General features: G+C 39.3%; 4 protein-coding genes across 14 annotated transcripts; all 4 read right to left on the bottom strand.

The window, feature by feature from the left end:
- Positions 1–879: 879 nt before the first annotated feature.
- sirt7 (sirtuin 7) lies at positions 880–16,879 on the bottom strand. The gene is made up of 10 exons (XM_057844688.1): positions 16,576–16,879; positions 16,350–16,487; positions 11,623–11,727; positions 11,478–11,548; positions 11,309–11,381; positions 11,143–11,241; positions 9,053–9,289; positions 6,479–6,559; positions 6,256–6,362; positions 880–3,165 (listed from the first exon to the last, which is right to left on the bottom strand). Exons 1-10 carry the CDS (start codon positions 16,678–16,680, stop codon positions 2,964–2,966), a joined length of 1,218 nt encoding a protein of 405 aa, XP_057700671.1. The 5' UTR covers positions 16,681–16,879; the 3' UTR covers positions 880–2,963.
- Positions 16,880–21,124: 4,245 nt separating this feature from the next.
- cp110 (centriolar coiled-coil protein 110) lies at positions 21,125–38,006 on the bottom strand. 2 transcript variants are annotated; one of them, XM_057844669.1, is made up of 10 exons: positions 37,561–38,006; positions 35,446–35,571; positions 32,864–35,117; positions 30,086–30,195; positions 28,671–28,775; positions 28,194–28,310; positions 22,536–22,634; positions 22,235–22,375; positions 21,962–22,044; positions 21,125–21,698 (listed from the first exon to the last, which is right to left on the bottom strand). In XM_057844669.1, the coding sequence occupies exons 1-10, from the start codon at positions 37,681–37,683 to the stop codon at positions 21,539–21,541; spliced, it is 3,318 nt and encodes a 1,105-aa protein (XP_057700652.1). In that variant the 5' UTR covers positions 37,684–38,006; the 3' UTR covers positions 21,125–21,538. The 2 variants fall into 2 exon arrangements, with proteins under 2 accessions (XP_057700652.1, XP_057700653.1); XM_057844670.1 differs by having other exon boundaries at positions 21,126–21,698; positions 37,830–38,006.
- Positions 38,007–41,453: 3,447 nt separating this feature from the next.
- Positions 41,454–91,514, bottom strand: mafgb (v-maf avian musculoaponeurotic fibrosarcoma oncogene homolog Gb). 9 transcript variants are annotated; one of them, XM_057843694.1, is made up of 5 exons: positions 91,260–91,487; positions 81,922–82,073; positions 67,257–70,798; positions 50,405–50,470; positions 41,454–45,500 (listed from the first exon to the last, which is right to left on the bottom strand). In XM_057843694.1, exons 3-5 carry the CDS (start codon positions 67,278–67,280, stop codon positions 45,021–45,023), a joined length of 570 nt encoding a protein of 189 aa, XP_057699677.1. In that variant the 5' UTR covers positions 67,281–70,798; positions 81,922–82,073; positions 91,260–91,487; the 3' UTR covers positions 41,454–45,020. The 9 variants fall into 9 exon arrangements, with proteins under 9 accessions (XP_057699677.1, XP_057699676.1, XP_057699680.1 ...); XM_057843693.1 differs by lacking the exons at positions 67,257–70,798; positions 81,922–82,073 and adding an exon at positions 77,437–77,704 and having other exon boundaries at positions 41,454–44,942; positions 45,020–45,500; positions 91,260–91,485; XM_057843697.1 differs by lacking the exons at positions 67,257–70,798; positions 81,922–82,073; positions 91,260–91,487 and adding exons at positions 89,289–89,346; positions 90,795–91,198.
- A 19,065-nt stretch (positions 91,515–110,579) lies between these two features.
- pycr1b (pyrroline-5-carboxylate reductase 1b) lies at positions 110,580–124,272 on the bottom strand. Of its 2 annotated transcripts, none has more exons than XM_057844467.1 (9): positions 124,108–124,272; positions 123,633–123,721; positions 118,873–118,943; positions 118,569–118,748; positions 118,385–118,492; positions 118,164–118,277; positions 111,819–111,911; positions 111,377–111,540; positions 110,580–111,206 (listed from the first exon to the last, which is right to left on the bottom strand). In XM_057844467.1, exons 2-9 carry the CDS (start codon positions 123,697–123,699, stop codon positions 111,026–111,028), a joined length of 978 nt encoding a protein of 325 aa, XP_057700450.1. In that variant the 5' UTR covers positions 123,700–123,721; positions 124,108–124,272; the 3' UTR covers positions 110,580–111,025. The 2 variants fall into 2 exon arrangements, with proteins under 2 accessions (XP_057700450.1, XP_057700452.1); XM_057844469.1 differs by having other exon boundaries at positions 123,633–123,724; positions 124,108–124,270.
- Between the last annotated feature and the right edge of the window lie 12,491 nt (positions 124,273–136,763).

The raw sequence follows: 136,763 nt of genomic DNA on the forward strand, positions 1-136,763 counted from the left end.
CTCGAAATACGACATGACAGCACCGCAAACGAACGTACAGCAGATTTTCTTGTGTGAGAAATCAACACAGGTACAGTCAAAGTGGGTACAGGTGGTGAAACAAGAAAAAAAGTGATGCCTACCTTTAAAATGAAGACACAAATTATAGAAAAATATGAGCGTGGGGTGCGCATTTACATCGCCAAGGAAATCGGCAGCTTTGTCATTTATCATTTTTATCATTTATTTAAGAACCAAAACAAAACCCCTTGACCGCTGCATTGAGTGTGCTCTCAAGAAAACGAAAGTATTATCTCTACCGCACTGACCTATCTCACTGTGACGTCAGCCTCGTGGTGCGTTCAGGTACAACAAAAAGTGTCCGCCACATTGCAATCCGATTCGTTACATTATTTACAGGAATAATTACTAATTATTATTATTATTATATATTATTCTGAATTTTATTTATAACTTACTTGTTTTGCTATGTTTAATTGCCATTTGTAATAATACTAGCAGTATTTATTAAGGATTTAGTGTAGGTTTTTGGGCTGTGGAACGAATTAATGGAATTATAATGTATTCCCATGGAAAAATCCTGCTTGACATACGACCATTTCGACTTACAAACAAGGTCCTGTTACCAATTAACTTCAAATGTAGAGGTACCACTGTACTCCCTAAGGTGGTAATTTCTGTAAAATATTTGAGAATCACTGCTTCCTCCAGCCTATATGTGCTTAGTATGCATGCAATTGCATACTGTGCTTACATGGGTTTTCTTGGGGTTCCTACATTCCCAAAACATGCAAACGTGAGCGCCAATGGTTGTTTGTCTTGCCATTGGCTTGCTACCAATCCAGGGTGTACCCGACCCATAACTCAGATCTAGGCTCTAGCACACGGTGAACATGAAACATGGTTTATTGACAAACATGAAGTACTTTTTTTTTTTTTTTTGCAAAATACAAAACATATTTATCATTACATATAACTCTGGCACAAGTGTTAGCAATGGTGGTCGATCACTTGTTATTGGCCCCACGTAAACCTTACAAATAGTGCATGACGTCAGCTTCCTGAGACAAATGAACGGCCATTCTGTACATATATCTCAACTCAGTAAAGAGCAATTATAAAAGGAACTAACAACCACAAAACAAAATTTCATAATTACAGTTTTGCCTCACACTTACTTTGATTTACACAGAATGTAAACAGTTGGTCTGAGAGGTCAGGAAATAAGTATTAATCAATTGACATCAACAAGTCAAATTGAAGTTGGTACATTCATTGATGCATAAAAAAAACAATCTCAAATCAATATACTTGTTGAAAAACTAAAAATACGAGTCACAGCTTGTTGCAGTAACGTATTACCATTAGGAAACAATGTCTCTTCCAGGCACCACTATTAATCCTAAAGTGTATGAAATACGTACAGTGCTGCTCGAAAGTTTTTGAACCCCACAGCGATGGTCAGATTTTTTGTAAAAAAAACTAAAATAACCTTATTAAATGTTAAGTTATACCCAAATCCACAATACTGACATTCCAAATAATGGACTGAAACAAAAGAAATAGTTATATTGTCATTCTTTATTTAACAAAAGTGGTTGATTTAAGAAAAACTCAGATATCTTGTGTGCAAAAGTATGTGAACCCCTTCAGTTAATAGGATATTGCGCCTCCTTTTGCAGAGATTACCTCAACCAAACGGTTTCTGTAGTGACTAATCAGCCTCTCACATCTACTTTGGGGGATTTTTGCCCATTCTTCCTTGCAGAACGCAGTCAGTTGAGAGAGGTTTGATGGGCGTCTGGCATGAACTGCTCGCTTCAGGTCCCGCCACAGCATTTCAATGGGATTTAGGTCAGGACTTTGACTGGGCCAGTCCAGAACACGAATCTTCTTCTTTTTCAGCCATTCCTTGGTTGTATTGCTGGAATGCTTTGGATCATTATCATGTTGCATGATCCACCTTCTGCCAAGCTTTAACTTCAAAACAGATGGCGTCAGGTTATGTTCTAGGATTTGACAATATTCCTCAGAATTCATGATTCCCTGGACTATGTGGAGTTGTCCAGGTCCTGAGGATGAAAAGCAAGCCCAGATCTTGACATTCCCACCTCCATGCTTCACTGTTGGGAGAAGGTTCTTTTGGTGGTATGCAGTGTTGACTTTTCGCCAGACATGGCGGTTTTGGTTGTGACCAAACAGTTCAATTTTGCACCTACATCAGTTGATGAAAACTCTTTTTAATTTAGTCTCGACAACACAACTGTTAAAAAAACAAAAAAAAACTACTGAATTGATTGATTAGGAAATCAGGTTGAAATAATAGAAAATTCCTAAATGTTGAGGGGGTTCACAAACTTTTGAGCAGCACTGTATGTTGACTGGAATGAAGTCTTTCATTTCATACAACCCTAAAACTAGGGAAAAATCTACAGTTCATTGGGACCTCTTTACTCTTTTACTAATAGGCTTGTTGAGTGGTTGTAGAAACTTCACCTGATATGATTCAAATACAAACATAACAAATAGCTGCAATACAATATCATGCCTCATGGCAGAACAAAGAAAGTCTGAAAGAGGGTATATATTTCTACATGACATCCGCTGCCACAAGAGGTCCCACTGAAACGCCAACACCGCACCAAACTTATGTAAACATTTTTAAAGAGCAGCTTTTGACGCACTTATAATAAGTTACCCCATTCTTTGATTCAAAGATGAATTAAAAAGTAACTCTGTGGTCATTCACTATGATACAATTGTTTTCCCTTGTTAATAAATAACTAATGCTTTATCAATGCATTTACATAGAATTCAAAACCAAAATTTTATATTCCCTTACACACATGGGGAAAAAAATACATTATACAGTATACATAGCACCTCGGCCGCAACTCATCCACTGAACACTGAATCCAGCTCACACATCAGTATGCTACAATGTGGCTTTCCACGAATCACCTCTAGGCTGCTTTTTTCTTCTTCCTTCCTTTGCCATAGCCTCTTCCAAACCAGCCACCCTGCACAGCTTTGGCCTTTGTAGTCTCGCCACCGTCCTCAATGGAATCGCCCGGACCAGCGTGGGGAGTTATTACGGCACGGGTGTGGCTGTCCTCATCCTCAGGCTGAAGAGGTACAGCAAGGCTAAAGATGGGGTCCTCTGCCCTGAAAACACAAAACAGTTAATCTAATTACAGTGGTATGATAAAGTATGTGAACCTTTAGGAATTTCTCACATTTCTGCATAAAATCACCATAAAATGTGATCTATGTCAAAATCACACAGATGAAAATACAGTGTCTGCTTTAACTAAAACCACCCAAATATTTATAGGTTTTCATATTTTAATGAGGATGGCATGCAACCAATGACAGAACGGGGAAAAACAAGTAAGTGAACCCGCTGCCTAATGAGACTTAAAGAGCAATTTCAAACCAATTTTCACCAAACACTAAGTCTGGTGTGTGCCCAATCACCGATGGGTGGTTTAAAGCTGCCCTGTCACTATAAAACACACACCTGGTAAGAAATGTCTCGATGAGAAGCATTGTCTGATAGAGGTGTGCATCGGCACTCCCCTCACGATTCGATTCGATTACGATTCGGAGGGCCACGATTCGATTTGATTCGATTCAGAGGGTCACGATTTGATTCGGTTCGATTTGGCAATGCATCGCGATGCCTTAAAGCCTGGGATGCATTAAAATTCTAAAGCAAAGCATATTTTCATGAATCATGAGGCAACACAAGCGGTCAGACATTAAACAACTTTTTATTGGCTCTTGTGTCACTCCTGGTTGAAGTCAAATGAAAATACTTTCAGATGTATATATTTAAAAAAAAAAAAAAAAAAAAAAAAAAAAGATCACAGCATTTAATTGGTGCTTTGAATGAGACCAGGGCTTTCTCTTTTTTTTTTTTTTTTTTTTTTTTTACACACAGTAGCAGCCTTTCACACAGTGCAACATCTGAACTCCTGTGCAAAATCAGTAATAACAGTCACTGTATTTTAGTCACAACGACCCATCAATAAAAATATTCAAGTAAATATTAAAGAAAACGACAAAGAAAATATTGTAGTGCAGCAGCATCTTTATCGCAATATCAATCCAGGGATCAGTTCAGTTGCAAACAAAACATCAACTAAATTGCAATGTAGAACAAAAGTAAAATGTAGGCCTAGCCCACTGTATATGTGCAATCAACTTAGAAATGCAATCAGTAACTACCACATAATAAAAAATAATGAATTAAAATGAAGTGCAGCAGCATTTTAGCAGCCATAACAATCTGTTTCAACATGAGGAAATATCCGTTTTTTGCAATCGAGAGAGCAGAGAGCTAGTAGAGGTTAGATCGGGCCTAGAAAATCCAGCCTGACCCGACACGGCCCGCTGGTATTGAAGCCCGACCCGGCTTGGAGTGACGCGGAAAAAAAACGCAGCAGCAGCAATTTATTTTCATTTCTTGGAGTTGGCAGAAAAAAACGCAAGTTTTCTTAATGTTTAAATAGTCTACATATTTTTATGATCATTATAAAAGCATTCACACAACGAAATAACGCTGGGTAAGTTTAAAAAAAAAAAAAAAAAAAGCGATTTTGCAGACACACAGAGGAGAAGATTCAAAAGGATCACATTTGTGTTGCCTTTGTGTGCATCAATAAAAGTGTCTTTCGTAACGAATCACAAGCGCCACAGCGGAGGAGAAGAGGAAAAAGCGGGCATCGCCACTGCGTTCATGTGCGTGCACAAGCAAATGCACAATACAGAGAGCCTGCTCTTGGTTTTATCCCATTTTTAAAAAATTATTTATTAGTCCGGCGGCGCGGCCCGGCCCGACCCGAACATGAATGCTTAACATTTTGGGCCCGACCCGTTCGGGTTCGGCCACAAGATCTAACCTCTAAGAGATAGGACATAGCATAACAATGGCTGAAGCGGAGAAAGAGGGAGCGAGAAAGATTATTGATTCACTTAAAACATTGAAAGCAGACATCTGGAGACATTTTGGCTTCTACGAGGTTGGTGGGAAACTTGACCAGAGTTAGGCAGTGTGTAAAAAATGAAACATGAGAATAATAATACAAATGGGGAAACCAAATCCATCGCATCACCGGAATTGTACAGGGAAGATTTTTGAACGTACTTATATATTTTAAAATGCGCTGAATCGATTCGGCTTGTTGCCCGCATCGAATCGAATCGTCCATGCCCCGCATCGGGATGCATCGCCGCATCGATTATTGTTGACACTACTATTGTCTGATGTGCATCATGGCTCAGTCAAAATAGCTGTCTGAAGACCTCCGGTCAAGGATTGTTGATTTTTATAAAGCTGGGAAAGGACACAAAACCATCTCTAAAAGTCTAGATGTTCATCAATCGACAGTCAGAGAAGTTGTCTACAAATGGAGAGAGTTTGGCACTGTTGCTTTTCTCCCAAAAAGCGGCCGTCCACCAAAGATGACGCCAAGAGTTCAGCGCAAAATACTCAGAGAGGTAAAAAAAGAACCCTAGAGTGTCTGCTAAAGACTTATAGAAATAGAGGCACAGTCCAATATCTCTGTGCATGCATCAACTATATGTAAAACTATGGCCAAGAATGATGTTCATGGAAGGACTCCACAGAGGAAGCCACTGCTGTCTAAAAAACATTGTTGCTCGTTTAATGTTCACAAAATATTAAATGTGATGGTTCACTTATTTTTTGCCCTTGTTGTTGTTTGCATACTATCCTCATTAAAATATGAAAACCTATAAATGTTTGGGTGGTTTTAGTTAAAGCAGACAGTTTTTTCATCTGCGTGATTTTGAAAAAGATCAGATCGCATTTGATGGTAATGCAGGAATGTGAGAAATTATGCAGGAATGTGAGAAATTCCAAAAGGTTCAGATACTTTTTCATCCCACTGTATTTTTGTGTCACTTGTTGGATTTACAAAGCTCAGTAGATATGAAAATAATAGAGAATTTGATCCACACAAACACAAAGATGCTGAAATTGTAGGAACATAAAGAACCTCTGAGGTTGAACACAAGTTTGAAATTGTCAAACTACTTTTTTAAAATTTTGAAACAATTAGTTGTGTGTGACATAATGGAATAGAGAAAACAAATGTTTTGTTGGCTTCAGTCTAGGTTAAGGCAGGTATTTTGCATATGTGGTGGGAAAAAAAACGCACCATAAAAAAGGATATAATTTAGGTTGTATGACATCACGCCAGCATTTATCTCTCATAAAGGCACACATACCTGTCATAAATAGGAATCTGGATATTAAGCTCCTCCATAAGAAGACTCATGACATCATCACATTTGGCATTGATTTTTAGTACAGCCAAGTCATCTTTTGGTGTCCACTAAAACAGAAAGATCACAATTGAAGAATTAGATATTGGTGATTACATTTGTGCAGCACTATTTCTTCATCTTAAGACCAATTAAAGTATATGGGATTTTATTGCTAATACTGTACCTGGAGGTTAATTATGTACAATTTTGGTCTTTTACTTGCTGGTCTGTTCATGCACCACAGACAAGCATATTTCTTCAGCACCTGCACAGAGAGACTACTTTAACATAAATATGACAAATACTATAATAGCCATAGATGAACAAAACACATCCTACAAGGCAACCTCTGATTCTTGTGATAAATGCGTGAGATATGCCTGCAATAAAAGTCGTCCTAAATGATGAAAATATGGTGAGAGGGAAAAAACACTCTGAATTTTGATGTAGAGGCACAAATCATTACACTGAAACTTTATTCCAAGTAAGAGACTATATAAAGACGTTGGTAACCACATGAAATGACTACTAACTACAAGAAACATTTACCGTATATTGAATCCTAGATTTCACAATCAGCTGGCGAGACAGTTCTTAAAGACATTGCACCACGGCTGCCCGTAGGGGGCCGGGCCAGGCAAAGCTTTCACTGCGAAAAACTCAAACACACGCTGCGTTCTAACGCCAGATTTAGGTGGAAACAGGATAAAAGTTTTAGTGCATACAAGCAGGTAGGAGTGTCTCAAGAGTGATTTTGTCGACGATTCAAGGTAATTCTTAAATAAAATAGCACCATGCGTGCACTTTGAAACGTTGTGGGAAAAAAATGAAATGAATGGATAAAAATTAGCATAACTGTAGCTTGAAATACTGATGCAAAATGAATGATAACTGCCCGTTTTTTTGCTTTTAACCACGAATCTAGACTTTTACGTTCATGTCCATAACTAATTCCGGGATTTACTCATTCATTTACAAAAATTTTAACTTAAAAAGCTCTTTGTTTTGTGATGGCCGCAATGTTGGATTTCATTTTCACACACAATAGCGTAACTTTACATTCAAATAATCAGGTAATTTTTGGCCAATAGCCCGTTTTTTGGCAAAAAAATGGTAATTTAGACATTTCTTCGTCCAAACAAAAAAAAATCGGCTATTACCCGTTTTATTTTATGTAACATTTCAATCTAAAAACGACGAGGGCCAGATAGCCAGCAAGACGTGCTGAGGCAATACTGACATTGGAATTCAACCTAAATAAGTTGTGATCGTACATAGAAAAATGCCAAATTTGCTTTTGTTGAGTAAAAAATAAGATGATTCTGCAAACTTTCCTCAAGTATTAAGTTTCTAATGTGAAAGTTGAGTGATGTATTAGCTGTCTTTTTTTTAACTAAATTAAAAAAATGAAGTCGTTATTTCAAGCAAAAACTTATATATGTTAAATATTGCTATTGATCCTGAAAATATAGGTGATTATCTCTGCATTTGGTGATTTTTGTGCATCTAGCGTAAAATCTGAGAATTTTATTGTGATTTTAAGTTTTGTTTTACTGATATATAAAAAAAAAATTTGCGGGATTTTATTAGGGAACGACCTTGAATTTTTTTAATGTCGCTGCTCACAGAGACCTAAGGGAGGTGCCTTTTTCAGATTTAGGTCGCTAGCGGCTTTTGTTTTGAAAATATTTGAATTTGAAGTTTTTTAAAATAGGCCCCTTACGGAGTGGCACCGCTCCTCATCAACTGATAGTGAAGTCTATGATTGATTATATGGCGGAAAACACAGACAAGACTGAAAAAGCAGTTTCTGCTCTTGCACTCCTCTTTAAAAGAAACTGCTGTATTTTAAGCCAAAACAACCGTTGTGTTTGATAGAAAAATATGTCTATATGCTGCCATAGCAGATTCATGGCGCATTAAGTTCCCGAACTATTTTAAATTTGTCCGTTTTACCCGGGAAATCCCCGTTTACAGACATCGCGCAACCGCTTTTGTTTCAACCCAGCCATAAAACGAAGCTAATGAATAATATTTATTATTCAAAATGTCTGTCATTTTTAGCATAGACTCATTAATTGATGTCTATTGTATATTTTGATGTATATTTTGTTACTGTCACATTTTCTCCAATATGTTAGATGATAAATAATCGATCCAAACAAAGGAAAATTGGGGGTGGGGGACGTTTAAAAGGAAAAGAAAATCTCGACCACTCCTTGATGTCTGAGATTTCTGCATTGCGACGCTTGTTATATTACCATGTTTCACCCATAAAATCCCCCAAAAATCCTGCTGTGGCCATTCACAGCTGTATCTTGACACTCAGTGATACATGCTACATGGAGTTTTTGGATCAAAACAAGGTAAATACGCAATAATATCTCGTTAAAGTCATGGCGTCTTTACTTCTGCTCTTTCATGTTCTCACTTCCACATAGGGTTCCACTGTTTAAATTTTTTTTTTTTTTTTTTTTTTTAAATACCCTCCTGTTCAAAAGTTTTCTTCCCCCAGAAAATTGAGATTTTAAGCTTTCCAATGACGTATCACACATGCATATCGGACAATTTTGAAAGTTGGCCAAAATGGGGGTCTCAGAGCGGAACTTCAAGTCACCTGAGTGTTTTCCGCCATATAAAAACTAAAGTATTAACATGAATTTAAAATGATATCAATTGGCCCCATATTCAAGTACTCTATAAAACACAGTGGGAATACAAATGAACAAAAATATGGATTATTATCGATAAGAACTACCTTCAGACTCGAACCTAAGCAGAGGATAACGTCAGCCGCCTTTGCCGCCTCTGCAGCTCCCTTCCAGTTGAGCGGTTGTTCCAGGGTTCCACGTTCCCCAAAGTGCACAATTGTGTCCCTGAGTTCTCCACCACAGCAACAGCAGCTGCGGCCCGTGCCATGCCGGTGGAGGGACGTTCGCTCAGTCACATCGAATAAACGTACGTATTCCCTGACTGGAGAGCAGGTAGTGCACACCTGAAAGGAACACAGAAAATATCAAAATCAAATTCGCTAAACACACATTCAGTACGTTATCCGGAGGGAATGTTGGATCAGCTGCATGGATCTCAAGCAAGGGCGTAGGTTTGCATAGGGACGGTAGGGACAAAACACTAGCAACTTTTCAGGATTCTCAAATTGTCCCCACAAACTTCCACCACTTCCCATATGTTTTAATTGTTGTAAATGACCCCATTATTATTAAGTCAATTATTTTCGTTATGTTCAGACTTACATGTACTTCTTTTCACTTGCTGAAAATCATGATCCATTTTTTTCCTCCTAAATGCACATTTGATTGGCTAATGACTTGGACCCCCCCCCCCCCCCCCCCCCACAGACACTCACACATTAGATATTAAAGATATTAGAAGTTTTTTTTTGCCAGCAGCAGCCCCTGTCAGAAATGTAAAACTATGTCAGTGTTGTGGAAGTGGGGACCACACCACTAATTCTACTACTGAAAGTCTGACCTGCATCAGAGTTAGCATAACATTAAACTGTGTGAACTTGCTAACCTGCAAAACTGTTTACTGTCAACGTTACTTAAACTGTGAGAAATGAAGTGAAACGGGTTTTACCCCTTTCTCCCCAATTTTACTTTTAATTTTATTTATGTGGTCTTAAAGCACCCCACAGGAGTTTTAATTTTTTTTTTTTTTAGTTTGGTTGTGCTTGTGGACAAAAGCAGTATTTTACCTGGAAAACAGCTCACTTTTTATTTATTTTCCTGAAGATAAAGAAGATTTTCAGTTAAAATTTATTTCTTTATTTAGACAATGTTGAGTAGTATTAAGACAGATGTTACATTTTTTGCATTCCTGGATTGTTAAGGGATAATTAACAAGTTTGTATTTATTGTGAATGTTAATATAATTTATGTTCAAATAATGCAGGTTAAATTTGTTCATAAAAGCCAAATGATTTTTCTGGAAGTTTTCAAAATGCTTCCCGAGTGGTGTCTCCGCTCGTCTGCATGGCTGTCGTGCGCTTGGTGGGACTCGCGTGCGGCTGGATGTGATAGGGCGTGCTCGGGTGGGGGGTCCCTGTGCCAGGAGTGGCGATGGGCCGGCGTAGGGTCGGTCACCAACGGGCTTACACTCACAAGGGATTCACACGATTACTGGGTTCTAGATCACAGAGCTGATTTGTGTAAACTCTACCCCTTTCAATCACTTAGCTTATAGACTCCCCCACCACCGTCCCCCTTTTTCCCTGGTCAACAGGCCCCCCACATGGTGTCAACCAGAAATACATCTTGCTGACGATAGGACCAACATATTAGTAGTTAGACGTTCAATGTATTTCTTGTTGTTTGTGTTTTTCTTTCTTCTCTTGTGTTTCTTTTCTTCTGTTCCCTCACAACCCCTTCCTGTTCGCTGCTTTGTCATAATAAACGAGGTATGTTGACTGATGAGTATGTCATACTCTCAATGTGAAACATTAAAACTGTTCAGACCAACCGGGCACTAAGACTTCCATTCTACGTGTCAAACAGCTGAACAGGACAGTTTTAAATAAATAAATAAGTAAATAAATAATAATAATACTTCTTTAGTAATTTTTTAAAACAAAGGTTTAAATTGAATGGTGTAGGCTGATCCAATACACATAAAAGTTAGCATAAGTCAATACAGATTTTTTTTGCATTGATCATTAAGAATGTCCCGTCCCCAGCATAAAGTGTACATGCAGGTTATTTATGCCATACCGTCCCTACCAGTGTTGAGACCAAAACTACGCCCTTCATCTCAAGGGTAACAGGTTGCAAATAAAGAATAAATTATAGATGACAAAGTGTGTTGTTCAAGCTTGAGTGCGTAAGTCACCTCAATAAACATGTTTCCATGAAGTTCAGACAGGGCATGTCTGGGAAGACCGCTACGTAGATGAAGTCCATCACAATTTTGAGACACGACATGCTTCACCTTTATAAAAATGTACATTTTTAAAAATTTCTGCCATTACGTGCTTTTGCATAAAAGTCACACGTACCAGCATTTCCTTATAAAGTGCCCAAATGCACATATGTGTGAGCGTCGGCTCTGCTTTGCTCAGGTCAGATGAGCTGTTTGTCAAGAGAAAAAGGGAAAAAAATTGTGCCATCCGACTAGATTGTAGCATGCACATAAAATGTCATCCAAGCTAGCAATAAACATGTTACCTGACAGAACGGCCCTTCTGCAATTGTGTCCAAATTCCATTGGGCCCTCGGTAGTCAGGGATCGATGCCGCCTACCATGAAAAATTACATTAGATCAGCAGAAGCGAGGCAAAGTGACAAAATAGGGCATTCTAGGTTATCTTACTGTACTTATTCCAGCACCAGTGTAAACCACCAAGTGTTTTGCTTGTTTGACTGCCACAGCCAGCTTCCGCACTTTGCTTTTCAGATCGTCTGCAGTGTCAAACACCTGTAAGAAATCAAAAGGTGGAACATTTTTTATATTATGTTCGATAAAATAATGGTTAAATAAGCATTGATCTATTTTCGTTTAACAACATTTGTCCTCATTTGGGTCGTTAACGCCTCATAGAGACGTTTACGAGGTACTTCCGCTTTATTTGCGCATGTCTGCTCGCAACTTCCGTTTTAGAATTTCTCTATCCAAAACAGCAGTGGAACTGGATTAACATTACTCATCAAAATCCCTTAAAAAAGACAATTTGGAAATACCGCATCCGTCTGCCATCATCACGACAGGGGAGGACAACATCTTCATGAAGGCAGATGTGGAAATAAGCTTGTGCCACCAAAAAGACCAGGTGTTTTGGAGCCATGTAGCCACTGTGTTATGGAAGGTATGTTCTTCCTGTCCCTGCATTTCCATGTGTTCGGTGCTCAAAAAAACACTAAAATCTTGCGCATGAAACGACTTGTTGCCTTTCATATTGTTATTACGCTGATGATTTTATTTATGATCATCTTTAATATTATTTACTACAAAAACTATCTGTTGCTAGCCTGTTGCTTATGAGTACGTGTTGGATGGCACAATTATGTCATAAATGCAAGTGTTACAAGTTTTTTGTTCTTTTACAGGTGGAAAATGCCGTTAGGCAAGGGAAGACTAGCTGATGTGCCTCACAACAATACTTACTGTACGTTGATGGACATATAACGACTTACAGTGGGGCAAATAAGTATTTAATCAACCACCAATTATGACAGTTCTCCAACTTTTAGATTACAAAGATTAGAGAGGCCTGCAATTGTCAACATCTGTAAACCTCAACCATGAGAGACAGAATGTGGAGAAGAAGAAAAAAACAGAAAATCACATTGTTTGATTTTTAAAGAATTTATTTGCAACTCATGGTGAAAAATACATATTTGGTCAATACCAAAAGTTCATCTCAATACTTTGTTATGTACCCTTTGGCCAAACGTTTTCTGTAACTCTTCACTCGGTGTAAAGAAATCAACTGTGGGAGCAATTATTAGAAAATGGAAGACATACAAGACCACTGATAATCTCCCTCGATCTGGGGCTCCATGCAAGATCTCACCCAGTGGCGTCAAAATCAAGAACAGTGAGCAAAAATCCCAGAACCACACGGGGGGGGGGACCTAGAGAATGACCTACAGAGAGCTGGGACCACAGTAACAAAGGCTACTATCAGTAACACAATGCGCTCCCAGGGACTCAAATCCTGCACTGCCAGACGTGTCCCCCTGCTGAAGCCAGTAGACGTCCAGGCCCGTCTGCGGTTCGCTAGAGAGCATTTGGATGATCCAGAAGAGGACTGGGAGAATGTGTTATGGTCAGATGAAACCAAAATAGAACTTTTTGGTAGAAACACAGATTCTCGTGTTTGGAAGAGAAAGAATACTGAATCGCATCCGAGGAACACCATACCCGCGGTGAAGCATGGGGGTGGAAACATCATGCTTTGGGGCTGTTTTTCTGCAAAGGGACCAGGATGACTGATCTGTGTAAAGGAAAGAATGAATGGGGCCATGTATCGAGATTTTGAGTGAAAATCTCCTTCCATCAGCAAGGGCATTGAAGATGAGACGTGGCTGGGTCTTTCAGCATGACAATGATCCCAAACACACAGCCAGGGCAACAAAGGAGTGGGTTCGTAAGAAGCATTTCTAGGTTCTGGAGTGGCCTCGCCAGTCTCCAGATCTCAACCCCATAGAAAATCTGTGGTGGGAGCTGAAAGTCTGTGTTGCCCAATGACAGCCCCAAAACATCACTGCTCTAGAGGAGATCTGCATGGAGGAATGGGCCAAAATACCAGCAACAGTATGTAAAAGGCTTGTGAAGAGTTACAGAAAATGTTTGGCCTCCGTTATTGCCAACAAAGGGTACATAACAAAGTATTGACATGAACTTTTGGCATTGACCAATTACTTATTTTCCACCATGATTTGCAAATAAATTCTTTAAAAATCAAGCAATGTGATTTTCTGGGTTTTTTTCCCCACATTCTAGCTCTCATGGTTGAGGTTTACCCATGTTGACAATTACAGGCCTCTCTAATATTTTCAAGTGGGAGAACTTGCACAATTAGTGGTTGACTAAATACTTATTTACCCCACTGTACGTGCGTTCTACCCGGAGGCGGCCGAGAAACTGAGGCTGGGAAACGGTGGCTCGCCTCGCAGCAGACCACCAGCTCGATTCCGAGATCCAAATACGAGCTTTTTAACTGCATCAACTTTAAGATATGCTATTGGAGCCGGAATTACCTAGGACAGCGGGAGAAAGTCCGTCTGGGGGGCCACCGAGGGTCTCCATAATGTCGGGTTAAGGTTTGGCGAGACTCCGGAGCTCTGCTGTCTTATATCACATTCTCGTATGCTATTAGGGCTGCAGCTATCGATTATTTTAGTAGTCGATTAATCAATGAACTAGTTAGTTTGAATAATCCAGTAATCGGATAAGGAACATGAAAAATTAAAATACCTGAGCTGAGCCTCAAACGGTAAAAAAAACATAAATGAGGATCTATGTACAACAAACGAAAAATTGGCTAACTTACATAGCAAAAGTCCATTAGCTTAAATGCTATAAAATGCTATGGTTTTTTTTACAATGCTCTTAACAAATGGTTCAGACACACATTCCCACAAAAACTGCTAAATATATTTATGAACTAATTTACGAATTAAAAAACATTAGCTCAAACAAAAGCTTACGTTGGTCTTAACATGGAGCAGTTGGATTCAGCCATGTGAAATTAGGCAGACCAGAGGACAGTGTATCCACCCTAATCAATAAAACTAAATGCAAACGCTTTCAAAATAAGCCATTACAACGCCCCTTTAATTAAACAAATACTGGAAGCAACAAAATTTTAATTCAAATATTTTATTCCAATCAAATACTCGAGTTAATCGATTAATCGTTGCAGCACTATATGCTATTTTTGTAACAATTTTATAAATTGTGATTTATTAACCTGTTTTGCCCACGCACTAATCGTTTTAAAGAAAACAAGAAAGGGAATCATGTTGCCGAAATGTTTTATTCCAATTAATACCTGCAGTAAAAAAGAATGACATACTATTTTGTTTAAATGCACATACCTTGTACTATTTCCTTGTAACAACAAAATCTGTGTCAGCCCTTCTGCATTCGGCAAAAGTAATATTTGTAATTTCACCTCATCTTGGTCACTCAAGTTGCCGGCGTATCAGTTGAAATTGTAAAACAAATATCAACTTTAGAGGCTTATTGGTTCAAAGCGTGTATTTTCTTTTATATATAAATTGTATTCCTCATATTTTATTTAACACTTTTCATTCATTTTAATTAAAAATATATATGGCGGAAAACACTCAGGTGAATTGAAGTTCCGCTCTGAGACCCCCAATTTGGCCAAATTTCAAAATTGTCCTATATCCATGTGTGATACGTCATTAGAAAGCTTAAAATCTCAATTTTGGGGGGAAGAAAATTTTTGAACAGGAGGGCATTTAAAAAAATAAAAATAAAATAAAAATAACAGCAAAATCCTAACCGGAGGCGAGAGCACGCAAGAGCAGAATTACAGACGCCATGACTTTAATGAGATATTATTGCGTACCTGCCTTGTTTCGATCCAAAAACTCCATGTAGCATGTATTACTGAGTGTCAAGACACAGCTGTGAATGGCCACGGCTGGATTTTGGGGGGATTTTATAGGTGAAAAATGGTAATATAACAAGGATCGCAATGCAGAAATCGCAGACATCAAGGAGTGGTCGAGATTTTCTTTTTCATATATTTACCCTTTTAAATGTTTTTTTTTTCCCCAAAATTTTTGTTTGTTTGTTTTGACTGATTATTTATCATCTACCATATCAGCGAATATGCGACAGTAACAAACAAAAAAATACAATTAAGCGATAGTTATGAGGTAGATATCCGTGACTTTTACAGACGCCATTTTTTTTCATTGTGACGTAATTTGTTTAAAAGTTTAAAATATGCGAGTGAATAATTTTTTAAAAGTCGTTTTTTTTTTGACGAAATATGAGACACCAATTAATGATTCTAAGCTAAAAACGACAAACATTTTGAATAATAAATATAATTAATTACCTTCGTTTTATGGCTGGGTTGAAACACAAGCGGTTGCGCGACGTCTGTAAACGGGGTTTTCAGGGTAAAACGTACAAATTAAAAATAGTTTGGGGGCTTAATGCGCCACGAATCTGCTATGGCAGCATATAGACATATTGTTCTATCAAACATAACAATTGTTTTGGATTAAAATACAGCCGTTTCTGTTAAAGAGGAGTGCAAGAGCAGAAACTGCTTTTTCAGTTTTGTCTGTTTTCCGCCATATCTTTTAACACTAACATTTGGAATACAGGTTTGGCCTACACGAACCAAATATGATCAGGGCTTTATAGGCCTAAGTATTTTTCAATAACCAAAAATCGTCACTTAATCTATAAAGGGGCCCTAGTTTATTTGCCAGCCAATTACAGGTCACAATTACAGAGAGACCACCATTCAAACAAATTGATATCTATGTTCAATTCTCAAATAAATTAACATGCAACACGAATGGCTCGTGGTATGTTTACAACCTGACCTCCTCTTGCTTCCTCTTGAGTTGATTGCTGCGGATCTTTCTTTTACAAAGCTCATCAACAGTGTCTCTATGCAACATAAGCACAGAAGTCTCCTCCTCAGACCTTTCTCCCTCTGGTTTCTTCAAGATACGTCCAACCTGAGAAGTCCACAAGAAAAGACGAGCCGTGGTCAGCTACAACTGGGCAACTCCCGATTAATGTCTTTAGTTTTCTCTGTTATCTTACCAGCCTAAAGATCTCTCTCTCATTTTCACGTTGCACTATCTTGGCCTTTTGTAAAGCTTTTCGCTCCGCACGGGAAGAGACACCTCGGTCCGTCTCGTTTGCCATCACAGTTAAGACCTAAGGGGCTCCGTTTTTCAAAACAAAGCTCCATTTACCAACAGTCTGTCGGATGTTGATGTACGTTGAAGCTAAAGCTCTTAGCGCCCCTCTGTGGCTTGGAGTACGCGAAACACTTCGAACGTAAAGAGGCATAGTGTCCCATGTTGTTCACGGTAGTGAGTGAACCCAAACCTGTACATTAGTCTCTTACTAACCTCCCTATTTAAAAATACAGCATTCAGTAGAGAGCAGAAGTATTTGCACCCCTTGTGATGTTGCAAGTTCACCTAATTAGAAAAAGGGTAGAGGTCTGAAAAAGGGCAAAAAAAAAAAAAAAAAAAAGCTACAATGCTCAAGTAGGTCAAAATCCAGCGTAGGGCTAAAACATGTTTTGTTTTCTCCTTGAGATAACTGTTGTTGTGATTTGGTCTAAACCAGGGGTGAAAGTGGGCGGGAACGGTCAGGGACGCAGTTCCGGTATAAAATTCAGGGCTGGAACGCAGTTCCGGAATAAGATTCAGGGCCGGTATACGGTGCCTTGATTCCGAAAATATGACGGCAACTGTCAAAACGATATGCAAAAAAAAAAAAAAAAAAAAGCAAAGCAGCCACACATCCATTTCATCTCCAAGAAGAAAACAATCTACCAACATCAGATTTACATATACAAGTGTTAACAACAAGTGTAATAAAGTGCTTGTGTAGCGTAATCCATTTCCACCATTATTTATTATTTATTTTATTCCAGGGACGGCATGGAGATTTCTGACGATGATGAGTCACATCAATGTGCGAATGCATGCAGCAAAGCAAAACACCTGGACTCATTTATACGTTCATTTGGCTGACATGCTGACATGTGATCATCAGAGGTAGTTCGCTCTGATAGGTTCAAATGTGCATGTTTTCTGAAACAGAAAAAAAAGGGCAATGCAACAGAAAATGGATCAAATCTTTTAAGAGCAAGGAAAGAGTTACAGTGGCTTATTTATCATTTTTAGTTTTATTTGGTCTTATGTGGAGGTTCAGAACATCTTAGCTGTCAATGTGAACTTTGGATTTATATTTGTTCATTTATGTTAGGCTACTTATTCATTTCCTTATGATTTAAAAATGTCAATGTTTGCGTGATCTTCAAAATATATTCCATTTCACTCTGCATAATGTTATTTGTACTTATTTTTCTGAATGTATGTTACTTATATGTTTATTATCAAAACACACAAAAAAAAAGTAAATGTTTAAATTATGTTCCATTTTAACATACATCATATGTTCTTAAGTAGTTAAAATTAATATTTGGCATTTAGTATGTGAGGAAATGAGGGAAAATACAAATTAGGAGATGGAGGGTGGGGTTATAGCTGTTTTTGTTAACTTTTATTTTGCAAATCATTGAAAAAAAATACAATTTTAAATAAAAATCAGTTTTGTATGTGTTAATGAAATAACTGAGCAAAACAGTTTTCTTCGCATTTCAGTAGTTTTGACACCCTCCCCACCCCTCGTAAAAAAAAAAAAAAAAAATTAATAAAATTTCTGGCTCCGTGGTGACCTTCACGTTTAGGAGTTCCGGCAAGAAATTCTAACCACTTTCACCTCTGGTCTAAACAAATAAAAGTTGATTTGATTTGACTTAGGATACATCCATAACTGAACAGTATGGACATGCAGGTAACCTATTGTGGTTCCTCGGTTTTATTGTTATTATAGTTATTCTTTGTTCCGCAGCCCCTTTGAGCTCAATTTGACCCCCTAAGAATGCTTCAAAATGCACCAAAATCAGCAGGAAGGTCAAGACAGGTGCAATTTTTACCCCAAGTAGACTATGTAGCGCCCCCTAGCAGTCATTCTTTGTCCCGTCGACGCTTTGAGCCCTACTTTGACACCCAAAGAATTCTTCAAAACTCACCAATTTCAACAGCCAGGTGAACACTGGTGAAAACATTGATAAAATGCAAAAAAAAAAAAAAAAAAAATTTAAAAAAAAAAAAGAAAAATCAAAATATGTGTAATTGTGTGTAGTGCTCCCTAGGAACAAAACCAACATTTCATTTCATTTTTTTTTTTTTTTTTTTTTTTTTTTTTAAGGTGGAAGAGGAGGTAACAACGCAAAGGTTAAAACTTAGAACACATCAGTACTATATGAATGGGATACCATACGCGGTGCCCAGACTGCTATTTGTACTACATCCAGTTTTCTTTGGGTGGGCTGAGTGTGTCCGTGGGTGGGCAAGCAACTCGAATCGGGCTTTGGTCACGGTGATCGCAAATGTAAACGTTCAGTGTTAGCGGCTGTTGTTCACTTACCGACATCACCGTCCACAGCCGACTATAGCCCTAATTCTCTGGCTTCTTGTCCCCCTTTTAAAAACTTCATCATTTTTTCTCATTCACCTTTATGATCTTCATCTCTTTTTCTTTTTCTTTTCTGCGCACCCGATTTATGACTACTCGCCATGTTTAGAGTTTATAACAATGACAGATTTTAATTTCCCGCTTCAGGACACGTACGTAGTGTGTAGCCTTGAGTGCGCCAGAGCGGGTCTGCTAAGACAGAGGGGGGGGGGGGGGGGGGGGGGGGGGGGGGGGGGGGGTTGTGCAAAAAAAAAAAAAGGAAAAAATATATATTTGAAATATTTAATGTTATAGTTTTTAAGTATATATCGAGTAGAACATAATATTTAATAACAGAATGATTTAAATAGAGAAACATGTGAAAGTAAAATAAATTAAGGGTCATTCAGGGGGGCCCCTATGGTCCTGAGGCCCGGGACAACATTCCCGGTTGACCCCCCCCCCCCCCCCCCCCCCCCCCGTCAACGGGCTTGGTCTGAAATTTCAATCATAGATGCCACTCATAGAGACATAATCTAAAAAAAAATCCAGAAATTACATTATATAATTTAAAAATATATATATATATATATTTGTAATTTACTGGGGTTCATAAGTATTTGTACCCCTTAGAATCAGCAATTGTAACACTCAGAGTTGTCAGTCTACCTTTAAAAAAAAAGTCCACCTTAACCCCATGAGTAACCCCCCACCCCCCACCCCTTTGAGTTCAATATTGTCACCTGTACACCCCACATTCAGTCATATTCCGACTGTTACAATGGGCAAGACACGAGAGCTTTCAATGGAGACCAGAGAAAAAATTGGTGAGCTCCACAAAGCTGGAAAAGGCTATGGGACAATTGGAAAGCAGCTTGGTGAGAATAAATCAACAGTTGCAGCAATTGTTAGAAAAGGCTAAACATGACTGATAATGTACCTGATAATGTACCTCGGACTGGGGCTCCATGTGAAATCTCTCCTCGTGGGTATTCATTCATTATGAGAAAAGTGAGGGCTCAGCCTGGAACTACATGACAGGAGCTGGTCAATGACCTGAAGAGAGCTGGATGCACAGTTTCAAAGGCTACTGTCAGTAGAACACTACGGTGCAATGGTTTAAAATCATGCATTGCTCAGAAGGTTCCCCTGTTGAAGCCAATACATGTGAAGGCCGTTTGAAATTTATCAGGGACCATCTGAATGATGCGGAGGGGTCATGGGGGAAAATCATTTGGTCAGATGAGACCAAAGTAGAACTTTCTGGTGCAAACTTTACTCATCGTGTGTGGAGGAAAAAGAAGGATGAGTACAATTCTAAGAACACCATCCCCACTGTGAAGTATGGGGGTGGAAACCTCATACTTTGGGGCTGCTTTTGGCAAAGGGGACAGGACAACTGTATTGTATGAAGCAGAGGATGAATGGTGAAATTTATTGTCAGATTTTGAGACACAACCTCCTTCCCTCAGTCAGAGACTTGAAGAGGAGTCGTGGCTGGATCTTCCAACATGACAATGATCCGAAGCACACTGCCGAGCTGACCAAAGAGTGGCTGCGTAAAAAGCGTATCAATGTTCTGGAGTGGCCCAGCCAGTCTCCAGACCTCAATCCAATATAAAATCTTTGCATGGAGCGGAAACTTCGTGTTTCTCAACGACAGCCCCGAAACATGATAGATCTAAACAAGATTTGTGTGGAGGAATGGGCCAAAATCCCTGTTTCTATATATGAAAGAAGAAAAGAACGACAAAAAAGCATCTGACCTCTGTAATTGCAAAGGAAGCCTTCTGCATTAAATATTAGCACTGATTTTCTCAGGGGCACAAATACTTATGAACCCCAGTAAATTTTAAATAAATTATTGAAAAATCGTACAATGTGAGTTGCAGATTTTTTTTTTTTTTTTTTAGACCGTGTCTCTATTAGTAGAAATACATCTATGATTGAAATTTCACACCTCTACCCGTTTAAGTGGGTAAACTTCACAAAATGCCTTCATGTACTAAGTGACACCATAATTTTATGCAAGTGTGAAAACGCAATACTCAAAATAACGTGCTCTATATTGGGACCAACGATGACACCTAGTATGCTTCAGAATATTCAAACATTACAATTGTCATGTTTTAAAACATTTATTATGAAATAGTAATGTACATACATACATACATACACACAAAAATAACACATTTTAAATTTATGAATAAAGACTTTTTGGTGATATGTAAAGTAAACCAACAATCAGGCCACTTTGACGGAAATAGGACTCATCTAACTACAGGAGTTCAAACTAGTGCATTCTAATGAATCGGTCTGTAGATAATTTTTAAAGAAAACAACAGTTCAGTCGCAAATATTTGCTAAACACAACACTGCTGTTGGAAGTCACTGAAACAGCAATGTTCATTTTAAATCAACACAAACAATGTACATTTGCAGGTCTCCGGAAATGAAGATGCTGCCCTAGTTCACAGTGAGCCCAGATTTGGTAACATTTAAACTTGAATTCTCAAAGGAGCAAGTGTCATCTGGGTCTACAAGAGTAACTGCGCTGAGAGACCCTTGCAGGCTTTGGTTTCAGCCATCCTCGCTTACCGGTAGTTGCGAGCGATTGCTCATTAGTGAATCCACCTTTGTGTTCAGTCAAAACAACTCCACTCACTTTTTCTGACTTCTTCTGAGTTCTGAAGGGTAAAACAAGACAGAGGGTTAACGCTGACAAAAAAAAAATCCATCTCTGGTACAAAACAAACCAATAACTGTGTCTTCAGAAAAATATTTACAAAAAGTTAAAGATTACACTTACATCAATGAGAAAATTCACCTGCATATTTTATCTGGACATTGTTTTTTGAAATTTGGACTTTGACATCCCATGAAATAAGATAGTTCTGTTTCAAATATTTATATTCCTTAAAAAACAACAACAAAAACAAACAATACTCACAAGATGCCTCTTTTCTTCTGGAGTGATTTTTGTGTTGTGGTAGAAACAGAACTCCTTCCTTTTGGACAACGCGTGTTCCCCATCTAAATACACGAGAACATAGGTACAATATGTCTAAATTTGTACATAAATTGTATTTTTGTGATTAAGCCAGATGCGGCAGAAAAATGCACATACACTAACATTTGAATGTTAACGATCCATGACTAAATTAAAAAAAAAAAATCATTTTGCTTTGCTTTTAATTGCTTTTTCAACCCTCGGGTTTCCCACCTGGCTGGAAACCTTTCGAGTGACCTGCTGCCTGAGCACTCTCTGTCTTGCCAACTCTCTGTCCAAGCTGATCAACTGCATCCTTTCCCCCATTGACAAGCAGAAGAAGATGTCATACAAATCGTAACGTGCCGCTCGCAGCTGCAGGAGAAACAATCACACAGTAAATGTTTGCTTGAGTGAAGTTGGTAAACGTATTAAATCTCAGACGTAAATGTGGGTAATTTGCCATTGAGGAGATAAATGCACATTGGCAGGAGGAAACTCAACAGATGGATACAACATGTGGCTGACTTAATACCTGCCGAGTAACACTCTGCCACAATAAACGATCCTGTTTGCTACAGATTTCACCTCCGGGACTACGCAGCTGGAAAGCCTGCAGAAACTGTTGCGTGTCCTGAAAGAAAAACGCACACATTTTCTTTTTTAGCATTAGTAATGAAGGAATTCAATTACATGCCTCAAATGCATCCAATATAGTTTAATTTCAAGCAGGGCACACACATACTGCACACACGAATCTCCCTTTTCCTTTTGGCTTTTACTTTCAGGTGTCGCCAGTTGCGTCCATCTAACCTGTTCCTCTGCATCCTTTGCTCACGCACCAACTACCTTCATGTCCTATTTAACTACATCCCTAAACCTCCTCTTTTGTCTTCCTCTAGACCTCCTGCCTGGCATTTGGAAACTCCAAATCGTTTTGCCAGTACACTCACTATCTCTCCTCTGGACATGCCCAAACCATCTCAGAGTGGCCTCTCTGACTTCATCTCAAAATCTTGTAACATGTACTGTCCCTCTGATGTGCTCATTCCTGACCCTATCCATCCTGGTCACTTCCAAAGAGAACCTCAGCATCTTTCTCTCTGCCTTACCACAGTTTTAAGAACCTTTAATTTTTGCTGAAACTCTTCTATCACACATTACACCTGACACTTTTCTCCACCCAATTCCAGCCTGCCTGCACACGCTTCTTCACTTCTTTTCCACACTATCTATTGCTCTGGGCTGTTGTGCCTACATTTTAAGCTCCTCCACCTACTTGGTGTCTTCTGTAACCTCACTCTTCCACTTGGGTCCCTCTCGTCCAGGACAAATGTGAGTATTTCCGACCCAATCAGGTCAGAAAGCCTGACTATAAATTCATTAGTCAGTATGAGCCACATTAGCCCGCTAGCATTAGGTTGTTGACATTTGTGGTTATTAATATGAACATATAAGTGCACTTTTTGGGTATTTTCATACTTTTGCGACCCGAACACAATGTTTCCAATACTAGTATGTCGCTCCTTGCTACGTTAATGTCGGAAGGAATGGAATTTGTATTGGCGTTCCCTATAGTCAGTCAGTGGTAGTTGTTAGACGGCCTCCAGATGTCTTTCACGTATGAATGAATGGTGTCAGATGATACCAGTTGTTTTGCGAACACTCACATTTAGCTCACATTCCAGCATTAAATGGTATTAAGATGCGGAAAAAATATAGACTTGGAGACCTGCTTTAACTTAGTCTGTAGTTCTCTTCGCCAAAAAACGAATTCATCAATTTCCTTTAACCTTGTGCAGACATCATCATTATTGACGGGTCAGCTCGGCCATGCACTGCACAACTCCTTCAAGCAGGGGGCCGCCCTACATCAAGAGGAGCTATTCACAAACACACGCACGCAGCAAACTAACGGTGGATTTCGGTTCAAAGAGTACGAAAGCTGTACCACATACAAGCAGGAAGGATTGTCTCAGGTAGGGATGGATGGGAATTGATAGGATTTTTACGATTCCGATTCCATTATCGATATTGCTTAACGATTCGATTCTTTACCGATTCTTTTATCGATTCTAATTTGGGGAAAAAGAAGAACAAACGTTTTGACTGGCATCGAGTTTGTTTAGTCAGAAGTCACAACCTTACAAACTCACAACGAGATCAAAAGAGGCCCAAAGCTTCAATGTTAACAATGGCAATATTGCTGATGGCAATATGTGGCAAATACACAGGAAAGTGTAACATTTTACTGAAACATTTTTCTAATAGAAATCAAAAATATTGGTATATATTGGCATATTGGTCGTATTCCCTCCCAGCGCAGTTATCTCAACCTTGCAATGACCAGGCATGAAAATGGGACAGCGGGTTAAAAAGCTGACAAGGATGTGGAGGAAATATGTTCCGGTAGGGCTGTCCCAAACAACAAATTTCCTCCCAATTAGTCAGCCGACTATTTTTACAATTAGTCGACTAATAAAGAAAAATAATTAATAATACATGAACAATGAGGTCAAATGCTCATAACATTAACTAGTGCAAAAGAATGGAATGTAAACAGATTCAGAACACAGACAGCCTTTCCAACATTACTCAAAACAATTCTTTAAAAAAAATCTGGCATTATTATTATAGTATACGACGCATATAAATATATATATATAAATAATAGTATTATAATAATTATAAAATTCATTTCCAATCATATTTTTCAAAAAGGGTGTCATTTACAAGCTATTCTTAGTGTAGAATCTGAATTCTGTAGTATTATAGTATTTACATATTATGGTATTAATTCTGAAATATATGGGATTAACTCCAGAAATCGTTTTTTATTTGAATGCAGCGTGCTTTTATTTTGAAATGTACACCTGAAGTACGTTCGCTAAACCGCTAACAGCTTCACACTCCGCAAAAAAATCACTTTTCGTCATTGCTTGTAGTGTGACTGTCACTCGTAGCTTTTTTTTTTTTCTTCTCAATTTTTTTGTTTGCAAATGATGTTAGTCAGTGATTTTTAATGTTTGAAGTGTCACCTTTTAACCACAAGTTTGCGTTTTGGAAAAGACTGCCAATGTTTTATAGCAGGCTAAAGTTGGTTGCCCCCCCCCCCCCCCCCCCAATTAGTCTCAATGAAGCAATGCTAACACTTACAGTGTTTAATACACATGTCGTGTTTCCTTATTTTGTATGTCTGAACTAATTCTACGGCGTTTCGATTACTTTTAAACATCAGTGAAATGAAGTGGAGTCTAATAGTCATCTACACGCACACACAAATGTATGCATGCACGCACGGGTTGATAAAACGCAGCCGTGAAAATTATCGCTCTCATTTTTATTTATCCTGCGACAAATGGACTCATTTCATATTGTGACAGAAAATCACATTGTTTGATTTTTAAAGAATTTATTTGCAAATCATGGTGGAAAATAAGTATTTAGTCAATACCAAAAGTTCTTCTCAATACTTTGTTATGTACCCTTTGTTGGCAATAACAGAGGCCAAACGTTTTCTGTAACTCTTCACAAGCTTTTCACACACTGTTGCTGGTATTTTGGCCCATTTCTCCATGCAGATGTGCTCTAGAGCAGTGATGTTTTGGGGCTGTTGTTGGGCAATACGGACTTACATCTCCCTCCTCACCCCGAGGAATCAAAATGATCACAAGAACGGTGGCCAAAAATCCCAGAACCACACAGGGGGACCTAGTGAATGAACTACAGAGAGCAGGGACCACAGTAACAAAGGCTACTATCAGTAACACAATGCGCCGCCAGGGACTCAAATCCTGCACTGCCAGACGTGTCCCCCTGCTGAACAAAGTACACGTCCAGGCCCGTCTGCGGTTCGCTAGAGAGCATTTGGATGATCCAGAAGAGGACTGGGAGAATGTGTTATGGTCAGATGAAACCAAAATAGAACTTTTTGGTAGACACACAGGTTCTCGTGTTTGGAGGAGAAAGAATACTGAATTGCATCCGAAGAACACTATACCCACTGTGAAGCATAGGGGTGGAAACATCATGCTTTGGGGCTGTTTTTCTGCAAAGGGACCAGGACGACTGATCTGTCTAAAGGAAAGAATGAATGGGGCCATGTATCGAGAGATTTTGAGTGAAAATCTCCTACCATCAGCAAGGGCATTGAAGATGAGACGTGGCTGGGTCTTTCAGCATGACAATGACCCCAAACACACAGCCAGGGCAACAAAGGAGTGGCTTCGTAAGAAGCATTTCAAGGTCCTGAAGTGGCCTAGCCAGTCTCCAGATCTCAACCCCATAGAAAATCTGTGGACGGAGTTGAAAGTCAGTGTTGCCCAACGACAGCCCCAAAAGATCACTGCTCTAAAGTAGATCTGCATGGAGGAATGGGTCAAAATACCAGCAACAGTGTGTGAAAAGTTTGTGAAGAGTTACAGAAAACGTTTGGCCTCCATTATTGCCAACAAAGGGTACATAACAAAGTATTGAGATGAACTTTTGGTATTGACCAAATACTTATTTTCCACCATGATTTGCAAATAAATTCTTTAAAAAAATCAAACTATGTGATTTTCTGGGGTTTTTTCCACATTCTGTCTGTCATGGTTGAGGTTTACCCATTTTGACAATTACAGGCCTCTCTTATATTTTCAAGTGGGAGAACTTGCACACTTAGTGATTGACTAAATACTTATTTGCCCCACTGTATGTCACCCTTTTTGACTTCAAAATGGCAAATTTAGCCGAAAGGTGAGTGATTTTAATGCCTGAATGACTGCAAGTCGCTTTGTTTTTATTTTTCCTCGTGAAGTGAAGACACACTTTCGAGCTTTTGAACCTACGTATTGTCATTGTTATGTTTAAGGCTGCAAAGCTCGTGCTAAACCATCATAACCTTTCATTTTCACTCTCTTTTTAGTGACTTAAGTGATTCACTCATTTTAGTGATTTAAGCATTTATTCACAAGAATTTCAACGTAAAACGCTGTTTGTCTGTGATTCCACTCAGTCAGCTTTGACTGCCTCGCCAACACGGCAGGCCCCCCATTTATCGACCCCGCGCCCCGCCAATTACATCATGAAGTCAATGCGATGTGATTCTCTTTTTGTAACGCAAAAATACTGCTGCATTTTTTTTGGGGGGGGGGGGATAAAGTAAGATTTAATTTGGAGCTTGGAAAGAAATGTTTCAATCAAATCTTTAGAGAACTAACGCCATGTGCAGTTAAAAAAAAAACTTTTGGCTCACAGGTCATATTCAGTGTTTTACCATACAAGGTGCACACTGTTATTTGTGGTTTAAAAAAAAAAGGGGGGGGTGGGGGGGACGAATTGGGATCAGCAAAAAAATCCAGATTGGTAGGTCAGGTTTTTCAAAAATTGGTGATCAGAGAAACAGTTGAGATCTGATCACCCCTATTTTATTTCCAATTGACGCCATGTTGACTCTTCCGCTGCCATCAACAGCAATATTTATCAAAATGGATTTTAACTGGAATGGCTGGCATTAAATGATCATTGCCAGCCCTGCCCAGGCCAAATGGATTTCGGACTCCTACGAACAATGAGTCAATTTATGAAATAACATTAAAACAGTTACAACAGTAGTTGATCAAAGTTACTTTGATCAATGTAAAAAAAATATTTGAAGTGTAATTCTGGTTCCTCTATCACCGCCAACAGCACCAATGACTTAAAAAGGTTTGAACTGTATGTGTCAATAGAAGCCACAAGATGGAGGCAAAGATCTACGTTTGCCCAAAATTGACAAATAGGGTAAATTGTTTGATGAACGTGTAAATTCAACAATGCAAAATCACAGCACGCGTTGCTGTTTCTTCTTTGTACTTTGTCCAGACAAGATACCATGAGGCTTGGGGGGCAACTCACGGTTTCTGGACATCCAGCAGAGCTAAGAACAAAAAGTGGTATTTGCCATGTGGCAAAACGGCTTTTGCCATTTGGCATGTTTTTGCCATGTGGCAAAATGGAAAAAAATGCCACATGGCAAATACCACTTTTGGTTCTCGCTGTCTCTCCCTATTCTGATAAACCTTAGTACACCACACACGCCAATACAGTAAGCAAACACTTTGCAATATTTCTGCATCACGTGTCTCACATTGTAAAAAGATGTCAGAAATCAGTCTGTGTACACCCCTTTTAAATAACTACAGCAGATGTGACAATGGCAGGCTTCACTCACCCCAATGGTGCGCACCAGCTGTGCCACTTTCTCAGTCCTGAGCAACCTGCGAGTCAGATAGCCTTTGACAGCCGCTAACAGCAGGGGGAGGCAGCGCTCTAGATGAGAGCTCGGGGGCTAATGAAGAGGGAAAGAGAGATGAGCCGGGTGAATAATGAAAACAGGAGGGGAAGAGAGAGGAGAATGCTAATTCCATCAGTGACAACCAATTAATTTCCCACAGACGCTCAAGGTTGGCGTCTGTTTAGTGCATCCATACACATGGACTTTTAATACATAAACAACTGAGAGGTTTTTGTCCCTCACTTGTTGATCATTAAGGCTTCTAAAGGCTAATATTTTACAGCAAGACTGGGTACATTAAAGAGCTGAAAGAAAACATAAGTTAGGGAACTTTTCTATGTTTCCTGGCAAAAGTTAACAAACTGGAGGTGGATAAACGAAAGAAAAAAAGGTTTTCAAATGCACTGGTAATACCTGAGAGAGCTTAGAGAATGTCACTGTGTCCCCAAGACGAGAGCCTGATGAAGGAGAGCATGGCAAGGGCGGGCTCTTGGGCTTGCAGTAACGCACTGTGAGTACCTAAGAAGGGAAGTGAGGCATACGTGATGTCGCAGTGTAGTATGACAAGAACTGCGTGTGTCTGGTGGAGGGGGGGTAAGCACCAGCACGCATTTGGGGAACAAAACACCATTGGCAAATAGTGAATTGGAAAGAAAATCAAATGATGCAGGAAGAATAAATTAATTGGGGGTAGAGAGAATAAGTGGAGGAATAAGGCATAGGAAAGGACGGCGGAATAATGAGTCGGTAGAAATAATACAACCAGAAAGCAAAAAGGACAGCAGAGGCTTCAGACACAACAAAGGACGGGATGAGAGAGAAAAAAAAAAGGGGGAGACCACTAGCAGTGGCACACGGCAGGACATTCTGGCACTTAACCATGGACACTCATGAATTAAACAATTTATCCTTTCCTTTTTTATGTCAGAATCCATGCTCCCCTCCTCCCTTGAAGCATAGGCTCAGACCAGCTTGAGTTCCCATTTCATCACAAATCACAGGGGGTTGAAAGGATTTAAAAAGGGGCATTTTTATGAAACGAATTTCATTGCATTGTTGTTAAGGTTATGTTAATTAACCAGAGCCTGTGATTAATACGGTAAGATAACTGACCTTTAACAGATAAAGGTGGAAATGGGGAAAAAGTGAAGCCCCTAACTTACAGCCGGCACCCTTGAAGTGCGCATGCAGGCACACGTGCACGCACATGCAATGACTATATGATCTCAGCTTTTAGGGATGTGATGAAACATTTATGTTGGAAACCCTGAGTTTTTAAGCATGTCTGAAGGTCTCTTGTAATGAGCAGATGTCTGCAGTCAGCCCACGACCCATCTCCAGAAAACAGTCCATCAGTTAATGTAACATTTTGTGTGTGTCGAAGGGCACATACTGTATGGAATCATGCCAATGTTTCAATGATGGATTGGTGTCACAGCAGAGAATATTCTCAAAATATTAATATAAATACTCAGTGATCTAATCTTTCAAATATGGGCCAAATGCTAATTTTTCATGTCTCGTCTAGGTGACTTTGGGTGAAGCCGCAAACATATCTTAAGTGAATTATAGCTACTCTACAGGAATTGCTACTAGACATGCAGAGCAGAAAGTGATGTAATCTCATGCAAGTGGCCCATTAGGAAGGATGAGCTATGTGTGATTGTTTCTATCATGTTCTGTGTAAAGAAAATATGTCTGGTGGATTGAACATTGAGGAACACATTCCTGCATCTAACTTGTTGATCCTACAACTTAAAAGCCATACAGACACAGTACATTACCAATTTTCACATGAAAATAAATCTCCTACATGTCTTGGGTCTCACCTGGCGCAGCTCTTCCTGCTGTCTCCTGTGCTCTTCTTCTAGCGCTTTGACCTGAGCAGCATGGACCCGTTTTAGTTCCTCTGTAACACTCCCCATTGAAGCTAATGAAACTGAGAACATGATAAAAGGGTAGAAAAGAGCTTATTAGTTAAAAACATTTTCTACAGCAGTTTTTCCTCATAAGGGTCAATGATGAGTTGCAGGCAATCCCAGCTGAACATGGGCATGGGTGGATACACCCTGGACCGGTCGCCAGCTAAGTGCAAGTTGCAGCACCTTCACACAAAATAAGGGGTTCCAACTCTGTTCTACCACTTTATAATAAAACAGATTTAGTGGACAAAGTGGATTTTTTATCATAATTTGGCTGGGCCTGTGACTTACTCAAGTGTGTGTGTTTTTTTTAAACACACAGCGCTTTGAGAAGGTGTTTTGGCCATGCCCTCTACTTTCAGTAGGGCATTTCAGTTCTTCTTATGACTCACTCCTAATTCAAATTTGTAAAAAAAATAAAAATAAAAACACAAATAAATAATAATAAATTGGAATGAGACTGTTCACACTGCATGAAAAAAAAAAATCATATGCCGAATATGGGCAAAGAAATCAGTTGAATTTGAACTGCAAGAGAAGGTAGCCTTACGCTCCGAAAAATAGCTTAAAAAAAAAAGGGCAAAAAAGTTCTATAGGCTATCCATGAAAGTAAGGGAAGCTCAAAAGTGCCATACAGTAATGCTAATAAAGTTTGTTTTATCATGAGCAGAAATGTAGACTAATACAAATAATATTCTTCAATGACCCCTTCGACTCATTCATGATTTAAATAATTTATCAAAGAGCATCACCTACATGCCCAAATAATTTTGTTAGTTTATTTTTCAGGTTGCACGAATAATAGTAAACCTTACTTGGCTACTGATGCCCACTTCAATCTCTGAAAAATATCAGAATTATGTTTTTTTCCCCAAAAAAAATCTTTCATATTAGCATTATTAATGCTGTTGCATGCTGAATGGTATAATGGTATTATGCCAATGCTTTGGATTTCATTTATGTACAGTGGTATGAAAAAGTATCTGAACCTTTAGGAATTTCTCACATTTCTGCATAAAATCATCATCAAATGTGATCTGATCTTTGTCAAAAGATGTAAAAACTGTCTGTTTTAACTAAAACCACCCAAACATTAATAGGTTTTCATATTTTAATGAGGATAGCATGCAAACAATGACAGAAGGGGGAAATTAAGTAAGGGAACCCTCTACCTAAGGAGACTTAAAGAGAAAGAATTGTCTTGATGAGAGGCACTGTCTGACGTGCATCATGGCTCGGTCAAAAGAGCTGTCTGAAGACTTGTGATCAAGTATTGTTGATTTGTATAAAGCTGTGAAAGGATACAAAACCATCTCTAAAAGTCTGGATGTTCATCAATCGACAGTCAGAGAAGTTGTCTACAAATGGGAGTTTGGCACTGTTGCTTCTCTCCCATGGAGTGGACGTCCACCAAAGATGACGCTTAGAGTTCAGCGCAGAATACTTAGAGAGGTTACTTTTTTTAAAACCTAGTGTCTGCTACAGACTTACAGAAATCACTGGCACAATTCAGTATCTCTGTGCACGCATCACCTACCATGGCCAAGAATGGTGTTCATGGGAGGACTCCACACAAGAAGCCACTGCTATCTAAAAAAACATTGTTGCTTGTTTAATGTTCGCAAAAAGGCACTTGGACACTCCACAGAAGTTTTGGCAAAATATTTTGTGGACAGATGAAACCAAAGTTAAATTGTTTAGGAGTAACACACAACACCATGTGTGGAGGAAAAATACAGCTCACCAACATCAACACCGTCCCACCATCCCCATTGTTAAGCATGTTGGAGGGAGCATCATGATTTGGGGATGTTTTGCTGCCTGAGGGCCTGGGCAACTTGCAATCATTAATGGGAGAATGAATTCAAAAGTTTATCAGGAGGTTTTGCAGGAAAACCTGAGGCTGTCTGTCAGACAGTTGAAGCTAAAAAGAGGGCGGATGCTGCAGCAAGACAATGATCCAAAACACAGAAGTAAATTAACTTCAGAACGGTTTCAGAAAAACAAGATACATGTTCTGGAGGGGGGCAAGTCAAAGTCTAGACTTGAACCCCATTGAGATGCTGTAGCATGACCTAACGACAGCGATTCATGCAAGACATCCCATGAATCTGACGGAACTACAGCAGTTTTGTAGAGAAGAATGGGTCAAGATTAGTCCTGATAGATGTGCCAGACTGATCTGCAGCTACAGGAAGCGTCTGGGTAAAGTTAATGCTGCCAAAGGGGTCGCCACAAAATATTAAATGTGATGGTTCACGTACTTATTTTCCCCCCTTCTGTCAATGTTTGCATACTATCCTCATTAAAATATGAAAACCTATAAATATTTGGGTGGTTTTAGTTAAAACAGACACTGTTTTTTCATCTGTGTGATTTTCACAAAGATAAGATCACATTTGAAAGTGATTTTATATTGATAATTTTAGAAATGTGAGAAATTCCAAAAGGTTTAAATAATTTTTCATACCACTGTAAATTTGCACAGTAACACTTCAAAACAGAATTAGTCATACATTTGAGGGTCCAGAAATAGCAATATTCATCACGTGCTCATCATGCTCCAACACACCATAAGATTTAAGAAAAAAAATAATGAATGTTATTTCTTTTAAAAACAGCAAAATACAAACTACTATCCAGATAATACGGTACTTCATTGTTTGAACATCGATCTGTTTTTACCTTTGGAAGTATTATAGCTATGTCTGACCGGTGACAATGCCTCACTGCAGGGTGCCACAGTCTTGTCCAGGTCTGTGACATTCATGAGCAATCTCCTTTTCACCTTGGAAGACGCAGCCTCAATATCTGTCACACTTACAGGGGTCAGACCCTTCCCTTGAGCCAACTGGTCACTTGAGTCCTGCTCAGATCCTGAACCCTCAGGGAGCCACCCCTCAGACAGTGTATCCACATCCAATGATTGATTGACAGAGAGCATGACAATGGAGCTGTGATCACCCTTGGCCTTACTGGCTCTTTCTAAATGATATGAATTGCTTATTAACGGTGCTGAGCAATCGTGAGGAAGTGTGGGCTGTAAAAAAACATTTCTGGAAACTGGCTTCCATTTTTCAACAGAAAGCACAGGTACCACAGGTGGCTGTTGCTTTTTGCTTCCCTCAAGCTGTCCAGAATTCATGTGGTATGCATTTTCATTGATTTTGCCTGGAAGTGTAAAGGTGTTGGCCATACTGAGCTCTGCTAAATTAACCTCTTCTCCTTTATCCTGCTGGATTGATGGATAATTATCTACGTTGCTGTTGATTTGTTCATCTGAGTTTTCAAGCATGCTTCTGGAAGAGTCAAGCGATTGTCTTTTTGGATACTCATTGTCTCTTTGGTCTTGCTTCACTTCACTGCCCCTATGAGGACTATCCTCACATTTACCTTCAATTTCGACATGGGAGGAGCCCAGATCAGAGATCAGTTCTTTTAATGTGGACAGGCAGGACTCAAGCTGGTTCATGTGCTGCGAACTCTCGACCTCAATGCTTGGTTTTTCACTTTGCTGTTTCATGTTATGTTCTTCGTCAGCTTTGTGGCTTTCAATATGGCTTGAACTTATTAGAACTTTTTCCCTGAGGTCATCTGCTCCTTTTGGTACACAACTTGAGGCCTCATTGTAAACAGGACTCTGGCAGAACCGAGGTAATGGGATGGACTGATGAGTCCCATGTTGTCCGAATGAAGCAACTGGTTCTGTATTTTTCTGATCAATTGTAAGGTGATAGAGTTCTTGAGTTTGGGATTGTGACAAGGGCTGTGGGTGAGGAATGGTGATATGTTCAGAATTGTCGTTTGCCTTTTTGCCAATTAAGAATCCAATGTTTGCAGATGAATTATCATTTGATTTTGTGCAAGCAGTATTAATTGTTTTGATAAATCTCTTCTCTTTAGTTTTCCTCCCTTCCATACTTTTAAAGTGAAACTCATTGTTTTCCTTATCAGAAAGGTTCTTCTCTTCTACTTTTAGTTGTTCTTGTGCTTTTTCCTGTATTCTAGCCCTTTTGGCTTGGTTCCTAAGCAAGCGCTGTTCCCGGCGGTACTCCTGCGATTGCTTCAGCATGTCCTGGAGGCTCGGACGATTAGCAGACTTTGATTGCGACTTGGGTACTTCCGTGCCCACAGAGTCTATATTTCTTGGATTGCTCTGATTAGGCTGATCAGCGCGTGAACAATGAACAATTGGACTTTGAGGTAACTCAGACATATTTGTAGTGGTAAAGCTATCCAAAAGTGGGAGTCCCAACACTGCCTTCATTTTTTGCCCTTCCTTCATTTTATGAACAGCGGAAGAAGGAAGATCATATTGATTATCAGCAATGTCTATGTGACTATTTATGCTTTTCTCTCCAGAATGACGATCACTTCCGGATGAATTGTTAAGATATACATTAAAACTATTATCGTTCAGTTCTACAAAATCGTGAGAAAAGGATGACTCGTGTCCACTTCTCTCCAATTCTTCTCCATCAATGGGAGGATAGCTAATAATATCTGGCGTCCTGGTGATTGTCTTTGGGGTCTTGGGAAGGAAAGAGTCATTTGAATTATCAATTCCCTGTGGATCATGGCAAACATTCCTTATGTCAAGATTTTCTGAAAGACCAGTGGCGTCTTCCATAATTTCATGAGACACGGACTCAGAGGTTACAAAGCAGTGATTCACACTACTTACGAACCCTGGCTGGGATATTTGTTTTTCACAATGCTCAACAAGGCACTCTCCCTTGTGATTTTGCTCAGGAATCACATGATTGGTGGAAAAAGCACCATTTGTGGTGGACTGCAACGGACATATAAGCGAAGTCTTCTTTTCTGCCACAGTATTTACACTTTGCTGACTTGATTCACTTGAGTTGGTGGAATCAAAAGATTTTGAGCCAAATTTTAACTCCTCAAGTAAGTCTTCCAGCGTTGGTAAGGTCCTTGTCTGAAATTTAGAAAAAAAATAAGCTTAATGTTTTAAGTAGAAGCAAATTATTACACCAAGGGGTGAACACCACAATTCTGGTTTGATCGCCTCGCCATTAAAAAACTGAAAATGTTGCTTTGCGCATATTTTCATTTTCAGAACCATCAACCTCGCTGGTTGAACTCAAAGTATATAATTAACTATGCATGTAAATGTGAGACAATTACTATTAAACACATTTCTTAAAGACTGGTGACCTAAGTATGTTCCTGGGCTATATAGAACATTTATTTATATATACTGCCACATGTGGTGTTTAAAAGAAGGATTCCCAAACCTCAAGTACCTGAACACTCTGTAGAATTCTTTGCACATATGCTAGTCTTTGGTTGCTCTTCAATCTACGAGTCACCGCATCTTTTTGGGCTGTTTCTCTGTGCTGCCTCATTTCTTCTCTCCGTGTCGCTGTGAGCTTTAATTAAAAGATACAAGTAATGAGACTTGACAAAAAGAAGCCAATATGGCCACACATGACTGCATTTATCACAAGTAAAGCATTGGTTTGAGTAGACATGTGCTGATTACCGGTTTAAAGGTATACCGTGGCATGAAAATGTCAAGGTTTCAAAACCGCAAACATTTTATGTCATACCGTCTCTAAGGTATTAGCTATTTTTTATGTCCCAAAAATGCATGGAGAAACCCCTCACTTGCAGCTGCAAGGTTCAACCCTCCCCCTCAGGTTGTTGCTCAGTGTCAGTGAGTCAGCTGTGCAACACGATGACCATATGATTTCGCATTTATAGAAAATTAAAGGTTAGTAAAACTGTCATGAACGTCTCTGTGATGGCACTGGCCGTTTAACAATTGTTTTGTTTTGAGACTCCTCCAGTCACCTGATCATCACTTCTGCCAGCTGGCTGCCTCCCCTCACAATGTGACGTACACCGATTGACGCCGGACGGGCAGACAACGTCGCCGCCGCTGATTGGTCACAAATGAAGGGCGCCAAACTTCAAAAACCAGCCGCTGTCAACACTCTGGGAGGTCATATTGACAGCATTCGTGCCGCGGTCCTCCTCGCCAGCTGTTTGCTCGCCTTCATTCACTTTTGCATTTGACCGCTAGTTGGTTACACTCCCGCTTTTTCGGTGAGGTCTTTTGTGTTTGCCATTATTGGATCGTTTTTTGCTCAACACTGTAAATAAGAGCACCGAAGCAGTAGGGGTAAGCTGCCATTTTCGTTCAACCTGTTTTCTGCTGTTTTGTTTAGTGTAGGAAGCCAGGGTAGTGGCTGTCTTTTTGTTCTTTCCTTTTTACGATCAGGGTTTAGTTAGCGGGTGGGGTTAACGTGGTTTCCTTTTGTTTGTTGTTTTGGCCTGGGCTTACCCTGAAGCCAGCTTCTTCCGCATTTTGTATCCATTGTTCATTGCGAGTTTGATGTGTGTAAATAAATTTGTGTCCACTTGTATACGTGTGGTTCGTTTTATGTTAAGCTCTTAGCGAGCCGTCTGTTGGGCGTAACAGTCTCCCACCAGCTACGAGAGTTAACTCCAGCATGTTTAGTGTGTATAGCGGTGGTAAAACGTGTGTTTTTTTCTCTCTCAGGCAACTGTCTGTGTTGATAAAGAGAGTGTGCGTGTATAATGTAAAAATGATACGAGTCATACACACATTCTTTTTATGGAAAATAATTCAATTGTTTTTGTTCTGATGGTGATAATATTGAGCTGTGGCTGTGGGTTTAGGCTCACATAAAGGACTGCATTTATGTTAATTTTATGTAGAATATTTTGTAATTTTATATTTATTTTAACGTAACGTTATAATTATGTTCCAATTTGCTAATGTTTCAAAAAAATCATAATCCAGTTAAATGGGGACTTTTTTTTCTAACCCAGATATCTCAAGGTAAAACAATTTAGAGCTGTAATTGCAATACCGTAATACCTTGAAACTGTAATATTTTTGGCTTAAGGTTATCATACCGTCAGAATATCATGCTGGCACAGTCATCTAAGTACCCAAGGATGAATTTCAATTGAAACAACTTACATAAATTAAGGGATACATACTTTGCTTTTGGATGAACCTAAATCGCACAATAACTTGAACCTAGTTTGTACTTATCTTCAATATTCAATATTATGGAACCACCACTGAATTACATCACAAAACATTACAGCTGGAAAAGTGCATGAAAGAAAAAAGATCAAATGATGGTCAGTTTGAAAGGTTATAGATCATTTTAGATTCATCCTGAATCTCTACCCGTAAAATGCCAAATAAATGGTAAATGGTGTTATACTTATATAGCTCCACAGTTGTAAATGTTTTCCAACCAAATTCTCAAAGATATAAAAACAAAGTCAATCATATATATGACACATAACTGTCCAAAAGGTAACTGTAAATTTACTGAGAATCGGATGACAGCAAAGTTGGAAGAAAATGCTCATACCACGGGGGGTAGGATGGGCGCTCCAAAGAAGCGAATGGCAGAAGCCGCAGGCACTTCATGTTTCTCCTCTTTTTTCCGCAAATCTGACAAACGATTCCGCACAAACGTGTCGTAGTCTTCCATTGGATATTTACCCAAACTTGGACGTGGAGCACATGAGATTCCGTTGCAAGTGTGTCTTTGATAATCAATAGCTACGCTTACGCCGATAAAATGTTATTTAGCTAGCTAGCTAGCTAAATAGATAAGTAGAGCGCTGTTTCTTTAACCTGTCTTCGAAGACTTGGGAAGTCTATCACGTTTACGGCAGTGCCCAAACAAAATTTGAGAATAGACCATGCTAAAGATAATAAAGGTTAGAGCATTTGTACAATTGAAGTGTTTATGTTTTCCCCGCCTCTCTTCCCGGAGAAACTGAACCGCCACAGCCGTGACAGTTGGGAGAACCATAAGACCAGGGGTGGATTCCATGATCCCATGATGATGATGAACATGATTTACTATACCAAACAATCAGGATAGACAAAACATTACATGTGGTTGAACATAAATAATTCATAAATTCATTTCTGGGATTAATCATTCGTTTCAACGTAACATCTAATATATTTTATTGATATATTAGAAGTTATTTAAAATCCACATTTTCACAAGCACCAGTTTGGAAGGCGCGAAGAAGAGTGTTGCTCACAAACACACGACTGCCTCCTACAGTGTATTTTGGGAAAAATGTTCACAGATAAATAAAAATATCACAAATAAAAGCGTCCTTTTTTTTTGTAATATTGTTTCTAATATTTCAATACGAATTATGATTATTAATTATAAAGTAGACATAAATAATACACTGAAATAAATTCAGACTAGTTTTTATATTACAGATTTAATTAAAAAAATAAAATTATAAATTAATGAAATGTGGGAAAATACTTTTCAGAAACCCAACTCTGTGTGTAGTGTTATACTCTAGATACTGGGGTTGGACAAAATAATGGAAACACCTTAAATAATCAACAAAAACTAATTTAAAATTGAGTACGTCTGCCTTTTGCAGCAATTACAGTAGGGGTGGGAACCTCTTGGTGCCTCACAATACGATTTGCGATACAATGCTCACGATAACGATGATCTCACCACATGGCGATACAACGATTATCGATACATTGGTCAGGAAATAATTTTTCAAAGAAACTAATAAACAGAAAAACAAGGTATTTTCATCCCTCAGCTGTAAGTCTATCACTAGCAGTGTTGTTAATAACGGCGTTACAATATAACGGCGTTAGTAACGGCGTTATTTTTTCCAGTAGTGAATAATCTAATTAATTACTTTTCTAATCTTGGCAACGCCGTTACCGTTACTGAGGCGGGAAAGGCGTGCGTTACTATGCGTTATTAAGTTGGTTGAATAAAAAAAGTCAGAGAGACGGACTCACGGAGACGAGAGAGCAGAACAGGAGTGGGAAAGTCGCCGTTGCAAACGCGATGCTTCATGCTAGCTGGCTCCAATAATACCTGACTGTAGCCTACAAACTACGCCCACATGATACGGTAGATATCACATATTATAGAACTAGATGCAAATGATAGACACGGCTGTATTGGCAACATGTTTTAAAGACTACATGCGTTAGTAAACAGCCGCCATCTTAAAGCAGTAGACCTCTCAGGAAGGCTCTGTTGTAGAGATCCTTCCTAGCGAACCTACTTTTTTTTTTTTAATCTAAAATGGTCCTAAATCGGCAAAATCTTGACTTAAATCTATCTTTAAATGATGAAACAGTTTTAAGACTTACACATGTTGAAAGTAGACAGAAGGGAACTAATGCACTAGCGGGAGCAATTTTAACAACTTCAACGGTTGATTCACAACTTTAAATGACTTCCACACATAGCAAAGGTTATTATCTAGTTATCGCAATACCCTTGTGTCTAGTTAAGTGGAGGATAAAGAATTGGGCTAGGGCCAATTGTCCCCAAAACCCTTTAAACTTCACATTGTGTGACCGTTTTTTTTTTTTTTTTTTTTTTTTTTTTTTTTTTTTTTTGAGAAAAAAAAAAAAAAAAAAACATGAAAATTATCACTAGTTACTTTGCCAAGTAACTAATTACTCTTGCATTCAGGTAACTGAGTTACTAACGCAATTACTTTTTGGGAGAAGTAATTTGTAACTGTAATTAATTACTTTTTTAAAGTAAAATTAACAACACTGACCACTAGTGGATATCCTATCCTTTTGAACTGGGACAGTGACAGCAAATGAACCTCTCCCACTTTAAACAGGCCTCTCCCACTTCTATTGCCGTCAGTGGCAGCTAATGCCAGGCAACGGGGTAATTTTAAGCCATTTCAGGTCGCTACTTGTTGATTTTAAGTAACTTCCTGTGGATTTGGGGGCATTTCAGAGTCACTTCCTGTTAATTTTCGGTTACAGAGCAGGAAGTGACCCTGGATCGAATTGGCAGTGACTCAAACTCAACAGGAAGTGACCTGCAAATGCCCTAAAATAAACAGAAAGTCACCTGTAACTGCCCCGAAAATCGGAAAGACATTCTGCGAATGCTCTGATTTCGAAGGAACGAGTGTTCATTCGCCCTTCCCGGTCTTAATGGATTGGGCGTCGAGCGCCGTCAATGGCAGCCATAGAGTTAAATGCGGCACTATTATGGTGGAAGATTTTGGTAGCAACTTGTTGGTTCCTTATTATCATTATTTTTAAACACTGACACCTTTTTAAAACGATATCTCGTTTCTTGGCATGAGCATATCGATAACCTTTTGGCATGCAAAGTACCACAATATATCACCATTTGGATATTTTGTCACAGTCCAAAATTACAGCCTCAATTCTCCAGGGTATTGATTCATACAACTTGTGAATTGTTTCCAAAGAAATTTCAAGCCATTCTTCGGTTAGAATACCCTCTAACTCTTTTAGAGACGATGGCAGTGGAAATCAACGTCCTAATTGAATCTCTAAAACAGACCATAAATGCTCAATAATAGTTGAGGTTTGGAGATTGTGCCGGCCATACGAGATCCTCAACCTCATGAGAATGTTCCTCATGCAATTCTTTAACAATTATGTTCAATGAATGTGATGCCTAAATGTTAGGTGTTTTGCCCCTGTAAAAGAATTTCAATTTTGGCTTGAACTACTAATAATTTCACAATATTCCAGTTTATTGTGCAATATAATGTAATATGTCTTGTCTGAGTGTGGACCAGTAATGAGCTGAAGCCTAACAAACATGACTTTGGGCAAGAGACACCCTAATTTTCATCTTTAAATTTCATATTTAACTCATCACCTGCCATTTTGAACTGTAATTCATTTAAATTGGGGACGACTGGCCGTGAACACTCATCTTTCAATGGCAGCCAATGAGTTAAATGAGTGCCTTACAAAGGGTTACGGTCATTGTAAAATGAGTCGGGGGTTTTTTGGCCAATGGAATAAATTATGCTGTCAAAATAATGCTTTAAATAATAGTAAACTCCACTCTGAACTGCCATATGTAACACCACATCACCCAATGTCCGATATTCATCTACATGTAAATATGTTATGCGCAATACTTACTCACGTCCAATATTAAATGCCTTCACTGTCAAACTGCTGCTTCACTTCGATTATTTGCACTGCGCGAACATAGGACTATCCCATACACATTTTCTATTATATTTTATTAGATTCTATACTTTTACCCTTGTAAGTCACTTTTGAGATTTCAACTTATCCTGCACTGTAAAGGGAGATGCTCCACAATTTCATTGTACAACTGTAACTGACAATAAAGGGCTATTCTATTCTGAAATGGTGTAATGACCCAGTAAAACAACATTAGAATGCAAAACTATTTTAAACCATGTTTATTGGTCATATACAAAATAAAGTAAACTGTTTATTGACAAACATACAGTATATACATCAATAAATAAAAATAACATTAGACTGATGATGAAACAGTTAATTCCATATTTACCAGTAGGTATTGTCATCATCACTTCTGTATCTACCAAAAAAACAATAATTTAGTTGAAGATAAATACTTACAAAGACTGTCACATTTTCAGTATTTTCCCATAGAAAGAACAGTATAATAATTTATTACACCCCATACAGAAATAGTACAAAACACAGAATTTCTTATTACAGGGCCTTTTTTGAACGGACAGCATTGTTTTTCACACAAACTCACCATTTCTTAATTTTAAATGGACCATTATTTACCTCCAGACACAAAAATATTCCAACTTTATTGTACAATCTGACCAAATCATTAATGATGAAGAGCACGTACTTCAGAGAGCAAACAGTCAACTGTAGGATGAAAAAGAAGAAAACAGTAAAAAATATGATCAAATGATTTGATGCCAGTGCAGGGCCAGCAGGAGCAAAGCAAACATTCTTATTGATCGGCACACCAAACAAACGATCAAAGGAATGTTTGGTTCATTTACTCTCATTGATTGGCTTTGGGAGTAGGTGAAAGGGCTTTGGTCTCCATGTGTGATTGACTACACAGGGAAATAACTGAGTGACTACATACCAATTGGCACTTCAGAATAAGAGGTTAATATTAAGCCTTTTTTATACAATCAACCGTTTTTCAAAGAGGACCCCTATTAATTCACTCAGAAAAAAATTGGTCACTTAGATCATATTTTCCTCCGCTATTTCTTTGACTGTGTCATAAAATATCGATGACTGGTTTAGGAACGTCCGCTTGGGCTGGTGATGAAACATCTTTTCATTAGTAAGGTCTGCGCAGGAAGCAGTAAAACAAGTCAAGCTCAGAAAATGTATTAAAGAAACCCTGTTTGATGAAGAATAAAGGTCAGTTTTTTTTTTGCTGACTTAATGTTTAGATGAACTACATTTAAGACCAAGCACACAGCACGGAGGGAAAACCAACAAATTGAAATGGATAGAAAAATATTATTTTTTAAACATATATGAATAAATATAATACATACAGATAACACATAACCCGGATACAAACAAACCTCCAAAACATTTGATACCCAGTCACATATTGCTAATCACGGTGAATATAAATTTTTCAACCTTGTCACATCAAACTGGACCTGAACAATTTGACACAAGCAACAATAGCGGCACAGCTTCAGTGCGTTAGTTCTACGTACGCCTTACGCAATTTGCATATAAAAAACAACTAAACACCATCTTGCCACTGTGACACCCGCAACGAACAGTATTCAACCTGAAAGTGGGGACAGTGTTTTTGACAATTTAAGCAAAACGTTTTCGTTTGACCTCAAAAAAATGTTTAAAAGAAGAACTAATACATCATACTCAATTTACATAAAAAATAAATGAACTTATCAAGCAGCTCAAAACAGAGAAGAAACAACACAACAGAAACATTAAAGTGGGCATGATTCATGAATTATATTTTATTCTTTGTGTCATTTTCTGCACACATTGAAATTTTGGATCATAGTAATCAAGTAATCGATCAATTAAAACAAAATGCCTTTCATGCTATCCCTATTTATTTTGGAAAACTTAACAAGTGCTTAACGATGCTTCTGACAACACAAGTCAGAATCCAGCATCATTTTTAATCTGACATCTATTAGAATGAGGTTTTCCTTCTTAAAATGTTTTAAGCGTCCAAATGCCGAGTCGCTCTTTGAGAAGTCATTAAATAGCAGGATTGATTTTAACATATTCTGTCACCTTAATAGAAACATTAATATACCTATCAGTAAAAAAAAGCTTCACATCTCAGTTACTTTTGAAGTATTTGACCATCACAGAATGAAATTAGTCGTTTGTGTGCCCTAATGACAACAAAGGTTTCGATCCGAAATGAAGGACAAAAAAAGGGGAGCTACATAAAAACCATAAATTTAAATTATGGGCAGATGATCCAACATGTTCAGATGTTCCTGGGGCACACATTATAATGAGAGAACAAGAGTGGTTACACACTGTGTCATCACTCGCCCTCAAATCAAACAAGGATCAAAGTTGTAGCCAACAAATACAGCAAACGTTATAGTTACTCCGTCACACACTTAGACAGCACACTACACGCTTGTTCACAGCTACGCACACATGGCTAGTCACTAGAGAAAGAACAAAGCTATTCAGTAGTTAAGCCACTTTTGGTACAATTGCAAAATAGAGACTGTATATCAAACTGATTTTCACCTAGTTTTTTTCCCCCACAGGTTAATACAAACAATGCAAAGCTAACTTTTTTTTTCAATCTATATAAAATTTGACACACAACCATACACGGACAATGTTTTTGTTTCTTGTTTTTTTTGTTTTTTCTTTTTAAAGACAATACCACATACGATTACTTTAACTGTAAAGCTTGTGTCAGTGCCTCCCCAACTAAGTGAATACAAGTTGGGGGAAAAAAAAACAAAAACGAAAAAACATTTATTCGTTGCTGGTCAAACTACTGTGATGATACTGTCCAGTAATCTTTATTTTGTGATTTCCCTAAAGAATCTTTCAAATCTGTGGAGTAGTTGAAATAATTTGGTCAATACGACACATGTACGAGTGCAAAGACACGTAAATCTGTGTTATTATTACAATTATTATTAGAGGCTACTACAAATCTCATCAAACAATGCAGTTAAATATTGTCATAGACGTCTCACAGGCACGGTCCAATTCTTATTATAATCAACACTTCCTGACTTATTAAAAATCAGCACGGCACTTGCCCTTCCAAATCTTCCAAACAGATACACGACACAGAAAATTATACAAAAGAAATTTCATGTTTTTTTTGTTTTTTTTTAATTATTATTGTAACTTGTATTTCTTTCATCATCTGGTTACGCATATAGCCAGGGAAGTTAAGTGGAATTGAGAAAAAAAATGGGAAGGGCAAATGTGAATTGAGACAAATCAGACAACTAACTAAACATAACAATAGCAAAACAATCACGAATTTCACAGAATTCCTGATATTTAACAATTCACACACAGAGAATACATTTCGAACCTCATGTGAATGACAACACGGTACAAAACAGTAAAAATACAGGTAACACAATTGCGTTTTATATATAGATATAGTCTATGGTACTGATATGAAAAGATTGCAGAAAGATGGGACTCATCAGCAGCCAATGAAATGGTCAGGTCAGATGAGATGAACCATCCAGCTCTTTTGTCTTTAAATCCATCAGTGAAATGTTCCATAACATCTGTTCGTTAGGCCACAAAATGACAACACCGGGTCCTCACTTCAAAAGTTCATTTCAATGATCAACCTGAAACTGTCTGATCCTTTGCAAGGAATCACTGAACAAGGGCCAAGTACTCTGCTTCCATCAAGTCCTTCACTGCACTTGAGACCTGTGTCAAGTCACTGACAGAGGTGGTCTGGAGTGCAAGTGAAAGAGAAATGATTTGACATAGTTGAATTGCATCCTGATACACTTTTCTCAAACTAAACCTACCTCAAGAGCGCGCATCTGTTTTGGACTTGACTATCGTGATAACACTCGTCGCCGTTGCCGCCTTCCCAGGTATAAGTGGACCGATGACAGATGATGCCACCCCTCCTCCTCCCCCTCCAGCCCGAACTCCGACCCCCACGGTGGGGCTCCTGGCCACAGTCCTGGCAAAGGTCTGTAAGGCCTCGTACTTGGACCTGAGAGCGTCCAGCTCCAGGCGCATGGAAGCGTTCTCGTTGGCCAGTTTGTCCACCTCCTGTTGCAGCTGAGCCTTCTGCTTCTCCAGCTCTTCCTTCTGGGTAACTCTCTTCACCCGACAGCTGGCGGCGTAGCCCCGATTCTTCAGAGTGCGCCGCCGCTGCTTGAGTTGCAGGATCTCCTCCTTGGTGAGCCCCCGGAGATGCTGGTTAAGCTCCCGCACCGACATGGTCACCAGCTCGTCATCTGTCAAGCTGGTGCCATTCTCTCCTGGCTCTCGCTTCACCTACATAAAGTAAGAAGAAATCAAATTAAACGGTTTTGTTTGTAACAGCCCTTTTAATTTTGTTCTTAGTCCTTTGGACAAAAATACTGATTAGTCTTAGTCATTTCAAAATGTTTTCATCTTCGTCTAGTTGTAGTCGACGAAATCTCAAACAATATTCATCTAGTACTAGTCGACAGTTACTCAAAATGCTTTCGTCTGTAAAATTAAAAAGTTTTAGTCCAATAATAAATACCGGTAAAGGTTTCCAATAGACATGCCGATTAACGGTTTCAAGGTATATCGTGGTATAAAACCATCATGGTTTCAATACCACAAAAAATGTCCGTCCCTAAGGTATTAGCTATTTTTTATGTCCCAAAAATACATGGAGAAATCCCTCGCTTGCGGCTGCACGGTTCAGCCTTCCCCCACCGTTTGTTGCTCAGTGTCAGTGAGTCAGCTGTGCTACACGATGGCTGGAGGAGGTTTAACTCCTGAACTTTTTCCCCATCGAAGAAAACGAAATCACTTGTTTGAGAATACTTTGGCTACAGAAAAGGTACAGAGGGCCGCGACTTAGAGGAGGAGGGCCAACCGACATGTAAAACATGTTTGCCTGCTGAGGAGGCACCTCCAATATGATTTCACATTTATACAAAATTAAGGGTTAGTAAACACTGTCGTGAACGTTTCCCACCACCTACGAGAGTTAACTCCAGCTTGTTTAGTGTCTCTAGCGGTGGTAAAACGTGGTGTTTTTTCTATCTGGCAACTGTCTGTGTTGAGAAAGAGTGTGTGTATAATGTAAACATGATACGAGTCATACACACGTGCTTTTTATGGAAAATATATCATTTATTTTTGTTCTGATGGTAATAATATTGAGCTGTGGCTGTGGGCTTAGGCTCGCTTAAAGGATTTCATTTATTTTAATTTTATTTAGAACATTTCAGTTATTTTTTTAACTTAGCAGTATACTTATATTCCAATTTGCTAATATGTTTTTGAAAATAAAAATCTTTTTTTTAAACTCAGATATCAGTAACATTTTAGAGTTGCAATTGCAATACTTAATATACTTACTAATTAACATTAAGGTTATCATACTGTCAGAATCTCATACCGGCACATGCCGAGTTTCCCACAATTTCAAATGAACATAGAAAGATGAGCACATACTGTTGCATCTACAAGGACAACGCTAACTTTGTGATGATAACACAGTCAGCAGGAAAGCAGTACATTATTTCAATTAAAAGTTAAAGTTAAAATTAAAAGTTCCCCGAGCGTTTAACAGCCTCTAGACCAGGGGTTTTCAACCCAGTCCTCAAGGCACACTGTGGGTCCTGGTTTTTGTTCCAGCCGATCCAGCAGAGACAGTTGAACCAATGAGGCTTCTGCTAAAACAAGCCACACCTGACTGCAATCAACTGATTGCACTTGTAAAACACCAGATTGGGGAAAAAGTGTTGTCATCTTGTTTGGTAAGAATGAAATCCTGCACCCACAGTGTGCCTTAGTGGAATAGGTTGGGAACCCCTGCTCTAGACTTATTGACCAGAAAAGCTAAGTAGCTCTGCTTTAGACTGGCCAGTGTTTTAAGAGGATGCTCACCATTATGAAGCTAAAGCTAATGATAACGCAAACGCTACGTTAACGGTAGGAGTTACATATAGTGTCTGATGATTACTCGGCACAGACCCTTTAAAGGGTAAAGCAACATTGCATGTTCTCTCTTGCCATGATAAGAAAACGAATCTTAGCCTACCGTGTTTCCGAACAATCAAGATGGAGCGCAGCCTAGCCAGTATAATATGAAAATGTCACTCATTGTGAACATATGACAGAAACGATGTTGCATTTTGTCTCGTTGTTGTCTCGTTAGACAAAAACTGGTATTTGTCTCGTTATGTTCTAGTCACATTTTTAGCTCATCATGGTCATGAAAAAATTGCATGTCGACGAAATTTTCGTTATCGTCTTTCTTGACGAGAACAACACTGCGATTACCGGTAAATACAATTTTCAAGAAGAAACTCTCCCGCGATTTACTTTTTTTTTTTTTTAAGACCTCAGACGTCTTTTGACTGGCTGCCATGTGTATCAATCAAGTGATGGGATGGATGATAGGCTTATGACAATTTTTTTGTTTATTCAATACAATTCAACTTTGTTTTATATAGCATCGTATAGCGCCTACAAAGGTCAGCTGCAATATTGGACAACAAAACATGATTAACCCTTAAGGTCCCGAGCCTTTTTTTGGCCTTTTATCATATCCATATGTTAAATTTGTTTTGTTTTTTTCATATAGTAATGCGACTGTGTTTTTAGTGAAGTTTGGTTCCATTTGTACAATTTAAATGAAAGGAATAGACAACACCTTTATTGTGCATCTGAGTGTAAAGAATCTTATTTACAGTTGTGTAATAGTGTAAAAAAATACATAAAATTATGTATTATAAGTAGTTCAAGGAAAGTGCATCGTGACATTTTATCGATGCCAGTACTATTTTAGCCAATCACAAGCAAGTATCCCTGATTGCCTGCCGTTCCTTGAGACAACGTCCTATACACCTACGTTGGAGTCTCATAAAGCCCGAGTTAGGCTTTTGCTTTGCGGTGACGGCAGAGCGACGGCGTAGACCCTACGTCTTCGTTGAGCATTCGAGTTCTGAGTCAAAGGAACGCATTGCCTTGTAATTCAACGCCAAGCCACTAGAGGGGTATGGCTTTGGGGGACTTGTCGAATTCCTTTATTTTTCGTCCGGTCATAGAAAGCAACGGCAGCGAAACTAGAACGTGTGTAGTTGGAGCTGCAGCTAATCAATATCGAACAACAAATGTTGTAAATACAAATGTTGAGGTGTAGGCAACATAGAACACATTTGCGAATGTTTGAAAATGGAGTGTTGTTGTGCTGAACCAGAAACAATGTTCTGAGCGGACCAATCACAGTCCTTTGACGTGACGCATAGTCAGGATTTTTTGGAGGCGCACGTCAGGCTTTGGCGTAGGTTCCAAATCGGGGTCTGCGTTAACGCTGTAGGTCCGCCGTCACGGCAACGCAGAATCATCAGCCTTAAGTGTTTGTGTGTGTGGGTATACCAGACGTCATAAAATATCTGCGCTTGTCAGTAGTAGCGTTTTTGTGTTTTAACTAAAGATGCACCGGAATGGGGGGGGCGTTCCGGCCCGAAATGGTAGTATCGGTATGGGCGAATACCAACAAAGAGGGCGCCGATACCATTTACTGGTCCAGTATTATAACACTTGATCGCAGCCTTTTTTTTCTCCTGATACTCACTACACTCCTCATTTGTGATGACACGTGATCACTTTGCATGCCAAGCAGCTATCGCTATTGGCCTGCCCCAGACCAATGAGAGCAAGCCAATAGACGCTCTTAACAAATGCCGGGGCAGCTTATTAATATGTAGGAAAAACAAAACTACGAGAGCAAAATGTCGGCAGTCTGGAAATATTTCAGTTCGAGTACAATGCCGGCCTGCAAGATTTGCGGCCTGAAAGTTTCGGAAGAGTTAAATCGGCCAGTTTCAATGCCTCGCACCTGATAAAACATTTGAAACGTGAATGAACACAAAGAGTTTGAGGCTACAACAGCAGCAACTGCTACCAAGAGAAAGGGGGCTGGACCGGAGCAACAAACCCTGGTCAGTTTACATTGTCTACTTTAGTTTTATTGTCTTTTACTGAAAGAAATGCCGCAGTAATTTGAGACCTGTTACAAAAGTAGGGTTGCCACCTTTCAGAAATAGAAGTAAGGGACACCCCCCTCGCGCCCAAAGCTGTACAGGCGACGAAAAGAAAGGGACATCCCCAAAACTCCTACAATGCATAGAAATGTATCTATTTATATATAATCCGTATTGGTTCACTACGGAATGCAACTTTTAATAACCAATTTGGAACAATTCCTTATTTCAAAGGACGGGTGGCAAACCTATTCAAAACTGCCGTAGAAGTAAGCTAAGCTAAGTTGCTAAGTGTGTGTTGCTGCTGGTGCACAGAGTGGGAGGCTAATAAAGAGACAGGATGCTGGTGTCAATTATTATTACATATGGTGTTATGGTGTTATACTTGTATAGCGCTTTTCCACCTTTCAAGGCGCTCAAAGCGCTTTACGCTACATTGCCATCTACGCATATAATTTTATGAAAGGTGCACTGTTTTTCCTTTGAGAGCCAAAAGTCAGGGTTTAAAAAAAAGTTTATTCACTATTCAATCATTGTATTTTTATTTTCTTACTGTTGGGCTAGTATTATACATGTTTTAATTTCACGAATTTAGCACTATTTTGGCCCTTGAGAGCAAAAGGTTTATTTAACTAATTTGTCACCCATACCAGGTATGTAATAAAAAGTTTTACTGGATTCACTAGGTAGAAATTTCAAACAAAGTGGTATCAGTATGGTATCGGTATCAGCCGATGCTGCACATCCAGGTATCGGTATCGGCGCCAAAAAATGGTATCAGTGCAACACGAGTTTTAACATTATTTACTCGTTTTCTGTTATCGCCATTTGCGTACTTAAATACTGCGAGCAACCATCTTTTACATGAAGGTCATTTATACGTTTTTATTCTATCCCTTCAAATCATAATTGTTTTGGAAAACATTTCCCAAATATCCCACCCAAACTTATCCCACTTTTCATACCCTCGTTGTTAGTGTATCAGTTGCATTGTTCATGAATTTTGTTGTTCGGTAGGCTGACTGAGAATGATTCACTTACTTCCCTGTTACAGAGATTAAAAGTATCTAAACAGTTATCGTCAGTACACTATACTTAATTTAGATGCTGCCCTGTGGCTATAGTATGATGTCACACTATTTAAGTAGGTAACACAGCTCTTACCAAGCTGCCTAAACACTCAGTAGCGTAAATGTTCTCCCTCACCTTTAAGGCTTTATTTCCTTTGTTTGTCGTCGTCATGCCACAAGAGCCTTGTCCTTCTGAACAGACCTATACAAATGGGAAAAAAAGAGTGTTGAAAGTTAGGCACCTGGCATTTAAGTCATATTTTGACCAAAATATATTTACAATTGTTCATAAACTATCAAATATGTTGTTGTCTGTAGATGACTAAAAACAGACAAACCAATTCCAATTTTTACCTTTAGTGGACTGTGGTGTGACAGGTTAAACGTGCCACATCAATATCAGGTTGTATGAGTGAAAGTGACACACAATATATTAGTTCTCAGAATTTCCCTGACTTCCTGTTTCTTGATATTTACAATGATAGTGCCCACTCTTTTGTCGAGTTAAAATGTTATTGGTTGGCTTTAGGCCAATCGCAAAGAAGTGAGAGCTGAGAGAAGAGGAAGTGATATAATTTGTAGGAAGGACTCCAGGGTAAAACCAACTGTTTCTTGTTAATACACATGCACGCACCTCATCCAGAAGGGGCACATGAGGAAACAGAGCTACTTTATATCTGACAAGAATACAAAGGTCTAACAATGGTAGAAACCAAGGGTGTAGGTTTGGTCTCAACATTGGTAGGGACAGTATAACAGCATAAAGTGCATGGACACTTTTACGAACCATTAATAAGACCAAACAGATCGGGTGAACAGGGGTCAGTGCTACATTTCTCACGAATATGAACCGAATTAATTGATAGGCTAAATGATCAAAGCAAAATAAATCTGTTTTGACTTTCATATGTATTAATCAGGTGAGACAAAATTACACAAAATTACCTACATAACTGGACTGATTATTAACAGTGCTGGCCAAAAGTACTGGCACCCCTGCAATTCTGTCAGATAATGCTCAATTTCTTCCAGTAAATGATTGCAATTACAAATGCTTTGGTAGTATTATCTTCATTTATTTTGCTTGCAATGAAAAAACACAAAAAGAGAACTGAAAAAAAAAAAAACATTATCATTTTACACAAAACTCCAAAAATGGGCCGGACAAAAGTATTGGCACACTTTGAAAAATCATGTGATGCTTCTCTAATTTGTGTAATTAACAGCATCTGTTACTTACCTTTGGACAATAACAGGTGGCGGCAATAACTAAATCACACTTGCAGCCTGTCGAAATGGATTAAAGTTCTCTCTCTCAACCTCTGTCCTATGTCCTTGTGTGTAGCTTATTCAGCATGAAGAAAAGAAAGAAGACCAAAGAACTGTCTGAGGACTTTAGAAGCAAAATTGTGAGGAAGCATGGCCAATCTCAAGGCTACAAGTCCATCTCCAAAGACCTGAATGTTCCTGTGTCTACCGTGTGCTGTGTCATCAACAGTGTTGGGCACGTTACTTTAAAAAAGTAATTAGTTACTCATTACTTCTTCCAAAAATTAACTGATTTAGTAACTGAATTACTCTGTAGTAAAAGTAACTAGTTACCAGGGAAAGTAACTATTACCGTTACTTTAAAAAGAAGTTGTTGTATGTCAAAGAATTTGGAATTTTCTGAGCAGTATTCCAGTCAGTTGAATAGAGAAGAACAGACAGGTAGTTGTGTTATAGAACCTTGTCATATTTATTACACCTCACCAGCAACAGATTTATCCTACACTTGAAGTGCAACAAAAATAAACAGATTTGAATTGCTTACCACAAATGTCGACAAAAGCTTTGCCCCAGGACATAAATTACACTTTACATGCACGTTCTTTCCTTTGATTTTGACCAACTTGAAATAGTGTTTATATCTCCACCTCGTGAAGGACAAATTTTCCTCTGAATTCTCTGCCATCATATCCGTCTGCATCTGTTTTGCATGTGTGTGTTTGCCGCACGCGCTGTTCCGGTTTGTGTGTGAAAACACCGGCTTTGAAGTTTGTTTAAAAAAAAAACAAAAAAAACTTGACAACAAATACACATATACAAACATAGGGCGAGACAATTCACATATAAACAACCGGCTCTGAAGTACGTGCACTATTAGGCTCGAGCGTTTCCGTCACAGAATAGGGGAATCACGTGAGATTTGACAACAACGCAGCCATATTGGAAGCAGGTCTGGCTCGCGGGACATTAAACTTTAACTTGCCAGTTCGATAAAGAGACAAACTCGTTACTAAGGCGAAGAACAGATATGTGATCAAACTTAAGAATGTGAACAATGTTGACCCTTACGAGCAAGCCGAAGACAAATGGAGTAAAGATGTTGACGGGCTTCCACAATTACGCGAAATGGACATTCTGCTGTATTTATTGTTTGGTGTACGTTACTAAACTCATCAGCGATTCCGAAATTACAAATCGCTACAAAGCTACGAACAGTTTTGCTGCGGATGGGTGCAGGATCTGCACATTATGACCGTATCAAATGGCAACTCCATCGTTCTTGCAAAGGTAGGCTATGTGGGTTTACTATTTTCATTGCCATGAACCTGAACGCACCACAAGTCTTGGATGACAAATAAACAGAGCAGAGTAGACTCGCTACGGCTGGTAGTTTCTTCAATTTATTCAGAGTAAGTAACACACCGCTTTTGACCGTCAGCAACGGTAATGGCGTTGTAACGGCGGAAAAAATTAGTTAGATTACCACGTCAATGAAACAATAACGCCGTTACGGCATTATTTATAACAGCGTTATTCCCAACACTGGTCATCAATAAGTGTAAAGCCTGACACTGTGGCTAACCTCCCTAGATGTGGACGGAAAAGAAAAATTGACGAGAGATTTCAAAGAAAGATTGTGCGGATGGTGGATGAAAAACCTCGACTAACATCCAAACAAGTTCTAGCTGTCCTGGAGTCCGAGGGTACAACAGTGTCAACCAGTACTATCAGTCGGCGTCTGAATGAAAAGGGACTCTATGGTAGGATACCCAGGAAGACCCCACTTTTGACCCAGAGACATAAAAAAAAACAGAGTTGGACAGAGCTGGAGTTTACTTCAGAAATTTACCTGAGAAAGTCAAAAAAGAATGTTCTCTGGTCAGATGAGACAAAAGTAGAGCTTTTTGGGAAAAGGCATCCCCATAGAGTTTACAGGAAAAAAATGAGGCCTTCAAAGAAAACACAGTCCCCACAGTCAAACATGGCGGAGGTTCCCTGATGTTTTGGGGTTGGGTTGCTTTGCTGCCTCTGGCACTGGACTGCTTGACCGTGTGCATGGCATTATGAAGTCTGTCGCGGCCCAGTATGATAAAGTTGGGTCTCCCTCAGAGGTCATGGGTCTTCCCGCAGGTCAATGACCCAATACACACTTCAAAAAGCATGAGAAAATGGTTTTAGAGAAAGCACTGGTGAGTCCAGACCTGAATCCTATAGAAAACCTCTGGAGAGATCTGAAAATGGCAGTTTGGAGAAGGCACCCTTCAAATCTCTGAGACCTGGAGCAGTTGGCCAAAGAAGAATGGTCTAAAATTCCAGCAGAGCATTGTAAGAAACTCATTGACGGATACCGGAAGCAGTTGTTCGCAGTTATTTTGTCTAAAGGTTGTGCTACCAAGTATTAGGCTGAGGGTGCCAATACTTTTGTCCAGGCCATTTTTGAAGTTTTATGTAAAATGACAATGATATAATTGTTTTTTTCATTCTCTTTTGTGTTTTTTTCATTGCAAGCAAAATAAATGAATATATTACTACCAAAGCATTTGTAATTGCAATCATTTTCTGGGAGAAATTGAGCATTATCTGACAGAATTGCAGGGGTGCCAGTACTTTTGGCCAGCACTGTATATGCAAATATGGTTGCTTAAAAGTTGGTGGGGACAATTTGAGCATACTGAAAAGTTGGTAGTGTTATGTCCTTACCGTTCCTATGCAAACCTACGCGCTTCGAAGAAACAAACACCATTTCTATGAATGTAGTAAGACAAAAGACAAGTGCAAAAGATGACATCAGTCCAAAGAGTGCAAACAAAGGATGCATTGTGTCCGGGTGTGTTCGTCTGTCTCTCATCTCTCAGAACCCTGTGTGCGTGCGCGTGTGTTTATTAAAGCATGTCTCTTGTTGCTGCTCTGACCTAAGCGATCATGAGACCAGTCAAGATGACTCAGCAAATTCATGGCCTCACTGTTTCTCTCCTCCCCTCTGCGCTCTCATCCCCCTGCCGTGCAAAATTTTGTCTCGATTCTGTCACTTTCTATCCTTCTACAATTTATGTACACAATAGATATGACACATATGCATAATCACATCACTACTAAAAATGTGAGGCTGCCAAAATCAGAGACACAGGTTGAGGAAAGCGGGGGGGGGGGGGACATTTTTTTCACAGAAACATGCCCACAAATGATTAGTAAACCTCCTCCACAGTGCGCCTCTGTTGCAAATCCAAGAGTTAAAAATAGCAGTAGATCAAAGGAAATGTACATAACAAGCACATACGTTATATTGCCAGCATTCATTTAACACAAAGAATCTGAATCTCTATCACCATTACACATACATACAATATCATACAATACTTTTAATAGTTGTTTCCTATGCTTTGACCTACAACTATTAAAAAAATAACAGTTTAACAGAGTAGTACTTTGGTTACATTTTTATCATCACGAAAGACACCAAATATTGAGCGCAACACTCATTACTCTTACATCTAACTACACAATATCATAGGCCAATCAGTTGGTGTCAGTCAGTTAAAATGAACAATTACTTTTTGTAAACGCAGAATTCTTTTATATATATTTTGATTGCATATGCTGGGATGCAATGTACACTCCCACAGCTGGAGGTGCACCATCATCACACAATAGATGGATCAAAGACATGAAGACTAAGGGTGCCTTTGAGGGTGAGGGTGGAGAGATGGTGGGGGAAGTGAAAACAGAGAGGGAAAAGGGAGGCGTTTTTACTGCCAGGCACAGGTTTATTTCCCCCGTGCCCAACCCCCCAAACCCCCACAATACCATCTACATACAGTTCAAATAGAAAGCATGCCAACACATTTATTGGCCATGGTTCCACAGCAAGTATCCAAATAGTCACATTTGAATGCTTAACACAAGCCATATCGAGGAAACAATAAAGATGACTATCAATTTTTTGTTGTTCGTATCAGTTCCTTATGCCCAGTTTAGATTACTTCAACATAATTTTGGCCCGAATCTGGGCCAACAGACATGTCTTGGAGAATTAGTGACTGTCGAGGCAGACGCCTCAAGGTCGAAGGTGCCGATCGCCTCTTGTAGTGTGACAAATTCACCGACAACCAATCTGGCGTCTTGGATTCCTCACAACCACAACGCAAAAAGTCTGGTGGGTCTCTGTGTAACATGCTCTTGTAATCTGTCATTTTTGTGTTACTTCCTCATTTTACAGATGCAACACTATCTTATTCTTCTCTTGATTTTGTTTTTTTTAGGGCTGTCAAATGATTAAAATTTTTAATCGAGTTAATAACAGCTTCAAAATTAATTAATCGTAATTAATTGCAATTCAAACCATCTATAAAATATGCCATATTTTTCTGTAAATTATTGTTGGAATGGAAAGATAAGACACAAGATGGATATATACATTCAACATACGGTACATAAGTACTGTATTTGTTTATTATAACAATAAATTAACAAGATGGCATTAACATTATTAACATTCTGTTAAAGCGATCCATGAATAGAAAGATTTGTAGTTCTTAAAAGATAAATGTTAGTACAAGTTATAGAAATATTATATTAAAACCCCTCTTAATGTTTTCGTTTTAATAAAATTAGTAAAATTTTCAATCAAAATATAAACTAGTAGCCCGCCATTGTTGATGTCAATAATTACACAGTGCTCATGGGTGCTTAAGCCCATAAAATCAGTCGCACCCAAGTGCCAGCAGAGGGCGACAAAACTCCAAAAAACACAAGTAACAAGTTGGCATTGCATTGTGCTGTCATTTTAATCTGTTTGAGCGGGGCATGTGCATTATTGTGTCAAATATTTCAACGTGATTAATTAAAAAAATTAATTACCGCCCGTCAACGCGATAATTTTGACAGCCCTAGGTTTTTTTTTTCTACTTTTTTCATTTCAAGGGCTTTCTTCCTCACTTCCCATATAGTGTGTGTGTGTGTGTTATTTACCACTACATACAGTACATACTACATATTTTACAAATATGTCATGCTATTATACAACACTATTTTAGATGGCACTTTGTGAATCACACCCAGAGCCATGCTGCACACTTTGCACATGTCTTTTACTGGCACTGATCAGATGTCATATTAAAAGATAATTATAGCCACCTAAAGAGACTATCAGCGGTCCGGTACACCCAGAACTAAACTAGGGTACGATGACAAATAAGATACTGTAATTTCTTATATGTAGGTTAGCTTTTTATCGCCATGTTGTTAGTTGGTTTTAGTTAACTAGTTTGCTCAAGCACACCTGAAAATGGTCACAGGGGCTTAGGATCGGCAAATATACTACAAATACTGCATATAAAATATAGAGGCTATCAAATACAGAGCTTTCATATGTGAAATCTTACAATACAATTTTTTTGTTTTAGGTCATAGCGCTAGAGCAGGGGTCGGGAACCTATGGTTCGTGAGCCAGATCTGGCTCTTGACGGCTGCATCTGGCTCGCAGACAAATCTTTAATTATTAAAAAAGTTTCGTTATACTCCTTTGCGCTGTTACCGGTATCCCCAAGGGGCCACTGTCCCATTTCAATATGACCAGCATTACCAATTTAGTGTAGAAGAAATGGGCGAGCGTAAGGGGAGAAAGAGACAGGTGTAGAGAGAGAGTTGCACGGGAGCATTGTGTTGAGTGGCTTGGCGTCCCCCACTGGTTTTGGTTTGTGTTAATAAAGTCTCAGATAAAAAGCCATCCCACACGTCAATGTGTTTTTATACACTATGCCACCTCCCCAAGGGAAGAACCGGACATAGGAGTGATGACGAACAAGCCACGGAAAATCTCCGGTCCACTCCCGACTACGGATCACAGTTGAGAGCACCGCATGACCAAACAGTGCAGATTAGTAACAGCACATTGTGCAAAACGACGACGGTCATCGACAACTAGAAAGCCGGTTTGCAGTAATTTTAGTGGGAAAATGGCAAACATACATGCCGTTGTGTCTATCAATTGCACAGGCAACGCAGAGGAGGCAGAGACACTGTTCAAGTGGGGTTGCCGTATTTTGCTGTCGAAAATAGCGGCCGATGTGCGCATGTGCATGAGATCAGCAAGTAAACTTCCCTCGTTTTCAGGTTATTTTTCCGCATTGTCAGTTAATTTTAGAAACCCTTTTGAGAAGATGGCACAAAGAAAAAAAGACGAGGAGTATCGTGCTTTCAGTGGGACATAACGACATAAATGTGGCGTCTTTTTTTCTCTCGCTTTGGATGAGTCACCAGATGTAAGCAACTTATCCCAGTTCAGCGTGATTGCAAGGTTTTGACTATAAAAGGGACAACAAGAGGGGAGGATTTATTCAAGTCTTTCACTGAGTCTGGTAAAGAAAAAAATCTACCGATGGATAAACTTGTTTCGATGTGCACTGATGGTGCTCCGTGCATGGTGGGGAAAAACAATATTCGTGGCGCGTCTTCGTGAACATGGAAAGAGACGCATCTTAAGTTTCCCAACGCCTGCATGAAGCTTAACCCCACCAAGTATCAAACAGACTAAAAAGCCATCAGCAAAAACATGTATCACTATACTCATCATTGATTATCAACAGCGTAACAATGTTATTAAAATGAATTCAGAGACATTGTACGTACTTTAAAAGTGTTGTAATTTACTTAAAATGCACACATTACTTGTATTTTTAGTTTTAAACATATTGTATGGCTCTCGCGGAATTACATTTTAAAAATATGTGGTGTTCATGGCTCTCTCAGCCGATAAGGTTCACGACCCCTGGTATAGAGGATGTCAGTGAAGCATATCTGGAAGTAAACGTGCTTAAACAAAGGCAACTACAGTATGTAACCTAATACACAGAATGTTATTTTTCCAAACTCTGTCAAGGTTTAGATAATTAACATCCAGGTTAAAAATGCAAATAACCAATGCATATTCCTTTAAATATCAATCATGCATTTTTTGTGCTTTTAAACAGGGTTTAAAAGGTGACCTTAATGTACTATCACCGCTGAAGAAACAAATACTGTTGTTCAGTTGTGAGTAAAGATGCATCACTCAGCACTATTTGATTATAATTTAATCATGTACTGTAAACTACTACAAGTTAATCTGTGCTAGGGGAGAAATGTTGGTATTACACACATAAAACAAAGCTCTTTTTTTATTGACAAAAACCGTGCACTACAGCAGAAAACTGTAATAAACTAGTTTGGACACGTGCTCTTGGACATCACAGGTCATGGGTAAGTCACCAGGGTTAAGGATCATCTGCTGAGCAAAGGCATCACCAATTCACCATTCATCTTAGGCTCACTAGTGGCGTCCTTCCTACAGTGCAAGTGGGGTGGTCTCGGTGCTGTGGTCAATGCCACGGCCACTCTTGCTGCAACAGACAGCTTTTCTGCTGCGCTCTGCTGTATTTTTATGTAGCCAAAGAAAGAACGCTGACGACTCAAGAGCGGAGCCGCTTATGGTTACCATTGAGAGACAGCACACACAAACAGATGACACGCTGTGGAGATAAGTAAAACACAGGCACAGATAAGACTGTGCGGACCAAAGAGGTAAGCGAGGAAGTGATGCTGGTGGAGGTTGTGAAGGAGCACTGAAAGAATGCTGACGTCTCCAGAGCTGATTAGCACTACAGCGGAGACATCACACCCACAGCTGAGGAAAATGCTGAGTGTGGAGGTAGGACAGGCTGGGGGGTGCAAATGACAAGGGAGACAGAAAAGAACTTGGAGGGGGGCATAGGTGGGATGGAGGGATGGGATGGCAAGGGAGAGGCAAAGGGGGTGGGAGGGTGTTTGGGTGAAAATGCATCCTCAACACATTTGTAAGAGCTTAGCTGTTGGGCACGGAGGTGGGTGGAGGGAGGATAGAGAGAACACCAGAGGGGGTGGGGGGCAGCGGTGGGGATTGGGGTCGTGGAGAAAAGAACTGAGCTCAGCAACGACCACGGCTAAAACCTCCAATTAGGAAAGTTTTGAAGGCGATCCAGTGCAGCGAAACAACTGCTGACCATTTGACACACACATTTACACGTAGAATGAAAACGTCCTGGACCTGGTGAAAAAGTCGTCCTTAAAAATCGAACCGACTAGACTAAACACCCTGCATGCAGCGCAGACTGAAGGCAACGTGTGTATCTTCTTCAGACTGCACCCTAATTAATCTTCTTTGAGAAAACCTTTTGCACCAGGCCAACAACAACACGGAAAGGAATTTCTTAGAAAGCGACTTCCAGCTGGTGTTATGCTACCGTCTACACACACTGACACACACAAATAGAGACTAAAATAAATAGCCAGATTAGGTACTACAAAACCCCAGGGCTTGAGCGCGTGGATGTACACAAGCTCGAAACAGTCAACACAGTGAGAAAGATTGAGAGTAGATTGTTAGAGTGATGAAGTTGCAAGTCTATATTTAGTGAGTAATCCTAGCATTACAACAAGTTTAACTGTGCTTGCAAGTGAGCGAGCAATCAGTAAGAACAGAGAAAACAGTAGGTAAAGTGAAAGACTAATATCACAAAAGTTAAACAATTAAAACTACTACTGCTCACCTTGCCATCATTTCAAGGAGGCAGAACTTGCGCTCATACGTCTACGTGGGCTGTGAGCATAGGTAAATAATTAACACTGAGCTCTGTGGGGAGGCTAATTGAGATTTAGGAATCAGATCAACAATAATGACAACCTGCGAGAGTAACATGGAGAGAGTACACTTTCTCTTATGTGTTCTTTAATGTGTTTGTATGGCACAGGGTGCAAATGGGAAGTTTGCAGAGCATGGAGAGAGAGAGAAGCTTCAGACCTACAGTGGGGCAAATAAGTATTTAGTCAACCACTAATTGTGCAAGTTCTCCCACTTGAAAATATTAGAGAGGCCTGTAATTGTCAACATGGGTAAACCTCAACCATGAGAGACAGAATGTGGGGAAAAAAACCAGAAAATCACATTGTTTGATTTTTAAAGAATTTATTTGCAAATCATGGTGGAAAATAAGTATTTGGTCAAACCAAAAGTTCATCTCAATACTTTGCTGGCAATAACGGAGGCCAAACGTTTTCTGTAACTCTTTACAAGCTTTTCACACACTGTTGCTGGAATTTTGGCCCATTCCTCCATGCAGATCTCCTCTAGGGCAGTGATGTTTTGGGGCTGTCGTTGGGCAACACAGACTTTCAACTCCGTCCACAGATTTTCTATGGGGTTGAGATCTGGAGACTGGCTAGGCCACTCCAGGACCTTGAAATGCTTCTTGCGAAGCCACTCCTTTGTTGCCCTGGCTGTGTGTTTGGGATCATTGTCATGCTGAAAGACCCAGCCACATCTCATCTTCAATGCCCTTGCTGCTGGAAGGAGATTTTCACTCAAGTTCTCTCGATACATGACCCCATTCATTCTATCTTTTACAAAGATCAGTCGTCCTGGTCCTTTTGCAGAAAAACAGCCTCAAAGCATGATGTTTCCACCCCCATGCTTCACAGTGGGTATGGTGTTCTTCGGATGCAATTCAGTATTCTTTCTCCTCCAAACACGAGAACCTGTGTTTCTACCAAAAAGTTCAATTTTGGTTTATTCTGACAATAACACATTCTCCCAGTCCTCTTTTGGATCATGCAAATGCTCTCTAGCGAACCACAGATGGGCCTGGACATGTACTGGCTTCAGCAGGGGGACACGTCTGGCAGTGCAGGATTTGAGTCCCTGGCGGTGGATTGTGTTACTGATAGTAGCCTTTGTTACTGTGGTCCCAGCTCTCTGTAGGTCATTCACTCGGTCACCCCGTGTGGTTTTGGGATTTTTGCTCACTGTTCTTGTTATCATTTTGACGCCACGGGGTGAGATCTTGCATGGAGCCCCAGATCGAGGGAGATTATCAGTGGTCTTGTATGTCTTCCATTTTCTAATAATTGCTCCCACAGTTGATTTCTTTACACTAAGCGTTTTACCTATTGCAGATTCAGTCTTCCCAGCCAGGTGCAGGTCTACAATTTTGTCTCTGGTATCCTTCGACAGCTCTTTGGTCTTGGCCATAGTAGAGTTTGAAATGTTACTGACCGAGGTTGTGGACAGGTGTCTTTTATACCGATAATGAGTTAAAACAGGTGCCATTAATACAGGTAACGAATGGAGCCTCGTTAGACCTCGTCGACAGCCAGAAATCTTGCTTGTTTGTAGGTGACCAAATACTTATTTTCTACTCTAATTTGGAATTTTTTTTTTTTTAATCAAACAATGTGATTTTCTGTTTTATTTTTCCACATTCTGTCCCTCATGGTTGAGGTTTACCCATTGTTACAATTACAGGCCTCTCTAATCTTTTCAAGTAGGAGAACTTGCACAATTGGTTGACTAAATACTTATTTGCCCCAGTGTATGTGAAATATTGGGACAAAGAAGACGAGAAGAGTGAAACTCACAAACTCACAATCTGCCGTATTAGAAACTTTCAACAAACTGAGATGCTTTTTTAACAAACAAAATGCTTTTTTAAAATTGCCTGAAACTTCAGTTGAATGATAACAATAATAATATTTTTTTTTAAAAATTGGATTACAATGTTAATCAAAACTAAAATTAAAATCACCTATCCATCCATTTTCCATAGCGTTTGTACTCAGACTTCTCCGTGTGCAATCATCTTATCTTATTTTAGTAGTTGGTGTGTACATAGGAACCAAGACGCTAAGCTGTCTGAGGCTTTGTGCTGCTGGCAGTCACACAGGGCAAACACATATTAAGAAGGCACCAGACCAAACAGCGCTCAGAAACCTACTTGGAGGAAAACAATTATTGGACCTTATTTTTCCTCTCTGGGACCCGGGTTGCCACCTCCGACAGAACTTGGACCATGTTCTGCGCTTCCATTGTTGCAGCACCCATCCATTGCTGTAGCTGTAAGGTAGTCAGTGCCTGTGGTGGCGGATAACCCCAAATATATTTGTGAACACTAGTGCTGAGATATTCCATCAAGCTGAAGAAGGAAGTCAAATCACAGATTCAGTGATTCTGTATGGTTTTTATCCTGGCCATGGAGCGAGCCGCACACAATTAAGGAAAGAATTTGTATTTGTATTGTATTGAATGTATTTATATTGAACCGTTTCGGTACGTTATGCTCGGTTCGGAACGGAGGCGTACTGAACGAGTTTCTGACGTTATGTAACCCTTACTTTTCGATGCTGTGAGTTGATCGGGTTACGGTTTCTTTGTGTAGATTCTATTTACTCCGTCTTCTGTACTATAATGAGGACCAACACGGTAGGACAGTATAACCCAGAAACGTCAACGGCGCGACAACGTGGCCGCCGCAAGAACGTAGTGAAACGCGGGCGTTAAAGTCAATCAGCCAATGCACACCAGTCGCAGTGCGGCCGCGTGTTAGATGTGTCCCAGAAGCGGCTCAACACGACGCACGCGAAAAGAACGGCAGAGTTTATTATTTGATGCGAGACGCGACCCTCCTGCATCAATACTACTACCGGTAACTAAGATCGGGCAGACCGGAAGTCACTCGTGTAAAAATACGGTGGATCCGGTCGATTTTCAAACTAATATGCGATCGTAACCCACTTTTTGAGTCCATCAGATCTCTTGAGTGGTAGATCGGGGCACAGTTGACTTGTCTTTGTTGATTTACTGCTTTCTTCTCTGCTATCATAATAACCAACACGGCCCCGTGTTCAATACAGAACCCTCCGACCACAACAAAATAAGAATGAACTAATATTCACATAGAAACTAAAGTTATACATCATAAAATATACAATATAAATGAATACTACATCACAGGTGGAAAAGCGCTATATAAGTATAACACCATTACCATTTGTAAAATATAAACACATAATAAAATAAATAATAGCCCCTTTAAATAAAATAACTTGAAATGAGCTAAAACACCTGTAATTAAATAATAATACAGATCCTGCTTACACAATTAAATTGATTAATTTCTGTGTGGCGCTTTAACTTGAGAAAATCCACCAATAAAGCTTTTGAAAAACGTTCATAAGAAAAAAAATGATTCATTGAGGCATTTCATTCATAAAATACTTGTTAAAATCTTTGTCATTGGGATTGCTTTTCTCTTTAGCACAGGACTTCTTTTTTCTTCTTTCTTTCAGAAAGAAAGCTGAACAATACGCGGCGTCTGAAAGGCAAATTGTAATTGGATTATCTTTAAATACCCACTACTTTTTGAGCAGAATTCTAGCTTTGTATAGGCTAATGTTCCGATTGTTGAAAGCACAAAGGAGTGTAATAAACAACTAGCACATTTATATTTTGCATTTTGTTTTCTTACTGTACCGAAAATGAACCGAACCGTGACCTCAAAACCGAGGTGCATACCGATCCGAGATTTTTGTGTACCGTTATACTCCTAATTTCTAGGCATAGCAAAGTTTTAAAGGCCAGGTTCATACTATACTCATCACATCCAGCATTCATATTGTATCACACCCGGCTAATTTGACTTCTTGTTCCATCCCAGGAATGCTCGTGCCTGATGCCCAGCTGTACCGTAGCCTGACTGACTGCCCGTCAACTATTTCCAGCTATGACCTGGCGTGCACGTGCGCTGCTCCAAGCCTTGTGCGCACTTAAATAAATGTTGCATACTAGCACAGTTATTCTTTGTCTGCGTTGGGGTCCACTTCACAGCGCACCCTAACGTCGTCGCTGAAATGTTGAAAACAAAGACGCGATCGAAGAGCCGGGAGAAGTTCGTCCGCTTGACTTTCAGAAAAGATGTCCAAATCCTTGCAGAAGAAGCTTTTTTTTGGGCAACTCATAGAGTCTTGTGCCTTCGTGTGAGCAATTCATCGCTACACATCAAGATGGCAAGACGACTCTTAGGAGTAAAATACAGAAAATGTTTGCAATATATGGCGAGGATAGCATGGTGCTATACTTTTGTATAGCAGTGCTGGCGAGGTCATCAGCAATTGACATCATCGGGTAGCGGCCGGGAAACTTCAAAAGCCAAAACACACTTCAAAGCCAAAAACTTCGCGGTCAATTTAAAAAAAATTGGTAATGTGAGTTTGAGACAGCGAATGATGCATTCAGGCCAATTTAACCGAGTAAAACGCTCATCCAAAAAGCTCTTCAGCTGCCCTTTAATGCACAACGCCGATTTTTTGTCATATCTGTTTTGTTGACGTGCCTGTTCAGGCTGTGAGATGCGCTGCGGAAACTGACCTGCATGCGCAGGAGCATCAAAATATATGACTACACTTGCTGGCTCAACATCATTCTAGGGTGATCAGATTTTTGTTTCCAAAAAGAGGACACAAATAACAGACATAAATAATCCACGTTTAGTATTATATTCAAAATTTATATGGCCTGATAGCATGCACACACTGTGTATGCAGGATGCACACACCGAAGGGCAGTTTGCCCACTCTCTCGACAATGTAAGCAATCTTGAAATATTGCTCATTTGGAGCACAGAAAGAAAACCGAGCATTCTTAGGCTTATCCACACCCCCTTTTTTTATTTCTTTAATGACTGTTGTCAAGCGCGCCACTTCCCTAAAAGCCGCATTCAAGCTAGGCGCTAATGCTAATATACAGCTCCAGCGCTGCAGTTGCGTCCTGCCTCTGTCACTCTTTGCAGACGTAATTGCTACATGAATTCTATTTTGGGAGACTTGACAGTTTAGACCGCAGCCACAATCTAGGAAAATGTGGCCCAGATCGGATATTAACCACATACGTAAGCAGTGTTGTTAATTTTACTTTAAAAAAGTAATTAATTACAGTTACAAATTACTTCTCCCAAAAGGTAATTGTGTTAGTAACTCAGTTACCTGAATTTAAGAGTAATTAGTTACTTGGCAAAGTAACTAGTTATAATTTTCATGTTTTTTTTTTTTTTTCTCAAAAAAAAAAAAAAAAATTTTTTTTTTTTTAAATTTAAAAAAAAAAAGAAAAAAAGGTCCCACAATGTGAAGTTTAAAGGGTTTTTGGGACAATTGGCCCTAGCCCAATTCTTTACCCTCCACTTAACTAGACACAAGGGTATTGCGATAACTAGATAGTAACCTTTGCTATGTGTGGAAGTCATTTAAAGTTGTGAATCAACCGTTAAAGTTGTTAAAATTGCTCCCGCTATTGCATTAGTTCCCTTCTGTCTACTTTCAACATGTGTAAGTTTTAAAACCGTTTCATCATTTAAAGATGGATTTAACTCAAGATTTTGCCGATTTAGGACCATTTTAGATTTAAAAAAAAATAATTAAAAAAAGTAGGTTCGCTCGGAAGGATCTCTACAACAGAGCCTTCATGAGAGGTCTACTGCTTTAAGATGGCGTCTGTTTACTAACGCATGTAGTCCTTAAACATGTTGCCAATGCAGCCGTGTCTAAAATTTGCATCTAGTTCTATAATATGTGATATCTACCGTATCATGTGGGCGTAGTTTATAGGCTACAGTCAGGTATTATTGGAGCCACCTAGCATCGCGTTTGCAATGGCGTCTTCCCCACTCCTGCTCTGCTCTCTCGTCTCCGTGAGTCCGTCTCTCTGACTTTTTTTATTCAACCAGTTTAGTAACGCATAGTAACGCACGCCTTTCCCGCCTCAGTAACGGTAACGGCGTTGCCAGGATGAGAAAAGTAATTAATTAGATTACTCACTACTGAAAAAAATAACGCCGTTAGTAACGCCGTTATATTGTAACGCTGTTATTAACAACACGGTACGTAAGTGACCTAGATCGGATTTGAAATGGCCCACTTTTATAAGACTTTGCCCGTTCAGACCGTCAAGTTAATGCCTCACTCGAGTTGGAAAAACACAAAAAAATCGAATTTGTGCATTAAGACCTGCGTCTTAATGCACAAATTCGATTTTTTTTCATAGGTATGAACCTTGCTAAATTGTCCAGTTTGTTGGCCTCAATATTACGTCGCTGATTTTTGCAGATGATGTTTTTTTGATGACTATATCAAGCCCCTATCTTTAAGTCTTACTTGAGTTCAATGATCTTAAATTTCTAATCAATAAACCTTCCTTCAGCTATAGTCCCTGGTGAGGCACATCTCATCGAGAGAACGCCACTTCTAGCTAGCCAAAGAACACCTTGGGAAAAAAATGATGAAGTGGCTGGGGAGACGAAGACTAAGCTTCCAAGAGACCAAAAAAAAGGATGGACGGATGGATGGGCGGACGGACGGAATGTCGTCAGAGTCACACTTGAACAACGTAGGACTAGGTGAAATTAGATACACTAAAGTAGAAAACCTTGGTGTCAGGATTAGCGATGAGACAGCATAGAATAGGATGCCAACATCCTCACACTCACAAGGGATTCACACAAATACTGGGTTCTAGACCACATGGCTAATTTATGTACTCTTCATCCCTCCCAATCAATTATCTCTCAGACCCCCCCCCCGTCCTTGGTTATCAGGCTCCCCACATGGTGTCAACCGGAAATACAACTAGCTAACGATAGCAGCAACATATTCATAGTCAGAGTAGGAGTTTAATGTATTTCTTGTTGTTGTTTGTGCTTTATCTGTCTCTCTCCCTCATTTCTTCTGTTCCCCCATAGCCCCTTCCTGTTCGCTGCTTTCTCCTACCGTAATTTCCCAAATATAACGTGCACTTTTTTTCCCCAAAATCAACTTGTAAAGTCATGGGTGCGCATTATACACGGGTACATGGATGGAGACAGAATATATATTATATATACACTCACCGGCCACTTTATTAGGTACACCATGCTAGTAACGGGTTGGACCCCCTTTTGCCTTCAGATTCTTCGTGGCATAGTTTCACCAAGGTGCTGGAAGCATTCCTCAGAGAGTTTGGTCCATATTGACATGATGGCATCACACAGTTGGCGCAGATTTGTCGGCTGCACATCCATGATTCGAATCTCCCCTTCTACCACATCCCAAAGATGCTCTATTGGATTGAGATCTGCTGACTGTGGAGGCCATTTGAGTACAGTGAACTCATAGTCATGTTCAAGAAAACAGTCTGAGATGATTCCAGCTTTATGACATGGCACATTATCCTGCTGAAAGTAGCCATCAGAAGTTGGGTACATTGTGGTCATAAAGGGATGGACATGGTCAGCAACAATACTCAGGTAGGCTGTGGCGTTCCAACAATGCTCAATTGGTACCAAGGGGTCCAAAGAGTGCCAAGAAAATATTCCCCACACCATTACACCACCACCACCAGCCTGAACCTTTGATACAAGGCAGGATGGATCCATGCTTTCATGTTGTTGACGCCAAATTCTGACCTTACCATCCGAATGTCGCAGCAGAAATCGAGACTCATCAGACCAGGCAACGTTTTTCCAATCTTCTATTTTCCAATTTCCATGAGCTTGTGCAAATTGTAGCCTCAGTTTCCTGTTCTTAGCAGAAAGGAGTGGCACCCTGCGTGGTCTTCTGCTGCTGTAGCCCATCTGCCTCAAAGTTCGACGTACTGTGCGTTCAGAGATGCTCTTCTGCCTACCTTGGTTGTAACGGGTGGTTATTTGAGTCACCGTTGCCTTTCTATCAGCTCGAACCAGTCTGGCCATTCTCCTCTGACCTCTGGCATCAACAAGGCATTTCCGCCCACAGAACTGCCGCTCACTGGATATTATTTCTTTTTCGGACCATTCTCTGCAAACCCTAGAGACGGTTGTGCGTGAAAATCCCAGTAGATTAGCAGATTCTGAAATACTCAGACCAGCCCTTCTGGCACCAACAGCCATGCCACGTTTAAAGTCACTCAAATCACCTTTCTTCCCCATACTGATGCTTGGTTTGAACTGCAGGAGATTGTCTTAAGCCATGTCTACATGCCTAAATGCACTGAGTTGCCGCCATGTGATTGGCTGATTAGAAATGAAGTGTTAACGAGCAGTTGGACAGGTGTACCTAATAAAGTGGTCGGTGAGTGTATATTAAAAGACAGATTTTTTTTTATTGACACGGCCATGTTGTGTCGAAGAAAACGTATGCGGTGATCCGTTGCCGACCATTACGGTACACGAAGTCACCATTTTGTTTCGGTAATACTTGTTTCGGTAATACCACACTGATTGGTCGAATGATTTCGTCTGTGTTAAATTCTGCTTTTTTCAGTCTTAATAAAGCACAGAACTCATTTGAGTCAACGTTTATTGCAACTCGGCAACTCGGACCATAACAAACGTAACACAACACAGAGTTCCTGTGTCCGTCAACTATATCTGTCCCTCGGGAAACTCAAACCCAAATAACAATAGTTCCTCTTGTTACATTCCACAGCGATGCGCTTTTTCCATTTTCCGACTTCAGTCCCCACTTTTATTTTACCGTATCAATCCATGGAAGAAACATTTATTCATCATGGTGAAACGAGCAAGTTATACAGCAGCATTTAAAAGAAAAGTCACATCTGTTTTGTTTTCTCCTAGAGTCTGGTAAGTTGGAGAAGTTGTCAAATCATATTATTACCGTAAATATTGTCAGTTTATGGTAATGTTTTGAACTACAAATGTGCTATGCTTGTGCTGTGTTTCACCAGTCAGTAAAATTACATTTCTGTATCTGTATACGAGCTCTGCTTTCTTGTATTCTTCTATTTATCGGTGCTAAAATTAGGGTGCGCATTATAAACGGGTACAATAATTTTCCCTAGATTTTACAAGTAAATTTGGGGTGCGCATTATACACGGGTGCGCCTTATATTTGGGAAATTACGGTAATAAACGAGGTACGTTGAATGGCCACAATGGATGCATGTGTGATACATTTAATTGTATTTTACGGGTCTTGATAAAAAATCAGTCAGGAAGCTGCAGCTTGTACAGAATGCTGCAGCCAGAGTCCTCACAAATACAAGGAAGCTGGACCACATTACACCGGTTTTGAAATCGCTACACTGGCTTCCAGTGAGTCAAATGATAGACTATAAAATACTACTGCTCGTCTACAAAACACTTAATGGCCTTGGACCAAAATACATGCTTGACTTGTTAGATTCCTATGAGACATCTAGACCCCTAAGGTCGTCTGGAACCGGTCTTCTGCATATTCCAAGAACAAGAACCAAGCAGGGTGAGGCAGCATTTAGTTAATATGCTCCTCACCTCTAGAACAAGTTACCTGAACGTCTGAAGTATGCTCAAACTGTTAGCTCTTTTAAATCAGGGCTAAAAACACTTTTGTTTAGCACTGCATATCCATAACTGGCTATATATTTCAATCTACCTGCTTTCTATTCCTCTTGTGCTTATCTCCATTGCTGATTTCAATTATTATTATTAGTAGTAGTTTTTGTTTTATTTTTGTTTATTTATTTTTATTCTATTTGTGATTAAATGCGATCTTTTGTCTTGGTTTTTACGTTGTATTGATTTAAATGTGATTTTTATGATCTTCATGTGATGTAAAGCACTTTGAATTGCCTTGTGTTGAATTGTGCTATATAAATAAATTTGCCTTGCCTTGCCTGTTCAATTGTTAAGATCAACTGGACACTCAGATCGCCATTCTCCGTGTCAAGCAGTTGAACAGGACAGATTAAAAAAAAGAGAAAAAAAAAGTCACACTTGAACAGCCTATCTAAACTGAATTTGTTTAAAAAGCAAGGCACACTCTGGACTGGGTCAACAGTCAGTTACAGAGCACATAATAAAAATCCATTCACACTTAATGTTTTTACAGTTTAAATCAAAGTTGTCAAACTCAGGCCATTAACATTATTTTGTGTAACATGGCATTTTGAAGTTTTAGATGACTTGTTTTCAAAGCTAAGCATTTAAATGTTAATGACAAAAAGGTAATAAAATGTTAAAATACTTATGTAATATGATAGAGCGATTATTAGGGTTCTCGCAAAGTAATTATTCACATTTCCTCTCATTTTCACTGTATAAATGATACATAGTACTTAAAGAATACATGAAGAAACTAAGACACTTTGAATTCACATTTCATCGTGCAAGTTCTGACATATAAGTGAAACAGAGTAAACACTGAAAACGTCAAGTTAATTGAATTTTACTTCCTAACATATCGGTTAGGTGAACTTGCGATGCCACTCATCCCGAAAACAGAATTTCCTGACTTCTCACTGTGACGCCTTTCCCACTAAATGAGTTGGACTCATTATCTGGATTTGTCTCCTCTGGCACACTAGGTTTATTGGGGGGTAGTAAGCACTTCTTTGGTATTCGTCTCCTTTCTTCTTCTTTTGAAGTTAATATCGGATGGCGAACCAGCTCATTTTGCATTATCGCCATCCACTGGCCTGAAATGTGGAGCAGAAGTTTTGTGAGCAACAAAAAATATTTAATAGTACAAAATCCGAAACAGTCTGAGCAGATGAAAAATTTACTAGCAGTCTCGAATTTCAGGGTCAAAATGCGACCATTTTGGGCCAGTTCCGAGCCCCAAAAAGAGAAGTAGTACAACTGCCTTCTGATCAATACACACTTCAAAGCCATAAGTAAACATAGTGGAGATAATCTTCCGACTCCATCCCAGCTTTAGCACTTTTCTGCCACCACTGACAAAGAAATCACATTGATTATAATATGGTGCTTAATGTTTTAATTTGACTGTATTGGATGTTCTCAGGTAACAACGGTAGCTTATAGCGTAGTACTGACTGCTTGTGTGAGTGACCTTAGTTCGTTATTTAATTAGATAGTAAGTTAATTAGTTGAATAGTATGTTAGAAGGATTACGTAAATACCACATAAGCTCTAGCCATCCGTGTTCTACGTCTCTTGTCCTCATGAGAGTCACCAGTGAAAAGATCTTATCCCAGCTGATTTAGGACAAAAAGCGGGGTAAACCGGGGACTGTTTAGCAATCAATACTTTCTTGCAAAATTACTTTCACACTAATACACCTGTAGACAACGTAGTCTTCAATGACTTAACATGCATGGTTTTGGAACTAGATTATGTGGTTAACCCAAATATGCAGTTACAGGATATTTAAGACTAAAGATGCACCGATACCGATGCCAGTACTGGCAGCGGGGCCAATTCGGCCTGAAATGGTGGTATCGGTATCGGCGAGTACCAACAAAGAGGGCGCCGATACCATTTACCGTTCCAGTATTATAACACTTGACCGCAGTCTTTTTTTCTCCTGACGCTCACTAAGATCTCTGTTGTGTGATGACACGTGTTCACTTTGCACACCAGGCAGCTATCGCTATTGGCCTGCTCAAGACCAATGAGAGCGGGCCAATAGCCGCTCTTAACCATGGAAATGTATCTATTTTTATATATTCTATATTGGTTCAATGCGGAACGCAAGTTTTAATTCCCAATTCGGATTATTTCAAAGGACGGGGGGGCAAGCCTATTCAAAAGTGCCATAGAAGTAAGCAAAGTAAGCTAAGCTAAGTGGCTAAGTGTGTGTTGCTGCTGGTGCACAGAGAGGGAGGCTAATAGAGAGACAGGATGTTGTGGTCAATTATTATTACTTATGATTTCATAAAAGCTTCACTGTTTGGCCTTTGAGAGCTAAAACTCAGGGTTTAAAAAAGTTTATTCATCATTTATTCATTGTATTTTTACTTTCATACTAGTGGGCTAGTAATATACAGTACATGTTTTAATTTTACAAATTTCGCACTATTTTGGCCTTTGAGAGACAAAGGTTTAACTATTGTCATCCATACCAGTATGCAATAAAAAGTTCGACTGGATTCACTTTGTATATACAGTGGTACCTCGACGTACGATCGCTTCGACACACGGCGGTTTTTCTTGTGTAAGAAATCAACACGTTTCAAAAAGGTTGGTACAGGTGGTGAAACAAGGAAAAAGGTGACGCTTACCTTTGAAATGAAGATGCAAATTATAGAAAAATATGAGCGTGGGGTGCGCATCCGGGAACTGGCTCAACAATACATCTCCATGGTCCTCCTCCGACCACCGTTCGCCAGTCTTTATAAGTTAAGCTGACAATTATTATTGTGGTAACATCGTCAAAGAAATCGCCAGCTTCGTCAGGTTTTTATCATTTATTTCAGAACTTATCCAACACAAAACGCCTACTGCAGGCCGCAGTTGACGGTGGTCTCAAGAAAACATTAAAAGTGAAAGTAACTCTAAACCTCACTGCTTCCTTTCTCTGTCACTCCAGCCACGCGGTGCTTTCATATACAGCAAAAAATGTCCGCCACATTAGAACCTGATAGAGGAGTTCCAAAAAAATCAATTATTACATGCATCGCGATTTGACACGTGACAATTCGATTACGATTAATAAAGGCTCAAAAACGATGATTTTCCCTCATAACTATATGACAGCCGCTCGCAGCGGAACGAAATTCAAGACACGTCTGCCGCCCAGACACCGTTAACAAACGCATGCACAACGTTATGATGGATGCTCCTGGTTACTGGGAGAGAGATTTACTCCTTTTTAAAAGACTGGAAAATAAATTTGTGTAAGAGACAGGTAGGAACAGAGCGCGACCTTGTGCGCTTCTGTGCGCACGTTATTTTTTAGAGCGAGAGAGTAAGAGATATAGTTTGTGGCTCCTCGTCTTTCAGATGTCCAGCTGTGGTTTCAAGTCATGTCAATTGAAAAATGTCCCGAGTGTGTTGCTAAGACCCGTATGCGTCTATAAGAGGTGAGTACACGAACCCTCTTGTACTGTTTAGCCTTTAATGTTGTTGTTTTTGAGGTGTTAATTGTTAGCGCCAAGCGCTAAGCTAATTAGCTAATTTGCTAACATGTATTTCATATGCTGAACGTGTAAACCCATGATTAAGTACAGCAGTAACACTACAAACACGCAAAATAGTACAGAAATCTGTGAAAACAAAGTATATTGGTTAAAAGAAGGCTTATTCATAAAGACACGGTTTCCAGAAAATGTGGAATTCATTCAACCTGTGTAAATTTTATTGTATTGTTGAGTGAAATAAGTACTCCCTCTAAAATGTTTAATGTTTTTGCTAGGGCTGTCAAAATTATCGCGTTAACGGGCGGTAATTAATTTTTTAAATTAATCACGTTAAAATATTGGACGCAATTCACGCACATGCCCCCTGTTCAAACAGATTAAAATGACAGCACAGGGTCATGTGCACTTGTTACTTGTGTTTTTTGGAGTTTTGTCGCCCTCTGCTGGCGCTTGGGTGCGACTGATTTTATGGGTTCAGCGCCATGAAAATTGTGTAATTACTGATATCAACAATGGCGAGCTAGTAGTTTATTTTTTGAATGGCATATTTTATGGATGGTTTGAATTGCGATTAATTACAATTAATTAATTTTTAAGCTGTGATTAACTCGATTAAACATTTTAATCGTTTGACAGCCCTAGTACTAACATTTATCTTTTAAGAACTACAAGTCTTTCTATCCATGGATCGCTTTAAGAGAACGTTAATAATGTTAATGCCATCTTGTTGATTTATTGTTATAAAAAAATACAGTAGTTATGTACAGTATGTTGAATGTATATATCTGTCTCGTGTCTTATCTTTCCATTGCAAAAATAATTTACAGAAAAGTATGGCATATTTTATAGATAGTTTAAATTGCGATTAATTTCGATTAATTAATTTTTAAGCTGTGATTAACTCGATTGAAAATTTTAATCGTTTGACAGCCCTAGTTTTTGCACTTTGTTGTAAAAATAAATAAATAAAAAAGCAGTTGAAGGGCAACTTTTTGTTGATGGGCATGTTTCCATCGTTCCTGTTGAATTATTAGGATATTTTAAATAAATAATGGACACAAATTTGTTTGTCTACTTTATTAATTTGTAATGTTCGATCCATCGATAAACGTTATAACCGTGATCATCGTCCATACCGTGATCATCATTCAAGAATCGAATCGTAGCACCCTGAATCATAATCGAATCGAATCGTGGGGTGCCTAAGATGGCACGCCCCTAGAACCCGATTCGTTACATTATTACAGGAATTATTATTATTTTATTATTCCGACTTTTAGTTATAATTTCTTTGTTTTGCTATGTCTAATGCCATTTGAAATAGTACGAGCAGTATTTATTAAGGATTTAGTGTAGGTTTTTGGCCTGTGGAACGAATTAATGGAATTATAATGTATGATGTATGGGAAAAGCCTACTGGACATACAACCATTTCGACTTACAAACAAGGTCCTGGAACGAATTAACTTTTTATGTGAGGTACCACTGTATATAAATTTCAAACAAAGTTGTATTGGTATGGTATCGGCCGATACTGCACAGCCAGGTATCTGTATCAGGGCCAAAAAATGGCATTGGTGCAATACTATTTAAACCCAACCATCAAATCACACACTAAATCACAATCCACATGTATAATATTAAAACATGCAGTTTGTGATTTAATGTACTTCTCCAGAGACCAAGTAAATTGACCCTCTAAGCTAGATTCAAAATCCTTTGAACCCTTGTTTTAACATATTTTAACATTTTTACTTGTTCACTCTCCCACAAATTTTAAGAAAATGGACAAATATGTTGTTGTTGTTGTTTTTTAGTTAGTTAGTTAGTTAGTTAGTTAGTTAGTTAGTTAGTTAGTTAGTTAGTTAGTTAGTTAGTTAGTTAGTTAGTTAGTTAGTTAGTTAGTTAGTTAGTTAGTTAGTTTGTTTGTTTGTTTTTTGAGCAGTGACTCACCAGATGAAGTTTTGAAAAAACTGACAGACGTTTACCCATGTTGTACAGGCATTTGGCATCAATGGTTGTCTGACCATCGAGGGCGTCTGGTAAATGTACAAAATTTAAATGGAATAAAATGCAAATGTGCTTGTGTAAGGACATAATCATTTTCCTAAGAGTTTAAATAGGGTGATCTGCATGTGCATGGTGGTTAAGTGAGCCAGTGTTTGTGTAAAGTGAGTTATTAAAAGTGAGAGGAAAAGTCCTGGCGTCAACACGTTTTTCCCATTCCAGGTAGTAAGTCGGAGCGTGATGACTATTTTCCCAACACAAGCAAAAAAATTGCATCGTCAGACAGTTAAGCCCTGGCTCTGCCTTTTTTTTTTTTTTTTTTTTTTTTTTTTCATAAGAGAAAAACATCCTAGGTCAAACTGGTTCTCATTTAGCGTGTACAATCAAAGCGTTACAAGGAAAAAAATTAACTCATTGGCTGCCATGGACGGCAAGAGACGTCTATTTCAACAGGGAGCGCTGTTAGCAGTAAATCATGTTTCCATGCCATTGACCACAAAAGACGTCCTATCCTTTTGGCCTGGTCTATCACCGTCAAATGGTAACCAATGAGTTAATGTCATATATATTGGCATACTTTCACAATTTTGTGCATTCAGACAGAGACGATTTATTACTTGTACTTCTGAGAAAATCACCCAAAATTCCATTGTAACATTCAGCAAAATTAAAAGGCAAAACATTTAAGGTTTCTCTCCTTACGTCTATTCTTGCATACAACAATTAATGATGTATGCCTGTGACAAAATAATTGTCAACTCAAGTCGTAGTAGCAGTGTAAGCTTATGCACACACTTATACTGGAGGTGCAATAATGACAATCTATTATTGCAATGCTGTATGACAGCGCTCCCAGTAGAGATTTGAAGTGCATCTGTCACTCTCTACTCTCTGTTGACAAGTGTAACACAGTTTTAAAATAGAGTACATGCTCATCTCAGAAAGCGTACACATGAGCAGAGTTTGTAGCTGGTGTCGTTTCTCTTGAGTTTAGAGGTTCGCGGTCACCAACTTGGCACTGTTCTGGTCCATTTCAGAGGTTGTCAGTGAAGTGCTTTGTATGCATTTGGTTTGCTCATTCCTAGGCTGATATATGAAGTAATCCCTTTTCTATAGTGTTTGTCCTAATCAGGGTCGCGGATAGACTAGAGACTATCCCAGCTTATAGGTGATAGGCGGGAACACTCGACTGAATCACAGCACACGTATAGACCATCATTCCATCAAGCTATTGCACTCAAACCTATTGTGATAATATGTAATACTGTACTTGGGTCATTTCAATTACTGAATGTGAAGTCACGTGTGTCTTGCATTATGGTACATAGTAATGATTATATATAGAGGATATACAGTATAAAATGACAATATCCCACATTTTCAGTATTTTCTTACTCACTGACTAGTAAAAGGACAATGTCGTATACTTGTTTTTCCAATCATTTTAACAACTGAGCTACCCTACCTCCACCCTATATTCATCTATGTTTTATCTAATACTACGGTTTTTATCATGATTAATTGAATAATCATCAGTACTGTTACTGATGATTTAGTGGTACTTGTCCAAAAAAAAAAAAAAAAAAAAAAGTATATATATATATATATATATATACATATATATATATATATATATATATATATATATATATATATATATATATATATATATATATATACAGTGGTATGAAAAAGTTTCTGCATAAAATCACCATCAAATGTGATCTGATCTTTGTCAAAGTCACACAGATGTAAAAACAGTGTCTGCTTTAACTAAAACCACCCAAACATTTATAGGTTTTCATATTTTAATGAGGATAGCATGCAAACAATGACAGAAGGAGGAAAATAAGTGAGTGAACCATCTGCCTAAGGCAGGGGTGGGCAAACCGGTCCTCGAGGGCCGCAGTGGGTCCTGGTCTTTGTTCCAACTGACCCAGCACAGCTAGTTTAACCAGTGAGGTTTCAGCAGAAATGAGAAGCACCTGACTGCAATCGACTGATTACACATGTAAAACAGCAGATTGGTGAAAAGGTGTCCTCTTAATGGGTTGCAACAAAAACCTGCACACACTGCGGCCCTTTGTGGAATAGTTTGCCCACCCCTGGCCTAAGGAGACTTAAAGAGCAATTGAAACCAATTTCTTCCAAACAATTTAAGTCAGGTGTGTGCTCAATCACTGATAAGTGGCTTAAAGCTGCCCTGCCCACTATAAAACACACACCTGGTACTGAATTGTCGTGATGAGGCATTGTCTGATGTGCATCATGGCTCGGTCAAAAGAGCTGTCTGAAGACCTGCGATCAAGGATTGTTGATTTGTATAAAGCTGGGAAAGGATACAAAACCATCTGTGAAAGTCTGGATGTTCATCAATCGCCAGTCAGAGAAGTTGTCCACAAATGGAGAGAGTTTGGCACTGTTGCTTCCCTCCCAAGGAGTGGACATTCACCAAAGATGACGCCAAGAGTTCAGTGCAGAATACTCAGAGAGCTAAAAAAAAAAAAAAAGAACCCTAGAGTGTCTGCTAAAGACTTACAGAAATTACTGGCACAGTCCAACATATCTGTGCACACGTCAACTATATGTAAAACTATGGCCAAGAATGGTGGTCATGGGAGGATTCCACGGAGGACGCCACTGCTGTCTAAAAAAATATTGTTGCTCGTTTAATGTTCGCAAGAAGGCACTTGGACACTCCACAAAAGTTTTGGCAAAATATTTTGTGGACTGATGAAACCAAAGTTGAATTGTTTGGGAGTAATACACGTCATGTGTGTAGGAAAATGGAACAGCTCACCAACATCAACACCTCATCACCACTGTGAAGCATGGTGGAGGAAGCATCATGATTTGGGGTTGTTTTGCCTGCTTCAGGGCCTGGACAACTTGCAATCATTAATGGAAGAATGAATTCAAAGGTTGGATGAGCATCTGATGAACATCGGGATGTATTGCAGGAAAACCTGAGGTCATCTGTCAGACAGTTGAAGCTAAAAAGAGGATGGATGCTGCAACAAGATCCAAAACACAGAAGTAAATCAACTTCAGAATGGTTTCAGAAGAACAAGATACAATTCCAGACTTGAACACCACTGAGATGCTGTGACAAGACCTAAAGACAGCGATTCATGCCAGACATCCCAGGAGTCTGACTGAACTGCAGCAGTTTTGTAGAGAAAAATGGGCCAAGATAAGTCCTGATTGATATGCCAGACTGATCTGCAGCTACAGGGGCAAGGGTGTCGCCACAAAATATTAAATGTGATGGTTCACTTAGTTATTTTTCCCCCCTTCTGTCATTGTTTGCATAATATCCTCAGTAAAATATGAAAACCTATAAATGTTTGGGTGGTTTCAGTTAAAGCAGACACTTTTTGCATCTGTGTGATTTTAACAAAGTTCCTAGAAAAAAATTCAGATACTTTTACATATCACTGTATGTATATATATATATATATATATATATATATATATATATATATATATATATATATATATATATATATATATATATATATATATATATATATATATTAGGGCTGTCAAAATTATCGCGTTAACGGCCGTTAATTAATTTTTTAAATTAATCACGTTAAAATATTTGACGCAATTAACGCAGATGCCCCGCTCAGAGAGATTTGAAATGACAGTACACAGTGAAACGCGCACTTGTTGTGTTTTATGGAGTTTTGCCGCCCTCTGCTGGCGCTTGGTTGCGACTGATTTTATAGGCTTCAGCACCCGATGCATTGTGTAAGTAATTATTGACATCAACAATGGCGGGCTACTAGTTTATTTTTTGATTGAAAATTTTACAAATTTTATTAAAACGAAAACATTAAGAGGGGGTTTAATATAAAATTTCTATAACTTGTACTAACATTTTTCTTTTAAAAACTACAAGTCTTTCTATCCAGGGATCGCTTTAACAGAATGTTAATAATGTTAATGCCATCTTGTTGATTTATTGTTATAATAAACAAATAGTCCTTATGTACCGTATGTTGAATATATATATCCATCTTGTGTCTTATCTTTCCATTCCAACAATAATTTACAGAAAAATATGGCATATTTTATAGATGGTTTGAATTGCGATTAATTACGATTAATTACGATTAATTAATTTTTAAGCTGTAATTAACTCGATGAAAAATTTTAATCGTTTGACAGCCTTAATATATATATATATATGTATATTGAACATAGTTAATTTTGTTGTGTGAGCAACATATAAGGTTATGTTGTGTGAGCAGTAACTATGTACATATATATATATATATATATAAATAATTTTTTTAATACCGCGAGCTACCCACACTAGCGTTGCGATCGACTGGTCGATCGCGATCGACGTAATGGACACCTGTGCCCTTACCTAACAGCTTGAGACAAGACTGTGATCATTGATAAACCAGGAAGTAGTCAGTAGTCAGCAAATCAAACTATGATTTTCAACACAAAAAAAAATATATGCCTTGTAATTATTTAAGCTTTTATTAGTAGCTCGGCTTTGGCTCAAAGTCCCTGTGACACAAAAAAGCATGTTTATTTCATAATACATACGATATTTTATGCTCCTGAATGAAATGGACAGCTTGGATGTGTGTGGAATCGATCGATATATTTTTTCAATTTTTTGGATCCCGCGCTACGAAAATGACAGATTACCGGCCACTGTCTTGGATTGAGGAAGAAGGCGAATGTGACGTCAGCAGACTAATCAGCTCACAATACAGCAATTACTATCGTATGCAGAAGGACTGCGGATTCAGCCGATTTTGCGGACTAATTTGTTTATTTTTGTGTATTAAATTATTTGGAGAGTGGTGTGAGGCTTTTTGGATTTCCAAAAGATCTTTGTTCACCGCGAAGAATGGGCAAAACAAGTCAGACAATCAAGAGACCATTGGACAGATGACTAAGTGAGTAAGCTACATGTTTTATGTTATGTCAAATACTGGGATCATGGCAAACGTTTTAATAAGGAGGTGTCTTGCAATTTGTGGGTGACAATGCTCCCTGTCTACCGAGAAGGCCATTCGGCCGACGACCGGCAGCTTGTCGCACCCCATGGTTGCCAGTCGATAAGCGTCCGTGCTCAGGCAGCCCCCCGCTCTCGTCTCAGGTTCTCGATTTGGTACAGACTTCCAGCCCCCTTGGTCCTCTTCTTGTGCTTGCCTAGAGAGCGCTATACTCGGCTTGGGCTCGGGCAGCCACGCGCTCCGACGTCGGCCAGTTTTGTCCACCGAGAATGCGCCATTTTCGGTGTTTATTCCCCTCTGCGTCCCGGTGACTGCCTGCCTGCCAGGGGCCGCAGCAGAACGACGAGCCGACACTTGCTCGCCGCTGTGGGCTGGCCGATCGGTGAAGAGAATTAACACCGCCGCCGTGTGTGACATGAGTCGGGGTAGTTTTGTGTGATTTTTCGTTTTCGAAAAGACGCGGAAAAGACTTGGAAAAGCCGCTTGATTAGGGTTAGCATGTCGCCTAGCTTTGACGCCTCCTGTTTTGTTTATGCTCTTTAGTCCATCTCCGAAGCCGGGGCAGGGAAATGACAAAAGCCGGACCAACTCTCTCAAACTATGATGGCATTTTGCTGCTCTCTGTCGCATTTTGTTCGGAATCTTCCCCCTCAATGAGTGAATTCTAAATCAGCTGAAATAGTTACTCTGCCGACGTCATCATCCAGCTGGAGGCGCTAGACCGCTATAATGACAGGGGAGGCTAAACGGCAGATTAAAAGATTCATTTCATGTCATCTGCGCTTTTCCAAATTAGTATATAGTTGAATCATCTCAAAATATAAAATTCACATAATAATGCTATCTAAGATTAGTATACGACACGATTAAAACAAAGTGAGCACAACAAGGTTAAGAAAACGAGTGACAAATTTCAATGCCATAACAATCTTTTAACAGTGATCAGAACCACATACAAAAAATCATGACTGCAAACAACTCATTGTAATTATTCAATTTGCCAATTAAGAATACGCTTTGTTGTGATTTTACACCTCAGGAACTGTTGGTAAAGGGAAGACGGAGATAAGCTGCTTCTTTTGTTGCACGCTTATGTTATTTTGTTCCCTGATCTGGAAACAATATGTGCAAGTTTCCACATAAGAAGAGTTCATGAATTCCAACCGCAAATCTAGTATCGTCACACTGCAGTCAGAAATGCGGAAGATGATGCAACTGGTAGAAAACTACTCGTACAGATGCTCCTGTGACCAGCACCTTGCATCTCAAAAAACACGCCATTCCTTATACTTCAAAGTGGCAATAAAAGCAAACTCACTCATTTGATTTTTTCCATGTCTTCCCTTTAGGAGAGCTCCGATGAACACTACAGCCATTAAAAGGTACAGTTAATATAAGTGATATATGACAAGATCAAAGACTGTAGAGTGATTACTGGTAAATATGAGCTGCTTCGTAACATTGATGCTTAAACACGCGTGCCATTTCAGTATAGAGCGTGGATCAATAAAACAGGTGGTTTAAATCCAACTAAAAAGCTCTCCCTTTCTCAATTTCTTTTAATTTGTGTTGTCTTCATCGTATTGTTTTCTGTCTTCTCAAGACGGTAAATGCCTTCGGACACTGGTGGTGTTAAGGCATATCTAACAAACACAGCAAGCACAAGCATCTTACAAAAAAATAAAAAACCGTGGCGCATGATTATGCGCCAGATCTACTTACATCATGTTTCATCATTACCGTTGAGGGGGGAAAAACACTCAACTATTGATCTGTCCAACTTCTTTCCCCTCAGTTACTCTCTCTGCTTCTGTCTTTTATTCTCCTTTTTTCACTTCCACTCAGTCAATTGCGGCAGACTTCTGAAATAGAGCCTTCAGCAGTAGCGTGAAAAAAATAAATAAATAAATAACACACACAACCAGATTTAAACAAACTCATTGCAGGTGAAAATGGTTTTAGGCGAAATTCTTTATGGCAATTCTGCAACATACTTAGTTTACTGTCTTCATGACAATTATTTCCTTAAATACAGGAGAAAGGATGGGTAAACACTGGAGAAAAATATTGTTGCATCTTGGCTCCTGAAAAGATTGATTTTTTTTTTTTTTTTTTCTTTTTTTTTTAATAATTTTGTAAAAGTAATGGAAGGAACTGTTATAAATAATAGACATCTATTTTCAAACAGTTGCATTGATTTCTAAGTTTGTTCATCCCTAGCGCTAAACAAACAGCCTAGTTTCCATCTAACTTTTACTGTACAGTGCATCACAAAAGTGAGTACACCCCTCGCATTTCTGCAGATATTTAAGTATATCTTTTCATGGGACAACATGGTCCTAAGGTCTGATGAGACGAAGATTCATTTTTTTGGTTCCGATGGTCTCAAGCATGTGTGGCGGCGACCAGGTGAGGAGTACAAAGATAAGTGTGTCATGCCTACAGTCAAGCATGGTGGTGGGAATGACCCCCCCCACCTCTTCAATCTCTGCAGCAATGCTGACAGCACTATTGTAACGAGTCACATGACATTTTGGAGGGAAAATGACAAGCAGTTCTCAATTTGGACATTTAGGGATGTATGTAGTTCCCATGCGGTGTACTCACTTTTGTTGCCAGGGGTTTAGATATTAATGGCTATATTTTGAGTTATTTTGAGGGGAAAATAAATTAACTCTTATATAAGCTGCACACAGACTACTTTTCATTGTGTCAAAGTGTCATTTTGTCAGTGTTGTCCCATGAAAAAATATACTTAAATATCTGCAGAAATGCGAGGGGTGTATTCACTTTTGTGATACACTGTACATTAATGTATACAGGTAGTCCCAGGTTTAGAAACAAGTTCGGTTCCTGCGCTGGCGATGTAACCCAGATTTCCGCCTAAATCAGAATTAACCCTTTAAATACCTCAAAACACCCTCTAAAAAAAAAAAAAAAAAATCCTAAAGCATGTATTATACGTCATTAGGGCTGCAGCTATCGATTATTTTAGTAGTCGATTAATCGATGAACTAGTTAGGTCGAATAATCGAGTAATCGGATAAGGAACATGAAAAATTAAAATACCCGAGCTGAGCCTGAAACGGTATAAAAAAATAAATAAGGATTTATGCAAAAAAAAAAAAAAGAACAATTGGATAATTTACACAGCAAAAATTTGCTAGCTTAAATGCTATAAAATGCTAACTTTTTTTGTTGTTGTACAATGCTCTTGACAAATGGTTCAGACATTTTTCCACAGAAAATGGCTAAATATACCTATAAACTAAATTATGAACGCATTAAAAAACATTAGTTCAAACAAAAACTTATGCTGGTCTTAACATGGGGCAGCTGGATTCAGCCATGTGAAATCAGGCAGACTAGAGGGCAGCGGAGCAGCCCAAATCAATAAAACTCAATGCAAACACTTTCAAAATAAACCATTAAAACCCCACTTTAACTAAACGAATACTCGAGGTAGCTAGGCATGTGCCGGTATGATATTTTGACGGTACGATAACCGTGAGCAAAAATACCGTGGTTTCACGGTATCACGGTATTGCAATTATAGCTCAAAAAAACTTTGAGATGTATGGGTTTAAAAAAAAAAAAAAACTTTTTTCCATTGAACAGATTTTTTTTTTTCAGACCGTAGTTGCAAATTGGAACATGAATATATTGTTAAAATAAATAAATTATCAATTTGAAAAAAAATATATATATATTATAAATAAAATTAAACTAAATATAATTTATAGACTATACTCACAGCCACAGCTCAAGTTGCTCAAGATTAGAGCAAGAACAAAATAATTTCTATAAAAAAGTAAAAACACTTCTGAATTTTTTTTTTTTTTTTAATTATACTGCATGACTTTTTTTTTTGAGGGTGGAAAAGCTTAAGTGAAATTTCGGCATTTTCAGCCACTATGTCAACTGTAGCCTACATGATGTCATGCCTTTGTGTTAAAGAGAAGATAAAGAATTCATAAGTTAGTTAAAAATGTATAAGTTAGTTAAAATGTCAATATTGTTGTGGAAAGGTTTCATCTAAAAAAAATAAATTAAAAAAAACATTGGGAGTGAGACCTCTCCTTGATCCAGCGAACGTGGATTTGTGCTTAGGGCAAGATCATCTTTCGCAATTAGCGATCTTTGACGCTATCACTTTTTCCCCTTCATTCAAGCGAATCAAGCTTGTTTTGTCACTCTGCGGCTCTCACACTCAACGAAGTTGCTCTCCCAGCTAAGCCTAGGCTAACATTCATGTTTGTAAGCTTTTAGTTTGTTTGTATACTGAATTTGAAAGGAAAATGTGTGTTTTGTTTTTGGCGAACTTTTTCCATGGCGCTAATGTGTTGAAGCTACTCACATGGAAAAATCTAATTGTTCAACATTTTAAATGTATTCATTTTGTATATTACACTTACCACGATTTGAGAGCGCAATAAATTGAAGAACAGTACGCCTTATGTTTGGAGTATTTGTTTTTGGGTTAGCTGGCTGGCTAGCCGATAGCGTCACTTTCACACACAGCAACAAACGGGAGGGGGTGAGCGCTGCTGCGCCAAGCCATTTCTGGCTGCATTTTTGACACAAGAAAAATAGCGAATACCGTACTACGGTCTGACGGAAAATTTTAGTGGTTTTGAAACCGCGACGTTTTCACACCACGGTAAACCGTGAAACCGGTAACCGGCACATGCCTAGAGGCAGCAAAATTTGAATCGAATCTTTTTTTTTTTTTATCGAATACTCGAGTTAATCGATTAATCATTGCAGCACTATACGTCATTGTACTGTCCTCGCCAAGATGTTGGAGCTAAGTCCTAGCTAGACAGTTTCGAAATGCCAATGTCAGACGTCCGTGTGGCTTGCTAACTTTATTCAATTGCTCATGACATCAACACTTACAAAAAGAAACTAAAATGTAATCAGTCTCATCTTCAATAACAGCAATTCAAATTTTACAGGTAGCTGCTGATACAGCAATAACAAAGATTAGCATGTATCATTCATCATGTAGCATCCGCACAGCATCAAAAAATAATCACATAAACTCGCCCCAAGTATTCCACCACAATTGAAAACGCACAATAAACAGTAAAAAAGGGGTTATATGCAGTCGTCGCCTCTGGATTAGGCATGTGCCGGTTACCGGTTTCAAGGTTTACCGTGGTATTAAAACGTCACGGTTTCAAAGCCACTAAAATTTTGCGTCATACCGTAGTACTGTATTAGCTATTTTTATTTCCCAAAAATGCAGCGCGAAATGGAGCGGGAGTGCTCACCCCTCCCCCTCAGGTTGTTGCTATGTCCGTTACTCTGTGCTATAGACTAGAGTTGACACAATGGCTGAAGGTGGTGAGCTTTTTCCGCTGTCAAAAACCCTCCCAAAACTGCTCGTATGGGAGTATTTTGGCTACCGAAAAGAAGAAAATGGCCGCGGGTTAAGAGGAGAAAGGACATCCGACGCCAAGACTTGCTTGCGGAGGGTGGCTGCAAGGGGGGAGGCAACACCTCAAACTTGATTTCACATTTACGTGACCATCATCCGTCAGTTTATACAAAATTTAAGGTAAGTAAACGCTGTCATTTACGTTTCCCACCAGCTACGAGAGTTCTCTCCAGTGTGTTTAGTGTGTTTAGCGATAGTAAAACAAATACTATAAAGTCACGTAACTAGCTTGTTAATGAGGCACATACTGTGGCTAGTTAGCATGACAAGATGGCTAACTGGGTTCCTCTCTACCATTAGCCAACTTTTCTAAAGTCTGCCACGCTAGGGCACTCGCCAACAGTCCCGGATTGTGCGGGACAACCCGGAATATAGGAAGTTCTGATTGGTACCGCCGCTGCCAACGCAACCAATCGGAAATTCCGATATTGCGGGTTGTGCCGCACAATCAGGAACTTTTGGCAACCTAAATTCTTTCGCCATTGTAAAAATCTGTTCAAAGTAACATTTTCAGCATACAGCCTGTGGTGTTTTTTCTCTCTGGCGACACACTCGCTCTCCATTAAAATTAAACTAATTAATATTAATAGTAGTAGTCATATATTAACCCAGAAAAGGTGAATATACTCACCTGCATCATAACTTGTTGAGATGGAGCTTTAAAGTCAGTGAAGTGCCCGATAAACACATATTTTATTTAGAAGTTTATTTTTGTTCTATTGTTTTGGCAACTTGAGGTATGGCTGTGAGTTTATTCTATAAGTTCTATTTATTTCCATTTTATTTAAAATATTTCAGTTATTTATTTTTTGTTATATTATTTATTTATTTAAACATATTTATGTCGATGTGCCAATTTGCAAATATGTTGTGAAAAATTAAAAAAATCCTATAAATATTTTTTTTTAAACCTGTGCACATAACACATTTTGGAGCTATAATTGAAATACCGTGGTACCGTGAAACCGCTGTATTTTTCCTTAAGGTTATCATACCGTCAAAATCTCATACCGGCACATGCCTACTCTGGAAGCTTCACAAGCAACAAATGTGCACGCAGGCTGTCTCCTCTGTCACCCGACTGCTCTGTGTATGTGTGCCGTGTGTTGGGTGGGTGGGCGCGTCTGTACTTTGTACATGCACTGGCTTCTTGTTCTACACTTCCTGTGCCAAAATAAAAGCATGCATCACAAAACAAAAGTCAACATTAAAAAAAAAAAAAACACACACGTAAAGTCGAAATTGCATAAGTCGGGTCCATCGTAACCCGGGGACTACCTGTAATTATATTATCATATTTATCCGAAACATAGTTATGGGGGCACTGGCTCCTCTTGCCCTACTAAAACCGCCAATGCTTCTTACATGCACACACCTATACACCGCCAGATCTTAGCATCTAAGTGCATTTCCTGCTTACGCTGTTCACCCTCTCACATACACACACCTAGTCAGACACACACACAGGACAAGTCAAAGAAACTCGCTGCGGTAAGTAACAAGTGAAAACGCCATCTGTCAAGCGAGGGAGCATTTGCTTTGCCTCAGCATTTTCAGGGGAATGCCTTGAAGACAAAAAGGTCCTTGTTCTCAATCTCTCCACAAATCCCATCTCTCATTCTTCCTTCATCCCCCTTGCTCCACGCGCCTTTGCCGCCGCTCCGCCACCATCAGCAAAGTTGCACACATAAGCATTGGTCAGCGTTCAATTACTGTGAACACCAGGGAAGGATGGGGAAAGTACTTGACGGAGAAATGCACTTCAAGCACTGATTAAATACTGATACCAAGTATAAAAAGCTTAGCCTCTAGGTTGCGTGCGTAGTGGTGTGTATGTGTGTGTGTGAGAGAAAAAGAGAGAAGGGGGGCTCTATCCAATACTGATACAACTATTTCATCATTATGACCCTCTATTACAGTACTTGCCAACTTGCTTACTACATACTTTTGATACACTCTGCAGAGTGCTGACTCTAACTAAAGCTGCTGATTTGGAATCATTAGGGGGTGAAGTTTCGGTTTTCTTGGGTCCACAGAGCTTCCCTATTACTCTTGAGTTGCAATGCGCACAGGTTGCAACCAGTCAGCAGATAATGTAATAATAAGTCAATGAGGAGGAGCCACTCAGTAGCAACACAGGAGAGAGAAGTGCTTTACGTTTTTAGTTATTTATTAATTAATTTAGACAGTTAGACAGGCTTGGCTAGTAATGAACCCCATTTTCTAGACCACTTATCAAGTTTAGGGTCACAGGGAGCTGTAGCCTATGACAGCTGCTTTTGGGCAATAAGCAGACTACACCCTGAGCCTGTCGTATCTCAGCCTAAGGGCAAAGGAGAAGAGTGATGTGAACTGTTTTATACAGTATGTCAGGAACAGCTTTGCAACCAATCTTGTCTCTTAATAAATAAAGCTATCAGCAGAAATGCCTTCTCTACATTGGTATACTCAAACACTATAATTATGCCTCAGTAAATATTCAATTAATTTAGTGGTACCCTAACATTTAATATATAGTAGATATATAGTAGAGACTCAAAATAGCTTGGGTTTCCATAGGATTGTGAGGCACTGTAATATTGCCTTAACACCGCAAAAATCAAATTTTTAAAAGTGTACTCAAAAAGTTTATATTTAAAATGCCTTGCCTCTAAAAGTGAATAAAAATGTATCTAAATGCTTGTTTGAAATCAGAGCTTTCAAAATTATTATTGAACATAAAGATTCAATACAACTGAACTGTATGTACTGAAATTTTACCACTGCCACAAAATACATTTTGTACATTCAGGTCTGTGAGCCTTATTCCATAGCTCACTTGGAGGGTTACAGAATTAACTTATTCACTCACTGCCAGCTCAGGTTACTAGTGTACCGTAATTTTCGGACTATAAGGCGCACCTGACCACCACCCACCAAATTTGACTTAAAAATGGCATTTGTTCATAGATAAGCAGCAGATGTCCTCATTGTATTATGGGATATTTACACCAAAAAATAATAACCGGTAACACACACTGTAACAGATGTCATTTAGTGTTATGTGGCAAATTATCTCACTTTTGAATGGATGTAAAAGATCCGAACTGGACATAAATGGAGTTAGTGACATAATTTGCTGGATGACACTTAATGACATATGTCATAAGCATTCAGTAATGCCCATGATAGTGTCATAATTATGACGGTCTTGTGACAGTCTTATGACGCCGCTGCCAAATAAAGTGTTACCTATCAAACCAAATAAATCCACAAATAAGCCACACTGGACTATAAGCCGCAGAATTCAAAATGAAAGAAAAAAGTAGCGGCTTATAGTATGAAAATGACTTATTCAAAGAGTCTCTATTGATGCTGGCAACGGATTGGAAGTCTGTCGCTGTCAATTAGTTGAGCAGCGTACACAGTTTAACTCACAGGCTGCCATTGACGTTAGACCAAGGGCGTAGATTTGCATAGTGACGGTAGGGACATAACACTACCAACTTTTCAGGATGCTCAAATTGTCCCCACCAACTTTTAAGCAACCTTATTTGTATTGTATAATGAATTCAGTTAGATAGTCTTCCCATATGTTGTAAGGATAGAATAGATAGAATAAACCCTACCATCATAAGTGAATGGTTTTCATGATGTTCAGACTTACATGTCACCCCCTTCGAAGAGAAAGGATATTAGAAGTTTTTTTCAGCCAGCAGCAGCCACTGTAAGTAATGTAAAAAGACGTCAATGTGTTGGAGGTGGGGAACACGCCACTGATTTTGCTACTGAAAGTCCAACTTGTATCAGAGTTAGCCTAACATTAAACTGTCTGAACTTGCTAACCAGTAAATCTTAAGTAGAAAGCTGCTTAGAGAAAAGCGTCATCCTGTATGTTTTCTACTGTTAACGTTAATTATACTGTGCATTTATTCATTATTAAAATGTATTTATTTTCTACCACATATATTTAAAAATATTTTTATTTGCAGCCTGTACAAGTGTAACACCACCACCACCACCTATGCAGACATTTTACAACCCCCCCACCCCCAATAAAAAATCCCAACCACTGTAATTTCCTTTATACTGAAAGTCCGACTTGCATCAGAGTTAGCATAACATTAAACTGTGTGAACTTGCTAACCAGTAAATCTTGAGTAGAAAGCTGCTTAGAGAGACGCGTCATCCTATGTTTTCTACTGTTAACGTTAATTATACTGTGCATTTATTCATTATTAAAATGTATTTATTTTCTACATCATATATTTAAAAATATTTTATTTGCAGCCTATACAAGTGTAACACCACCTATGTAGACATTTTACCCCACCCCCAATAAAAAAAAATCACAACCATTGTAATTTCCTTTATAGTGTCCCTAGCAATGTTGAGACCAAACCTAGCCCCTTGCGTTAGACGCCCAATCCATTTTGCCTGAGAGGGCTGGCAGCTGGCAGCGATCCTCTCCCAATCCAATCCATTTTAACTTGGAGGGATGGCAGCTATCTTCTCCCGTTCAAAATGGATTGGATGTCTAGGGCTGTCAATGGCAGTCAGAGTTAATTGGTGTGCAAGTGTCAACGGTCTAATCTAAATAGTGTACAACAGCCATCAGAACAATTTGATGCCCTTCCGCACCCATCACGTGAATGTTCGTCATAAGAAGAGATTTTTCAAATGTATTGTTTTGATAAAAGGTTGCCGTACACTGAGTGAATTCACTGGTAAATCTAACTTGAAAATCAACGTCACCGCCGTCTCCGCCGTGAGAGCCCCGAGTGGAAGCGAGATATTTTCCCTCGCTTTAGACCTTTGTCCGCTGGGCGCCGGTGCCATGTTACCATGGCTCCCTCGTGCCATCCCACTATTATACCCAAACAACGTGGACGTGATGAGTCGCCGCAACAAAATGAGATGTCTCGAATGCGTTTCGCCCAACATTCCTCCGGGTGGAATTAGGCCCGTCGGAGGGCACAAAGCAAACGTCAAAACAACACGCACACACGCGCACACATAAAGGCAGTGAGCGGCGCTCGCTCAAGCTAGCCGCTGACAGGCAGCCTCGGTTTTTTCCCGCAACAAATGTAAGTCAAAGTGTGAAGTCGAGCAGGAGGAGAGTAAGGCGTCAAACAATAACAAACAAAACAATAGTGAACAGCTGAGCGTGTACCTGCAAACGAGCGCTGGCCATGCAGCCGCTTTCAGCACCTCCGCCGGGGACAGTCGGTGAGGCGAGTTCTCCTCTCAGTCTTCCGACTTGTTACTTAGCACATTTTCCCTACTCGCCCGCGTTTACCGACACGTTTAATGGCGAGCAGACGGGCGACATTTCCGCCGAGCGACCTTTGCTGTCAACGTGCCCTCCCTCGCCCCTCTCATTCCGACACATGGCTTCTTCTTTCCCAAGGTTGCCAATCGTACACGTCGTGCTCCCCCTTTGTCCGTATTGTGGAATCACCGCTCGGACCCGACGAGCGAGCGAACGAGCGACCGGCCGGTCGGGTGGTGATGATTCAGCACTTCTACGGGGGACGGCTTGGCTTTTCAACAACAGCTCGATACCGTGCGCGCTCAGCCAGACAACACCACTTTTATTCAGCACTTTCAAGTTGGCATTTTTGCAATGCTGACTCACCAGAAGTGGAAACCGGACCGGCGCTGTCCGTTCGCCCACCGCCCCCGACCTTCGATGGCCGACGCTTGGTGGTGCTGAAGCGGTCGGTTGAGGAGCGAGAAGGAAGGAGCAATTGTTTGGCCCCTGTCCTTCTCTGGACGCCTTGTGTGCTGGCTGTATCCACTCCTTTCTCGCTTCTTTCAGTCTGTGCTCAGACGAGAGACGTCAAGTGATGTTTGGATCACATGGTTTCATTCATGAAGGCGCTACGTAACCCGCATTTAAAGAGACACGGCCCACTACTACTACTAACAACAACGCTATTCGTGCGAGTCACAAGTGGAGGATTAAGTGGAGGATTTAGGAGCAGGAAATTCGGTTACCAACCCAGAACGCTGCCTTTCCTCCCAGGCTTTGACAGCATAATTCAATTGCCTCTGGTAGGTCCGACAAAACGTAGTATCACGTTAGCCTCACAGTGTAAAACTCAAGGATTCGAATCCTGGCTGGTCTAAAAACACCTAGGTCAGGTTGCTAATTGAGTACAAATTTTGAGGGACTCTTAACTTATTGCCACTTCATTTAAAATGGGAGGACTGGCTGTGAATCAGGGACGATGGAGGGTCAGGTGCCGATAGATAAAAAGGGGCACATGAACAGGAATTTAATACATTTTTACAACAACATAACTTCAACAACTTTACAGTATAATTGGCTGTGACAGTGACAGACTTTAATAGCGTACCTTACCGTGACGTCTCCACCGTGACGCGGAAGTGGGTCATCATAGACACGCCTTTGCATTCAATCCATGGTTTTTCTCCAGTAATCTTACAAAAGAACATGCCGATCAAACTCTGCTGCAATGGAACTTCTAGAAACGACTCTAGACATTACGACATACAACCCCTAGCAAAAAGTATGGAATCACCAGTGTCGGACGAGCACTCACTCAGACATTTTATCATGTAGAACAAACTCAGATAAAAAGCTTGAAAAAAAATAATGAATTGGTTCAAAAGTGCAACTCTTTAGAATTCAGAACTACTAAAAGAAATGAATTTTAAAATGTGGTCAGTAAATGTTAATTTTATAGAGCAAGTGCAGGGAAATAGATATGGAATCACTCCATTCTGCGGAAAAATATGTAATCATGAGAAACAAAGAAATAACAATCAAAACATATCTCTAGTATTTAGTAGCACTACCTCTGGCTTTTGTCAAGAGTCAAGAATCTGCATTGGACAAGGTGTCAAGAGTCAAGAATATGCATTGAACAAGGTGATGATGCTGGAACATTTGTTTGAACGTGGTGCTGTTCCAGTGAGCTTTACAAAGATGACTGCCTGATGAAGACATCAAAATTCCCTCAGGCCTTGATGATATGGGGCTGCATGTCAGGCAAAGGCACTGGGGAGATGGCTGTGGTTAAATCTTCAATAAATGCACAAGTTTACATTGAAATTTTAGACAGCTTTCTTATCCCTTCAATTGAAAATATGTTTGCCATTTTCCAAGATGACGATGCATCATGCCACAGAGCTAAAACTGTTAAAGCATTCCTTGGAGAAAGACTCATCCAGGCAATGTCATGGCCTGCAAATAGCCCAAATCTTTACCCTCTTGATAACCTGTGGTGGAAATTAAAAAAAAAAAAAAAAAAAAAAAAAAAAAAAAGGTCCACAGCAAGGCTCCGACCTGCAAGGACGATCTGGCAACTGCAATCAAAGACAGTTGGCACCAAATTGATGAAGAATACTCATCAAGTCCATGCCTCAGAGACTGCGAGCTGTCATAAAAGCCAAAGGTGGTGCTACTAAATACTAGAGATGTGTTTTGATTGTTATTTCTTTGTTTGTTTCTCATGATTCCATATTGTTTTCCTCAGAATGGAGTGATTCCATATGCATTTCCCTGCACTTGCTCTATAATATTAACATTTACTGACCACCACAATATTTTTAATTCATTTCTTTCAGTGTTCATGAATACTAAAGACTAATTCATATTTTTTTCAAGCTTTTTTTTTTTATAGTTTGTTCTACATGATAAAATGTCTGAGTGAGTGCTCGTCCGAAACTGGTGATTCCATACTTTTTGCGACGGGTTGTATGAAGGATGTTTTCTTCATACGTTTCCCGAAACCAAAAATTCGGAGGGAAAAATGTGAAGAATGGATCAACTTGCGCGGACGTCCAAAAGACCAGTTTAACGCCAGCAAGGTGAATCTATTCACATTTCATATGCATTAAACATTTTGTTTGGGGCCATGGTCCTACAGAGGATGATGAGGTAAGTAATTTTGATATTTTTTTTACTTATTTTTTAGCGTAACGTTTTGCCGTGCTGCTTCTGTCTGACAATCAATGACCTGAAAAAAATCAAAATGGTATCTGACTGCCACTGTTACCTTTTCTGTTGTACAAAAACAACTTTAGTAAGGGGGAAGTGTAAATAAATTATAGAATTAAGATTTGTTATTAATGACAAAATGTAAAGTGTTCGTTGGCTTTCACTGAGTAGCATTTGCAATTGCTACACAAAAATAGCAATGTAAATTGCCCCCATGAACGGTCAGAGATGTAAGAGGATATAATATATAAGAAAGACAGGGCATATAGTGATAAAGAACAGATTGTTGAAACAGGAAAATGTCATTGTCAGTGGCGTAAGGCAATGCACATAAGAAAAAGGTGTCGATAAAAAAGCTAGCTCTGGATCAGGTCGGCTCTTTTTCGAGTCTTTTTCAGCCCTCGACACTCAAGCCATCTCTAACTGAACATTTGTGTTCTTTCACATCTTTACCAGTGAATTTGGCACCGGGGACATCATTTTCGGACAGAATTGGTAGGTTTAGCTCATTAAACATCTCGTTCGTACACTAGTTCCATGCATTTACTATTAAGGACAAACGGGAGGTTGACTCGCCTAGCAGCAATTGCTCACGCCATGAATATCAATGAGAAAAAGTGACATGTTGCTTGCGGTACTCTATTGGGAGGGTGAAATAGTGAATAGAAATCAACACTGTCATCAACCCTTTCTGGCTGTGACTCAGTCAGTCTGCATTTCTTCCTTCAACCTCTACGGTATATCAAAACTTCCTTCCTCAACTTCTTTTTCATCTGAGAACAAACCATCAAATCAGATGTTCACTGAGCCACCATCAGCACAGTTTTTTTTTACATTTTTTTTTACAACTATTATTTCATTATTATCCACATTTGACAACTCTAGCACCTAACAATTAGTAAAATGATGACATAAAATGTTATAAAACAACCACATTGTAACCATTGTAATTGTGTGTAAAATGGTTGGACTTATACCTGAATATCATTGAAAACGGTGTTATTCTTACCTATTGTGCTCTTCACCCAGCTGATGAGGGATCCACTGCCTTTAGCAGCCTCATCCAGCTCCCTTTTTTGATCCCTCTATCTCCTTTCCTTATGAAGCATTTCTACATAATGAAATATAAATCTTAAATTTTAAAAATCAGATTCCCCGGTGACTTTTATTTTTTAAAGCTTTCTTAATTTCTTTCTCTCTCAATAACGTTGTGAACAGCGAGAAAAGACAGAACACAATTTACAAGGATGACTAGATACATTCAAAAATGTACATTTTACCACAAAATACACAGGAATGGAATTGCCAAATTATTACATTAAGATTCATACAAAAACCGGAATCACAGAAAATTACGATAAAAGGAAGGGCTGCAAATATTACATTTAGATTAAAACGAGAACTTAAAGATGTGCACCTTTATAGATAACGTTGTGAAGAGAAAGGACAAATATGGCTGCCTATAGAGAGTACTGAAATCCACGGGAGGCATTTATCAATTTTCATTCCATTGTTCTGAGTTGAACCAGAAACTTTCATAATTCTCCTAGCGGCACTTGACTTGTTAAAAATGACTAGCGAACAATTGAGCTGATTTCTGGTGTTTCTTTCTATTGTAGCTGCTTGTGTTTGAAGACTTTACTTCTGGCATTCTAGTTTCTTTCCCTACCGAGCAGCGGGTCCACTGAGCCCCTCCATCGTCACAAAGTACTCACAGGTGGACACACTTTTTGCATCCCCTCATTGAAAGACCAGCATCTGCCACTGGTACAGATAATGAAAATCATTCTCTTATCTATTTAAATGGGTGAACTATAAAAATTTTTAAGTTGCCCAGTAAGAATATAATTTGGCAGATCCTTCGAAGGAAGCCCCAAGTACAATGAATTTGACACCTTTGATGTAGAGCGTTTAACTTCACAGTCATATTTCTAAATATGGGAGAAACCTGGAAATACCCTAGTAAGATGTCAACATGTCAAAACGGGGGTTTTCATAATGCTGACTGTAAGAAACTGTTTCAGTGCGGTAAGGTTTTTGGTCTGTCCTCGGGCAGATATGTTATCAAGACAGCAACAGCTATTATGTCAAGGTAGCACACATCTTGAGAAAAAGACAATGTCATCCATAAAACTAACACAGACGTCAAATCAGTTTAACAGAACCCCATTTGATTTAAAATCGTGCTTCAGAGATCTTTATATGCTTTTCCCTCGAGGAGCTATTTTTCATCTAAGACATTTTATCAGCAGAATATAGATAAGGGACGATGTTATCTCAAGTAGTCGCCTCTGTTTGTGTAAGCGCACACCGGCAGGAAGAAAAAAAAGCACATGACACTATACATTTGTTAGATACAACTTTAGTATCAGTATACTGTTTGTCCAACAACAATGCCTAAAACACAGTAACCTAATGCAAAAATAACAAGTTGAGTGTACATACATGCTGAAATTATTACTTTAGTGAAATGCACACTGTAAAAAAAATAAAAATAAAAGGGGGGGGGGGCAGTTGGCTGTTAATAAGGTTTAAACCTGCAACGTCACAGTGGCAGTGAAGCATTAAGGTTTTCCGAAGCTTCTACACACACACAGCGTTTACTCCAAACAAGGAGCGGGAACCTCTTGGTACCTCACGATACGATTTGCGATACAAAGCTCACGATAACGATGATTTGACGATATGGCGATGCAACGATTATCGATACATTGCTCAGAAAATAATTCTAGGATATTCTACAAATAACTAATAAACAGAAAAACAAGCTTCTGCTGTAAATTGGAATGAGTTTATCACTAGTAGAAGTCCAATCCATTTGAAGTGGGAGGGATGGCAGCGAATGAACGAATACCGTCAGTGGCAGCCAATGCCAGGCAATGAGGTAATTTTGGGCCATTTAAGGTCATTTACCAGTTGATTTTCAGTTACTTCCTGTTGATTTTGCGTTACAGAACAGGAAATGACCTGGGAATCACCCAAATGAATAGGCAGTGACTCAAACTCAACAGGAAATGACCCGTAAATGCCCTAAAATGAACAGCAAGTGACCTGTAAATGCCCTGAAAATCGGACAGAATGACTGTGAATGCTCTGGTTTTGAATGAACGAACGTTCCCAGTCTAAATGGATTGGGCGTTGAGCACCGTCAATGCAGCCTTATAGTTAACTGAGACACTATTATGGTGGAAGATATTGGTAGCAACTTGTTGGTTCCTTTTTATTTTTATTTTTTGGGATATTGACACCTTTTTAAAACGATATCTTGATTCTTGACAGGAGCATATCGATAACCTTTTGGGATAGAAAGTATCATGATATATCACCATTTCGATATTTTGTCACACCCCTACTCCAAACTGACTGCAGCACAGTGGTTAGCACGCTTGACTCCCCCAAAAATATTGTGGGTTTAAATCCTGGTTAGAGAGAGGTTTGGGGGTAAGAAAGCAAGCACAAAGATGTCACCACCACCACTAATACTGGTTAATTTTTGGATCACAATATATAAAAAAATACAATATTAAATTTAATTACCATAGTTTTCAGTTTTAGAAAAAGACTATATACTCTTAATTTACAGACACCAAAGCACTACAGTACACTGTATACTAGAGATGCCGATCGATTGGGTCCGATCACGTCATTTTCAAAATATCGGAATCGGCAAAAAAATATCGGACATGCCTTTTTTTAATATATATATATATATATATATATTTTTTTTTTTATTAAATTGTTTTCTAATTGTATTTAATGTTACAGACATAATATGTTACACTCATCCAGAGTCTTTAGTTTTGGCTTAAGGTTGGGTTATCAAATTTATCCCGATAACGGCGGTAATTAATTTTTTAAAAAATGTATCACGTTAAAATATTTATCGCAATTAATGCATGCGCTTCACGACCCACTCACGCATTGTCGCGCTTAATCTGTAATGGCACCGTTTTACCTATATAGAGAGCTAAAAGGCAGCGTAAAATGAGTAGAGTGAATTTTGGCAGCCTTTGGAGCCTTTAATTGGCTAAAGCCTTACAATCCCTCTCCCTACGATTAGAAATATCGTGGGAAGCAATGTGGGGAAGCAAGGTAGTAATTGATCTTTTTCTTAACACCTTATATTATTGCCCAACGCAGAGAAGATATATCAATTGGTAGCACTACGCACAGTCATGGTTGCACTTCCCATCATGCATTTGGGCATGGCTACAGTATCATTTACTGAAAGCTCAACAAATACACTAGATGGTAATATTTAGTCACAATATACAAAGTCACATTTTTCCTTTAAGAATTACAAGTCTTTCTATCCGTGGATCCCTCTCACAGAAAGAATGTTAATAATGTAAATGCCATCTTGAGGATTTATTGTCATAATAAACAAATACAGTACTTATGTACTGTATGTTAAATGTATATATTCGTCCGAGTTTTATTCATTTTTTTTCTTAATGCATTGCCAAAATGTATATGATCGGGAAAAATTATCGGGAATGATTTGAATTGAATCGGGAGCAAAAAAAAAGCAATCGGATCGGGAAATATCGGGATCGGCAGATACTCAAACTAAAACGATCGGATCGGGAGCACAAAAACATGATCGGAACAACCCTACTGTATACTGTAGTTTTCACATACAGTGCCTTGCAAAAGTATTCTGCCCCCTTGAATCTTGCAACCTTTTGCCACATTTCAGGCTTTAAACATAAAGATATGAAATTTAATTTTTTTGTCAAGAATCAACAACAAGTGGGACACAATCGTGAAGTGGAACAACATTTATTGGATAATTTAAACTTTTTTAACAAATAAAAAACTGAAAAGTGGGGCGTGCAATATTATTCGGCCCCTTTACTTTCAGTGCAGCAAACTCACTCCAGAAGTTCAGTGAGGATCTCTGAATGATCCAAAGTTGTCCTAAATGACCGATGATGATAAATAGAATCCACCTGTGTGTAATCAAGTCTCCGTATAAATGCACCTGCTCTGTGATAGTCTCAGGGTTCTGTTTAAAGTGCAGAGAGCATTATGAAAACCAAGGAACACACCAGGCAGGTCCGAGATACTGTTGTGGGGAAGTTTAAAGCCGGATTTGGATACAAAAAGATTTCCCAAGCTTTAAACATTTCAAGGAGCACTGTGCAAGCCATCATATTGAAATGGAAGGAGCATCAGACCACTGCAAATCTACCAAGACCCGGCCGTCCTTCCAAACTTTCTTCTCAAACAAGGAGAAAACTGATCAGAGATGCAGCCAAGAGGCCCATGATCACTCTGGATGAACTGCAGAGATCTACAGCTGAGGTGGGAGAGTCTGTCCATAGGACAACAATCAGTGCACAAATCTGGCCTTTATGGAAGAGTGGCAAGAAGAAAGCCATTTCTCAAAGATATCCATAAAAAGTCTCGTTTAAAGTTTGCCACAAGGCAAGGCAAGGCAAATTTATTTATATAGCACAATTCAACACAAGGCAATTCAAAGTGCTTTACATCACATGAAGACCATAAAAATCACATTTAAATCAACACAACGTAAAAACCAAGACAAATGATCGCATTTAATCACAGAATAAAAATAAATAAATAAAAATAAAATAAAAATAAAGCAAAAACTACTACTAATAATAATCATTGAAATCAGCAATGGGGATAAGCACAAGAGGAATAGAAGGCAGGTAGGTTGAAATATATAGACAGTTATGGATATGCAGTGCCAAACAAAAGCGTTTTTAGCCCTGATTTAAAGGAGCTAACAGTTTGAGCATACTTCAGACGTTCGGGTAACTTGTTCCAGAGGTGAGGAGCATAATAACTAAATGCTGCCTCACCCTGCTTGGTTCTTGTTCTTGGAACATGCAGAAGACCCGTTCCAGACGACCTTAGGGGTCTAGATGTCTCATAGGAATCTAACAAGTCAAGCATGTATTTTGGTCCAAGGCCATTAAGTGTTTTGTAGACGAGCAGTAGTATTTTATATTCTATCCTTTGACTCACTGGAAGCCAGTGTAGCGATTTCAAAACCGGTGTAATGTGGTCCAGCTTCCTTGTATTTGTGAGGACTCTGGCTGCAGCATTCTGTACTAGCTGCAGCTTCCTGACTGATTTTTTATCAAGACCTGTAAATATACCGTTGCAGTAGTCCAATCTGCTGAAAATGAATGCATGCATAAGTTTTTCCATGTCTTGTTGAGTCAGAAGCCCCTTAATTGTGGTTATATTTTTTAGGTGGTAATAAGCGGATTTAGTGACGGACTTTAGATGGCTATCAAATTTTAGGTCTGAGTCAATAATTACGCCAAGGTTTCTGACTTGATTTGTAGCTGTAAGTGACATTGTGCTAAGTTGGCTGCTTATCTTTGACCTTTCCTTTTTTGGCCCAAAAATGATCACCTCTGTCTTCTCCACATGTAACTGGAGAAATTCTGGCACATCCATTCATTGATTTGACGAATGCATTTACTCAGGGAGACTAAGGGACTATAATCATGTGGGGACACAGAAATGTACAGTTGTGTGTCATCTGCATAGGCGTGATAGGAGATGTCATACTGTTCCATTATCTGAGCTAACGGAAGCATATAGATGTTAAATAAGAGTGGTCCAAGAATTGACCCTTGAGGGACTCCACACGTGAATTTGGTTCGTTCTGACTGATAGTTTCCAATTGACACAAAGAAATCTCTATCATGTAAATAGGATGTGAACCACTGAAGAATAGTGTCAGTAAGCCCTACCCACTGTTCCAATCTGCTGAGTAGTATGTTGTGATCAACCGTGTCAAATGTGGCGCTGAGATCCAATAGTAGCAGAACAGATGATTTGCCTGCATCGGTATTCCGACGAATATCATTTAGGACTTTGATAAGCACGGTCTCGGTGCTGTGTTGTGGCCGAAATCCAGACTGAAATGAGTTAAAAAGATTGTTTTGCATCATAAAAGTCTGGATCTGTTCAAACACAACCCTTTCGATAATTTTCCCCAGGAATGTCAGATTTGATATTGGCCTGTAATTACTAATGGTTGAGGCGTCCAGATTAGGTTTTTTTAGGAGAGGTTTTTATTACTGCAGTTTTTAAAGTCTGAGGAAACTCTCCTGTTTGGAGGGAAGTATTTATAATCTGAAGTATGTCTGGGGCTATGCAATGAAAAACAGTTTTGAAAAACTTTGAAGGAAGGATGACAAGGCAGCATGTTGTGGGCTTTAATTTCGACACAATTTCTGTTAAAGTGGCATAGTCCAGGAGGCTAAACTGTCTAAGATTGACGTGGGGGACATTTTGGGAGGCGTTTAGTGTAACATTTGTTAATCCGGAGTTGCACACAGTCTGTCTAATCTTTAGTACTTTGTGTGTAAAGAATGCTGCGAAATCATTACAGGACACCTCAGATGCCAATTCCTGAGGTATTGATGCTTGTGGGTTTGTCAGTTTGTCAACAACAGAAATTAGTGTGCGAGTATTGTTGGTGTTTCTACTAATGATCTCTGAAAAATATGATTGTCTAGCATTTTTCAGTTCCTGGTTGTATTTGCGAAGACTCTCTTTGTAGATATCATAAAAAACTAGGAGTTTGTTTTTTCGCCATCTGCGTTCTGCTCGTCTACAAACTTGCTTTTGTTTTATAGCTAGTATGGCATTTCTCCAGGGTGACCTCTTCTTTCTTGACAAAGTTTTTGTCTTAATCGGGGCAATAGTGTCCATTACAGTCATCACACTGGAACTGAAACTATTTACAAGTTCTTCCACTGGAGCTATTGTAGGGGTTAATGATGAGGCATAGGCCTTTGTGAATAACGCACATGTGTTATCACTTATGTAACGCTTCCTAATCACCTGTTTCCCTTTTCAGAGGATGGACAGGGGTGGTCATTTTAAACATAATCCAGTAGTGATCAGACAGAGCAACATCATTCACTGTGACCTCAGAGATGTTAAGACCTTTGGACATTATTAAGTCCAGTATGTGCCCTCTGTTATGTGTTGGAACTGTGACATGCTGAGATAAACCAAATGTATCCAAAATATTTAAAAGCTCTCTAGCACATCCTTCTTCAGGATTATCAACATGAATGTTAAAGTCACCCACTAAAACAACACAATCAAAGTCCATGCAGACAGTATTTTGGTAAGCTCATCAAAAAACATTGTGTTATACTTCGGTGGTCTGTAAATTGTTACCAAGGCAGCTCTGCAAGGGCTTTTCAGCTGAATGACAATATATTCAAAGGAATCAAACTGACCACATGAAATATTCGTGCATTGAAAACTGTCCCTGATCAGACTGGCAACCCCACCTCCTTTCTTATGGGTTCTTGGCGCACTAAAGAAATTGAAGTTTGTGGGGGTTACCTCAATCAGAACTGTCGAACTCTTATCTTGATCTAACCAAGTTTCTGTTAGAAACAACATGTCAAGGTTATGTTTGCTGATAAAATCATTGATTAAGAAAGATTTGCCAGCTAAAGATCTAATATTTAGCAGAGCCAATTGGAGATGCCAGACTGGATTTACTGGTGAGTTTTGGGAATGACATACTATGCTTAACAGGTTGGCAGAGTTGATTGAACCTTTTTTATTTCTCACCAGCCTAGCCCTTTTTTTGTTGTTTATCACCACTGGGATTGTTGAGCATACATACTGTACTCCATAAGGCCCCGGCTTTTGCTGGGACAGAACAGTCTTTGTAATGTTGTCACAGCCTGGACCCGGTGCACATCATATTGGTATCGCAAACATGGCTTCCTCCATAGAAGGATAATACCGTGTAGTTCCAGAGTTGTAGTGCTTTGGCTTTGCCCCGAGAGAATTCCAGGGGAGGCTGGTTGGTTTGTTGCCATCTTCCCCTGGCACCTGTCGGGTGTGACAGGTACAGGGTGGAAGCGAAGACATGAACTTGAGGAGATCAAGAGACTGGTTAATCTTGCTATCTAGATCCATGGAGTCCCAATCAGGTTGACTCATTATTCCATCCAAACTAAGTTGTCAGCAGGGTGGCTTTCAAGCCACCTGGGAGACACACCAAACATGTGGAAGAAGGTGCTCTGGTCATATGAAACCAAAATTGAACTTTTTGGCCACAATGCAAAACGATATGTTTGGCGTAAAAGCAACACAGCTCATCACCCTGAACACACCCTCCCCACTGTCAAACATGGTGGTGGCAGCATCATGGTTTGGGCCTGCTTTTCTTCAGCAAGGACAGGGAAGATGGTTAAAATTGACGGAAAGATGGATGCAGCCAAATACAGGAACATTCTGGAAGAAAACCTGTTGGTATCTGCACAAGACCTGAGACTGGGACGGAGATTTATCTTCCAACAGGACAATGATCCAAAACATAAAGCCAAATCTACAATGGAATGGTTAAAAAATAAACGTATCCAGGTGTTAGAATGGACAAGTCAAAGTCCAGACCTGAATCCAATCGAGAATCTGTGGAAAGAGCTGAAGACTGCTGTTCACAAACACTCTCCATCCAACCTCACTGAGCTCGAGCTGTTTTGCAAGGAAGAATGGGCAAGAATGTCAGTCTCTCAATGTCCAAAACTGATAGAAACATACCCCAAGCGACTTGCAGCTGTAATTGGAGCAAAAGGTGGCGCTACAAAGTATTAACGCAAGGGGGCCGAATAATATTGCACGCCCCACTTTTCAGTTTTTTATTTGTTAAAAAAAAGTTTAAATTATCCAATAAATGTTGTTCCACTTCACGATTGTGTCCCACTTGTTGTTGATTCTTGACAAAAAATTAAAATTTTATATCTTTATGTTTGAAGCCTGAAATGTGGCGAAAGGTTGCAAGGTTCAAGGGGGCCGAATACTTTTGCAAGGCACTGTATACAGTACATTTACATCGCCTCACTCTTGAGGCATCCCAGGTTCTAATCTTGGCCAATGTTGCCGTTTTCTCTGGGTACCCTGCCATGTGGTGGGGTCTCTAAAAACTCAATTGTCAATAGGTATGACTGTGTTACTAGCTGTCTATATTAAGTGCTCTACAAATGTATAGTGGCCAGTCCAGTGCGCAACCACTTCTTGCCCCGCAGCTGGGTAAGAGACAGCTCACCTGTAACCCTGCATGGATAAGTGCTTTATTGTTTCACCTAACAGCTGCAGACAACTGATATTATATCAGCCAGGATTTCAAAGGAGTGCAAAACTAACACGTGTTTGTTCACGATGAAGAAGTACTGAGGTGAGTTGAATGGAAAACCGACAAACAGCCCATCGCACTATGTCCCAGTTGTTCCTTTGAGTGTGTAAGGTGTTAGAAGTTGTCTGGTGTGGGATGACTGCAAAAGGGCTTCATTGAATTCAGTCATGTCGGTGTCTGGCACTCTCGTCCTTGATATGCAAACAAGCATGTTCCTGCAAAGGTCAGTGATTAAATTGATTGGATGCAGATGACAAATAGCATCTGGGTTACCTGTGAATAGAAGGCTCATCGCAATGAACATAAACATCCTAACACAATTCCCCACTCGTCAGTTGACACTACCCACTACGCGTTATCTGCAAAAGTACTGATTTTATACCATGGTGTTAGAATGACAGACGAAAAAAAAAAAAAAAAAAGTCTTTCATAAGGTGCTCGACATGTGAAATGTAACAGAAATATAACAATGAATTACAAATGAATTTCTCAGAGGAAATACTTAATCTTTACAGCAATGCCAAGCAGCAAATAACCTTGCAAAATATAAAAGGGATTAGCAAAACACTTCAACACAGAAGGAGAAACCACTGCATGCACATGGCCACATAAGCAAGAAATACAAGTGGACGTGTATTAGTTTTAGGAAGAAAATTTAATCCTAAAAGCAGAAATACATTGTTCAGTTGTAATAAGGTTGTAGTTATTCACACATCACCTTCCCCCCAATCAATCCTGCTTCATGACAATGTGTGCATCATCAGAAGGATCCAAGGAGCCTATTTTGACGCGAATGCAAAGTGGCAGCTGTTAACTTAATGTAACTGGCCTTAGTGGAGGAAATACAGTGGTGTAAAAAAGTATTTGAACCTTTTCTCACATTTCTGCATAAAATCACACTGTCAAAATCACAGATGAAAAAAACATTGTCTGCTTTAACTAAAACCACCCAAACATTTATAATTTTCATATTTTAATAATGATAGTATGCAAACAATGACAAGAGGGGGGGAAAAATAAGTAAGTGAACCATCACATTTAATATTTTGTGCCCCCCCCCCCCCCCCCTTTGGCAGCAATAACTTCAACCAGACACTTCCTGTAGCTGCAGATCAGTCTGGCACATCGATCAGTACTAATGTTGGCCCATTCTTCTCTACAAAACCACTGTAGTTCAGTCAGATTCCTGTCTGGCATGAATCACTTTCTTCAGGTCATGCCACAGCATCTCAATGGGGTTTAAGTCTGGACTTTAACTTGGCCACTCCAGAATGTGTATTTTGTTTTTCTAAAACCATTCTGAAGTTGATTTACTTCTGTGTTTTGGATCATTGTCTTGTTGCAGCATCCATCCTCTTTTTAGCTTCAACTGTCTGACAGACGGCCCAAGGATTTCCTGCTAAACATCCTGGTGAACTTTTGAATTAATTCTTCCATTAATGATTGCAAGTTTTCCAGGCCCCGAGTCAGCAAAACAGCCCCAAATCATGATACTCCATCCACCATGTTTCATGGTGGGGATGAGGTGTTGATGTTGGGGAGCTGTTCCATTTTTCCTTCACACATGACATTGTGTGTTACTCCCAAACAATTCAACTTTGGTTTCATCAGTCCACAAAATATTTTGCCAAAACTTCTGTGGAGTGTCCCAGTGCCTTTTTGAGAACATGAAACAAGCAACAATGTTTAAAAAAAAAAAAAAAAAAAAAAATTATACACAGCAATGGCTTCCTCTCTGGAGTCCTCCCATGAACACCAATCTTGGCCATAGTTTTACATATAGTTGATGTGTGCACAGAGCTACTGGACTGTGCCAGTGACTTCTGTAAGTCTTTAGCAGACAGTCTAGGGTTCTTTTTCACCTCTCTGAGTATTCTGCGCTGAACTCTTGGCGTCATCTTTGGTGGACGGCCACTCCTTAGGAGTGAAGCGACAGTGCCAAACTCTCTCCATTTGTAGACAACTTCTCTGACTATCGACTGATGAACATCCAGACTTTTAGAGATGGTTTTGTATCCTTTCCCAGCTTTATACAAATCAACAATCCCTGATCGCAGGTCTTCAGACAGCTCTTTTGACTGAGCCATAATGCACATCAAACAATGCTTCTGATCAAGACAATTCTTACCAGGTGTATGTTTTATACTGGGCAGAGCAGCTTTAAACCACTCATCAGTGACTGGGCACACACGACTTAAATTGTTTGGTAAAAATGGGTTTCAATTAAGCAGAGGGTTCACTCACTTATTTTTTCCCCCTTATGTCACGGTCTGTCATGCTATTCTCATTAAAATATGAAAACCTGTAATTTTGTAGTTAAAGCAGACACAGTTTTTACATCTGTGTGATTTTGACAAATATCAGATCACGTGATGGTGATTTAATGCAGATGTGAGAAATTCCAAAAGGTTTAGATACTTTTTCATACTTTTAGAATTAAATGTACAGAAGTAACTAAAAGTTTCTTGGTCACAAGAAAAGCACTTCTTTGTAATATTATCACGCTACTTGATTTTTAGGAACTGTAAATTATAAATGACGGAGGACAGAGTATATGAAGTAGTGAGATTTTTTTTTTTTTTTTTTAAATATCTGTACTTGAGTATGTTTTTTTGACAATTATTTACTTTCAATACAAAAGGTCGCCAAGTCCAGGCAACCTTAATTCAATCTAAGTTTTCTTTCCCCAACCGACTACCAACAGTCTACAACAAATGATAAAATTTACTGCATTCACACCATCGTTTAAAAAGTTAAAGCACAAGACCACATTGATTAACTGCATGCCAGTAGAAGCAATCCGGTTCTACAATTTGAAAAAACACATAATTTCATTTTTATGATGTGTAATTGTAGAAAAAAAACATCAATCAGGCATGAAAATGGGTCAGGGGTTAAAAAGGTGAGAAGGGTGTGGAGGAAATATGTTCCAGTACACTGTACACCCCAACAAAATATTGAGCTCTGTCGACCCACACTGTGTTTCAGCAGGGCCGTGCAGAGACCGGTGGAGGGGCGGGTGCTCGTAGATCAAAAGAAGCACATGAACAAGTATTTAATACACCTTAAAACAACATAACTTCAATTTTAACCAGCTTTAGATAATAATTGGCTGCGACTGTGACATACTTTAATTGGGAGGGGGCAACAGTGAATAGAAATCAAAACTGTCATCAACACTTTCTGGCTGTGACTCAGTCAGTCTGCCTCTTTTCTTCCTTCAACCTCTGCATCAAAACTTCCTTCCTCAACTTGTTCATCTGAGAACAAACCACATCAGATGGTCACTGAGCCACCAACAGCACAGTTTTCTCAAAAGTATTATTTCATAATGATCCATACTTAACAACTCTAGCACCTAATGATTAATTAAGCAATGAAATAAAATCTTATAGAAAAATAACATTGTAATTGTGTTTATAATTGTATTTAATACCCGACTATCCTTGCAAACTTGTTCTTACCAGGTCTGCTATTCACCCAGCTGATGAGGTATCCACTGCCTTTAGCAGCCTCATCCAACTCCTTTTTTATCCCTCAATCTCCTTTCCCTACAAGGCATGTCTATGTAATGAAATATAAATATTTAAAATAAAAAAAAATAAAAAAAAAACAGACTCACCGGTGGCTTTTAGTTTTAAAGCTTTCTTAATTTCTCTCTCTCTCAATAACGATGGAGGTAGATTTGTGGTTTTATTATTCAATCAAAAAACAAAGTTACTTCTATCAAAAACAAAGTTGCTTCAATCAAAATACAGTATATACTTTTAATCCCAAAAAAGTCACTTCACTGTTTACCAAAGCCTGAGAGGGTTTGAGTAGACTCACTATGAAGCATTTAATAAAGCCAAGCATTTTCTTTCTACTTTATTCTTGTTTAAAAATAATTCGGTGGGGCAGTGACATGTTTAAAACTTATCATAATTCTTACATTTTGAAGTGCTTGAAAACCATTTATAAATGATACTTTGGTGAAAAAAGTGGAAAAAAATGTCATATATATGTATCTTTTTTCCAATGTAAAATCTGAATAAATGCATTGAACACGCACAAAAAAATGGGGGGGGAGCGCTACTTCGCGGTTTTCACTTATTGCGGCGGGTTCTGGTCCCCATTAACCGCGAAAAACGAGGTATCCCTGTATTTCTGAAAAGCTTTAAGAAGCAGGACTCATTCCCACCACTCGTCGGGCCGGTGTTGTGCCGACACCGGCCGTCAGCTCAAATCTAAGCCGAAAATAACGCGTCTCCGGCGGACGGCGGGAGCGATGTGAGGCACCCCCTCCATCCGAGAGCATGCCGCTAAATTTGACTCAACAGTGTGTTTCTTCGTTTATATTACCGTTAAATACACAAGCTTGACGCCAATTTAACGGGAGCTATTTTTTTTCATGGGAGATTTGGCTAGCTCTGGCAGTGTTCAACGCAAGCTGCAACGAATGGCAGTAACTTTTTTATATCGCAAAATGTGAAAACGATTGAAACCATTACTCACCAAATTCAATCTGCTGGCAAATACAGGCAAGTGTGTATGCTGCGCTCTGGTCTGCCCCGGTGTGGATAAGGCCTGCTTTTTGTTTTTGCAGCTTTGCAATGCAACCAAAGGCTCTCCGAGCACTCCATGTACAGTAAGGAGTGCGCGCGTTTGGAATAATGGAACGCAGCTTGGGCCGATGATTGGTTCTCGTCAGCGAAGCATCTAGAAGGATTTGCTGACTGTGTTCTTAAGTGCTCAGTTTACGTACTAAGTTAATCACATGATGATAATAATAATTAAATAAAACCTCCCGACACCCCCCCCCCCCAAAAAAGAATTTCTCCTCGGATCTACGCAATTCACGTAGGTCGCCCTTTTTTATTTCAAAACGGCGAATTTCGCCGAAAGGTGAGAGATTTTCATGCCTGATCAATAAGGGCCAATATTTCCAGTAGGTAGACTAAATTGCTGTTAGCAGACATTTTCAAATGTCATAATTGTTTTAGCCAATCAAATATAAGTATTTTGGAAAGTCTGCCATTGCTAGTGATGTCAGTTATACTCACAATTTCCAAGGGTATTGCAATAGTGAGGTTGTTGACATGAGAGCTCTCTTAAATAGTTGTATATCAATGAATTTTGCTTGACCAAAAAAAAAAAAAAAAAACATAGGCTAATATTAAGAAAAGAACAATGTTGTCCTACTCATGTATCTAGGTTTGTCTGTTGCAATAGGTTGCTTCGGTGTAGCATATCTGTTGCTCCCAGTCGTGTAGTTTACAGTCGTTTCATCCACGGATTTTACTCGGGGAAAAATGGACAAAGTAAAGGACAATGCACTGCAAATATGCTTCAGTAGTTGGCGTTCAACTGTATGAACAGGACAGATGGTCAATGCTGTATTCTATGGATCTTTCACTTTTTGCCGACGAGGGACAAGCGCTTGCTGCACACAAACGGACGGGAGATAGACTTTTACGTCTACAAAAGCCTCGAAAGTCTGTCCAGCACATTTTCTGCCTGTTTGGACTAATGTCATATCGCAAAGTGTGCAAAAGGAATATTTGTCATTGATATATAAAATAGAAGTATGCATGAATGAGAAACGATTCGTCCCCAAGTCGATTTCTGTCGCTTTGTTCCATTGGCACTGATTCTCCTGCCTTCCTTCCTGGCTGGCAATTCGTAAGTTACCGCCAGCACGAAGCAGCGTGGGTAAAATGGATCTCGCGTTCATCACAGTATGAGCTGTCATTTTCTGTGTTTAAAACATTGTTTTTTATAGGTGTAAATCCATGATTTGCATATTTACTCTTTGAAAAATCACTTAACACACATATACACGTACATAATATGCTGATAGCCTGAAATCCAAGTGACCTTTACCAAAATTACAAAAAGTCCAAAAGTACATTTGAGAAAATGCCGCCAACTATAGGCCAGGGTGCATCCCTAATCATGCTTAAAAATTAGGGATGTCCTGGTCACTTATTTTTGCACCCAAGTTCGATTCACCCAATTTTGAGAATCTGCCAATACAGAGTCCTGATGCGATACCAATTAAATTTTTTTTTTTTTAAGTTTTAAACATGTTACTGTCCTGTGCCACCTTCTTAATGTAAATAATTTTTAAAACAAGAATAACGTAAAAAATGCTTGTCTTTATTAAATGCTTCATTGTGAGTCCACTCAAATCCGCTCACGCTACTGAGAACAGCCACTCACTTGCACACACTATGAGTTGCCACACCACACTACTGCTAGTGTTTAACAAGCTAAACAATGATTGACACATGCGGCACCTTTCAAGGTAGCGCTACAAAGCTTCTCTGGCAAGATCGAAGCTTTAACACCTGTCAATTGTTAACCTTAACAAGCAAACTCCAGTGCACTGTGGACCAAGAAAAGCAGCAGGAGGGAGAGTGAGAGGCTGTAGGAGCATGAAGCAGAAAAACATTTTTTTAAATTAAAAACCCGATCCTTTTCACCAGATTCCGATCCTCCGAAAAATGGCGCGATGGGCCCGATTTCTGATGACGTGATCAGATCAGGACATCCTTATTAAAAATACATTTCAATTAATATATTTACAGTATAATAAATTTCCACATCAACTCTTAATGGAAAGTACTACAAATAAAATGGCAGCCAAATTACTTTTTGCTTCATCCTATTTAATGTTACTTAAAATGGTAACAGCATCTGAAAAAAAGATTGCCATTACAAAATGAGATATTTATAACCATTGAGATACTGAAAAAGAGGAAATAAGGACGGATAACACCAGTGATACTTTCACATATTGTGATATGTGTGATACTTGTGAAATCAGGAAAAAAAAGTTAGTAAGGCCTTCATCATTGTATAAAACAAATCAGTGTTTAATATACCGGTTCCCACAAAGATTTGTTCCAGTCAGGGGGGGAAAAAAATCTGACTCAGCCGTGTGGCTAAGCAGGTAAAAATCTTTAAAAAAACAAAAAAAAACAAAACAAAAAACAAAGTCAATCGATACCTTGAATCTCCATTGGAAATGTGATCAAGTGTCTATTTAAACATACAAAATGCACGCTGCCTTTAGTCATGTGAGTATGTATACGAGACAACATATGCACTCTTGCTTTGATTAGGTTGCAAGAATAATGGGACGAAATAAATAATTTGGTAACAGAACTTTGGATCATTTCAGACACCTCGAGAGCCAGTCTTGCATGGTGCAGGGCTGGGAAGTGCATGAAACCCACGTGCCGGTCAAACGGTGGGGAATTTGAAATGCGTTTGTTCATGTTTTAACTTTATGCAGTCAGTTTTTTTTCTTGATTCCAGAGTTACGGTTATTGTTGAAAAGGCTGAGCCCTGATCTTCCGTTTCCATTGCCCATTCCACTGACTGTGACACCAGGTTGCTGGAGAACTTTGTCCAATGTGGTCTTCTTGATGGCTGCTGGAGAGATGCGCTCTTGATCAGCCAAAAACTGAAGTTCCCTGATGAAAGGAAGAAGAAGCTCTCGGTCAAACTCTAACCATTCTTTTAATTTGAAAATAAATAGTATCTAACTTAGTACAAAAAGATAATAGTTATGCACAGTTCCACTAAAAAGACCTATTGCAAATACACATATTGGAAAGGATTTTGCCAGGTCCAATCATCTTACCGTGTCCTAATACAAGACGCTTCTACTGCATTGATCAGAAGACTGCGGAACCCTCCGCTCTCCATGACATGGAGGGCGTGAATGGTAGCGCCACCTGGTGAGCACACATTGTCCTTCAGCTGGCCCGGGTGTTGCTCAGAGTCCAGCAGCATCTTAGCTGCTCCCTGCAGATGGGAAAGAAATATGGATGGCTTTCTCCCTTCAAAACAGTACTACACAGCTTATAAAAAAAAAAAAAGAAGAGTAATGATTTTATTTTCCAGTACTACAGCCAATGTGTTCATTTTTTGACTGAAATTTCTGATTATTTCCAGGATTAATCTTTTTTTCACCTTTGCAATATAATTAACGACTACCGAGATAACTACTGAAAATAACAGCCAAAGCATAAAAAATTACAGAATTAAATTGGGGGGCACAAATACGACTGAATACTACTGACCAAAAGGGCCTGAGCTCCGAGTCGGACAGCGAGTCTCCTGGGCAGACCCATTTTCACTCCTCCATCTGCTAGTGCATCCAGTGCTGTGAACGCCTGTTTAAACACAAACATCCCTTCAGGACACCACCGCATTATCCGTCTTCCAAAAAATCCACTCCAGCTCTGCTTATTTTGCGTCGTCTTCCTCTACATTTGGGATTATGCATGAGGAGATACTGCAGCAGGTATTCAAGTGGTACAAGTCTAAGTCTTTCTCTTTTATGATACAAAACGTGATCAATGTACCATTAGCAGAAGTAGTTACCCTCTGTGAGAATGACTGCACCTTCTGCCACAATGGCATGGTCAAAAGTTAATGTCTAACTCCATGACCACATGCTGATAGCGGTCATGAAGAGTGTTTCCAGGGAAACTTCAAAACCCACATTTCAATTTAAAATACACATAAATCAATTACATATACCTGAAAATGACGATAAGAGGGGGCATGTCATGAACATTATCTATTTAAAGCAATAGCCAACATCTAGTATAAATGACCCTAATGTGAAAGAAGGTTGCACCAAGTATACAAGTTTGCAAATTGCGATTTTGTAGACCTTCAATAATGAAGAAAATACTGTATAAACACAAAAAAATGACACCATTTGCGAACGTAGCCATTGTATGACAAACGTGACATCGCCAGGACCAGTTCGAATAAATGAGTAATCGGATTACAAACATTATGGGTTGCATAATAAATTTTAGGAGATGTAAAACAAATAACCAAGTGTTTATGCTTGCAATAATATTTATTATACTTTATACTATATATATACTTTATTATACTTTTTTATACTTTCAAAAGAGCATTAAATGCGAATACAAAATAAAATTTCTGACTTAACCTAACCTAACCTAACCTAACCTAACCTAACCTAACCTAACCTAACCTAACCTAACCTAACCTAACCTAACCTAACCTAACCCAAAAAAGCTTCTAAATATACTATTAAAATAAAATAACAAACATATTAGCTCAAACAACAACAAATTTATGTTGTATTCAGCCATGTTAGATGATTTATGGCATATTCACTGTCACCACTTTAGGGCTGTGTCCACCCAAATCAATAAAACTAAATGCAACACTTTCAAAACAAACCACTACGTCGCTCTAATTAAACGAATCCTCAAAGCAGCAAAATTTGATTCGAAGCGTTTTTCCTAATCGAATTACTTGAGTTAATCGATTAAATCGTTCCAGCACTACCCTAAACTGATAACAATTAGCTAAAAAAAACAGGCACATACTCTTCATACAGTAGTTGCTGTACCTGTGCAGTATGTCTCTGTCTTTCTCCATTATCTGCATGGGACACAGGTGAAGCCAACTTCACTTCTTGGAGCCATTAAAGCTTGTTTCTCCAATATCCGCGGATACAATAGTGGGTAGCCAATGCGTGGCAAGTAAGCACGGCAATCTGAAATAACTCGCATTTGCGTAGCTAAATAGCACTGTCATTTAAACATGTCTGACAATGGTTATTTTGCCGATTTGCGGGAATTATTTGCTATCATTTACATTTCCACTATTGCACATTAGAAAAATGAAATTCTGTGTCTTTTCACTTTATTAAACAAGATTCATCCGATGGGTAGTATTTGATCAATATCTTGTATATCCCTTTTAGGGCAGGTGCACAACTAGCAAGGTCGCTCGTCCGTGGTGCCCGCCTAGTGTAAAATAACCAAGTATTTTGTTATTAGCTGGTAAGGTTTCTGTGTGCAACTCAGGGGTGTTAAACTTTTTTTTTTCACTGCCCACATAGTTGATATAGTTTCCCTGTGAGGGCAGTCATGACTAACTATATGAATAATTGATTTTAAGAGAAGATACCATCTGTTGACCATGTACAGTAGAAGACCTGCATTATAATTTTAGGAGTGGAACTGTTCTGTAGGCTGTAGAAAGACTTCTTTTAGCAATACAGTGGTACCTCGAAATACGATCCTTTCGACATCTTACATCAAATTTGACTCGTAATTTGTCTCGACATATGACGACATGCTCAAAATACGACGATTTACAACACCGTCGCAATTTTAACGTTTTCCTACAAGACGGCAGCACGGCACATTTTCTTGTGAGAGAATTCAACATGGGTCCCAAGAAGTTTAGTGCAGGTGGTGAGAAAAGGAAAAAGGTGACTCTTACTATTGAAATTAAGATGGAAATTATAGACAAATATGAGCGGTGGGGGGGGGGGGGGGGGGGGATGGGGGTGCATCAGTGAACTGGCTTGAAATATGTTTATGATCTCGACGGTCCTCCTCCGAACGCCGTTTGCCAGTCTTTATAAATTAAGGTGACAATTATTATTATAACATTGGCAAGGAAGTCTTCAGATTTTTAATCATTTATTTCAGAACTTGTGTGACACAACTAGTGATGCACGATAATACATTTTTCAACCGATACCGATAACCGATAATTTCCTCCTCATTCCTACCGATAACCGATAATGTCAAGCCGATAATTCTATTAAAAGATTTATGTAAAATTTTAAACAAAAGAAAATATTACTGTGCAAAAATATAATTTATTGCTTTTTTTTTCCAACATAAAATATGAACAAGTCGTCAATTCCAACATCTAAATAATGACATTGTCTGACATTGTGTAATGGTAAACTTTTGGCAACAATTACTTACAGAGTAAATACCTAAGTTGCACAAAAATGCCTTTAAAAGTAAGCCATTCCTAACATAACATTAATACACTGCAAAACACACTTCCTTAAAACTAGTCAGTTTTAAGTGTAAATCTATTGGAAAAAATAAGTGAAATTATCTGCCAGCACTTCATGTGTATTTCTCTCAGATTTCTTGGAAGAAAAATAGCTAGCTGAAAATAATCTCAACAGCCCTTTTTTAAGCAATACATTATTATACTTAATCCTAAAAAAAACTTGGAAGAAGAAAAGATTTTGAATATTTGTGGCTACAGAATATTATTGTTATTTCATTACAACAGGAATGTGCATATTTAAATTAATAAGTGTTAATAAGTGCCAATAAGTTTAGATTATCTACTGTGACTGTAATTGAGCAGACAAATAAGTTAAATTAATTTGAAAAGTGATTGCTAATGTTATATGCTTTGTTGCACACTGTGAAAATGATTACCTCAAAAGAGCGAGATGTCATGTACCCATTCTGCAGCGCTTTGTTTACATTTGCGGCACTCACGAGTCGCGACATTCGCTTTACAGCAGCTAAACTGATAAACGGCAGTACTATTTGGATGCAGTTGGAGCTCGCATCTCCGTGCGTGTTGTTTTGTGCCTGAGTTTTGTTAAGCCGAAAATAAAGGCGGCATTACAAAGTCATCTGACCGCTCGTCATTTTACATACTGAATGTATTATTGACGGGCTGACTTCGTTTTCTCCATGTTTAAATTATCATCTAAACACTGTGCCGTCATGATAAGCTTGCTTACTGGACATCACTTTTCCAAATGTAGTGGTGAAAATGTGATTGGCATGTTGTTCATGAAGAATGGTGGTCGTATAAACTGCATTATTTTTTTATCCAGGGCTTTGGCTCTCGGGTCATTTCGGTAAAAAAAAAAAATCGTGTCTCGTCTCGGCGGCGGCTACGTTCGTACCGGATAATCCGCCCGCACCGGCCGGTTTGCCGCGGCGTATTCGGGGCCTGGCTCTGCTTACACGCCGTGAGGGAACGCTCGAGAAACCGGGGTGTTCGCCGGAGGTCCTGAAGCCGGGGAACCGGGCTCTGCCCGCCCCGCCGATGGCGAGGCGGCGGTGGCCTGCCGGACCGGCCAGAGCGGCGGGCTCCGTCGGAAGACGGCTATTTGCCGACTATCGGTCTCCAGTCGTGCCGGTGTTTAGATGCGGGTTTACCACCCGCCTTGGGCTGCTTTCCCAAACAACCCGACTCTGAATCGTCACAAGCCCCTAGTTTAACTTAGTGTTTACAATAGCTTTAGCATTCCCGCTAGCAGCAGCAGCCTGGCATTCGTTCCAAAAATCTTTGTGATGCAGTTTTAAATGGATGCTGGGTTAGTGATTTTGAATGAGGACGCTTTCTTTCGGCCTCTTGGAACTTCTGCGGTACATGTTTCGCAAATGGCGAGAGCGTCGTTTTTTTAGTAACAGCCGCCATAATATTCAACTATTTCTTGTCGTATAACTCCGCCTCCTCAACCCCTCCTCCCTCAGGGGCTTCAGAGAGGGGAGGGGTTGAGGAGGCGGCGTGCTGAATTCTTCGGTTGTGCACATTTGGAAGCTAAATCAAGTATATAATTATCGGATTACATTATCGGTTGAATTTTTTATTATCTGGATTATCTGTGTGACGTCATAATTGCCATTATCGGCCGATAATTATCGGCCACCGATATTATCGTGTATCTTTAGACACAACATAGCTATTGTCCGCTGTAGCCGACACGAACAACAACAGATCATGAAAAGAGAAAGAATTCTTCCGCAACTCTCTCACTTTCTCATCAGTTCACGAACAGCATGCAAAACACAACCGCCATATTAGAACTAGAGGTAAGATCGGGCCTAAAAAAATCCAGCCCGGCCCGCAGGTATTAAAGCCCGACCCGGCCCGATCAATTAACTTGATTTGCAGGCCCGAGTCCGAAAAAAATCTAAATTTAATGTTTTACATGTTGGCCCAAGCCTGAAACCCCCCCGAAATGTTATGTTTTATTTGTGAGGACTCAGGAGAAGGAGGAAATGCGGGCATGCGAGCCATCAGTCAGCACTGCTTGGAAAAAGGGAGTAGGGACTGGTTGCGTTTTGTGTGATCACATTTGTGTCGATGCCTGTGCTTAATGATAACAAATTAAAGTCTTTTGTAACTAATTCTTACAGTAAAATAAGACTTTAAGATGCATATTCAATAAACATTTATATCTTTTGTATTTGTGTGTCTGTTCTATCAGGCGAATAGTGGATTTGACATTTATTTTAATTTTTTCGAGTTGGCAGGAAAAAAACACAAGTTTTCTTAACGTTTAAATAGTCTATTTCTATGATTATTATAAATGCATTTACACAACGAAATAACGCTGGAGAAGTTTGTTAAATATATTTCTCGTATGAGAGCAAAGCGCCACATTCGTTTACATTCAGCGAAGCCAACACAGGTTTCTGTATAGCATTTTCAACAATCAATTTGAAGCTTTTCCATACCCCACTCCTACCGGTGCATGTTTGCCTTTTCAATTCACCAATCTTTAGTTTGTTTTTCACCTTTTGCTGCTCAATGTCGAAAAGAAAATACCAGGATGTGGACTCGCGGAGGTCGCCATGGCGGGCGGGGAAGATTAAAAAGAGGGCGGGGCCACGGCGTTCACGTGCGCAGCCATGCACTGGCTCTGCGGCTCCTATTTGCAATTACCATACAGCGCCTTCTCAGTTTCATCCAAATTATTTATTTTATAACAAGTATGCCTTAGTTTAACATCCATACATCATTTTTGTACACATATATAAATATATATTTATTTAAAAAAAAGTTAGTGCGATAGAAGTCCGGCCCAACCCGACCCGAACGTAAATAATTGACATTTTGGGATTTCGGGTCGGGTTGGGTTCAGGCTTAAGACCTCTCTTTAATTAGAACCCAAATTGTTACATTATTATTATTATCATTTGTATTTATAATCTATTTGTGTCGCTACGTGTAATTGCAACGTATATGTAATTGTACCTGCAGTATTTATGAAGGATTTAGCGTAGGTTTTTGGGCTGTGGAACGAATTAATCGAATTATAATGTGTTTTTATGGGAAAATCCCGCCCGATATATAACCATTTCAACTTACAAACCAGGTCCTGGAACGAATGAAATTCGTACGTATAGGTCCCACTGCAGAAGTAAAGGTACTTAGAACGTTCATTTCAAAATTTACATTTTTGAAATTTCAAAAATTAAAAAATATTTTTGTACAACTAACAAACTAGAATTTGAATTGATTGAATATAAAGGATCTTTTACGCCAAAATGACAAGAATTAAGTTTAAAAAATAGGTAAAAGAAGCCAAAAACTGTAAGAAATTACAGAGCAGGTGGCAAACAAATAGAAGTGGCCTGACAGTGGACGTTTGGCTTTAGATAGCACAACACACCTGCTGTGACAAACCGCAGGGAAAACAGCAGCAATGGGGCAAGTGTGCCATATGGAGAGAGGAGGTTGTCTTCAGTAAACAGACTCGTCTAATCAGTTGTTCACACACTATTATCTCCACTACTACTAAGACCTCTTTAAAAAAAAAAATATATATATATATATAGTAAGCAGTTATGAAGAACGTTACTTACATAGGCAGGTCCACTGCCACTCAAACCAGTGACAGCATCAATGAGGTCCTCCTCCACTTCAGTACAGAAACCGACACTGGCCATCAGCTGCTCTAGCAACTTCCCGTCCTCCACCTGGTTGGGGATCACACACAAAATAAGAAAATATTAGATTACTTTTTCCAAATTGGAATACAAGCAAACTAAAGCTAAAACAATGAAGAACATCCTTTGCTTGTTACCTCTGCATGAGTGCCAGTAGCATATACTGTAGCTCCTTCTCGCACTACCACGGGAGTATTAGTCATACACCTCATGACTTTTGGGGCTGTGCGATACTGAAGCAGTTTCTAAGAATTGACACAGGTAAAGGATAAGTCTGTATGAGTATGTACGATGCATTGCCGAAGATGAGGGGAGGCTGACCTTTTCTATGGAGCTGATGGTGACACCTGCAGCACACGAGACGATCAGATGGCGGTCTTCAATGTCTGGCCCAATTTCATCCAAAACAAATGGGATAATGTGTGGCTTGACAGCCAGAAAGAGCACATCGCTCTTGTTCACGGTCTCTTTATTACTTGTTGTCAGGCTCACACCCATTTTCTACAAATAAAGAAAGGGAACTGCGATGAGGCTACAAATGAAATCATAGCATAATAAAAGTATGTGCAGCAAAATAAGCCTGCCGACTTTTTCTGATATACTTATTTTTACAAGCTGCTCTCACCCTTAGACCAGTAACAGTGGGCAGGTCAGTGTCTGGGGAGCTGGCTGTAATCCTGTGTGTAGCGATCACACCTGCGAGTGGACATGAGGAAAAGGAGGGTGGAGTAATTCAAGATTGACAAATGAGAAACAAATGTTATTTCCCTTTAATTTATGTAAAATAGGACATGGATGGGATGGAGTTTGACCTCCAGTTTATTCAAAATTTTACATGTTCCCAATAGACAATCTGGAAATGCAACTTATACACTATAAAAATCAACCTCTCAACATCATAAAACCTTTAGAGCAGTGGTTCTTGTTAGGTGAGTAAGCTTCAAGGGTTCGGTGAAACGCAAAGCCTTATTTTGTACGCTGACTAAATCTAAGCAAAGTGGCATTTTAGACCAGGCTTTGGACTGGTTTGCCCTAAATTTAGAGGCTTCATTCCATTTCCTTCAACTGCTAGCCTTCTATCTAATGCAGGGGTGTCCAAACTTTTTGCAAAGGGGGCCAGATTTGGTGTGGTAAACATGTGGGGGGCCGACCTTGGCTGACGTCCTTTATATTGAACAATATATTTAAGCAAATTTTAGCGAGCCATTATGTGTGTCACATTTGCTTTATTTTTTTTTTTTAAATTAAATATTTTCAACAATCTCGCAACTAGCCTTGTGGCTAAGCTTTCGACTCTCGGGCTCTTGTGAAACACTGCTGCTGTAACATTAAACTAGCTTCAAGTTGCTTCAATTTCTCGCTACGTATCTTCCCTGTAATCTTGTCATATATGTCAGCGTGTCTTGTTTGGTAAAATCGCCATACATTGAACGCTTTAAAAACAGCAACTGTCTCTTTGCAAATGAGGCAAACACAGTTGTTGCGTATTTTAGTGAAGAAAAAGTCCAATTTCCACCTATCCTTGAAGCGTCGGCCGTCACAGTCAACTTTTTTGTTGTTGATTGTCGCCATTTTAGAAAATTGTGAGTAAAAGGTCACACGGGGTAATGTTGCTCAGAGTAATGTTGCTTTTTAGTGGGTAAATAAGGAGCAGCATTTAGTGTGTAAGCTACCTCATATGCTAGTAGCAGTTAGAGGTGTGCAAAATTTCCGATTAGTAGATTATTCGCGATTCGGCCGTAGAAGATTCGAGAACGATTCAAAAACATCCAAATTCCGATTATTGAAATATGCCAAGTAAAGCGGATGTACAACACACAGCGCGCCGCGCGGTCAATGAGCAACGGAGCGAGAGTAGCTAAACATCATGCTTCTCATTACCCGGCCCCTCGGGTAATGCCAATGCTCAACTCACGGCTCTAGCTCAACTCATGCCACGAGATAAAAAAAACACAACATACCTGACTGCTGCTAAAAAGCTGCTACAAAAGTACGTCATCCACATGTTACTGTAGATATCATTTATATAGGACTAGATGCACTACAGTAGCGGTAGCGTTACCAGCACATCTACAAAAAGCTAGATGGGGACGTAGTAAACGGCCGCCATCTTAAGGCAGTACACTTCCCTGCAAGGCTGTTGTAGCGAACCTTCCAAGCAAACCTAATTAACTATTTATCTAAAATACTCCTAAATCGGTAAAATATTGACTTGAATCTATCTTTAAAATAGTTTTAAAACTTTCACATGTCGAAAGTAGACAAAAGGGAAATTATGGATTAACGGGAGCAATTTTAACAACTTTAACGGTTGGTTCACAACATTAAATTAATTGAATATAGTTTAAAGCTGCTGATACAGAATGGGGACTGGAGTTTTTTATATACTGTTATTTTTGTATATTTGTTTACTGCTATATGTTAACTTGATACTGAAATAGTAGTTTGGTTTAGCCTGAGAGTATTTTTGAACAATTTTGGAACTAATGTACAAAACATTAAAAAAAAAAAAAAAAAAAAAAGGAGGAGGGTGCATCAATAATCGTTTTAGAATCGAATCGGAGCATATGAATCGTAATCGTAATCGAATCGTTAGGTGCCCAAAGATTCCCAGCTCTAGTAGCAGTACTGCTGACCAATTTATTAAGTCTGTGTGCGGGCCAGACGTTATTGATTTAATGACAGAGGCTGGAGGCCGGATGAAATTTGACCAGGGGCCGCATTTGGCCCCCGAGCCGGACTTTGGACATGTCTGATCTAATGGGAGGAGAGATCGGTTTGCTCAGCGGAAGGTTGACTAGCACTTGGTATGAGGAAGTATAACAGACCTACAGACAGTGTGAACTGTGTAGATAATTAATTAAAACATTTGCATCATTTTCATATGTGAAAATCAACAGCAAAAGGCAAAATAATTTGTAGTAAATTTAAAATCTGCAAAAATTTTGAACAGGAATTCACTTAGATCTTAGCTTTCTAGGTTTTGAATTTGTGAAAAATGGCTTTATTATGAAATTCCAAAGGGTTCGGTGAATGCACCTATGAAACTTGTGGAGTTTGCTACTTTTAGCAAAGTTAAGAACCACTGCTTTAAAAGCAGTAAAGTGCCGTAATTTTTGCACTATAAGGTGCGCCTGACTATAAGCCGCCACCCACCAAATTTGACACAAAAACGGCATTTGTTCATAAATATGCTGTACTAGACTATAAGCTGCAGCTGTCCTCACTGTATTATAAGATATTTACACAGAAAAGATATTAACCGGTAACACTTTATTTGGCAGCGGCATCATAAAACTGTCATAATAGCAAATGAACCACCATGAAGCTTTGAACCAGTGTGCTGCAATGTTTCATTACATCAAGAAGCTTCAATTTGGCCATCATTGTTCTGTTGGGGTAGACGGTCAACCTCTGCTGCCACCTGCTGTCAATACTGTTGTCGTCCAACATGCCTCCTAGCATGTATTTCAGCACTACAGATGCCAATAAAAAATCAAATTTCATGTTCTGTGCTAATGATTTCTTCAGTTACTCTTCTAGTTGTTTCATTCATTGCTAGTTATGAAATTTGGTAACTATTTGACAGTGGCGCATAATTATGACATGCCACTGCCATGAGACCAAATGAACCACCATTCATTACTTCAAGAAGCTTCAATTTGGCCATCACTGTTCTCTTCGGGGTCTAGTTGTTTCATTCATTGTTAGTTATGGAATTTGGAAACACTTTATTTGTCAGTGGCGTATAATTATGACATGACATCGCTATGAGTAAAGGCGTGTGAAATTTTCGATTCTTAGATTATTAGCGATTCGGTCATGGAAGATTCGAAAACGATTAACAAACATCCAAATTCCGATTACTGAAAGATGCCAAATAAAGCGGAAATAAAACACAGCGCGGTCTTTGGGACGCAATGAGGAACGGACCGACAACTTATGCCGCTAGATTAAAATAACAATAAAACCTGACTGCAGCCGACAGCCGATTCAAACAACGCCTACGATGCTACAAACTACGTCCACATAATGCTACGGTAGATATCTTATGTATATAGAACTACATGCAAAATTATGGAGTCGGCGGCGTTAGCACATGTAAAGAGAACTAGATGTGAAATGACAGACTTGCCGATGTCAGTAAACAGCCGCCATCTTAAAGCACCAGACTTCTCTGAAAGGCTGTTGTCGTGAAACCTTCCGAGCGAACCCAATTAACTTTTTATCTAAAATACTACTAAATTGGCAAAATCTTGACTTGAATACATATTTAAATGATGAACCAGTTTTTAAACTTTCACACGTCGAAAGTAGACAGAAGGGAAATTATGGAAAGCGGGAGCAATTTGAACAACTTTAACGGTTGATTCACAACATTAAATTAATTGAATGTTGTTTAAAGCTGCAGATACAGAATGGGGACTTGAGTATTTTATTTACTGTTTTGAACTGTTAACTTGATAGTGAAATAGTAGTTTATTTAAGACATAGAGAATTTTTGTACTATTTTTGTACCTAATGTACGAGACATTAAAAGCAGCTAATAGCTGGGGGGGGGGGGGGGGGCATCAATAATCGATTTTTAATCGAATTGTAGCCTCTGAATCGTAATCGAATTGTTAGGAGCCTCAAGAATCCCACCTCTAGCCATGAGCATTAATGAATGCTTATGTCAGGGGTGCCCAAGTCTGGTCCTCGAGAGCCCATATCCAGCTTGTTTTCCATGTCTCCCTCCTCCAACACACCTGAATCAAATTATCAGCTCACCAGCAAGCTCTGCAGGAGCATGATAACGGTCCTGATTATTTGATTCAGGTGTGTTGGAGGAGGGAGATATGGAAAACAAGCTGGATAGGGGCTCACGAGGGCTGGATTTGGGCACCCCTGGCTTATGTCATCTGCCAAATTAACTCCCTTTTGAACGGATATAAAAGATCCGAGCTGGACATAAATGGAGTTATATGCCATAATTTGCCGGATGACACTTAATGACATCTGTCATAAGCATTCATTAATGCCCATGATAATGTCATGTCATAATTATGACTGTCTTATGACGCCGCTTTCAAATAAAGTGTTACCTATTAACCCATATAAATCAACAAATAAGCCGGACTGGAAAATAAGCTGCATGATTCAAAATGAGGGAAAAAAAGTAGCGGCTTCTAGTCTGAAAATTACGGTGTATGTTTTCTAATGAAGATAGAATATGCACTTGCCTCATTATAGGTTGAAAAATCCTGCATGAGGATGAATTTTAGAAGTACCACTGCTAATTTATGTACTTGTACTTAAGGTAAAGACAAAATGTCTTTTGTTGGGTCTTTCCTTGAGCATGAACATTATAAAGTATCTTCTGGCAAATGAAAACTGGCTTTTTACCTGCAGCCGTGAAACCTTTGACCAGCGCATGAGCCAGCTGGCCCGCTCCAATGAATCCAACACTCATACTGATGGATGATGTGGCCTCTCTGCTTTGAAGGGAAGAAAAGTTTTATGAAGTAATTTTATTAAAACGCCATTGATAACAATGCACCCATGTTTTAATTACCCAAAAAATAACCGCCAAAATAGCTTTCAAACAAAACAAAACAAAATTCTAACCAACAGAAAACTTCCTGAGCCCACGGACTCTTTACATTCGTCACAGCTAGGTGTAAGTATTAAACAGTTTTTTATTCATCATGTGAACACTGTATTCTTGATGTGTGAGCAACATTTAGTTAATGCTGATACACCGCCATGCTATAAATGACAGCTTGTCCTCTGCTACATAGCTACACTGTTAGCAAGAATTCATGGCCACTTAGTATTAACAGGAAACAAGACTAATACGCGCTTAAACAGGGATGCTTACCTTTGGTTGGATAAACGAAACGACGACCCGTAACTGACAAATGAGATGTTTGACGTGACACGTATCTGACAGTCAGGGGAAAAAAGAGAAAAGAAGCACTTCGGTGTCAACGTGGCTTGTCGCTCAGACCAACCACTAGCAAAGTGCTCCACAATCTGACTTAGACAAAGCTGACCAATCACATTAGGGATACTAGGAGAAGCAGCCAATGAGAAAATATTTTTTAGGATTTGGGCGGGACTTGATGTTACGTCACAGCCAGTTTCATCATGCAAAATGTGACCAATGGGGTGCTATGTTTACTTTGGATGTGGAAATTATGCCATCATGTTTCCTGTAAAGCTAACTTGACCTAATTCTAACATGTAGTTTTAGTGTCTCAATTAACCAGAAAATAATTTAATAAAGTCCTACTTTGCTTTAAAAATTTTCAGGTAGCCTACTTGAAAATCGTTTTCTGATTAATTTTTGCCTTTACTCCCTGGATTTGAAAACGTTTATCTTTTCATCATGTCTCTTAATTTGTCAAAAATCATATGTAAAGTATGGCAAATATTTATTTAATATCTTCTTATGTAAATATCATGTTGTCTGCTGATGTGTCCCTGTACTTCTGGTAGACTTTTGGTCCCCAATTGTTTGACAAAATTATTCAGCTATTACTTTCCTTGCCACTCCTATGTGACATTTCTGCACATTATTACAGCAAGTAGTATATAAATAAAACGTTTATGGGTGCAATGGAAGAAACATTTTATGAGGTAAAAGATGAAATGCTCCATTCAACGAGGCAGTGAGGCACAGCCAACCTGAATGGAGCTCGATTCAATGAGGTGAAGTCTATGATACCTGAGAATAGATAGATCAATATAGATGGCTAGCTTGGTAGAAGGTAGGTACGAAGTACTCGGCCAACATGCTATGTCGTAGCTCCGCCTAATGTGCAATTAATCCAAAAATGAATCCACAATTGCATGCTAAATCGCACAGTTGATGACATCATTGTAAATTGGAGAAAATAATTGATAGCAAACAACCAGTCAGATGATGAGGATTAGTCAAGTGTCATATACTGTATGTTGCACTAATGGAACATACAGTACAAGCTTTTTGTGAGATAAAATCTAACAGTGCACATCTCTACTAATACTAAAAGTAATGTTTTACTGCATACACCAACTCATAGTTTTATGTGGTCACCAGTGTTGGGCACGTTACTTTAAAAAAGTAATTAGTTACATTACTCACTACTTCTTCCAAAAAGTAACTGAGTTAGTGACTGAATTACTCTATAGTAAAAGTAACTAGTTACCAGGGAAAGTAACTATTTCCGTTACTTTAAAAAGAACTTGTTGTATGTCAAAGAATTTGAAATTTTCTGAGCAGTATTCGAGTCAGTGGAATAGAGAAGAACAGACAGGTAGTTAACTTGTTAGGTGCTTCAGCAGATTTGAATTGCTTACCACAGATGTCGACAAAAGCTTTGCCCCGGGACATAAATTACACATTACATGCAGGTTCTTTCCTTTAATTTCGACAAACTTGAAATAGTGTCTATATCTCCACCTCTTAAAGGACAATCTTTCTACTGAATGTTCTGCCATCCCGACCCTGTGCATCTGTTTTGCGTGTGTGTGTTTGCTGCACGCGCTGTTCCGGTTTGCTTGTGAAATCACCGGCTCTGATTGGCTTACAACGAGACATGACTCTAACCCTCAGCCAATCACAATCACTTCCATCGCATCTCTCAAGGGGGATTCAGGTAGGCTCGTTTCCCGACAATTCACGTCACCTTTAAAGCGTCTGCCGTCCTCAAGATGGAAGCAGAATTATTGCTGGCTGACAGTGGGAGATGGGAACGAGGCTAGCATCAGGTGTAGCAAACACAGAAACGTTACCAAACTTTGGAAAGCATTGTCTAATTGAATGAGCAGGGACAAACAGCTTGGAGTCAGAAGTACGTGTGCTATTCTCGAACCTGAACGCACCCAAAGTCTTGGATGACAAATCAACAGAGCAGAGAGTCGACTCGACACGGCTGGTAGTTTCTTTAACTTATTCAGCGTAAGCAACGCACCGCTTTTGACCGTCAGTAACTGTAACGGCGGAAAAAGTAATTGGTTAGATTACCCCTTACTGAAAAAAATAACGCCGTTACGTAACAACACTGGTTGTCACTAGAAGGCCTAATAGTTGCACACAGTTGTCAACTAGTGCAGTCTAGTCTCCCTTGTAACATTTAGTTTTACTTCTAGTCAATTTATAGATTTAAAATCATTTATGACTTTATATACAGTCAAAGTAAAACATTTGGACACCTCATTAAATATTCAGTTCTTTATTTAGAAATGTTCACATATCAATGTATGATCTTAATTTTCTTTATCTCTGGGAAAGAAAGTGATTTAATTGAGGGTAAAAAACAAAAATATATTTGGTTTAATGAGTAAAACAATGCCATCAACAAAAATGCATATTCTAACTCGGGCTGCAGCTACCGATTATTTTAGTAGTCGGTTAATCAATGAACTAGTTCGTTCAATAATCGAGTAATCGGATAAGAAACATAAAAAAAATAAAATACCTGAGCTCAGCCTCAAACAGTATAAAAACGTAAATAAATGAGGATCTATGTACAAACAAAAGGACAATTGGCTAACTTACATAGCAAAAGTCCGCTAGCTTACATGCTATAAAATGCTAACTTTTTTATTTTATTTTACAATGCTCTTAACAAATGGTTCAGACACATATGCCCACAAATAACAGCTGAATATACCTATAAACATGGGTGCACATATTTCTTTTGCTTAGGTTCTCCAGGAGGACCTGGAGAAGTGACTTGAGCTTGAGAGCCGACCCGCTTGATCCGATAAAATTATGACAAGCTTTACTTAGAACCAATTACCTTTAATTAATTATATTAACAATTAATGCTTGATTATCATCAACTGGCACAACAAAATTGCCATTACTTTGAAGTGAAATGTAAAGAAATAAACATAAAAGCACTATTTGAAAATAAAGGGCATTATGCGGCTCCCACATTAACTCCAAGCCCTTGTAAAAGTGGGATGTCCTCCTCATAAGAGCTCACTGAACGTGCATGTTTAGCTTTGTGAAATGAGAGCAAAAACACGTTTGTCAGTGCATGGCGCTGGTCTTCAGTAACTTTATTCCGCCACTTGTCCATAGGGCAAGTGGGGTGCTGTCTGACATCGATAGTTTGCTTAATTGCCACATGCTGGTTTTTTCGTGCTTTTCAAAGTTTGGATGGCTGAAATTTTATAACTCTACATAAAATGCGCTGCTTTTATCAGCGACACTTGGGATTCTCACGGCAAATTTTGTACCACATTTCCGTGCGAGCATCATTTGCTTCTAGCCATGGTACATCCTGCAGCCACTTTTCAGCAAAAGTCCTTTTTTTCGGTAGCTCCGGTGACGTTTCTGTCGTCTGTCTTTTGTCGGGGGTGGGGGAACACTTGCCTGGCACGGCCAGACTGTTCTCCCTGTGTTTTTCCAAACACTGAGAGTATAGTCTGCCAGCCCATTAACGGCTTCTCGAGCAAGTACAAAATCAATCGACAAATCAGATTCATTTATTTGACGTGTTCTTAACGAGCAACTTCACTCTTCCGCGTCGGAAGTCGCCTCCACTATAACACAGATGGCAAACAGGAGAGCCGAGAATATGTTCCAATCCACGGTAAAATCAGTTTTAAATTACCAAAAACACATCGACACAAGTCATTGACAACAGTCTGTCTCACGCTAGCCATGTTGAACAAACTCCGCTCTCCTCGTATGTTTACTTCCGCGCGCAAGTCCCTCGTCCCGTCCGTCGCTGATTGGGCCACTCCGCTGTCTGTTTGCTGTGGCTTGCTCCGCCCTGGAAATTTTATCCGCTTAATGGTGGCCAGACTCAATAGCTGGAACAGCGTTGAGTCTGGAGTACCTGGCTAGGGGAACACGGAAATAATTACTCGGCGGGGCCTGCTTCTTTGACATTTTGAGAAGTGATTTTCTCCTGTCCGCCGCAAATACAGTGGTCAGCCTTTGTACGCAAAAGCGTATGGAAGCCGTTGAGGGCCAGCGCGTTTGTCTACGTCCAGTACGCATGCGCGCATGCGGACCACTTATGGCACCCCTGCCTATAAACTAAATTACAAATGCATAAAAAAACTAACTCAACAAAAGCTTATGTTGGTCTTAACAGGGAGTAGCTGGATTCACCCATGTGAAATGAGGCAGTCAAGAGGGCAGTGTATCCACCCAAATGAATAAAACGAAATGCAAACACTTTCAAAATTAACCATTACAACACCACTTTAATTAAACGAATACTCAAAGCAGCAAAATTTAATTTGAATCTTTTTTCTAATCAATTACTCGAGTTTATCGATTAATCGTTGCAGCACTAATTCCAACTGAGGAAAAAGTTAGGACACCCTACCACCTAATAGCTAGATAACTTTCAGTGAGATGCTTTTTCTATCTACCAGTCTTTGACATCAGTCTGAAGAAAGTTTGTCCCACTCCTCAACACAGAATACTTTCAGCTGTGAGATGTTTGAGGGGTTTCCTGCATGTACAGCCCGTTTCAAGTCACCCCACATTATCATCTCAATGGGATTAAGATCTGGGCTTTCACTTGGCCATTCCAGGACTTTCTTCCTTTTCAGCCAGTCCTTGGTGGATTTACTGGTATGTTTTGGGTCATTGTCATTTTGCTGTGTCCAGTTTCGCTTCGGCTTTAATTTTTTTCACAGATGATCTCACATGTTCCTCAAGCACCGTCTGATACACGATAGAATTCATGGTGGAATCTGTGAGGGTGAGCTGGCCAGGTCCTTTTGCAGCAAAGCATCCCCAAACCATGTTGCTTCCACCTCCATGCTTCACAGTTGGTATGAGGTTCTTTTCCTTGAATGCTGTATTGGGTTTATGCCAAAAATGTCCTCTGTTCTGGTGTCCAAAAAATTCAATTTTAGATTCAACTAACCAGAGAACATTATTGCAGAAGCCCTGGTCTTTATCTACATTCACTCTGGCAAACTTCAGTCCGGCCTTCATGTTCTTCTTGGAGAACATGACTGTAGATCACAGTACAATGCGTAGAAACACAGCAACTACTTTAGCAGTGTGTGAGTGTGTGTTGCAACTACCAACTTACTTCATGTGTGCCATGTCCATTGCTCAACAAGAAAAATCCACACCCACACAGAACCTGTTCTTAAACATTTCATGTGCTGGTGTACCTGAATAAAACAATAGCCACCCAATAGCAATCATTTAAGTGTTGAATGCCACATTGTGTGTCATCAATATTTTACATAGTGGGGAGAACAAGTATTTGATACACTGCCAATGGGTTTTCCCATTGGCAGTGTATCGAATACTTGTTCTCTCCACTGTACTGTACATAATGAAATCCTTCTGCCAGGACTGTAGTTGGGCAAAACAAGAACTGGGCATTGTACTTGTAGTGTTACAAGTGCAGCAGAGTAGTTTAATTATAAGATTTAATTCTGTAGTAGTAGTCCAAAAAAAAATTGCTCTAGTGGTGAACTCTTATGTCAGTTTGATGCTTCAATCTGACCTTTGCACACTTGAATGGGAGAGGCCCTCCCCATAGCATGCACTGCGTGACTGACTTTCACATCTATTTTCACGCCATGCCGCTGGACAGGAATGCAAGGCTGAAGGATTGCTTGCTGCACACGTCTATATATAAAGCAGAAAGCACACCCCAGGGTTGGACTGTAAAAAAACACCAGCTGTTACTATCCTTTGCATCTTAAAAGAAAAAAAAAACATCTAAGACTCTTTTTTAAAAAAAAAAAAAAAAAAAAAAAAAAAAATTACCCACAATACTTGTGGAAATTGACATCTTTGGTTAAAATGATTATTGGTCTTCAACCAGGATTTTTTTTTAAATGATTGAGGTTAATTAAGGTGTAACTGTACGTGCAAAGTAAGTATAAAATAAACAGGTTCTTTTTCAATTTACATGGTCAAACTCAATTTTACATTAAATGTGGTTTATTTGTCATGCTGAGCGTGACTCATCATGTGAATGTTTCTCCCTTACATGTTGCTGGAAGAACTTTTTTTTTGAATTTGTGTGATGTCTTTGTTTTTCACTTGACTTCAATTTGTCTTCATTTAATAGAAAAACTGCGTTGATAATAGTGGCTATAGGGGGTTCAGAACGGACATTTCACTTCCATTAATATCTAGAGCCCAAATTTTCATTTAAATTATTTTTTGTCTTCCCTTTAGCAGTTATAGAGACAGACTCGATTGATATTAAAAGGGTTTACTCATACCAAGTATGAAAATGAAAATAAGTACTTTCAGATGACTTGGATTTGTATTTTGTTAATCTTGTGAGGTTTTGCCTTGCAGAATCCATTATGTTTTGTAATTACGTTATTTAATTTAAGCCTGTGCAATCACACTGGTCCACCTGAAAAAGCACTGAGCTAGCATGAACCTTCACACATTCATTGAATTTTAATGACCACTCTGTATTTTAACTTTTTAAAAACACATAAAGAATCAATAACTGAACATAGAACAATAACAAAACAGTTTTCCAAGCAGCATTTGAAAAATTGGACACATTCAGTGATGCAAACACTCTCACAAATTCATTGATGACTACCTCCCTGTTGTAGCTATCACTCAAATATCACTCTGGATGCCAAGATGTGGAAACATTGTTTTTGGGACAAAACCAGAGGAGAACATCACAGCAGATGAAATCCCCCCCTCCCCCTTAAATTTGGCACACATTAGGCAAGTAGGCAAAAATAATCCCAACAATTTGGTTCTTGCAGAGTTAGAGGCCCTACGTTATGTAGAAGTAAAAGATGTGAAAAGACATCCACGTTTAAGATAACAAAAATGTTACCCTCATGTTTAAAACACTAAAGAAATGGTTTTAACTTTCAAATACATTAATCACACTATTATCAATGCATTGTGCAACCTGCTGCTGGCGGTTAATTCAATAATTAACATAGAAAAATAAAACATCCTTAGCAGAGGTAGTACCTAATGCAAAAAGGGTGTATACTGAAGGACATATAGAGAGCACTATGCAATTATAAAACCAAATAACACCCATTTTATAAAAACTCCCAAAATAGCCTGCCATTGTGTAGGAAAATACAGTGGTACCTCTTCTTATGAAATTAATTGGTTCTGGAAGTAGTCTTGTAACCTGAAAATTCTGTAAGTAGGAATGCGTTTTACATGTAAATGCTCTAATCCATTCCAAGCACTACTGAAACGCCACATTAAAATTTAAAACCGGAATAAAACAGCCAAACACATTTGAATCATTCCAAATACCTAACCTAACTGTTAATCGGGGCCGGATGTAGGGGGGGCTGGAGTGGGCAGAGCCCACCCAGACTTGAGTCGTGCCCACCCAATCAAAATGTCGGGAATATCTATTGTAACATCGCACTGGATATAGAGAACGCAGGGAGGGTTGGTCTCACCTACTTTTTTATTGCAGGATTAACGGTTACTGTTGGCCGCAACCACGCCGGACAAGCAATCACCAAAACAAACTGTTTTTCCAACCTTGTTTGTTATCCGCGCTCTTCCCCCGGACACATTCTCGCAGTCGGACATCCGGGCATTAATGATGTCACCAGCCACAACAACGCGTCGCCCTATTGAAATGGGGGCAAAACACGAGTCACAAGCAGTTGCTCTGTCATGCATTGTAGTACAAACGCGTTGAACTTTTGTCTTATTTGCGGTCTTTTTTCCGTCGGAATGACTAAAAGTTGCCGTGTTGCGGGTTGTAACACAAGGAAGAGTTCGGAGCAGCATTTGAAGTTCTTCATTCTTCCTCGTGAGAAGAAAAGGACAAACAAATGGCTGAAAGCAATCAATCAAGGAACAGTAAAAGAAGAGGGTTCCGTGGCCCATTCTTGCCAGTGAGAACCTAAATCCAGGCACATTTACGTTTGCAGCCGACATTTTATTACTGGTGAGTAAACTTTAACCGATTTTTTTTTTTTGCCCCAATTAGCTGCTCGGATTCAATAGAGTAGGCAGTGATTATTATTACAGTAACCGACAACTCGCAAAGCGTTATTTTTCTTTTGCCGTGAACTGCTCTGATCGGTCAATCGGTATATTGTTGGCCTAGTGGGAATTGGTTATTTTGCTGTGACGTGTTCACGGCTAAATAACGCTTGGGGGCGAATTACCGATTACGGCAGAAATAATCACTCCGTATATACTACCAGTTTTCTTAGTTCCACACAGTACATATTCCATGTAATTGATGAAGGTCAACTTACTGGGTGACTTTATGAGGTAGTTGTAGATGTTTCCGAACTCCACTGCAGGCAATTCCTTTGGATTGTTTATCCAGCTATCAGCTGCGACTTTGTATGGGCAGATTTGCAGGCCAATACACACTAATTTTAAGTTGTATCGCCTCCTCGCGTCTGTCGGCAGTGACTCGTGATAATAATAAGTCATGTTTAAGACGCTTTTATGAAAAAAAGACGCAAAACACAGCTGAAATATATGAATTTCAGACGTTTGTCTACGGAGTCACGCCGACTGCGAGAATAAGTAGATAGATGAATGAAAAAAACCCAAAACAAAAAAAAAACAAACCCCCCCAAAAATTAATGCAGCTTCAACGGGACACAAGCCAGTGTCCTACTTGCGCCGGTCCCAAGCCCGGAGAAATGCAGAGGGCAAAAAAAAAGCCTGCATTGGGGGTGCCCCCTCAAGATTTCTTAGTGCCCACTCTGATGGGTAAACCTAGATCCGGGCCTGCTGTTATTATCTGTAATGGAGTAGATAATACCTTCCTTCTCTTTTAAAATGGTGCCTATTGCCTATCCCACTCATGGTAACACAAAAACGCGAGGAGACCTGTGCTCTTTTGGCGAAGACATCGAGCCCGCCCTACAACACCATCGTGCCTGTGCATGTCATCATACTGCGACACCCAAATTGAAATGTCATCAACAATAGTCCAATAGGAAAGCAAAATCGCATTACTGAAGCATGATGGGAAAGATTATGACAAATAGGGCAGCATGATCTTATGGCGCGACATTTAAAAGCAGAAATCATGAAATACATACGTAGCTTTTACAGTACTGTACTGTATTTTTGCCTCTCGTATCGTGAAATTTATTTCGTAACAAAAAGCAATATTTTCCTGTTGAGGCGTGTCATAACCTTAAAATTAATAAATATAGAGATGAGGTACCACTGTAAATTAACTGATTTATCTTCTATACCGCTTATTCACATGACGGTCATGGGGGTGTTGGAGCTTATCCCAGCTAACAACAGGCAGGTGGCAGGGTACACCCTGAATAGGTTGCCAGCCATTCGCAGGGCACAGAGATAAACAACTATTCGCTCAGTGACAATTTGGGGTGTTCAGCCTATCATGCATGTTTTTGGGATGTGGGAGGAAGCCAGAGTAGCCAGCAAACTCCACAGGGTGGTCAGAGCTGGGATTGAACTGAAAATTTCAGAACTGTGCGGTAGACATGCTAACCACTCTTCCACCATCCTGCCCAGGAAAACGAATATTGTACATTATTATTGATGATTGCTTAGGTCTTAACTTTTTAGTTGTATTGAGTTCATTTTGTCTAAACTTACAGATTAGTTGATTTTTTCTTTTATCCCAGACAATTGTTTTAGGTTGTTTTAATTACCTGACATGTTTCGGCGACTACTTCCGCCTTCATCAGAGTGTCTCCGGTGTTGGTGTGATGTGTCTTTATCAGCTGATGGATGAAGGTGTGACTCACCTGTCAGATTTGACAGGCGAGTCACGCCCTCTGCTGACCATTCACTCTTCCAGGATGCTCGTCCAGGTAGTAGAGGGCATGTAAGCCCCCTCATCCTTGTTGATGGCCTCCCTGATCCAGCGCTGATGTTTGTTTTCTTCGCTGTGGTTTTCCCTTTTGCCGTGATCGGTGATGGCTGACTTGTGATGTTCCTGTTGTGCTTGTTCTTTTATTGCCCTTGTTTGTCTTGGACTACTGACAGTTTGTGGATAGTGGGGTATTCAGATGTCCAAAGGAGGTATTGGTCGGTGCGTGTGGGGTTCCTGTGTAACATCAGCTGATAAAGACGGGTCACACCAACATCAGTGACATTCTGATGAAAGGCGGAAGTAGTCCCCGAAACATGTCAGGTAATTAAAACAAGTTAACAATTGTCTGGGATAAAAGAAAAATTCAACTAGTCTTAACTTTTTGTTTACATTTTAGTTTCAAATATAGTCATGCAATTGTCGTCTCCCCATTTGCCTGTGTCTTCTATATTTTTGCTTATTGAGCCAAAACTATTTATGATCATCTTCTAGAGACCAGATACAGAATATGACTATTCCTTACATAATTATCCACAATTCTAACCAACACTATTTAATTAGTTGGAAATGGACTAGATTTTGAATATTACCAAAATGACATGTTCAAATCTCTAAAGCAGGGGTGTCCAAACTTTTTGTAAAGGGGGCCAGATTTGGTGTGGTAAAAATGTGGGGGGCCGACCTTGGCTGACGTCCTTTACGTAGAACAATATATTTAAGCAAATTTTAGCAAGCCATTCTGTGCGTCACATTTGATTCATTATTTTTTTTAATTAATAATTTCAACAATCTCGCAACTAGCCTTTGTGGCATTCTCTTTCGACTCTCGGGCTCTTGCGAAATCCTACTGTGAAATTAAACTAGCTTCAAGTTGCTTCAATTTCTTGCAACGTATCTTCCCTGTAATCTTGTCGTAGATGTCAGCGTGTCTTGTTTGGTAATATCGCCTCACAATGAACTCTTTAAAAACAGTGACAGTCTCTTTGCAAATGAGGCGGACGCAGTTGTTGCGTATTTTAGTGAAGAGATAGCCCAGTTTCCACCTATCCTTGAAGCGTTGGCCAACGCAGTCAACTTTCTTTTTTTTGTTGATTATCGCCATTTTAGAAAATTGGAAGGGTCACACGGGGTAATATTGCTAGAGTGCTGCTGCCTTTTAGTGGGTAAATGAGGAGTAGCATTTAGTGTGTAAGCTACTTCATATGCTGGTAGCAGTACTGCTGACCAATTTATTAAGTCTGTGTGCGGGCCAGACGTTATTGATTTTATGACAGAGGCGGGGGGCCGAATGAAATTTGTTCACGGGCCGCATTTGGCCCCCGGGTCGGACTTTGGACATGTCTGCTCTAAAGGGACTTCTCCGCTTTTGTTCACAGGTGGAGGGTTTTTTTTGTTTGTTTTTTAATGAAAGAATCTATGACTCATTTTACCTGACATTAAACATAAAAATGCTCGTATGTACATAGAATGAGGCAAAGAGTCATTCTTTTTGCTGTCAGTGCAGTGTGGCCAGTGTTCCTGATTTTATTGGGAGGCATCTCTCTGTGCTGAATTGATGCTCGATCTTTTAATTCTGTCGGAGAGGACGGATGCTCAAGTGATGCAAGAGTTGCCTCTAATGGGTAACATCCCCGTGGGATTCGTCAGAAGAGCGACCATTTCGTATGCGGCACATATTTGAGCAGCAAATGTTTAACCAATTTAATGTGAGGATTTAGCAAAAATCGTCATGTTTTGCAACACTACTTGAATATTATGCATACTATGCGTGACCAGTGAACCCTTATGAAGGGTTTTTCACAATAGGTATTGTCACGAGAGATGAGAAATGAGTCATTATGCGGGCAAATTTTCACGATACAAGCAACGAGCTAAATCCATGAAAGCCTCTCCCTAGCTTGGTGCCTGAGTGTCTCGGCATCCCGCCATGTGGCATGCGAGCTCTCTCATTCGCTTTTTCTCCCCCAGTGTGTCAAGATTCTGCTAGAGGGCATACGAGCATCTCGCATCAACAGAACCCCCCCCATTGACCCACCTGCCGCTCATCCTCGCTGTATAATTTTGAATCGAAGTGCATTCGAATCATTTGTGCTTACAAGTAAACATTAACCATGTCTTTCAATTTACCAAAATTTTGTTTTGTTCATCTAATGCTAGCAGCTTAGCTGGCTGACACTTTTGTTACGTAAGTAAGGTTCAGCCCTCGTGTTAAGTGCTTGTATACAAATAACATGTTTTTTTTTATACTTTTAATTTCTTTTTCAGATTATTTTGCCTTAAAATGATGTCCTGAATAATTATTTGGGTTAACATGGGGGTTCGTGGGAAGTGTTCCATTCATTAACTGGAATTCAGTTATTTCGTATGGAGAATATAAATTCATGATACGAGCATATTCACATTATGAGCTTGGTCGGGGAATGGAATGTGCTCATATCATGAGGGTCCACTGTCCAGTACTTTGCAAAAATATGGTGCGGTATGAAATTGCACAACACACAATGGAGCTTTCTTAAATCGGGACAGATTTAGATGTGGAGGGTGCAGTGTAATGTAATGATTCCATAGCTGAGATGAGATTGAGAACATTGTTTTACTGTCAAAATGACTTAAAGTATTCTTTGTCAGTGGTCCTCCTACACTGAAAAAAGTTAATAAAATGATGAAGGAGGAGTACCTCCAAAGTCTTCATTAAAAAAAAAAAAAAAAAAAAACTGGACACAATTGGGTACACGTAGACAATGAGCCTATACACATAAAAACTAATTTT

Source organism: Corythoichthys intestinalis, chromosome 8 (genome assembly GCF_030265065.1).
Source record: "Corythoichthys intestinalis isolate RoL2023-P3 chromosome 8, ASM3026506v1, whole genome shotgun sequence".
NCBI lineage: Eukaryota > Metazoa > Chordata > Actinopteri > Syngnathiformes > Syngnathidae > Corythoichthys > Corythoichthys intestinalis.

Bases quoted from the DNA above. Each gene is read 5' to 3' on its own strand.
- sirt7 (XM_057844688.1), bottom strand. From the start codon at position 16,680: ATGGCAAACGAGACGGACCGAGGTGTCTCTTCCCGTGCGGAGCGAAAA. The intron at 6,560-9,052 runs GTAGTTCTTATC...CTCTCTGTGCAG, and splicing joins GCTTAGGTTCGAGTCTGAAG to GTGCTGAAGAAATATGCTTG. The intron at 3,166-6,255 runs GTATGTGTGCCT...TTGTGTTTTCAG, and splicing joins CAGATTCCTATTTATGACAG to GGCAGAGGACCCCATCTTTA.
- cp110 (XM_057844669.1), bottom strand. From the start codon at position 37,683: ATGGAAGACTACGACACGTTTGTGCGGAATCGTTTGTCAGATTTGCGG. The intron at 28,311-28,670 runs GTATTACCAGTG...CCTCTTCATTAG, and splicing joins CATTCTCTAAGCTCTCTCAG to CCCCCGAGCTCTCATCTAGA. The intron at 22,376-22,535 runs GTATTAAGTCAG...TTTCTCCTGCAG, and splicing joins GGCAGAGTGTTACTCGGCAG to CTGCGAGCGGCACGTTACGA.
- mafgb (XM_057843690.1), bottom strand. From the start codon at position 68,312: ATGGGGAAGAAAGGTGATTTGAGTGACTTTAAACGTGGCATGGCTGTT.
- pycr1b (XM_057844467.1), bottom strand. From the start codon at position 123,699: ATGAGTGTTGGATTCATTGGAGCGGGCCAGCTGGCTCATGCGCTGGTC. The intron at 118,749-118,872 runs GTGAGAGCAGCT...CTTTATTTGTAG, and splicing joins CCACTGTTACTGGTCTAAGG to AAAATGGGTGTGAGCCTGAC. The intron at 118,493-118,568 runs GTCAGCCTCCCC...GTCAATTCTTAG, and splicing joins CCATCAGCTCCATAGAAAAG to AAACTGCTTCAGTATCGCAC.